The sequence below is a fragment of the Lytechinus variegatus genome, chromosome 5 (assembly GCF_018143015.1).
Source record: "Lytechinus variegatus isolate NC3 chromosome 5, Lvar_3.0, whole genome shotgun sequence".
NCBI classification, from domain to species: Eukaryota; Metazoa; Echinodermata; class Echinoidea; order Temnopleuroida; family Toxopneustidae; genus Lytechinus; species Lytechinus variegatus.
In genome coordinates this window covers 21,404,998-21,526,893 of record NC_054744.1, presented here as the reverse complement: position 1 = coordinate 21,526,893, position 121,896 = coordinate 21,404,998, and the positions used below count along the sequence as shown (strand labels likewise).

Sequence of the window (121,896 nt, the reverse complement as noted above, 5' to 3'; positions counted from 1 at the left end):
CTTGCCAACTTAAAGTTGTGGGCCCGGACCTCGACGAGTCATGTAGCAAACTGCACAAACCAGTTTTACGACCCAGAAATAAAGAACTAAGAAAGAAGGACAAGAAAGGGAATAGAAATTGACAGAATCTGAAATGAATTTTCTAATATTATACGTTAAACTGTCACACACAAAATAGGTCATTCACCCCCTCCAGCCACCCCTATATACACCACTCTGTCCCGAAAAAAAAGTTTGACTTATTGCCCCATTGGATGGATGAAATTAAGCCAATGAGCCAACATCGTTGATTAAAAAAAAAGAATAATATAGTAATCTGACATTCCTCTATTGATACACTCTAGATGGCGTTTTCTCGATTTGAATTCACGAGACATTGATCATAGAATTGTCATGAATATTTGTTTCATTGAAAAGAGTGAGCTATTTAGGCACCTGTTTGGCACCCCAAGTTTTGAGCCATTTATCGACCCAAACTCAATCAATAGGCTTCTCTAGGATCCATATTTTTGGTCATTTTTATTAATTATATGCATGTAGGGCCTATATATATATATATATATATATATATATATATATAGTCAAGTGTAAATATGCAAGATATGCACGAGATTCACACAGGCATTTTTTTTTAGTTTTCAAAGTTTGAACAGATTTGCAGAATTGATTATAAAATTATGAATATATTTAGGTGTTTGTTTTTATCCGATCATGTTTGCAAATGTCATTCAATCTCCAGTTTCTTTGTTTCATGAAGATTAATAACAAATGAAAAAAAAATATCCCGGGGGAGGGGCAGTGAAATATATAGCTGTCATGGTCAATGGCCAATCAGGGGTCAAACGTATTTCGGGTATGTTTTTTTTTTCCAAAGCTTTTTTTAAAAGACTACCCAAACTTGTTTATATAGGGTATTTTTTCCCCAAGCTTTTTCCCCCGGGGTCATATTCTGGTGATAACTTGTTTAGGGGCCAAACTGTGTGAATAAAGCCCGCGAAAAAAAAATGTTTAGGGGGTTATTTGCACAAAGAGAAAAAAAAACTCGTCAGGGGTGTTTGGAAATAATTTGGTTACGCATGTGTACCGGGATGTGTACGGCAATGCATTATTTTGACTGGCCCCCGGGAAAATGTAGGCCCTAGATTATAACCATTCGAAATAGGAATGGCAAGTACTATAACTTGGCTTGGGGTATACATTTCTATTTATTTTCCTTCTTTTTTGTTCAAAGTGATCCCGTCGAACTGTCAAACCTTTGGTTCTCTCTCAAAATCGTTATCATTTGTCTGATTTTTTTTTGCGAGACGACTCCGTGATGATTTCATATCGATGAGTGTACAGAAGGACTCTGACTACAAATAGCACTTACGGGGCGTATAATTTGCACATGACTACATTGGAAATGGGCGAACGAACGTAAACATTCAAGCGAGATCAAATCTGTGAGATTGAATTAGCTACTGTACGACTGTTTTTGACATTTTACGTTAATTTAAATGTGACATTTCTGAAAATAATACTGTAGATACACGATTTCTTAGGGATATTCACAAGAAATGCACGACAGGGAACGATATTATCACGGTGATTCCAGCGAACAGCAAAAGATGCTGACGGACGGGGCAAGCAACGAGAGCCTGTTGAGTGAAGATCTGGTCGACGATGAAGGGGAGGATGACGATGAGTTTGATGAAAATGAAGTGGAGACAGAGAGGGAAGATGAACTCGAAGAAACGATGAGTAAATGGACAAATTACATTCATGGCTGGCAGGATAGATGGGTTGTGTTGAAAAATGGAACATTATCATATTTCAAGTCGAGGCACGAGATGCAGTCCGGATGCAGAGGATCAATGAGTTTGGCAAGAGCAGTTATCGAGGCAAGTCAAAATGGAAACAGTGCAGAGTCAAGGCTCATTTGTTTGGGGGGGGGGCAGGGGGTTGGAGAAGTCAGAAGAGCTTCCAGGTTTAAGCTTTTATTTACAGAAGAATTTCATGGAATTGAGGAGTTTGAAGAACCTTTATTACGAAAAATTACATTTTTGAGGCCAATGTGTTTATGAAAAATAGACAAGAGTAATAGTTAGGCACCTACAACAAAAACAATGACAAAAAAATTCACTGCATCTTGAGTTAGAAACGGATATTTTTTAAAAGTTCTGTACGTATACTGCACTGCAGTGTGAGTCACATCAGTTTTGAGCGTTTTTTGAGGTAGTACGGTACATCGCAAATTATGTTTAAATTCTAAGATTTTCCCAAGGTATCTATGATTTCTTTATCTTCCGCTTGGCGACAGCACGCAAATTGCGCGATTTGCGTGCTGTCGCCAAGCGGAAGACAAATCAAGATGGCGACGTAAACACGGCTGTAAGCTCTTCCCATCCTTTCATTTTAAATTTCTCGTTTTTTTAATGAATTCTTCTTTAAAAATATGATCAATATCACAGAAATGTTGGAAATGAAGTTGGACCCCATGTACATGTTTTAGGGCTAGATCTTTTAGAGGGAAAGTAGAATTCTCGGGGGCGAAAGTTTCTGGTTTTGTACCCGTACGTGGGGAAATATACAGTAGGTAGGGATCCCAGGCGTCAGTGGGGAGTGACCATACGTATAGTATATGACTTTCACTCTCCAGACGCCTCCAGGCTATGTACACCCAAAAAGTGTTGGCCCATCAATATCAGTGGTTGTTTATTAAATATTTGTAATGTAAGTTCTTCTTCCAGTACAGCCTCCTACATGTTACATGTATCTTATTATTATCATACTCTTAAAGGGATGGTCCGGGCTGAAAATATTTATATCTTAATACATAGAGTAGAATTCACTGAGCAAAATGCTGAAAATTTCATCAAATTCAGATAACAAATAATACAGTTATTGAAGCTTAAAGTTTAGCAATATTTTTTTTAATAAAGTCGTCATGAATATTAATTTGATGGGCTGATGATGTCACATTCCCACTTTCCGTTTTCTAATGTTATTACATAAAATATTTCAAAAAATTATTTCATACTTGTGTGAATAATATATTGTCCTTATAATGATATAAGTTGCAGCAATAAATACATGTATGTAATGCTCTAAGTCAGTTGTCAATCCAATTTTTTCTAGTTCTTGGAGGGAAAATTTGAATAAACCTGATTTCATATAATAAAATACAAAAGAACAAGTACATCATCAGCCCACCTAATGAATATTCATGACAACTGTCTTCACAAAATATTGCTGAAGCTTTAAAATTCAATAACTTTGTTATTATCCCATTTTGATGAAATTTTCATAATTTAATTTTCTCAGCAATTTAATGCTCCAGTCTGCATTAATCTGCTAGGCAGAGTCTGAATGGCTTGTGAGGTGGGATCTGCTACTGGTTTGCGAAGCAAACCCAGCCTGAAAGGGTGAGCGAAGCGAGCATTCTTGAATAAGCTGTGGTACACCCTGCAGATGTGGGTCTACATTTGTAGACTAGTCTGCATGGTCTGATGCATAATTTATTTGTGCTATTATTTTGAAAAGATGTATTTCCTAATTCATCACAATGTTTGCAATTTTGTCATAATTTTCTTTTTGAAAGTTATGCTATTTTGTGACTAAGGCTACATCTCGTCTGCTCTTTTTACCGATAGTATCGATATCAAGGTATTCTACATGTAGTTAGGAAGCCTTCTGTGAAACAGGTTAAGTAAGATTGGAACCAACTCTGTGGTTGGTGGATAAAGATACAGTATGACTAACTTGTCCATGTGTTGAGAAACAGGCCCCCGGTTCTTAATTATGATACATGTATCTACATGTACATGTATTGTAGAGGGTCATCAAGTTGGGATAGCAAATCTATGAGGCAATGGTGTAAAAAGGGACACTTTAGCAGCAACAAATCTACACCTACATGTAATGCAGGGTGCTACATAACTTTTTAGTTTTAAGCTCTTGTCCAGTCGGGCAAGTAAATTCTTAAATAGTTGGAATATAATTGCTCAAAAATCTATTTTACTTGCCCGATAAAAATCAGTGAAAAAAAAACTTTTACCTCTTCCAGGGAAAGTTTTGCAGCCATATAATCCATTGACCTTTTTTCTCTCTTTTGACATGAACTGATCTCCTTTGTTATTGCATTTCTTTTTCCAATGTGAATTTATCTTGCTTGCCAATACCAAAATTAGGGTCCAAATATATCAACCCTAATTTTGGTCATTCTACTGTGAGAATTTTGCTTGCCCAATTTGGGCAAGTATATGTAGTTTCGGTTTTTACTTTAACACACTTTCCCGACTAACTTTTACCTGCTACGGGAAAATCGGGCAAGTGCTTATGTAGGACCCTGCCTAATGCATGTGAAATGATTAAATTTTGAAGTACAGTATGGCGTGCTACATGTAATCTGCTATACATGTAGGATCAGTATGATTAAAAAATTTAATAGGGTTGGTATACATGTCAGTATACTGTGTGTAAGAAAGAATCCCAACATTTTAAAAATATATTAAATTCTGTAAATTCTTTTTTCATACACTGTTACAAACATGTGCACATCTACATGTTTTCTACTGAGTACAGTGCATTTTAATTAAATTTATGATCATTAATTTATTATCCTCATTTAGAAAAAACTGTACTGAACATGTACATGTACATGTACCAGCAAACATCCAAGGTCATTTGTCTTCACATGAAAGTATTTTTCTCTTTAGGGTGACTAATGGTAGAGCTCCTTAAAACCTTCCACAATGGATTGTATCATTTGATTACCGTATTTAATTTTTTACATGTAGAAACATCTAATAATGAACTGTTGTCACTCAGGAAGTCCTATAAAAATAAATGTTTGAAATGAGAAGTTCATCATTCTTTTTAGAAGTACCAGTACTTGTAACAACAGCTCGATATAAGGAACCAAAGTATGAAGATGGGAGCAGCTTGGTTTCATTATGAACATACAATTGTTGAAAGAAGTTACTGTATTTCAATTTCACACATCTACATGTATCATGTTATTTTTAATAACATATTTTTACTTTTCCTTTTTAAGTTTAAATTGATAATTTGATAATTGATAGTTTTCATACATTGCCAATGACAATAAAATGATGCAGTTTAATGTTTGTTTCTAGTTGTCAACTACTTCACAGTCATAAGTCATTACATTGAATTTCATATTTTATGGACTAACAAAGCTTTACATGTATCCCCCAATATTTTCAACGTTATAAATCTGCACTTGAGAAAGTGTACATGTAGTTTTATTTTGTGTAGGCTGTGTTACTATTATTGTAATTGTCATTCCATTTTTAATTGGGTTCAATAAAGTGTTGATTATTACTACATGTAGGAATTGAATAGCACATTTGTTTATTAAGGTTTGTATGAATTTTAATACACTTCTCATTTCATATTGTAAAAAAATTTCCAGGGAATTAAAGGCAGCCGTTTTATTTCTTGGCTTTGATATTTTGTTGGCCATTGACCAAGAAAATATTCAGACCATCCACAAGGGGGGGGGGGGGGGCAGAAAATTATAAACAAAGAAAAAAAAAGTTTTGAAAGTGAATGTAGCCAATTGCCTCAGGTTGCAACATGCAAGTTGGGAATATTGAGTCTCCCAGGAATTATTTGTTATTAATGACCTTCTAACAGGACAAAATGAACAATGGTGGAACTAAAACTTCCCAACTTGACTTTCATAAAATTTTGAAGGAGAAAAATATAGCCTTTGTTTTTCTCCTATACAATGTAGTTGCAAGTTACGATCAGTCATGCATGAATAATTATGAATCATCAATATTTTTCAGACCATGCTTTGGTCATTATAGTACCACTGCATGTACTACTACTACTACTACATCTACTACATCTACTACTTCTACATCTACTACTACTACTACTACTACTACTACTACTACTACTACTACTACTACTACTACTACTACTACTACTACTACTACTACTACTACTACTACTACTACTACTACTACTACTACATGTACTACTACTACTACTACTATACTACTATACTTCTACCACTACTACATCTACTACTACTACTACTACTACTACATGTACTACTAGTAGTACTACATGTACTACTACAACAACAACAACAACAACAACAACTACTACTACTACTACTACTACTACTACTACTACTACTACTACTACTACTACTCCTACTACAACATGTACTACTAATACTACTACTACTACAGTGTACTACTACTACTACTACTACTACTACTACTACTACATGTACTACTACTACTACTACTACTACTACTACTACTACTACTACTACTACTACTACTACTACTACTACTACTACTACTACTACTACTACTACTACATGAACTACTACTACTAGTACTGCTACTACATGTACTACTACTACTACTACTACTACTACTACTGCTACTACTATTGCTACTACTCTTACTCTTACTACTACTACTACTACTACTACTACTACTACTACTACATGTACTACTACTTCTACTACTACTGCTACTACTACTACTACTACTACTACTACTACTACTACTACTACTACTACTATATTTGATTTGATGATAAAAAGTTAATGTAAGTTCTACATGTACGTAGCGCTCATGTCTGTCAGATATGACACTGCTGGTGCTCCGTGATGGCAACATATTCAGCCATTTTCTTTCCATCTTTCTTTCCAATCAGGTTCATGAGTTTGATCATCTGAGGTTTGATGTAAGCATCAACGACAGTGTGTGGTACCTGAGGGTGAAGTCAAGAGACTCCCGACAGAGATGGATCGAGTGCTTAGAATCCCAGAAGGCTATGGCTGAAGCAGAGAGCACTAGTCTCCAGAGACATGGCTCAATGGTCTCTTTACACTCAGGGGCTAGTCTTACATCGTCATCATCATTCAAGGTGAGTTGCGACTTTTACCCGAACCTTTAAGGTTGAGTCCACCCCAATGATACAAATCAAGCAAATGTTAGTCATTACACTGAAAATGTCATCAAAATTGGATGCTGAATGAGAAAGTTATGCTATTTTCAATTCTCATTTATTTTCACAATAGTGATACGCTCAATTGTCAATAAGGAGCTGATTATACATGTACTACAAATAGGCCTACTCATATCTTTTATGTGTTATGATTTGAAATATGAAATCAGATTTTCCATCTAGAATGTAAAACCTGGTGTGTTTCTTTGTGGAAGCAGTGAATACTTTTAGCTTCTTTATCACCAAAGCTATATACATGTAGTTTGTAGTACAAAGTTTGGTATTTTTCATAAAAGAAATGGTGCATGTGTGATATCATCACCCCCTTATTGCATGCAGTACAGGCCAAGATCTTAGATATCTTTTCATGAAATTTAGCAAAAATAACAAATTTTATGACCTTCATATTTTACATCTGATTTTGATGAAAATATCAGTGTTGTTATGGTTGTTTGAGTATTCATACCAACCTGTTGTTGGGATGGACTTGGCTTTTTAACTGCACTTTTTAACTTCAATGTAATAATGAACTTATTCAAGCCTACAGTACACTGGGGTCAAGTGCACCATCTACATGTATGTGCAATCGTACAACCTCTTTTAATATGTGTATTGTATTTTATAAACTGTCTTGCATAGGAGTATTGCATAGTAAACATTAGAATGTGAAGATTGATAATCAAAGGTTTAGATTTAAAATCAGAAGAAAAAGAAGAGTCTTTGGGAGGAATAAGAAAGTGAACTTTTAACATGAGAAATGAGGAAATATCTTGTAAGGTTCTTGTTTTATAATTTTAATTAATGCACTGTTGATTATTGTACCCTGTTTTGAAAGAAGCTTTTATTGCCTTCTATTGTAGAAGGGTAGAGGGTTAACAGAGAAGCTTGCTGAGATGGAGACATTCCGAGACATCCTTTGCCGTCAGATTGATACCATGCAAAGCTTTTTTGACACTTGTGCGGAAGCTGTCCCAAAAAAGTGGCTGGAGGAAGCATGTGAGTATATTTTCCTTTTTATGAAAAAAAAAAAAAAATCCATATCTTATTGTTCGAAATACACAAAATGAAATACTAAAAAAAATTGCTTTGCCCAATTGATCGTGGGCTAGGCAGCCGCTGTACAACGCCAGATCGACGAGGCTCTATCCCTTTAATTGTTTAACGCCAAACAGGGTAGCAGCAACTCGCATATTTCAACATCTTTTGGTCTGACGCGGCTGGGGCTTGAACTCCCTAACTCCCGGTTGTGAAACAGATGCTCTACCAACTGAGCCAATACACGTACACTGGTGTGGAGTGGTGTGTGGTTATTAGCAGTTATGTGCCACGTAATACTTTTAGGATGCGGTTGCCTGATTGGTGTTAAAATGAATCAAGTGATAAATTCTAAATTTACCTATTAAGCGTAGATGGTACATGTAGGTAGACTGATAATCTTTCAAATTAACAGCTTTGATCTATAGAGCAACAATAAACACAATGGCCCTTATTCTGAAGTCCGGTTTAACTTAAACTCGGGTCTAAAGTTGTGGTTTTAAGTATGGAAAGCCAATTGTTGCATTAAACCATTACAGTAGAGATATCATATTTCAGCTCATTTGGCTCTCAAATCAGTCATAATTTGCTAGGAAGTATAAAAAGATGATTGTCTTCACCATGGATGAATCAGGAAAGAGCACAGTAAACATACGAAACATATAACTTAATAAAAAAATTGACACATTTGGCTTCCCATAATTTTAGCACAGAGTTAGACCATGGTCTAAGTTAAACCTGACTTCAGAATACGGGCCAATGTCTTGAGTAGATATGAAAGTGTAATGCTTTGTGTGTACTCAAAGTGCATTGCACTTTTTACTATCTTTCATATTAGAGTTGCTCTACATGTATGTTTAGTATTGTTACCCAGGCTACACGTAGATGAGTAAAACAAGTGCAAATTACCCACCTACATGATTAAAGCAAACATGAGTGGTGAACACCGTCGACCCAAGGGGAATTGATTTCAGCTATACATGTAGGTGTCAGGGGAAGGGGGTTATCATTTGTTTCTTTGTTTTTTATATTTATGAAGATTGTTTTCTTATTTGAAGACATATATATGACAGATTTACATACATCACCTCTTGGGTTGTTCAGTGGATGAGGCAAAATAGTATCTCTTTGACTCTTCCCTTGCAATATAAATTTAGAATTACCGGTAAATCTTTCCAAAGTGAGCTACAATTTACCTCTCCTCAGCTTCACTTTGAAATGATAGCTTAAAAAAATGCCTTGGAAATATATAGATTTTTTCCCCGATAGTAATGATTACTTTTAGTCCACATGTAGATGGCATATCATGTACAATGTATGACATCACTATGATCTGAAATAGGTTTGCTCATTTGTACATGTATGGAAAGTCACAGTAACCAGAAGTTTTTATTTCATTTGTATTAATGTTCTATGTACACATGTATTCATATACTAATGATATATATTTCATGTGACCTTTTTTTTGAGGGGTGGGTTGGCCCTTAGGCTATATATCAATGCAAGCTGAGGCTTTCCTGTTTAACACCATGTCTGATTACATTTTACACATTTACTCTAATTACAACAAAGATTCTACATGATCAGTCCATCTATCATCCCACCTGCTTCTAGCACTCTGCCATTAATCTACGTGTAATTTGATCCCATAGAGAGACAATCGGTGAAGTCCTTTTTTTGTGGTCAACATGAGCTTGTTTTATAAATATGAGGTTAAAAAGGCACCCACATTCATCAGATGCCTTGCTGGTATTAAAGGGATGGTCTGGGCTGAAAGTATTTTAGTTAAATAAATGGAGTAGAATTCACTGAGCAAAATGCCGAAAATTTCATCAAAATCGGATAACAAATGACAAAGTTATTGAATTTTAAAGTTTAGCAATATTTTGTGAAAACAGTCGTCATGAATATTCATTAGGTGGGCTGATTATATCACATCTCCACTTGTTCTTTTGTATTTTATTATATGAAAATAGGTTTATTCAAATTTTTTCCTCCAAGAACTAGAAAAATTGGATTGACATCTGATTTAATGCATGTGATATTTGTTGCTGCAACTTATTTCATTATAAGGGAGACATATTATACACACAAGTATGAAATAATGAAAAAAATATGATTTTATAACATAAGAAAATGGAAAGTGGAGATGTGACATCATCAGCCCACCTAATGAATATTCATGACGACTGTTTTCACAAAATATTGCTAAACTTTAAACTTCAATAACTTTATCATTTGTTATCCGATTTTGATGAAATTTTCGGCATTTTGCTCAGTGAATTCTACCTTATGTATTAAGATATAAATATTTTCAGCCCGGACCACCCCTTTAATGCATGTTATGTGTACAGTACATGTAGATATGAGCACTAAGAAAAGAAGATTTTATATCCTCTCCAGGGCCGTCTGCACCAGCCCCAGTTTTCAAATTAGCGCGCTATTTCTGATCTGGCAAATTATTTCGATCTGAACAGTCTCAAGATTACAAATGTATTTGTAATGGAGACGCAATTATCATGCTACTGTAGTTTGCTGGATTAATCTCGAGATTGCAATCCCAAGTCAACTTGAGATTATTTTCAAAATAGCGCGCTACTTTACAAAATATCCCGCCAATTCGCAGGTGCAGATGCACTCTTAATTCACAGCGTCACACCATAATTCCTCGATGCCTCGCTCGACCACGAATCGCTCTTCTTGCGATGGTGGAGACAGGGTTTCTTGAATCTTGAGATTCAAGATTCAAGATATATTTATTAATGGCAAAGAAGGCTGATCGGGCTAAAATCTTGAGATTGAGTAAACTTGAGCTGATGCAGCACCGCCTTCTGAAATCAAGATGAATTTCACTTTTGGTTTGACCTCTAAGGCTCTACCTCTTACATGTAGGAATGTTCAATAATATGTGAAAAATCTACATGTATCATTCATAACGTTGAAAATTTCATCAAAATCAGATATAAAATGATGTATGGTTGAAGGAAAAAATAACTCAGTTCAGCAAGTCAGCCATATGTGGTATTTGAACTACAACATTCAGACATTGCCTACTAGTAACCCCTACCTGTGCATGTCCTTGACTTCATGTAGAAATTTTTCATTTTCTATTGATCACATGACATGAATTTTATGGAAACTTCTGATTTTATGCCAATATGATGTGTCAAAATGATAATGATGATGTACATGTTGTATTGAATGATATTTCAGAGTCTTTGTTTTCCAGACTGATTTTGTCTGACCTCACGACCCACTAAATAAAACCTGGTTGTCCATCAATGTGCCATGGCCCATCGTTGAGGAGCCCTTATAGTCTGGAGTATTAACTATCTTGTCTGATTATCTGAAGTTATCCTAACTTCTGATGAAATGAAATATTTGAAATGTAGATCAATAATGAACATTAATTTATTTTTTTTATTGAAAAAAAGGGGAGGGGGAGGAAGTTTTTTGTCTCACCTGCGAAGCAGAGTGAGACTATAGGCGCCGCTTTTCCGACGGCGGCGGTGACGGCGGCGGCGGCGTCAACATCAAATCTTAACCTGAGGTTAAGTTTTTGAAATGACGTCATAACTTAGAAAGTATATGGACCTAGTTAATAAAACTTGGCCATAAGTTTAATCAAGTATTACTGAACATCCTATTAGAGTTTCATGTCACATGACCAAGGTCAAAGGTCATTTAGGGTCAATGAACTTAGACCATGTTGGAGGAATCAACATCGAAATCTTAACCTGAGGTTAAGTTTTTGAAATGTCATCATAACTTAGAAAATATATGGACCTAGTTCATGAAATTTGGACATAAGGTTAATCAAGTATCACTGAACATCCTGCATGAGTTTCACATCACATGACCAAGGTCAAAGGTCATTTAGGGTCAATGAACTTTGGCCGAATTGGGGATATCTGTTGAATTCCCATCATAACTTTGAAAGTTTATGGATCTGATTCATGAAACTTGGACATAATAGTAATCAAGCATCACTAGCATCACTGAACATTTTGTGCAAGTTTCAGGTCTCATGATTAAGGTCAAAGGTCATTTAGGGTCAATGAACTTTGGCCGAATCGGGGGTATCTGTTGAATTACCATCATAACTTTGAAAGTTTATGGATCTGATTCATGAAACTTGTACATAAGAGTAATCAAGTATCACTGAACATCCTGTTTGAGTTTCAGGTCACATGATCAAGGTCAAAGGTCATGTAAGGTCAATGAACTTTGGCCATGTTGGGGTTTTTTGTTGAATAACCATGATATCTCTGTAAGTTTATTGGTCTAGTTCATAAAAAGTGGACATAAGAGTAACCATGTATCACTGAACATCTTGTGCGAGTTAGAGTAGTATTCAAAGTCAGCACTGCTGCTATATTGAACCGCGTGATGCAGGTGAGACGGCCAGAGGCATTCCACTTGTTTAATAAATATATCTGGTGTTACATTTACACATGTCTATGCATCAGTACTGCCATGCATGTTGGATATAAAATCTGAACTTCCACTTGAACTTGAATATACAGTGTATGTAGAAGAAAGGAAATTTGGCAACACATCTTTCTGGAGAGTAATGTATGCATGTGTACACATACATGTTATAACTTAGATAAGAGAAGTTGTTTTTAGGAAATCAGGAACTACTGTTAATTTTTGTTACATATCAATAAATATTATCCTTGAATCGATACTGTTTGCAAAGCTTCCTTGTTTTCATACATAAGTGAGTTGACTCAAAGTCTGTTATATTTTCATTCCTACTGATAGATTATGTTCTAAAGGCAAGGTATAGAAATAGATGAGCTCTATTTTCATTCAGTGATATTATTTTCATGGTATATATTGTGGCCCAAGTAGGACAGGGGAAGTGGCCAGTTAGTCCACAGCACAAGTTCTCCCACTAGTGTCTGACCACCAGAGAGATGTTCCATAAATAATACCCAAGATGCATCTATGATGATACATGTACATCTAGGAGAAATTCTCAAGAGTTTTTAGTGTCTAAATAGAGACAAGAGTTAACATACATGTTAAAATGAATTTAGCACCAAAAATTTGGCAAGCACTATTGTGCCCTTTCCAACATCTGATACCAGTGGTTAGTCCCATTGAGAATGCACTCTCCTCCAGCTTTTGAGATGTCTTTGTTTATTTGTTTGTATGGTTAATCATGATCAGATTAAAATTTTTAGTCTCTTTATTATTGTTGTGTTTGTTTTTCCTTTCTTTTCTTCTTTGTTTTGTGTCCCCCTTTGCCATTTTCGCAGATGGAGATTATTCTGGTGATGATGATGAGAATGACATTGTGACCCCCAGAGCGAATCACCACCATCATCATCATACACACACAGAGAATGGACCAACAAATCCAAAGGATAAAGGTATTGTAAAGTATACAGGTAGAGGCCATTCTCATTACGCTTTCTAAAACTAGTTTAATGGAAACTGATTCAGGAAACCAGTTTGGAAGATCGCTTTGCTAGCGTTCCCACTTGATCACACAAAAGTGGATTTCAAAATCACTTCACATAAGGCGATCTTATTGCTATGGAAACGCTCTCAGTGAGGTGACACGTTTCGCGAGAAATCGCAAACTGCAGCAGAGGCATTCTACACCTGTCGTGTGGAGTAGCGCGCTCAAAATGTGCGAAGATCGCTTCCCGAAGAACGGTTGTGACCTCACTTATGCTAAAACCAGTTTAACGAAGCAAAGCGATCTTGAAAACTACATAGTGAGGTGAGGTGGTTTTCTGAACTGGTTTGGAAGATCGCTTCCAAGATCGCTTTGACCATTCTCACTACATGTTAAACTAGTTTCAAGTAAACTAGTTTTAGGAAAGTAGTGAGAATGGTGCCGTAGAATACAGTGAAATCTATTTATGGTCTTTATGAACAGGGGTCTTCATGAACAAGTTCCAAAGGAAACAAACAAATAAATAAATAAATAATATACATGTAGGGTTTGTATAGTGCAAGTATCCACCTTGTTAGGTGCTCAAGGATCCCCTATATTACCCTGGCTAACCCAGTCTACCGATTCTGGTGCTCACAGCTTTCTGTGGAATTACTTCCTGTTGGTGCCCATTTACCTCACCTGGGTTGAGTAACGCACAATGTGGGTAAATTTCTTGCTGAAGCAAAACACGTTACATGTATGGCTGGGAATCAAAGCCCACATCCCTCAGACGAAAGACGAGTGTCTAAAACCACTAGAACACAATGCCCTCACAGGGTGCAGGGTTATAGACATGTCATCCTTCTATACAAGCGATTGCTAAAACAGTTTTTAGTATATTATTTAAGGTGAAAACTGCAAATTTCTGTAGTTCATCATCATGACAATTTCAACCACAAGCGAAACCAGGACCAGAAAATACATGCTTTAAAAGTGAGAAAAAAAGTGAAAATAATTGTATGAGGAAATATTGGCTTACACATCATATGTGATTATCTTTCAGGATGTTGTGGGTCGTGATGAGGTTGTTGATGCCAAGTTAGATCATGAAGTTATAAATGAAATGTTCCCTATCATGTGACTTTGGTTCCGTTCAAGCTGTAGTTCACCCCCCCCCCTTTGACTGGAAGCAATGCTGGTTTAAAGCATGTTCATATTAGATGTACATGGTTCACACATGCTCCAAGCTTTTCCATGTGCAGGAGAGACTTGCGGGTCAAAGTGATTCAGCTCGCTTTTCGCCTCCCAGGCACAGGTGACGCCAAACAAATAATAATAATATAATTTCTTAATCTTGATTAAGTACAAGAACGAGCAATCACTCTCCCATTTGCTTGCGTACAAAAAGCTACAAGTGTAATAATAGGCGTTGTACAATTCAACGTGATAAAACAATTACAAGTAGGGTAGAGCTTGCAAGAAATCCACACACACATGTTGATGAGAAGCTAAGGTTGTGATAGAAGATGTCTAAATTGTTTTAGATGTGGAAAGAAAATCACTGCATTATAGTTTTATTTTTGTCTCTTGCTCCAACCAGGCTACATACAACATTTAGCTTGAGAGTTGAGACATTGGTTGTTCTTAGTGCTGGTGTTGGTGTTACTGTTTACATGTAACACAATGTCATTACCTACCATAGCTCCAACACCTATATGTAATCTGATTTTACAAAAATTATCACCATTTATGTTGTTTTGTCATGAAAATTGACAAAAGATTGTTCATCAAACTTAAATAACCCATTGTACTGTATATGCACATCTATAAAAAAAAAATCAGGTCTAACCAATGTTCACTTGATGTGGAATTTGAAGTTGTCCTACATTGTACTGGTTATCATTATCTTGTACAGTTATTTGTGTATAAACTTCAAGATAAAGAAAAATGCCCTTTATCAAAATTAAGTTAATAGATGATAAGCAGTTAATAAAATATGCACATTGTATGAATGTACTTGTGTGAGATATTGGCAAAAGTATTTGTTGATGAGTTGTTTCCTTTAACGAGTCTAACCTAATTTGCCATCTGCTTCATGTACATGAATGAAACCAGAAAAGTCTTGCAATTATCCAACTTGGCAGGGGCATCAACAATCAGGTTAATAATCAACTAAACTTTTAAAGGGCAGTTAGATAGGAGGGATGTGACGTCAACATGATGAGCACCAAAACACACTGTAGAGTAGAGACTGTTTGAACATCTCCGTGGTTCAGGGGCACAGTAACAACACCCCAAGTTGACCCAGTTTTTTTCTTAAAATGTTTCACAATGATTAAAATATGACTGAAATCACAGTTTAATTTTGAGTAGCAGGAGGTACATGCAGTATATAACAAATCCTCACATTGGTGAGATCTTGCTCACAGGCCATGCACTACTGCATTGTCATCAAGGAGGTATACACATAACATGTACATAGGCTATCATTCGCACGTTGCCGTCTGTTTAAAACCAAAAGGAAAGTAGTGGCAGCAAACTAAAGATTTCTTGAGAAAGTTGTTTTTATCAAGGTCAATTCCCTCCATAATCATGATGTTGACAGTAATAATAGATTTTGATTTGGTTAATTTAGATTTAAATTTAACTCTGTGAAATCATGAAATCTAAGCTGAAAAATGATCCCTTCAACACATAGCACTGGTGGGACAGTGTAGTATTATTGCTAGGAAAAAGACCTGACATCTTGCTGGAATGCTTGTTTCGTCAAATTTTACCACAGTTGCACATTTTCTACCAGAAATTAAAAATTCATTTGGTTAAGATCTTTTTTAATACATTTAGTTCTTTTCATGAGATTCTGTTCGAACTGATTGTCAGATCGTTGTTGCCACAACTGGCATTACATGTATGTTTAAACCTGAATCTTATACCCCTTTCACAAACCCATCCTCCAATTATCCGCCTAAGAGTAATGCGGATAATTGCATTCACAAACTCCGAAAATAATACGCACTATTTTTTTACGAGCGCCCGACCTGAAAAAGGCGGATAATTGTCATGGCAACTGCACACGGCCCCTCCGATGGGATTGTGTTGGAAAAGGGTGACCTTTTGTGACATACCATGGCAATTATCCGCATTACTTTGGAAATACGTTCACAGAGCCAAAATCTGGTCCCGATGCTGGTATTATGTGGATAATTGCAGCAGGAAATAATGTGGATAACTCTGGTCTTGTTTCGATTTTAAAACCAAATTATGCGGATATTATCCACGTAATTGGGTTTGTGAAAGGGGTGTTAAGTAACACTTGACTCTTTGTGAAACACTCCTTGGCAAACTTAGATCTAAATCAGAATAATCTTAAGATTTTACAGTTTTATGAAGATGCAATTTGTAGCTTTTTTCTGATTCATCTTAACCCCTCAAATTTTTACTACATGTACATGTATTGTCAGTCACCTCAAAATAAAAAAACAGCATGATATTTTGTATGTGAATTATGAAGTTGTTTAAAAGGGTGTTCATGCCAAGCTAGTAAAAGCCTGAAGAATTAAATGCAAACACATCAACAAACCCTCTAAAAGCAATTTGTGTTTATGTGTGACACATCGTCAATATTGACTTTTAGATTCTTGAGTGAATGTTTTGACATCCTCAATAAAAGCTGAGCTAGATGACAACCTTTTTTTTTTACAGCTAGCATGGTCTGAATACAGTGTATGAAATACATTCATGAGGGCAATGGGCGACTTATTCTCATGACAGCCCAAACTGCCCTTTGAATTTCTATTATGGCCCCAAGATTTGCCCCCAAAAAATCTTTAAACCACAAAGTAAATGAGACTTTGCTTTTACAGCATTGCTTTTTTGAGCAAAAATAGTAGCCCTTGAACATAAAGAAATAGCCCCCCCCCCCATTCAACAATTGCGTTGATGTGGAAAAATAATAACCCCTAAAAATACAAATTATTTCCTACTGTGCGTTGCTCATTGAGTGAGTTGAAACATATTAGAGGTATCACTTATCTTTATCGTAGGAATATTAATTTTACCAGAATCCCCCCCCCCAAAAAAAAAAAAAATTCGAAAAAAATAATAATGCAACGGGATGTATGATCAAAAGAATTTGAAAGAATGTATTAAACTCAGCAGAGTTGAAGAAAGCCCAAAAGCATCAGAGAATGATTTTTATCTTGAAGAAGGTTGTTCCAACATTCCCAATACTTTTGGACAGCATTAATCACAACATAATCTCCCAAGAATTAAAAGGTCATGTTCTCTCCAACATCAAGTTGATTTATGAAAAGCAGAAAAGTCATACAACACAAGGGCTTATTAATCCAAGAGCCATGGCCTGTTGATTGGGCTCAGTACCCCTATTGCCCTTGAAACATTTTTGTGCCTCAAATTTTCTTATTTTTGCTCCATGGAACTATTATGACCTTTCCATTTATCAAACAAAATTAAATCTAAGTCTTGTTACACTGAAAATTTCATCAAAATTCCTTATGCTGAATGGCATTTCGTAGTTCATTATTTTTCACAGAACGATAAAAACATGTAGGAGATTTCATGTAAAAAACATTTAAATATCTATTCTGTTATTGAAGAAATGCATGAAGGCATACTGGTTTAATTGGACTGTCCGCATATTGAAAGAAGAAGGTGAACTTGCATGTCACTTCAAAAAGTTGCCAAAGATGAATCTGATAGGTCACAACTTCAATAAAAAATAATGAATTGAACTCATTTTGACAAAATTTGCTCAAATCTATCACCAACTTTAGGACACTTCAACTACATGACTTTTAAAAATGACTGAAATTATGGATTTGATTGACTCAAATTAGTCAGAGAAATATCTCTTGATATTGGAAAGTTTATGAACTGTTGCCTTATTCCAAGTATAAAGTATATTTTCAAAATGAGCTTTTCATTTGGAATACATCATCAGCTGAGTACTATAGTGTTGTGAACGACTTTGAATCTTTGACAGTTAAGCCCGTATTCTGAAATCAGGTTTAACCTAGACCATGGTCTAACTCTGTGCTAAAATTATGGGAAGCCAAAATTGTCAAAATTTGTATTAAGTTGTATGTTTCTTATGTTTACTGTGCTCTTTCTTGATCCATCGATGGTGAAGACAATCATCTATTTTATATACTTCCAACACAATTATGAATGATTTCAGAGCCAAATGAGCTGAAATAGTATATTACTGTTAGTGATTTATGTAACAATTGACTATCCATACTTAAACCGCAACTTTAAACCTAAGTTTAAGCTAAACCCGGCTTTGGAATACGTTCCTTAGTGCTAAATGATTTCTGTACATCTGCTTTTATCATCATCTGTACTGTAGTTTGTATACAATCATGCTTTTTTTTCAACCCCTGGAATCCTTGATTCTGTTTGACACCAAATTTTATTGTACATGACTCCATGTACATGTACTACAGTACCAGCAAAAATGACATTTTACCTTTCGGCTTTGCTGTGAAATCTATTTATGTAGGTCAAATAAATTACAATCACATATTGCGGTATCACAAAAATTGAAAACAATTTACACGTAGGGTTTACTTTGTCATTTGGATGTGTACATGTGCATTTATGTATATGTTTTTACAAGAGCCCTGAATAGATATGTAGCTCTTTGTTGTATCACAATTGAGCCAAATTATCCTTTAAATATTGTGATTACCTTTAAGCTATATATAGATTAATATTTTTTGAATACTCGGTAACTATTTTATAGATAATGATGGAACCCTACATTTATGTACCTTTATTATGAAAAACCAATAAAAATACAGTGATGTCAAAGGATTGTTGTGTTTTCAAATATTAGAGGCTGACTATTGTACATGGAAGTCCAGACATGAATCTTAGCGAGCAAGACACACACATGGGTAGTGCGGGATTAAGGCGGGGGCACAAGGGGTGCATGCACCCCCCTCTATATTGTGAGAATTGGCCATTGAACATGAATGTAGCTAAATCTATTAAAGAAATTGTTATCTGCCTGCACCCCCTGTATATTTATTTGCTATTTGCCCCAGCCCCCCCCCCCCTATTTCAAACTCCTGTATCCATTACTGTGTGGGGTAAATCCTTCCTTTAATTCTGTCCATTCTAGCTTGGTATAGCCATTGGCTTATCAAGGAAAAACAGCAGTAGGAGCCAATTCTAAAATCACACCCCTCCAACATCCCACATGCGTAATAAGAGCTAAAATTGTGCCCCTCCCAACATATGACACCTGTGGGTTTACACATGTAGCTTTGAAAGTGCCCGTGTACAACTAATATGTTGCAAATATTTTTTAAAATAGTTTTTCATCAGATTGAGCACTTTTTATTTTTTCTTCCTTTTTTCTACTTCTTTTGTCTACTTTGCCCCTTTATGTGCCCTGTGAGGGTGATGTCCCTAGATACTGTATGCCATTGGTTATGACTGCTTATTTCATTCATGGTGCCACAGTACGTCACCCCGCAATGCAACTCCTATTGCCTTCTTTAGTAGTGAGCAGGCACATACATGTACCATTTTTTTTTGCTTAGTGCATGATACAGAGTCTGAAGTTGAAGATTAATTTCACTCTTGCCTGAAAACCTCAGTAGCTACTGATACCTTCAAATATCCGTAAACATAAGCCACAACAAATTGGTGCATTTCATGTTTTCTTTCCTTTTATTGACCACAATCTTCAGTCACCGGGATTGTCATCATTTCCTTCCTTTATTCAGTGATAACACTCGTTAGAGAAAATTGAAATTGTTTATTTCACAACATACTTTCACCTTTGTTTGTGTACAAATTGGCTTTTTTTTCAGAAATCAGAGCTCCCAATATAATGTATTTAATTTCAACTTTCTCATTTATTCAAATTCTTGGCTTCAATATAAAATGAATTCAATTCCAAAGGGATTCGGTACAGAGTACTGCAAGTGGAGGAATAGAGAAGTAGGGAAGGAGGTGGAGCTGTGAATGCAAGATAATTTCATGCCTAATTCTTCACAAGACAAGAGCCAAGTTTGGGGTCTGGCAAGGTGTATAGGGGGGAGGATAAGAGTTGTAGGATGGAAGGAGTGGGAGGGGGAGGGAGGTAGGAAGAAGGTAGAAAGAAGGAAGTTAAGGTGAGAGAGAAAAGGTGAAGGAAGGAAGGATGGGACTCAAGAGGGAATGTGATGTGCTTTTCACAATGCATATATTTTCTTTAACCCTGCGAAATTGGTGGGGGGAGGGGTCTTAGCCCCATCAATATCCTGGGGTTTAGCTTTATAGCCCTCTTTGGTTTCACACTACGCCATTAACAGAAGTCGAAATTGCACGTTAATCAGGCTCTGTCTGGCAAAATCATAAATATTCATGGGCTGTGTGATAGTCTGGGGTTAAGGCGTTAAACCCCGGCTAAGCAAATAATATGAGGTTAAGAAAAACAGTGTGAAAACAACAAAAAGATAGTATGTGGTTAAGGATATTCAGGGGAATAAGGATAAAATGGAGTTAAGGAAATGCAGTGTGAAAAGCATATGAGAGAGAGGGGGGGGGGGGGGGGTGGGGAGAGGCAGGCGGAGAAACCCATAAGTTACATGTTTTTAAATGCAGAATTATGTGCTTGTTCCTATTCAGATTTTACAATGCATGTATGTAGAATAAACTTTGCTGCAAATAACGTTTAGAGTTCTAATAAAGGATATTCCCGACAACTGTAAACTTGCCAAAGCTTGCCTTACATGTAAAACATAATACAGTAGGTAATGTGAATAGCTTATTACTTGATCCCCAGGAAAGAAAATCACCAATCAATTTTAGAGGTTATGTAACACTACAGAGTTACAATCTATGACAGATAAAGCTTTATGACTCCATAATTACATCCTTTTAATGAACAGACTGACCCCAATGCATTGACCTCACTCTATAGAGGTCCCCCAACCCTTTAACCCCTTTCATACTGCGCTTTTCCCCTGTGAACTTTGCCAGCAAAGTAGAAAGTGCCCAGTATGAAAGGTACACAGGAAAATTTCCCTGGTTAAACCGGGTCTGCACTTTGCCCCGCCCGAGCAAATTGCCCATTGACTTTTGTTGGGGAAGAGATGTCAGTGTGATAGGGTACATATATTTCTTCACCGGGGAAAAATGAAGAGGCCAGTTTGAAAGGGATATACTTTCACTCTTTTATTGTACATGAATGGAATTAATTCCTTCAAAAAATTTCAAGACAAAACCTGAAAATCCTGTTTGCTTTTTGCTCATCCATGACTTTTGTACATTTCAATCATCAATATCTCATTGCATTTTCTTCTTTATTCTTTGGCAAGATATCAATCTTCTTTTGCTGTCAACCCAGCAGAAATTTCTTGAATGTGTTGGTGCCAGTTTGAATCAAAGTAGAGGTGTGTTTATGCTTCCATTGCGAGGACAGAATCAGCGATTTCAAACGTCGATTCAAAACGCCGATCGTAAACGTGGTTCTGGGAGTGCTGTTTATGCTTCACTTTTCAGAGCAAATCATGATCTCCAGCTGGCTTTGCATCGTAAAGCGAGGTCAAATTGGGGGCGCCTTTTTTCGAAAGTTTTTTTTTCCTGATTGTTGTTATTACGTAGAGATAACATGGAGCAATACGACTGTATTTGCCTGCGGATTTTCATCTCACCGGAAGCATGTACCAAATGACGTCATTTAAACACGTTTACGATCGTGGTTCTGTTTATGCTTCCCCAGAAAGCCTGATTCTGGTCAAACGACGTTTACAAACGCACCTTTTTGTGAGTTTACGTTCGGCGTTTTGAAACAGCGTTTAAATGAAAGTAAGCATGGACACAACCGTGTTTTGGACTAATCACGTTTGGAAACGCTGATTCTGGCCTGAAAAGTGGAAGCATAAACACGGCCTAAATTGGCCAAAGTTACATGTGGCCTTATATAGCATCATTGCCAACTTCTCTAGATTGAAATATGTTACAAGATTATTTGGTTTTGAGTCAAGTCAGTTTTGGGATGCAAGTCAAGTGAAGACACTGGAGTCCCATTACAAAATCTAACAGGATTGAGTCAATGATATGATCTACAGTAGTTGATATTCATGCCACGAGTCATTGACACATCCCTACTGAATAACCATATTTATCAGGTTTTCTGAAAGAATTTCCTGTTTTTAACAGTAGCTTTCACTTGAAACAATACATTGTATGTGCATTGAAAATAATTTTGTTTTCTGTATTTCCTCTTATCTACAGGAGACAAGGCTTCCTTTGTCCCGCAGTACATGGGTGTAGATTTTAGAGGAGAGGCAGTCACGTTCAAGGCGACGACGCAAGGTGTGTTGACGACACTCTCTCACTGTATTGACCTTATGAAGCAGAGGGAGGAGCAATGGCAGAAACGATTAGAAAAGGTTGGTGTCCCTCAGAGTGCACTCATAAAGAGAATGATGCCATACGTAAAGTATTGTGCACTAGTTTAAAGTCGAATGCAAGCACAAGCAGTCAAACAACCTTTTCGAATTTTAGAATCCTTTTGCACCTGAACATATGGAAGAAACTGTTTGAGAGTTTGTGATATGATTAACCAATGGAAAACTTTTTCTCCTATATACCACTCCATTTTTTTCCCCAGAATGCTTCAGTAGAGGATATAAGGTACTTTATTTTTTAATGCTTACCAGTCAGTAGTCCGGGGGGGGGGGGGGGTTGTGCAGTCAAATGTATTGCTGTACACATGCGTGACCAAATTATTTCCAAACACCCCCTAAATAAGTTTTTCTCTGTGTGCAAAATAACCCCCTAAACAAGTTTTAAAAACGCTTCATTTACACATTTTGGCCCCTAAAGTTTTGTCTTGGGCCGGAACACTTTTCAGAAACGAGGAGGGAAAAGCCCGGGGTAAAAGCTTTGGGAAAAACATACATGTACCATAGACACATTTTGCTAGTCTTGAAAAAAAAAAATACCCTAAGTACGTTTGACCCCGCGATTAACCATTGACCAGTCTTTCAAAACCACCTTTTCGGGGTGGGGGGGGGGAATCTGTGTTTTTGATACCCTTATAATGAGTTTACATGCGGCCTGCAGCTAAAACTGAAAAACGCCCCTTAAACATTTTTTTTTTTGGTCATGCATGTGTACAGCAATATACATGTATTTGACAGGCCCCCTGGGTCAATGTTCACACAATGGAGTAGCACATAATATTCAATACAAAGCACTTTGTTTTTATGCACCAGTATCCCTTTCCATAAAATGTATGAATTCAAAAATGTGATAATGTCCAAAGTTCATGAAATCAGGATGTGTCATTGGCTGGTAAAATATAGTTTTATAAGAACAGTGGCTCAATCGCAGTTGTCTAGGGAACCACAGAAAAAGATCGTGGGAAGTATTGTCATCCGACAAGTTGTCGGATGACCTTCCTTGGTTATGATTGACTGAAAAACACAGGTTTCTGACTGTTCAATGGTGACTGTCAAATAAAACAGACTCTGTCTGAGAAAATAGCCAACATCCCTTTCATAAGGTGCACTGCTATGCCACACTTGATCACAGAGGCATCTTAGCTCATCGCATCTTTCCCCTTGCCTTGCTGTTCTGACTGTTCAGTGGTGACTGTCAGATCAAACAGACTGTCTGAGAAAACAGCCAACATTCTTTTCAAAAGGTGCACCCCTATGCCACACTTGATCACAGAGGCATCTTTAATAGCTCATCGCATCTTTCCCCTTGCCTTGCTGTTCTGACTGTTCAATGGTGACTGTCAGATCAAACAGACTTTGTCTGAGAAAACAGCCAACATTCCTTTCAAAAGGTGCACCCCTATGCCACACTTGATCACAGAGGCATCTTTAATAGCTCATCGCATCTTTCCCCTTGCCTTGCTGTTCTCACTGATCAATGGTGACTGTCAGATCAAACAGACTTTGTCAGAGAAAACAGCCAACATTCCTTTCAAAAGGTGCACCCCTATGCCACACTTGATCACAGAGGCATCTAAGCTCGTCGCATCTTTCCCCTTGCCTTTCTGTTTCAGCATAGACAACTTGATTCTTGGGAGCGTTTCATCAACATTTTTGTCCAACAAGTTGTCAGATCTGACAACTTTCCTTGATTTTGATTGGCTGAGAAGCACTTTTATTTTAGTACCTGTTTGATAAAATTGGATTTTATGAGACATAAATCGTCTAAGTCCTTTCATGAAACGCTGCCCTGGACCTTGCAGAATCAGAGAAAACCAGCAAAACTCACTTTTTGTTTTTAATAAAGCTACCTTGATGATAAAGAGGCATTCACAGTGCATTCCTTGACTGAATATATAGCGCTTAATATTGCTGATAATTCATTCATCATCTTTAAACAAAAACACCATGATCCAATTGTGTTTTGGATCAAGCCTCCAACCTCCACAAAGTTCCTTGATAAATAAGAAGTCATGTATGATGTGATTCAGGTACAAAGGAATAGTTGCTCTGAATACGAACAAAGTAAGCATGCCATGAGGTTTTATTTTCCAAGCTGTGGAAGTACATACACCCATGTGTGCTTATCTGTTTGGCCATTATCAGCATTCTCTATTGTATCTAGTTTTCATTAATTCATACTGTGTCAATACTTGCTGCATTATAGACCTGGATCTGTGATGATGCGTAAATTGAATTTATATCAAAGGTATTGCTCACTGCAAATATTTGAGTTTTACTTAAAGTATTTACAATTACAATTCGAATTTTGAGAATCATTTTTAAAAATGCTTCAACTTTTTTTTTTAAATCTGAACGCAGGAGCAAGACAGGAGAAAGAGAGCTGTAGAGGCGTACAAACAGGTCCTTGCAGAACGCAAACACCAAGCCAGGATAGGGGGCCCTGATTACGAGGTGAGATCTGTGAGGTCGTATTATTGTTTGTTACCGCTTGGTCTCTACCAAATGGTATAATTCTCAGATGGTACGCCAGTCTTATTTTATTCATTGGCCCAAATTCACAAAGGTGTTTTTTAAGTCTGTGGTTTAAACTCATTACTTATTTCATGCAGATTTCATGCATTCATTGTTCTTCATATAAAAGCTTTTATATTAAGAGATAATCCATAATGAATGTACACTTGTCGCAGGAAAATTAACTAATGCTCGTTGCAATGGTATTAACATCATTGTTGATTAATTTTCATGACGCTAACTATAACATGAACTACGAATTAGGTCAGCTGTATTAAAAACATACATGTGTAGCATCAAAGGACTCGATCTCAATATGCATGATAAATTAAAGGGGAAGTTCACTCTGACAAAAAGTTGATTGTAAAAATAGCAGAAACGATAAGAAAAAATATTGGCGAAGGTTTGAGAAAAATCTATCAAAGAATAAAAAAGTTATTACAATTTTGATTTTTAGATTTGTGACGTCATTTGCGAGCAGCTTTCCAACATATTGAATGGTAAAAATCATTGAAATGTTGTTTTCTCAAAAAATTGCAAATGGACTGTACCTTCAGTATATCAATAGACAAATAATTTTACACCTGTTCCTAAAATGAAAACAAAAATAAGTCATCACAAACCATTAAAAATTAAAATATATGCATCTTATATTACATATGGGGCAGCTGCTCGTTTATGACGTCACAAATCCAAAACTTAAAATTCTAATAGCTTACTTGATATTTAATGGATTTTCCTCAAATCCTCACCAATAATTTTAATTATTTTTCTGCTATTATTTATCAACTTTATTAACTTTATTAATAAATGTATCTCTTATTTTCATAAAGCTGATGTAAAGATATCCAAGTTCCAGTAGTCCGCAAGTTAAACATTGGGTCCTTTTTATCTTACCAGTAATAATGACGGAATCTGCAAGAAACTTATTTGCAAGAGAAAAGAAAAAAAAAAAATATTTTAAATCTTAAGTACAAAGTTTGATTGATGAATCAATTTCAGCTACAAAAAGAAATCATTATTCTTATTTCAAGAAAAACCCAGCAATCATGATTTTTGAAATAATTGCATCACTTGGGACCTAAAATTGACTTACAATTGATCGCAAAGTTCTCGCGATGTGCCTTTAGAACTCTGAACACCATCTTTTTCTTTTCTTGTAACATATTGATATTAAAACAAGTTGACAATTACTTATGATTTATTTATTTATAGGGAAACTATAAATTACAAGCTCTGCTTTTAAATAGTTCGCCCTTCATATTCTCATCTTATTGATATATCTGACTCAAATCCAAACATTCAATTGTATAACATTTGTCTCATTTATTATGAATTGTGGTGATGTATTGTATTATTTTATCATCAATGATTTACTGTCTTTCCTTGTACAATGTATTTGATATTTTATGAGATATATGAAAAATAAACCAAACTGAAACTGAAATCTATCATTATTAACTCTCAGTAATTCCCAGTATATTCCCTGTGGTTCAGTAGCTAATCTTAACCCTTTCACCACCAAAATCTTTTCATTCTCATTTACTTGATACAGGAATTATCAAGTTCTGCTTCATCTGTCAGTCATACTGGCTGTTTTAATTACTCATGTATTCCAGTCATCACGCTTAATCCCTTTCAATGGAGTCATATTCTAAGCTACTTTGTTACATTGATTTGCTTTAAAGGGTTTTTTTTTACCTTCTCTTTTCCTCTGCATTTACAGGAAGGGCCCCACAGTATCATGAAAGAAGAGGAGTTCTTTGATGCCATCGAAGCTGCCTTAGACATCCATGATGAACAGGACTCTGAGAGAAACACAGTGAGTTGTGTGTTCAAGATAAGCTATTGCAATGAGATCCAATTTTGGAAGAAACTTTCTCAAGTAGATTGGCATTGCTGATTAAAATGCATCTGGTCTTAGAATTTAGAATTTGCCAAAATTATCAGTAAAAAATATTTCATTTTGGGGTCATTTGTGCTGCACACCAAAATGCATGTATGGGATTACAGATAGTTCAGTGCAACTATTTATTCCAGTTGTTTTTATGGTGATGTTTAAATAATTAGAGAGTTATCCTGGGGAGCGGATCTTTTTGCTGTAATGTTATTCCTGTTTGGTTGTTTGATGAGAATTTAAAAGCTCACAATTAGTTGTCTCCTCTCCCAGAATGTGAGTTTACTTTTAAATAGTTGCTGAAGAAGTGTATTAAAACATTGACACATCTTGATGATGAGGTCTGGAGGATACCTTCAATGCACATGAACCTGTAGGGTTTAGCACAACATGCTCTTGAGTAGAAATTGCACTATGTGCTATGTCAAATTGGTGTTAATACTATCAGTATCATCACCTGATTATCACCAAATTTGATATATCAAACGAAAAAAAAAACATGGATGGAATGTATCCTCTACTCATGCTCTTTGTGCAGGCATGAGCTAAGAGCATGAACCATGTGATATATGTAATCATGCTATGATTCGAATGTCTTCTGTGTTAGGCTTTGATTTTCTTAAGATATCACCCATAAGAAGCAACACATTCATTTGTTAGTCAGCCCCATATTCTCATACCAGATGAGTAAACTTCATAAATGAACATTCATTAATTGTATAACTTAGCTAATATTCCCATATTCATATTTAGCTGTGCAAAGCTAAGTGCTGTGGATTCCTGACCCCAAAATGCCTGCTGTAAAATCATAATGACTGATGGGTAATTTAGGCTGTTGGTTTCACGGTGGGGCTCCCAAATTAGGAATAGGATCTTGATGAGGGTTACGTGTGGGTTTAGATGTCACTTTGGATGTTGTGAGACGTAGGACAATTTGTAAAATGTAATATATTCAAGATTAAGCATGGGAGAAAGTCAACCAAAGTCATGATAAAAAGGGTCATTTTTTTTCTTTTTAAATTGAATTGAGAGGATCTGTTGCACTCTATAAGGGGATTCACTTGAACATTTGCAATAAAAGAATGAACTCTCAGAAAATGAATTTCCAAATCATATCTTATAAAAATAGCGGGGATAGGGTTGGGATTTGTATCGATAAAAAATCTGAAAAAAAAGGAAAGTCGAGTGCTTCTCATTTGATAATAATATATAACCCATTGATGATCCTTAATGAACTTTCTGCTTTTGATTCCTAGGTGAGAGATAATCCAGATACGTTGTATGCCAGGACGATATGTGCAGACAAGCCTCCAGCAGAACACAAACTATCACAGCAGGTAGGTACACTTGGCAGCAGAATGGCCATTCCCTTGGACCAAAGACCACCTCCAAGAAGCACCATCCTGTATGAAACCTACTCTGAAAGACTCCCTCAGACATTCCACATCACATAACTTCAACAAATCTGAGTGTGTAATCTGATTTTGCACAAAATCTGTGGGGTATGAGGTGGCAGAAAAAGAAATGTTGACAAAATGGGAGACATTTTTTGCTACCTGGCTACAAAAAGCTGTTCATCGTTCCTGTTCTGTTAAAAGTAGCACAAAATTTGATGTCATAATTTTCCTCTGCACAATTGTGAACAGTGATATCATTTAATATATACAATTTCTTCTTTAGACAATCAAGGAAATTAGGTAACTACTTCATGAGAAGTTTGACTTCTGTGTTGCTGTTGGCTTTTTTAGTCAACAACTAAGGTGATTGTTCAGGTATGAGGTTGCGGCACTAGCAGATTGACAGGTGAAGAGAATTGTACCTTGCTGATAAATTGTCTTGGTCCATGACGTGATTCGTAGAATTTCCAGACTACTTTTGATGTGTATTGACTCTGATCCAATGAGTGAATTTATTGTCGTTCCTCACACCAATCCTACTCTTTACTACAATGAGAGAGCATTGGCTCAGTCGGTAACGCGTCGAACCAAAGATCGTGGGTTCGAGTCCACCCCAGTCGGATGACTGAAGTCAGTGCGTTTGTGTAAACGTCTCTCCCATGTCTCATAGATGCAGGCTATTTCACAATGGAAAACACTCCGTCCCTCGATAGGACGTATAATGGAGGTCCCGTGTAGAGGAGAGTCACCACGTTTGCACGTTAAGAACCCACTGCACTATTCGTCAATCATCAATATTAGTGATTTCTAGGGCTGTCAATTTGCTGGTGCTGCAACCTAGTCTGTGGCTAATCACAGCAGTTTCTGTCTGAAGAAGCTTACAGCAACATAGTAGGCACAAGTCTCTAGAGGTTCTCATCTTTTCTTGTTTATTGTGCAAAGAATAAATTTAATTGTAATATTCACCCAGACATATGAACCTCTTCAATGAAATAATTGTTTATCTGAGATGGGTTTATAAAAGTGGGTTACCATATCTGACCCCCCCCCCAAAAAAAAAGAGATACAAGGGTTTGTTGTGGGCATTTTTTTATGTCTGAATAGAACTTATGAATTGACATTCAAAAGAAAATTCAGAGTTGGAATTCATTTCAATGTACAATAACCTTTCAGATTGAAAATGGATGAAAATGACTCAACAATTGACTCTTATATGTTTTATGCTACATTCTGCCCAGTGAATAAGGTGAATTTACAACAACCCTTAAACCAAGAGATGTAAACGATAGACTTCACATCAATATGCTTGCTAAAAACAACAAAAGTTAGTATAAGAAGGTCATATTTCATCTTAGCTAATGTCAATAAAAATGACAATGAGACAATGACAACGAAAATCAGACTTGGCATCAAAAAACATTTTCTTGTGCAGCGCCCCCTAGTAAACACATGTCTTATTCACTGATGGGGATACCCCGGGTTAACAAACCTCCGAAAATAAAAATAAACAAATGAATAAATAGATGAATAACATTTTGTAGTCCTGGATAAACTTGTGGATAGCTTACAGATACCTGTTTGAAAAGCCCAGGTTTGATATAACAATTCATATGTGCTTGGTCTGAAAAGAAGTTGGTGTGATTCCCAGATATCTAAACCAAGTTTGTCTGAATTGACATTTGGTCCAATTACTGAAACTAATGGTAATTTTCTCTATTGAGCTAATGGCCAATTTGTAACTTGGTAATCATTATGTCATCTGTTGTTTATTTGCTGTACTTCAATTCATATGGACTATTTGGTGTTAAACCAAGTAGGTGTCAGACAAAATGATCATTAGGCAAGAGTGGCAAAAAGATCACAAAGTGTTAATAGAAAATGGACTGTTTATGAAAGAAATTGAATAAGACCAAAACCAGACTTAATCACAAGGCTTTAGACAAAATCGGAAAGGTCTATAGATGTGATTCTACTCAAATTGAAATAGATTCAGAGACAAATATTCTTTTATTGCTTAACCCTAAAAAGACTGGGCAATTTCAACACCTAAGAAGACTGGTGGGGGATGGCTGAATCAGACACCTCCTGTATATAAACTCAGATTTAATGATAATAATAGTAATAGCTGGATTTATAAAGTGCTTTTTGCCAGAGGATACAATGCGCTGCTATTATTACCCTGGCTTGAGCTCGAGCTACCATCACCGGTGATCGGTGCATGCAAGGAATTACTCCTGCCGGGTACCCATTCACCTCACCTGGGTCGAGTGAAGCACAGTGTGGATAAATTTCTAGCTGAAGGAAAACACGCCATGGCTACGATTTGAACCCACGACCCTCTGTTTCAAAGGCAAGAGTCAGAACCACTAGACCACGTCACACCCACGACGCTGTACAAGTACACTCGCAGTGTTGTTACTCATCCCATTTCCCAACCTTGTGGGGCAGATTCTACAATTATCTGCCATTTGTTTTGACCTCTGGACACATACCAATAGTGCACAATTTTTTGAAGAGGAAGAAAAATGTATTTTTTGACTTATATTTAAGTAAATTATGCCATTTCAACTGTTGATTTGATTTTTCAGTGCAATGAGAAGGTGGAAGAGAATATCAAGTACGCGTTTTCAAACATTGAGAGTACATGGGATCTGATACACCAAGAAGGCGAGATGAAGGTAAGTGGTTTGATCATTCATTTTATTCCCTTTTGGGGGAAATATTTTGATTTGATGAGCATTTAGAAAGGGTTTAGGATCTGGAAGTGGTTTGGGTGAGAGGAAGAGGGAGAATTCATTCAAGGATGTGGTGAAGGATGTGCACTTTTTTCTAAAGGACAATGATGCAGGGGCAGGGAGAAATAAAGAAGGATGCAGGGAGTGTAAGGGAATGGGAGGAAGGAGGGATGAAGGAGAGAGAGATGGGGGAGGGAGGAAGTGGATAGAAGGGAATGGGGGGGAGTATTTCTAATTCAGTAACATAAATGAATAATGATGATGAATGTAGATGATGATTGATTGGTCGGGATTTTTTACCTGATTGCTCAGAAAGCATGAATGTATGTAAGCAACCAGAGGACCAACGGCTTAAGGTCCTCTTCGAAGGACCTGGTAATGAGGATTAATGCCGTACCAAAGGGCACTAGCGCACCAAGTGGGAATTGAACCAGGGTCACCTGAATACGAATCCCCCACTCTACCGACTGAGCTATCGCACCTCATGATGATTATGATGATGGTGATGATGGTGATGATGATGATGATGATGATGATGATGATATGATGATGTGATGATGATGATGATGATAATTATATGTGGTTCTGCTCTGCTAGATATGATACTTCATGCATTCTACAACCAGTACTAACATCCATACTAACACAGTACTCTAGCACTTCAAGAAACCATTATTTATTGGGTATTCATTTTCCCAACATTCATTTCTCATTTTACATTTTTGATGTGCATATCAATCCTGGTAAGATTCTATCATTACCTTCTCATATACATTGTGGAGGAGCCGTGGTGTAGTGGTTCTGACTCTCGCCTTGTAAACAGAGGGTCATGTGTTTGAATCCACGGTCTGGCGTCCTTTGGCAAGGCGTGCATCCTCCTTTTGCCGCTCTCGTCCCAGGTGAATGTAAAAGTCATTGTAGCTTGTCCAGTACTGTGTGTAGCTTACTTGTGACTGACTGGAATACTCCCAAGGGAGTGGAGGATGTGCATACATTGTGTGTGGTAATGACTGATTGAATCCGATGACAGGGGTAATAATATATCTGTAAAGCCCTTAGACACATGTCGTTTCAATGTATTAAGCGCTATATGAAAGCGGATTATATTATTACATTATTTGTAAAAAGCAAATCTATATCATTGAGGCTCTGCCTTTAGTTTTGTAACCCCCCCAAAAAAAAAATGATTAAATAAGTAAATAAGTAAAAAAACAATGATATTGGTCACTCTCCCAGTCCAAGACTACATTATATCATAATATGGAAAGTGAGTAATAATAAACAATAATAGATGGATTAAATACAGCTTTTTGCCAGAGGATGCAAACAACTTTTATTACCCCGCTTTTGCTGGAGCTGCTGTATCATCAGCAACAGTCATTACATTCAAAGGATTAATCCTACCGGGTACCCATTCACCCCTCCTGGGTTGAGTGCAGCACAATGTTTCTCAATTTCTTGCTGAAGGAAATAATTGCATGGCTTGAATTGGAACCTATGACTTTCTATTTACAAGTACAGGGAGTAATCCTCTGAGCTACAATGCGATCTTACAGGTATATGGAAATTATTTTTGCCAAGAATGCTAAGGCTTAATCAGTGAGACGCAGTTTAGAGATCTCTCAATTGAACCACACATGGTATCAATTTCTACACCAGGGTTAGGAGCATCAAATGAGATTAAATGCCTTGTTTGGACATTGACTGTGAGGATATTACTGAATGTCATTACATAAACCATCCCCACAACAAAGATGAAACCTGATGATATCTCAGATTATTTCTTACATTATACCAGGTGGGTGTTTCATAAAGCTGTTCGTAAAGTTACGCACAACTTTACGCACGACTGGAACATGTTCTTCGGTCCTAAATCAATTACATAGGGATATCACACAGCACAAGAAAGGATCACCAGTCGTGCGTAAAGTCATTCGTATCTTACGAACAGCTTTATGAAACACCCACCAGTTGTGGTATTAAATGGTGGTAAAATGAGTTCGAACAGTATCCAATAAAATGATCACCAAAGTGTTTGTATGTATAAATAAAAAAATATGTGCCAAATTGCTCTGGAAGAAGAAAAGTAATTTGCTGAAAAATGAGCAAAAGAAGTCTGGAATTCCATAAAATGTTAGGTATTTTTCAAACAATATTAATATATTGTCAGTCCCACATATGTCTTTTTGTGTTAGTGATCATCAGAATTATCATTTTTTTTAGCAAGGATTTCATTATTTCAGAACGATATTAGTTTAATTCAGTGTACCAGAACTAGAGGGAGGATAAATTTGGGGGCACTTAACCTTGATATTAAAAAAATTCTTATGAAATGATTGTTTTCTGCAACTGCTTTCTTTTACCTTTAAAAGGTTCAATTCCCCCAAGTTTGAAAGAGTACAATCAACCTTCCTCAAGAGAAAAAGGATATTCTAAACTAAGGTTAGAGGATAAGATTAGAGACATACGGAAATCCTTTTAAAAGACACTACTTTTGATATACATGTATCTGTTATCTTAATTTAGTGTTGGAATGGCTCATTCCGTATGCATGCATGTGTCAGTTATCTGATGACTTGAATGCTCTAGCGCCATCTTGTGCTCAAAGGGAGCCAGCTTTTGAGCAAGCAACTACATGTAGCACAACTTTACAATACTTGATATATTTGTTGGAATTACTATGGATCTTACTGGTAGGATCTATGCAATTACGCAATTACACAAAGCATATCATTAGAAGTATGAACTTTGGCATATTAACATATTTAAAAACTTATGATTTTGATCAATTGACACTATTACCTTTTGGAGGATTTTGGGAACATTTTCTTTAGTACAATCAAACTTTTGTAAAAAGATAAACTTTCACACATGTCACCATGATATGCCGATTGTTATGTCATGCATGACTTTTATAAAGCTTTGTGAAAGATAAACAAAGAAGTGTCACTTTGACTTTGTACTGGTATGGTACTGTTATGAACACCCTAGATCGATGTGAACCCTACAGGATGGCCTTGCAGAGAGAGTGTGAACAAAGAACAGGATAAGATAAAAGGTTTTCCAGCTGCGCTTTCAAGCAAAAGCTCCTAAACCTTGGATGATATAAAAAAAGAGCTTTTATATAAAATGTTGAATCAGAATCACATGCCAAGAAATACAGATATATAGACATAATAAATTAATCACTTTGTATGAGGGATCATAGCACGAGAAATAAATGGAGGATTGTCCTCTTGACTCCTCTAATAAACCTCTTGTGACATGCTGCTTTAAAGTTTCCTCAACCAGCCCTCATTCCATTTTGCATTGTGCAAGACTACCATAACTATCCATGATGAATTGAGTGATCGAAACAGTTAATACATGAATAGTGCAATGTCCTAAACACAAATTATAATTAGTATGTTCTTAAAGCAGATACGAAACAATAGTGCCATCTCAAGTCTTCACTACTCATACATGGCCACTTTCCTGACCCTTAAAGCTAGTGTAGTCTCGTGATGTAGACCCACTTAAATGATAACATGCTAATTAATTACTCAATACATTTATATACCACAATAATTATGTTAACAAGTAGCAAAACGATTAATTTTCCTCTCAAAACATTTTAGTTTCTCTATACAAACACAATTATAGGTCAAGTTATTCTCTTTAGTATTAGTAGATATCTGAAAACATATTTTAAGACTATGTATTTATATAACACACAGTCAATGAGAGACCATACACAGTTCACTCTCCCTTTAAAAGTTCAGATTCTTACCCGGTAAATAGTCAGAAGACAAATATATAGAAAGAGCAGAATACATGTAAATCTACTTCTTTTACAATAAATATCCCTTCCCCTTGAATGATATTGATTTATGTTGAAGACAAATGATTAGCAAGACAGATGATAATAGTGCTTTCATAAAAAGTGTCTAAACATCAAACAATGATTTGTCTGATTGTAAACTTGTAATTAAGAGTTTGATTCAATGCTTCAAGTATTAAACATCTTCACTGAATTTCAATAATATCAATAATAAGTTGTTTTAGTTTGGTAGGCCAATTTCAAACCAAAAGTTCATCTTGAAAAGCCTTGTAAAGTCAAATTGTCATGGCAAAAGAAAGTGAAACAAAATATACATATTAGTACCAAAAATGTTACATTTTGATTTTGTGCAGTTCAGGGTATTCGTGTAAAAACCTACTCCTACAAATACATCCAAAATATTAAGTTTCCTCTAGAGGAAACTGAAATACAATGTACAAGGTTAGAAAATACTTATGAATTTGAGTACCAAAGTTAACTATTACGGTTTTATATCATCAAAGTGAAATATTGATTGCAATATTGATTTTTCTGATTTGGATTTTAATTGAATATTGGCACTAGCTCCATGATTTTAATACAAATTTTGGTAATCACTACCTTGTAAATATTGCATTGTAATAAGTATGCGGAAATGAACTACTACTGAATCCAAATTTAATTGCTTGTCAAACACTAGACCACACAGTAAAGTTGGTTTAACAATAATATAGTAATTTTTTGTTTATTGGTCTACCGCTTGATGAGTCGTTGAGGTTTGATTCTTAACATGTCAACATGCAGTGTCATTACCACACACCAAGTTTGGTTTGTGTTCTGTTAAGAGTCATAAGAGTCTAAAAGTGTTTTTGTAGCCTACTGTAGGTAAAGGACAATTCATACTTTATCTATAAGGACTTAAATAGTCTTACAATGAATTTGCTTTTTACTGTAACAGAAAGAACCTCTCCTCTGTTTATGAGGCAATAGTCTATTTTTATACATGACATTACTAAATTGAGACTGACCTGCAATAAAAGAGAGCAGAAAAGTCAGGTAAGCAGTAGAAAAGGACCAAAGAATAAAAAAAAAGGAATTACCTTTTACAAAGTTGTATTTAATTCAGGAACATCTATTTTGCACAATTTTGTCATTACTCTAATGGTTATGCAGGTTCGATTCACAAAATTATTCAAAATAAATTTACAATTGAGACTTTGGATTGTACGCCTTACATGTATATCATATGAGTTGTGCTGCTCAGGGAATAAGATGAACCCACAAAACCTATTTAAGTTGTGAGAATTTAAGCTAGTCTATTTAAGTGTGTAATATGTTGGGCCTATTCATATCGTGTGGGGTTTGTGAAAGAGGCATTTGGCAACTATAAATGGTCATTTTCAAACAAAAGTGGACATGGGGGTGAAAATTAAAACTTGCTAGAAATCATTAGGCTTCAATATTTTTTGAAACTAGACATCTTAAAGTATATTTTTCCATTACATTTACATAAAATTATTAATTATGTCTTGAGATACAGTGAATTTTATGCAAGGGAAATTAAATGTTACAAAATGTTGATTTTTGCATTAAAATTCACATATTGCCTATCACAATATAAAATTTGTATTAGAAGCACATTTGTTGGCAAGATACAAGCTGTGTATTGTATCTAACTCCTAAAAAGCAAAAAAAAAATCTGTGAAGTGTTTTTCTGAAAAAAATTGGGTTTCGAAGTTTTCAAAACTGGTTGTCGTGTCACTCACGTTTTAAATGCAAAAAGTTTTCTAGAGCTGTGTATTCTGAAAATTAATTTATCCCAGTACTGGAGCAAATACAGTTTATCTGTACCTTATTGTATATAAAGTAACTTGGTCCAATGTGTTAAGGTAAAGCTAAAATTAACTGTCAAAGTTGTGTCGTGTCACTCACAATGTCGTGTCACTCACAAAATGTCGTGTCACTCACGGTATTACATTGTGTATAAAAAAGGACATCCAGTAATTTTTGAAGCGTTTTACCAGGGATACAGTCAAAATGTTGTTCCTGACATCATTTAGGCCTATTTTAGGCTAATAATTTCCTCCATCTTCCTAATTTTACTCCTTTTTATGGAAATATTGAATTTGACATTGAGTTCATCTATTTTCTCTCCTCTCCATGACTGCCTTGGTTTAAAAAATCCTGACAATTTTCCATTGCTGTGAAGACTCGGATCCTAATTCATATTTTGGTGAATGTACTGTGATTAAGAATATAACAACATAATCAACACAAAATTATGAATATATCAAGAGAAAAAACACTATACTTAAGCAATGGACATATTTACAATGCATAAAGGGTTGGTGATGGTGATGGTTCAAGTCATACAGGTATGACTTGAACATTCTCTGTCTCCATTTACAGAAATGAGCAGAAAGTTCACCTTTCTTTTTAGCAATGTTATTTCTTTGTTATACTCATTAAGAAAGCTAGAAAAGTCAGGAATCTTATTTTGAAATTTGCAGAAATTTTAGTGGTATAGTAATGTATGAGATAGAGATCACCATGAACACCAAACATTTTTTCAAATTCGGAAAAGAAAATATTTTTCTTTCCCTTCTTATTGATTAAATCAACCTTTTCATTTGCCATAAAGCTTGTATTCCAGGACATGAAATAAACAAATTTGCAAGAAAACAAACATTTCAGGTGAGAATGTACTGAGATTTGATAGAACATTATGGATATTGCTTGAAGCAGCTACATGCCAAGTTCAAAATCATTTGTTCGGCCACCATTCATACCGCTAGTGATTAACTACATGTAGGGTCTGAACAGCAAACTACCATAAGTGGGCCGATGTGTGTTCAGAGCAGATTTGCATTTACACATATTCATTACAACAAAATGATGCATGTTCATGTAGGTCCCAACAAGTCCCAACCGAGACCGCATTTTGATTTGAGCAACTTTGGATGGGTTGCCATGTACCAGTAGATCAATTTTTTTTTTTTGGGGGGGGGTTACCCTGATAAGAACAGAGCTGGACCTCGAGGGGAAAAAGCTATTGAGGTGTAAAGGGAGCCTGGTTGGGATGTTGAATTGGATTTTAGTGTGACATCCAAGGCTTAGAAAAGGAAAGGCTAATGACTTGTAGTTGTTATAAATGTAATAGTAGCAGACTGCAAGAATCAGGTACTGACTGCGTCTTTCACCTTGTGGCTTTCCCTGGATTCCCGTGGTATGGTATATGATCAAATAATTAGCAATGAAAAGGCACTTACAAATTCCAGCAAAAAGCATAGCTCTGAATTTTGGTACAGTGCCTACATGTACTGCCTTGGGAGGGTCCACATACAAGCATTGTTCACGAGAAAACCTACGCTTGTTGAGTTGAATTTCCAATTTTCTCAAGGCGATTTGCTGATAGTCCATCTGAAGTGTGCAGCAACGTGATTGTGGTTTGGTACTAAAAAAGACATTTAAACTGCCATGTCCTATTTGGACAATGCCTATAAAAATATTAAAGGAGGATAATATCCTAATCCAATATTTCAAGAAAAGGGAGTCATACATGACATAATTGGCTTCCAGACCATGCCAGATGATGTGAGTGACTATTGAGAATACCTTTCTTACAAGGAAAATTATTCCATCCGTTGTGGATGCTGAATTGTATAAACCTGTAAACTTTCATATACAGATAGGGAGAAAGAGTTAAAGTTTTGAATGATATCAGGCCACAAAAAGAATGTTTGAGTTGATGTCAATGCCAAGACCTCATAACACCTCCTTCAAGTGCCCCCTCCTCCTCTAAAGAGGAGAGTGGTAGAAGCCCTAGTGTGACAATGTGGTATGGTATAGGGAATGTGAGTTGATGGGCAAATATGACCATAAACCAAGAATCAAACATCAGGATGACATTTTATGAACTTAAAAGAAAGCAGTTATTATGTAATTAAGCTTGTTTTTTGGTTAATGGTATTTTACTCTTCTACATCATGCAAAAAATACTTTCAATGTTGAGATAAATGTTGTATTTTTGCACTTGTCGTGTCACTCACGTTTTGGATGTCGTGTCACTCACAGTATATAGGAGGGTACCATTTTCCATAGAGAAGGTTTGATTGATTTTGGCTATATGTGTTAGATAGGTACACTATTTATGTCCATTTACTGGTACTCACAGTACTCCATGACAACTACTTGGGCACGAATCCAACCATATGTGTTAGTGGTCAGAAACCCATGTCCAAAATTTGTCGTGTCACTCACGCACCGTTTTTTAATCATATCTACTAAACAAAATTGTTGAATTCAAATCAAACTGGTAGTGGCCCATGCCAGTCCTACATTGTATATAATATAGTAGTCATGATTGATTCATAACCTTTAAGTTTGAAGATATGAGCCCTTAAACCTCTCCGATTGTCGTGTCACTCACGTTTGAAAATGACCAAATATATTAGGCAGTTGACAACTACACATTATACAATTTGTTTTGATCAGTCAAAATATGGGCTGTATGGTGCCAAGGTTATTGTGTGCTTAAACGGGGAGATTGTGTATTATTTAGTATTGGATCATGGCACAGACACATGCATGAGTGACCATAGCTTTATATTTTGATCCTTGAGATATTGGTGTAAACACTAAATTTATTATGACACAAATCTCTGGACTTTTGATTGAGGCATATTCCTAAGGCACAGACCAGTGTAGATGCTTCAACCAGTGTGTGGGTCCGAAGACAAGTCTAGCCAAAACTAATGATTTGCTCTCGCAAGTCATGGCACGTGATACACAATGGGCGATTTCAAGTACAGTGTTAAAATCTGGTGTTGGTGTTGTGACATTATCGCTCTTCTAAGTACAGTTACAGAAATAAAAGAATTTCATATTCCAAGGCTCCACACTAACTTTTTTTCTTGGTGGCCTGATTGGTCCACCAATATCATCAATTTCATATTCTTGGTGGCCCGAAATGCAAATTTAATGGCCCTAAAACAATAGAAAACAACAGAATTTATCAAAACTTTGGGAGCCCAAATGGGCAAACAAGTGTTGGCTTTTACAGAATTTTTGTGGCCCGACTGATTTTTGGTTGCCCTGGGCCACCGGGCCACTGCTAATGTAGAGCCCTGCATATTCACAATTTAAGACAATAATCATATGAGAAACATGATGAATTGATCAAAACAATGATAAAAATTGTTTTGTTTATCACAGTAATGACAGAATGCCACTTTAATTCTGTTCCGCAATGCATTGCAATACAAGAATTCTAAATGCCAACCCATGCAGCCCCAGCAAGGCTTGAAAACACATTGGTGTGTTCTACTGTTTACAAACCAAGGGCTTGTGCCTCAAGTTATTCAAGGCCTATATTTCGATGCTACAATCCTCCTTTTGTGAGGTAATGCATACAACAAATGACCACTGTCCTTGACAACTCAACAATGAAAGAGAACAATATATATTTTTTTAGGGTTTTAGGGATTTATATTGTTCTCTGACAAGCTCGGTAAGCATCATGATAGTGATCACACCCTTATACAGAAATATGAACAGATTTGAAATCGTACAATGTGAAAGATGCATGTAAATTGAACGAAAGAAAATGATAAAATGATAACAACAGTACAGTGGATTACAGCCCTTTGCACTAAAAAGGGTACCCTCAAATGAAATAGAAAATCAGCCTGATTCGAATCTGTTACCCCCCCCCCCCCCCGAAAGGATGCATTTTTAAATATTTCAGTGGCTAGTTGTAATTTGGTGTGTTTGTTGAGTTCATAGTACTTTTTGTTCACATCAGAGGCATCAGAGCTCAAATGCATTAGGGATGTAGAGCTCTCATTGAAGTAAAAATACATTCATTATTTTGGTTTAATACCTCTGAAACTCATATTTTAGGTCATGTTCTCATCTAATTCCCTGAACTACATGTAGTTTCATCTAAACTTCAAAACCAGTTGAGAAGACTGCTTTGTTAGTGTTCTTATCACAATCTCTTATAAACTGGTTTAAAAAAGCATTTTTTTTTAAATGGGAACACTTTATAGTGGGGTCAAATGTTTGTGCAAAATCTGAAATTGGCAGTGCATTTCTGGGTGAAGTCTGCTTCCCGAAGAAGAGTTCTGTTGTCATGCGCTACACTGCAAGGTGGATCTCCTGGCCCTGGGAAGCGGGGGTGCTGCATATATTATTCTCCACAGACATCACCCCATTGAATCCTGGTAGGTGTGACAAATGGAGATATGTAACCAAAATTACCTACATTTTCATAGGTCCCCCCTTTTTTTGCTTGTCAAAATTCTCTGGACCAAAATGACCTTCATTTTGTAGTGAAATTCTTATTTTTTTACTTGTCAAATTTCTCTATTTTGTAGTGAATCCTTTTTTTTTGCTTGTCAAATTTCTCTAGACCAAAATGTCCTTCATTTTGTAGTGAAATCCTTTTCCCCCTGGATTTTTATTAGGACCAAAATGACCATTTTGTATTGAATTCTCTTTTTTCTTTTGGCTTTTCAAATTTACATCAGCACCCCATGTAAACAAAAATCTGTTCCCAGTGCCCTGTCTCCTAACTGATTTTTAAGATTACTCAAGATCACTTCTGAGACCACTTTCACCATTAAACAGGTCCTCACTAAACTGGTTTTAGAAAGTAGATGAGAATGTGTTCTTAAAACAGTCCTCCAATCATTCTAAACAAAACAAAATCATGGCTGTATTTAAAGAATCATATCCTGTATTATAGGTAGGAAGCTCTCAGTTTCAATAATGTTTGGAGTGTCAAGTTATAGTGAGAGATAAAGAATAACAGCAAATCAAGTATTTCTTTTGATTTATATCGACCATTGTCACGCAAAGATGAATCTTGATAATTAGCTACAACAAGATATGAATACTACGTGAATGGTGTTAATCAACATACTGTATGTAAGGTACCACTAGTCTGCGCAAGGCCCCTTGTCTGCGCATACGCATATCTGCGTGATTCTACCAAAAGAAGATATGTGATGACTGACAGACTGTACATGCGCAACACAGACAAATATTCATTAAAAAATCCAACTAAAAATGGTGGGAAAATAATGAATTTTGGGCATTTCGTGCGACTGCCTCAAAAAGCAGCCTTTCTCATCAAAATCTCAGAATCATGTGTAAAAGTTAATAGGTGTGCAGGCCTGGTGGGTATTACATTTCATAAAGCTGTTCGTAAGATAAGAACGACTGGTGATCCTTTCTTTTGATAAATGGTATACCACCATAGGCGATGGTTTAGCACGTTTGGAAAGGATCACCAGTCGTTCTTAAACTCGCTCTTAACTTACAAACAGCTTTATGAAACACCTGCCAGGGGCAGCACTTTTTTGCTCAATCTGAAAATGACTGGCCGAGGTTTTTCCAAGATAATCATGTATCTCTCTCCAATTTTTGTGAAATATTTTGGCACATGTACTCATCAGAATATAAGGAACATTATCAACTGTTTTTTGTGGAATAAAAAGAAATTCAGGTTTAATCTTAAAGCTAAATGATAGTAATTGCAGTAAAACATTAATTTCGTGAGAAAGTCTGTAAAACCAAGGTTAAGTATGACTATATCATCGTGGATCTAGATCTGGTACAGTTACATAAACTGAACTTTGTGAAATCATGAAATCTAAGCTGAAATACGATCACACTGAAGATCTGCAACACAGATAGTCACACGTGGGATAGTGTATTATTATTGCTGGAATAAAGACCCGATGGAAGTGACCGAATCCGCGCTTATTTTGCTTATTTCTCAGCAATTACACAATTTCTTCCAGAATCCTTTGGCACATATTTTTCATTCATACAAACAGACACTTGGGTGGTCATTATATTGGATTCTGTAAAAAGTCATTTTGAGATCGTTACCAGAACTGGAATTTACCTTTAAAGTTAAATTTAAGGTGTGCAGACATGCCCCCCCCTAATAATACTTGCACATTTCAATTTGTAGGCAGTGTATGGGGGGGTCACAACAATGTTCATTAGCTATCAAAGTACAAAGTGAGAATTTCAGAAACAAATAACTTGTGTATTTAGGAATAGAATTATGTTAATATTTTGATGACTTTCAAGGTTTTCATGTGAGTGACCTTACAATCAGGGTTTGTATTTATAATTCATTTGCTGAAATCATGCATGTCCCTCCAGCTACATTCATATTTATGTAACTCATTTATTACCAGCCTTATAGACTTTATGCCTCTGCTTTCCTCATATATTCTATAGCTTGTTTTTTTATGATGTTGTTTAAAAAAAAATGAGGAAATGATCGTGCATGTGAGCGGATGCTTGGCGTGGTTTTGAGGATTTCTGATGCATTGAAATATGCTGTCATTCCTAGAAGTAAACAAGGTAGAAAGGAAACCATTTAACCATTTAAATTGCCCTTGATCATCAAAAGGATAGTAGGTCCAAATCAATGGTACTTTTTTTTGTACCTGACACCCACATGTTTCAAAGCTTCATACTGTTGAATTAATTTTCTGTGTATTTATTCAAAAGCTAAAATTAAGTTAGAAATTATCCCAATCAGAAGTTAAATCAGTGATCAATGTTTCAAAGATCCTTTTAAAAATGTCTGTGGAAATTGATTCAAGCTGTAGAAACTATCACAGATTATGGTAGGTTCAGAAATGGACCTACATGTACTGTCCTAATCCATGGTTTAGGAGATGGGAATTTCTCAAATCCATTATAGATTTACACTTGCCCTTGTGAATCTATCTGTGTTGATGAGAATTTACTGTTAGCTAGTTTTTATTTTTCATTACGATTATTCATACCAGGGCCCCGTCTTACAAAGAGTTGCGATAAAACTCAACTGTATGCAAATCCATCCATACCATAATTTTTTCTCAAGAGAATCACACTGATTCTTCAAAAGAACGATGAATGTATGAATATACATCATATCTAGAAAATATTTTGAACAAATTTGCATTTTAGATGTTGTTGCCGGCCATCCATAGTTGTGGTTGATTGGATCAGTCGCAACTCTTTGTAAGCCGGGGCCCAGAACTCTACAAGATGTAGATCTCTAATGATATATACCGTGTTTACACAGTGACACGGCTCGGGGGTTCGACACGCGAGCCGTGCTCAACACGGCAATTTTATGCTGTGTAAACGCGATCAGTGTGATCCGCGAGCCGTGTCGAACACGGCTTTTTTGATCCGCCAAAATCGTAGGTTTCAACCCGCGAGCCGAGTCAGACTCGGCAATTTTTTCGTGTGTAAACAGAAAGCCGTGTCGAACTCTCTTGACCAGGTCACTGCGCGCGCTTTCACTTTTGGCATTGTTGTTGTTCGCACGGACAAGATTCGATTCCGGCGGTGAATTTCCCGCGTTTAATTTGCGACGTCATAATTCTTCTTCCGTTCGAGATCCGCGAGCCGTGTTGAACTCGCCTTTTTATATGTACGTATAAACGCGATCTCTGATCCCTTCTTAGCAGTGTTCAACCCGGCTTGCGGATTCAACACCCGAGCCGAGTCAATGTGTAAACACGGTAAATATGACAAAGAAAGTTTTTTTTTCATTGCCCAAGTGTGCAACTATCAGATTCAATCAATATACAAAACATAATAGCCCAACTCATTTTGCACCGCTCTCACAGAAGAATGTCACCTCAAGAATGTTTATCATGGGGGGGTACATATTATTTCATTAATCTAAATTGATTTAGAAATTAAGAAAATCCTGTCGGCATATCCAATCATGTGGTTATAAACTATTTGAGACAAAATTAAAACAAAATATGTGAAGCTGCCAATAATGATAATCACTTTCACATATTCCAGTGATTGTCTTATGGACTCATATCAATTGCAGGTTTATCAAACACATTATTAATCTCCATGTCTCTTATGAAACTGCTTCTTCATTTTTCACCGCATTCTAATTTTTGTTCATTTTTTGACTAATGACTGTTACATGATTGTGTAATCTCAATCTCAGCCTGACAGGTCAATAGTAATTTCCCGATAGATATGTGGAATACTCAACCACATTGAAGAAGGGTCATTCATACAATGCAATGAAATCTTTATTGTACTACTTGTCATAGACCTTCATTAAGTACTTAAGTAATAAACATATTGACAATCATTTTGTTTGGTAAATTGCTTTATGAGTTGCATAATGCTTGGGAAGAAATTCATAGGTGTTCGACAACAAAATCATGATATTATGCTGCCAATTTCTGTATGTTCCTGACGGTAGCAGCCAAAACTCTAAAATTAGATTGTTGATGAAATATATGGAGGCCCTATATCTAACTATCTGCATGTAGAGATATCATTTTTATTGTAACAATGTGAAAATAATATCGAGTAGAAGGGATCAACTTACAACAATACTGTGTCCCATTGTAAAAAGTGAAATAGCTCCCTCTGGTGTTTGATCTCATTCTGGCTCATGCATTGTTCAGATGATCCCTTGATGACAGTGACAATACAGTGGTTACCCAATTCCTAAAACTTTTAGAGGAGAGAGAGAAAAAAAGAGTTACAATGTGAGAAGCCCCCTCTTGTTTACCAATCCTCTTACAGTTTATAAGCTTTAGATTATCCCATATAGAGAGAATAAAAGGACAAAAGTATTTTCTGACAGGAAGATATCTGATCTCTCTTCATGGTTCCTATGGCTCTGTACCTTCCTGCGTTTAACACTAGCCATTCATTCCAACCCTCACAGGGGGGGGGGGGGGGTGTTTCATATAGCTGTTCGTAAGTTAAGAGTGACTTTAAGTACAAGTGGTGATTCTTTCTTGTGGTAATTGGTATACATCAAAATGTTCATTGGTGACTATCTAGCACTTAAGAAGGATCACCAGTCATTCTTAAAGTCGCTCTTGACTTACAAACAGCTTCATGAAACACCCACCTTCATTTTCTGTAGTTTTCACCCCCCCCCCCTTTCTGCCTATCTTATTTCCACCTTCATCCACTTTTTTTCATCCATTTTCTCCTCTCTCCTACCCCTCTCTTTTATCTCTCTCCTCCCTATCTTTCTCCCACCCCACCCCACTTCAGTGTCTCATCCTCCCCCTTCTTCTCTGTACCCCCCTCTCTCCTTTCCCAGCACCTCGTTCTCCCTCCCCTTCAATCCCCCCTCCAATTATCCCTGTTAGGTCATTCTTTACAATCATGACATGGGTAAGTTCTGAATTTTATGAACCTGAACAAACCACAATAGAACGGATGGAGCTATCTGCTTTAATGTTTTTTGTGTACCACTACCAGAGAAACAGGACATAGGGCAAATCACAATACATCACAATTTTTATTGAATAGTCAAGGACGTTCTCTACACCTTTTATTTTGCTGTTTAGCTGAATTAAGTATAGTTTGAGTGCAGTATAGATTTGCTCTGTCTCATCTCTCTGTTTGGAAATACCATTTTATTTTAATTGTTTGACACAGACTAAACAGGGCCCCAATCTAGGAGTCCCACCATACTATTCCTACACTATTCATACAGCCACATTATAGCAACCGTGTACATACATGTACTCTAAATACAAAAGAGAACATAATAAATGGTTCCTACACAGAGTACACATAATTCAACAAGCAAAATGATGAAAATTTCATCAATATTTTTTCAAATCAGTAATGTATGTACATGTATGTAAGTAATATGCAAAATCTGGGCTGATTATGTCATGTTGGTCGGGCGTTTGGTCCATTGCAAATCTTACACATAGAATTAATTCCTCAGTTTTCTACCAATTTTCATTAAACTTGGAACACATGATGGTGTTGGAGTGAAGATGTGCAAGACACATTTTCTGCATGTGTTGGAATTTGTGTTGCCATGGTAATGGTATATTTTGGCAAAAATAAGGTAAAAATCTGGCAGTTCAAACTACTCCTTGGGGTTTGAACTACTTGATTAGTTTTCAACCAATTTTCATGAAATTTAGCTCACACATTGGTCTTGAAGTAAAGATGTGCAGGACATATTTTTGCATGTGTCTGAAATTGTGTTGCCATGGTAACATTTGGAATGTCACTTTGAATATTGAACATACATCTGTCAATAGTTAGGCAAAAATCTTGCAGTTCAAACTACTTCATTGATCAGTTTAAAGAGAAATTCCAGTAGTTGCAGTTAACACTGATTTCATGAGAAAGTCTGTAAAACAAGGCTTAATTGCAAGTTTATCATCGAGGATCTAGATCTGGTACAGTTACATTAACTGGACTTTGTGAAATCTTGAAATCTACGCTGAAAAATGTTCACACCGAAAATCCCCAACACAGATAAGCGCACGTGGGACAATGTATAATTATTGCTCAGGGCGTCGGGCCCGACGCCCTACCCGAATCCTGTGCTTATTTGCTGATTTCTCAGCAATTACACAATTTCTTCCAGAATCCTTTGGCACATGCGTTTTATTTATACAAACAGACACTTTAGTGGTCATTTCATTGGATTCTGTACGAACTCATTTTGATATCGTTACCAAAACTAGCATTTACCTTTAAACCAATTTTCAAGTCACACATACTGTAGGTCTCGGGGTAAAGATGGGCAAGACATTTTTTTTCCATGTGTTGGAAACTGTTGCCTTGGTAGAGTGGGGGTATTAATCACCTTCAGTGATAGTTTTAAGTTTTTAATTCTGATTTTAATCTGGTCTAATTGCAGCATTTTCAACCTGTAGTACCTCTTTTTAATTTACATAGAAACATAGGAGGCTGTGAATATTATTTCAAATTGCAATGATATTGTATTTCTGTACACCTCTTGACCATTTGGAATGTCACTTTGAATATTGCACTATAACATTTGTTTCTTCTAGTAGAAAATATTCAGCTATCTCTTTGGCTTCATCAAACAAAATGATTAAGATTTGTTCTTTGATACAAAATATTTTACTTTTATGCATCATCTGTAATACTTACTATTGATATAAAGACTAAGCAATGCATACTAGAAGTTGCCGAAAAAAAAAATATATGGCAAAGTGGAGAGGTGCCTCCTTTACCTGTGTCATTATCCACTTTCAGAATTACTTCTTGTTTTACCATAAAAAGGCCTGTGCTTGAAGATAGAAATTTATAGATCACATGCTCATTATTCCTTTTGTATTTTGCAATATGAATTGTGCGATTTTTCAAGATTGGATTATAAGGAAACCCTTCATTGAATTAAACAATGACAATTTCATCCGTTCAGAGAACAATGAAATGTATCAAATCGGATGTGGAACAAATGAAGTATTTCATTCTTACGATGGATACAAAAGAAAGAGTAAGTGAAGACATTGGTTTTCTCATTAACATACAACCCAGAATGACTGTTTGTGGAATTAAGAAAAACTTTAAAATTTCATAATTCTCTTGTTTCGCATCCGATTTTGATGAAATTTTCAGTGTCAAGCTTGTTTGGTTTTAGGTGTTTTATTCAAATAATCTGTGTGTTTGGGTGGACTTGGCCTTTAATAAAGAACTGAGGCAGGAAATAGATGCTTGGTAATCAGGGGTCCTCGTCAGTGGTGCAAGTTTCACTCTCTTTTTAGGTGTTAGTTAAGTTTAGGCAAATAAACAGGAATTTGGGTTTTCCTTCCTGAGTGCGCCAATCGCGTCCGGGAACCAAGCGTTTTATCATTCGGCCCGCCCTTACCTTTACATGGTGTCTCTCTACAACCAAAGCTGAATGTGTCTGGAAAACAAGGAAGTACCAGGTCTTTTCAAATGTCTCATTTCATTAGTTATTGCAGTTTTAAGTATTATGTATCATTTACATATGATGAAAATGCGATATGAAGCACTTAATTTCTGACTTTTTAAAATCATTTTACATTAGATTGTATTAAATGTAAAACTGGTCCAACATTATATCCCATAATAAAAGTTAATGGATATGTAACTTAATGCATTAAACAGTAATGTGAATAATGTTTGCATCCAATTATGCCACCAGTATGCAGGATTATACATGCATGTTCAATTTTTCCGCTTCTATAATTACTTTATCTGGCATAAAATATATCCTAAGACCCTTGATGAAAAAGTAAATTTTGTTACTCAGCTATGATGTTATAATATTTATTTGTATTATTGTTTTTCATTTTGATTACTTTCATTATTTACTTATTCAATTTTTTTTTCATTTATTTATGATTCTTTATATTCTGATATATTTTCTTTATTCATTTAGTTCTGGGATTATTAATTTTGTTCAATTATTCGTATTATATATATATATATTTTTTTTTTTTTTTTTGGGGGGGGGGAGATGTGGGTCCAAAATGATTGTGATGACATAACACCCAAAGTTACCCTACAAACTCTTGACATAATGAAATGGTTAGAGTGCTTAAGTTTGTGCATTTTGGAACTTCGTCATTAATATAGTTAGGGACTTTTTGCAAATGAATGTTATAATGCATTTGATTAAAGTAGTTTATCCTACCATATATGAACGCGATTCTAATGTTTCTGAGCTATACATATGTCTATTGCACATAACTTGTTATGATACATCATATTGGTTTTGGGGGAAGAAGAAAAGTGGGGGGGGGGGGGGCTTCTTAACAATATCATTGTACACAGTGGTGTCCCTGGAAATCCCTGACAGGACATCAGAGGTTACCTCTATTTTATAAAGAAGCATTTTCCTGTCAAAATTTCCAAACAACTTTAAAGCAGATACAAACCAATAACGCCATCTTGAGTCCTCAACTACTCATACCTGGCCCGTTTCCTGACCCATAATGCTAGTGTAGTCCAGGAATGTAGACCCACTTGAATGATAACATGCTAAGTAACTACTCAATATTTTATACCACAATAATTATGTTACCAAGTAGCGAAACAATTATTTTACCTCAAAACATTTTAGTTTCTCTAGACAAATACAATTATAGGTCAGTTTAGTCTCTGTAGTATTAGTAGACATCTTAAAGCATATATTTTACGACTATAACACACAGCCAATGAGAGACCACACACAGTTCACTCCCCCTTTAAAGGTATTATTTAACTTTGTGAGCAGCCGATTTAAAAAATTATCAAACCAAGATGAAACATGTGTACAAGTGCATGTATTAGAACTAATAAACCCTGAAAACAACCATTATTGAGAATGAAAAGCTAAAACTACAAGACAAACCCTGATTTTGTAAATAGGTGTCTTATAGACGCCTAAATAGTACACATAAGTGTATGGAATGAAATTAATATTGTGTTTCCGGTCACTTTATATTTCAATTTTTGAAGCACTAAATAATTATTTTCGAACGCAATTTTTTCTGGGCTTCATTTTTGTAACATATCACAGACACAGGTGACAAGTGTGACCTTCTAGCTCAGATTTTTTAAAAGTCAAACCAATGTTAACCAATCACTTTAAAGGGTTATCAAAACTATTATTAAAGGCACTTTGCCTCCCCCCTCAGTCCCTTTCATGATGTACACAGAAAAGTACATGTACCTGAAAAGGTGCTATATTCATGCATGCATGAACCATTTATTGTTAGCTCATTTTGAAAAGGGTGGATTTAATTTAGTTTAGTCCCCCACCTGGGAAACATCCTCTCTGTGTGGAACTGAACAAGGGGGAATTGATTTGATTTAATATATTGGAATGCTTTAATATCAGACACAATGCACTTAGTCTTTAGCAATGAATATCATTGTTAATGTTATGACACATGGATGGTGATGAATCAGTTCGTACAGGATTACTCTTTTTACTAGGCAACAGATACATTGGAAGAAATGTTTGATAGTGGTTAGAGTAACATAGATAACTTTTTTTTTTGTATTGCCTCATGAACAAAAATATCATTGGGAATAAAAGTTTAGAAAAAGATGTTATTTTAGTCATTTGGTTACTTGTCCAACATCACAAGAACATTACCATATGCAGCTAATTTATGCGTTCCCATAGGCTTAGTAATCATTTCAATTTATAACAAGCATTTTAGGATTCCCATAAAGCACAGTAGAATGTACTTTATATGATAGCTTCTGTGCTTTATGAATTTATATTATTATTGTTATTAAAGGTCAAGTCCACCTCAGAAAAATGTTGATTTGAATCAATAGAGAAAAATCAGACAAGCACAATGCTGAAGATTTCATCAAAATGTCATAACTTTCTTATTTTACATCCGTTTTGATGAAATTTTCAGTGTTATGCCTGTTGAATTTTTCTCTTTTTATTCTAATCAAGTTTTTGTTGGGGTGGACTTGTCCTTTAATCTTGACTTTTTAAAGGGGAAGTTCATTGGTTTTGATAAAAGCAGAATAATTTGAAAAAAAAGTAATGGCGAAGGTTTGATGAAAATCTATCAAAGAATACGAGAGGAATTGATTTTTTCTTAAATTTTTGATGTCATATGCAAGCCTCATATCATGAAATATAAATTCCATCAATTCTATTTCTAAAACAAAACATAATGAATGAAAATACTTTTGTTATGTTTTGCGTAACGCAAAGACAAAAGCTACAGCCTCCCAGATTATAGGCTCAGGGAGGGGGGATATATCATAAATATTTAAGTATATGACTAAAATTCACCATTAAATTTCTCAGAAGCTGTACAAATACGACCCCACCCTGAAGAGCCCTGTTACAAAATATATCTGCTTTGGTGCAATAGGGAGCGTGCAGGCAGTAATCGTGCCTACCTCGATAGCGGGCAATGACCATGTACGTAGCACCACAGGGAACACACGCAGTTCCTCAGACAGTATTTTTACTCTGCCCAATAGACTTTCGCTGCAGTCACATTTCCCCGCTACGGCAGCCTTACGGTGAGTCAAAAATAGCTGTTTTATTAATTATTATTCAAACCACCTATATGAAGCTTTTGCAAAAAATGTTAAAATGGCCACTTTCGACTCTCCGTACGGCCGCCACAGGGAAAATGTGACTGTGCCATAAGTTCCCAGTACCTTATATTTTACACCTACTTAGTTCCTTTTTTTACACGTAGACCCGTATTTCAAGAATTTTTGAGGTACACAAATTATGATATGAGCTGCCCCCCCCCCTTCCCCAGGCCTCAAATCCATCAGTAATCACATTTTAAATAGCATAAAAAGCATGACATTACTTACAACTGTCTGAACATGACACAGGATGGAAAAATCTGGGGCCCGCGATACAAAGTTTAGCAATGATCGTAGAACATTTTTCTACGATTGATTGCATTGACTACAATGTACAATCGATCGTGAATATCCAGCGTACGATCAATTGCTAATCTTTGTGTTACAGGACCCTGATCTACATATTTCTTACTGATGGGAATGAAGTAGGGTACTCACTTGGAGGGGCCTAAAACCACTATCAGGGAAAACCCAAATTTTTTTTTGAGTTTAAACAACTATTGTTCAATGAATATTATTCCACATTGCTGCCATTGTCACATACAGGATCCTTGCTTCATTACCACATTCAGCTCTCAGGATAAGTTGTGGCCTATATTATATCACATCATTCAAAAAAGAGTTCCCCACCCTTCATGAATATTCATTACCTTAGCACTGAAGTTATCAATATTCATCACTCCTCCCCAGTAACAGTTTGGAGGTGTGGCCTGCTTTGCCAGTGAAGCTCCACCTCTCCATAATCTGGAGCCTGAAAAGCTTCCAAGATTTTCCACTTAATTTATTGTTCTCTCTCCCTTTCTCTCTCGCTCTCTCTCTCTTGCCTTTCTATTACTCCATTGGTGCTGAAACTTATGAGGATTGTGGAATTTTGACAAATAATCTTTGAGCCCATTTTCTTTGTGGTTTTTAACCTTAGTGTTCATTTGATCCCCTGACCTTTATATCAATCTAACAAAAAAGTGTAATACGAACTTTTTACATATATTCTTGCTCATGGGGGCTCCATTCATAATGGTACATATTGATATTCTAGCCTATTTCTTTTTATAGTTGTTGTTTGGAAGGTTTGAGTGTTGGACTCCCAATACACTAGTTTATATGTAAACACCATTTTGATTGCATGCTCTGTTTAACAACATTGCTGAGCACATACATTAACAGGGCACCTCGATAACACCTTCCTTCCTTTCAAAAATGAAAGCAAAGTTACCCTTAAAAGTGACATCAACCCATTTTATACACCAACCCGATACCATCTAAGTCAACTGCATTTGAATTTCAGCATCTAGTATCAGAAACAGAATATTTTTTTACTTCCTTTTTTTTTACCCACAGTAAAATTTGTGGTTATGTATTTTTTAAAAGGACTTGTTTTTATCTTTTATTTCAGTACTAACTTTCAGTTTCAATCTGATATTTGTAACAAAAACGATTTTTTGTCTTGCTTGCATAGCAGAGCAGGACCATAGACAAGGCTTTTCTGACTACGATGGCGGCTGCGACGGCAGCGTCGTCAACATTGGAATCTTAACCAATGTTAAGTTTTTGAAATGCCAACGTCTGCACCAACCCAAGTTTTCAAATTAGCGCGCTATTTCTGATCCGGCAAATTATCCCGATCTGAACAATTTGAGATTTTTGTAATAGAGACGCAATTATCGTGCTAGTTCATAGGATTAATCTCGAGATTGCAATCCCAAGTTAACTTGGGATTATTTGCAAAATAGCGCGCTATTTTACGAATTATTCTTGAGATGGTGGAGACAGGGTTTCTTGAATCTCGAGATTAGTCACGAAAGAGGGCCGATCGGGCTAAAATCTTGAGATTGAGCAAACTCGGGCTGGTTCAGCAACGCCTAACATAACTTTCGAAATTATATGAACATAGTTCATGAAACTTTGACATGAAAATAAAGGGTAATCAATCAAATAATAAATCCAGATTGGATGTTAAAAATAAAAAAGATTCAAAATCTTATTTACAATTGGAATTTTTGTTCTTGCCCTGCATTCGGCTTACAGTTAATTTCCATCGTACATTTGATTTCTTTGACGGCAGATATCCATGGCTAGAATACTTAAAGGACAAGTCCACCCCAACAAAAACTTGATTTGAATAAAAAGAGAAAAATCCAAGTAATATCCAACAAGCATAACGCTGAAAATTTCATCAAAATCGGATGTAAAATAAGAAAGTTATATTTTAAAGTTTCACTTAATTTCACAAAACAGTTATATGTACATCTCGGTCGGTATGCAAATGAGGGAACTGATGACATCACTCACTCACTATTTGTGTTATATTTTATGATATGAAATATGAAATATTTTGATTTTCTTGTCATTGTCATGTGAAATGAAGTTTCATTCCTCCCTGAACATGTGGAATTCCATTATTTTAACATCTTATGGTTCAGGCAAGGAGGTCCTAATTGTCAAATTCGTAAAAAATGAAATATTGTATAATTCAAACAAAAAACAAAAGAAATAGTGAGTGAGTGACATCATCAACTCTCTCATTTGGATGTAACTGGCTCGTTCATATAACTGTTTTGTTAAAAATAAGCGAAACTTTGAAATGTCATAACTTTCTTATTTTACATCCGTTTTTGATGAAATTTTCAGCATTGTGCTTCATCTTGTCTGATTTTTCTATTTTGGTTCAAATCAACATTTTTCTGAGGTGGACTTTACCTTTAAAGCATACCAGTTGGCCCTTGGTTTAAAATCAAGTCCTTCCAAATTCTACCAAGCAGCCGTGCATGCAGAGACATGTTACAACAAATTAATTGTTATAAAATATTAAAGTGTCATGTGTAAATATGTTTAAGTTACGACCGATTTAAGAACAAACATAATTGTTTACTCATCTCTGACATGTTATACTGTTTATCAATGCTTATTTATGATATAAATTTTAGTAATCAAACTGCAATTGCCCATAAAACTCTTCAAAATGATCATTCATATGGGATTATGAACTTGCATTCCTTTGACTGGCACGTTAAAAATATAGAGGCGTTGTGGCTCAGTGGATAGGTCTTCTGACTTTGAACCACAAGGTGTGGGGTTCAAAACAAATACCCAAAACTATAAATTTTTTGTTATATGAAAGCCAGGATTGGTTTTGCGTGGAAAAAAAAATTATTCAAGTTGTCAGACACCTCATTATTACCAAATTAGCTCATTTGGAGTAGTCATACTAGTACAAGTACATGCTCAAAAATAAACTGATTAACCATCACTTAATAATGAGAGGGTGTAATGAGCTGAACTGTGGTCATATTTGAATAGGCAATTTTACTTGAACACTCATTACCGATAAGAAAAAATTGGCTGATATCATTTGCACCCACTTGATTAATCTGATTTTTAACTACATACAGTTAGGTTGTTGTTTCAGAGTACATGTATAGAGATTACTACTTCTTTATTTTCTGAATAGCTATTGATCTATTGACTTATTAATAATGATTTAAGAGTGGTGAGCTTTCAGCAAAGTCATATCTTTCCCTTTAAAGTGAAAAAGAAATTACAGGTTGTATTAAATAAATGAGGAGAAGCACACACTCAAATGTAAACATTGACTTGAAACAGCCTTGCGAGTTACCTAAAGATCACACATGTTGTTATTTTTATAAAAACTAACTAACTTTCATAACAGAAATAAAGGCAAGTTTTCCTTGACCCAACAGTACAGTGTTGGATCAGTTATGGGAATTTATCATTTCCACAGTCTGTGAATACAGAAGAGAACAGATAATAGAACACCTAATAATAAACAGGGTCACATCTTTCAGAGCATGGTTCCATAACTCTATTCTTCATCATCATTGTCATATTCTTTTGTGACACATTTTTTTCTTCCATTTTTTTTTTTCGTCTGAGGTGATTTGTGTTTCAATTGTTGTGCTGCCTCTGATTTGAGGATCAAAGCCCACTGTGTATGTGTATGTGTGAAAATCAGTGCATACCTTTGCCATGCCTCTGTGATAAAACACTAGGGTTATATTCCAGTGGAGTGACCTTCTGTCTCTAGAAATGTCCGATTACAACTTAGCACTTTAATGCATTAGAATAAACCTGAATTGTATTACATTCGACCAATAATTCTTTTAATCTAGTCTACTTCATGTGATAATCTGTAGACTGAAGTCATTTTGAAGGTATGATAGTCTCTCACCCACCTTTCACTATATTGAGTCAAGCAGGCAGGAGATTTAATATCTTTATTCTATTTAATATCAACACATATAGAATACAATGATAATAAAGTTCAAGTAAAGATACATTTAACAGTTATACAAACATGAAAGTTCAATGAATATTTACATACAAAGGAAAAGTGTACATAATGAAATGGAATTTGGGTCACTGCAGAGTTATTAAAAAATCTATCAATCGTTGAGGCTGCGTCTAAAATTAGAATTACAGTATTAAATCATAATTTAGTTCAGTTTGATTAAAACACAAATTTTGACCATTTAGACCATGTTGGGGGAACCAATATCAAAATCTTAACCAAAGGTTAAGTTTTTGAAATGTCATCATAACTTAGAAAGTATATGGGGCTTACGTAATGAAATTGAAATGTTGATTAATGAATAATGTTCCGACTCATCCAGTCTACATGCTTACTTCCATTTGGCTTGATAATGTTTAACTTGCTCCATTGTATTTGCAAACATATTGTAATTGTTTAGAAGTGCTCACAGCCTTTTAGCACTTCTCATTTTCAAAGTTCTCCAATTAACATATATATATTTTCCCAAATATAGTGTACTTTTTAGGAGTTTCTAAAATCCTTATTTGGAAGAAAATAATTGTTAGAAATATCTGATTAATCAAGAATAGAATTATTAAGTAAGCCAGTGATAAAGTAGTGAAGGATAAATGATCAAGTTGGAATTCTGAAAATTAATTTGATTGAGATTTCAAGAATCCGCGTTTATTTTGCTTATTTCTCAGCAATTACACAATTTCTTCCAGAATCCTTTGGCACATATTATTCATACACACAGACACTTGGGTGGTCATTATATTAGATTCTATAAAAAGTTATTTTGAGATCGTTACCAAAACTGGAATTTATCTTTAAGTTGTACAAAAACTTACCAGATGAAGATGGATAACCAAGATTTGAACTCGGGCATCATGGAGATGCCAAAATAAGGTGAAATCTTTTTATATTTCTAGAACTTTAGGTAGAAGATTTTTTGCTTATGGAAATATGCCCTTTTAATAATCAAAGGGATTTTGTTACTGCGCTTGGTACCACATTTAATAATGACAAAACTGCACAGTATTGCAAATTGTTAGCTATTTGGTGCTTTGCTCAAGGGTTTTCCAAAAATAATAGCAAATCATGAAGTAATCATTAAACAGGGCTCCTTAATCGACTCGGGCGAGTGGATAGTAAAATTGTTAAAGGTCAAGTCCACCCCAGGAAAATGCTAAAATGAATAAATAGAGAAAAATCAAACTAGCATAGTGCTGAAAATCTCATCAAAATTGGATGTAAAATAAGAAAGTTATGACATTTTAAAGTTTTGCTTATTTTTCACAAAACAACGATATGCACAACTAGGTGTGTCAGTCGATGATGTCCATCACTCACTATTTCTTTTGTTTTTTATTGTTTGAATTGTACAATATTTCATTTTTTTTTTAGATTTGACAATAAGGACCAACTTGACTGAACCATATAGTATTAAACAATGCTAAATCCACATGTTCAGGGACGAATTAATAGTTGTATCACTTGATAATGAGGAGAAAATTAGAATATTTGATATTTCATATAATTAAATACAAAAGAAATAGTGAGTGGATGACATTATAATCTCCTCATTTGCATACCAGCCAGGATGTGCATATATATATAACTGTTTTGTGAAATTATGCGAAACTTTAAAATGTCATAAATTTCTTATTTTACATCCGATTTTCAGGAAATTTTGTGTTATGCTTGTCGGATTTTCTCTTTTTATTCAAATCAACTTTTTGTTGGGGTGGACTTGTCCTTTAATGACTGAAAGACATTTGAAGAAAAGAAAAATGATATCAAATATCCTTCAACAATAATATCAAATTTCCCTCAATTTGTAGTATCTGTATATGTTTAACTGCTTGGATGTGGACTTGATTTGCATAATCACAAAGTGAAAGTGATACATCTCAGGTCAAGAGGGTTTATTCTCTCTTTTTAATTGATTTATTTTCTCTCTACATAAGGAAGTTAAAGTATTAATTAACCAAGATGATAAATGGAATATCACATTTAATTTGTTTCACTTTTATACTAGCTTTGCAACAATTTATTATTTTTTTATTCGTATACAATTTAAGTTTAGAATTTAATGCTCCCTCTTAGCAATACAAATTTTATCATGAATCTCTTAAAGCCTGGAATTGGTATATCTCTTCATTCAGTATTAATGCATTCTGGGTCTATCATTGGATGATGAGCATCCAAATGACTTGAACATTCTCCAGAAGGCGTTCTTCATAAATATGAAAATGACTCTTGAGACTTGAAAAATGACATTTTCCCTTGACTGTTGGCTAACTAATGCAAGAATCAATGAATCATGTCTATTTTTATAAATCAGAAGTCAGTCGATGAGTGTAGAATCACTGCTACCAAGTTATTTGCTCATCCAATGTGTTTCTTGACATGTTTTTTTTATTTTAATCATTATTTAGGGGGGACTTGCTTTTTGTGTTGTTGAGAAAACTGTTCTCAAAATATCCCTCTTTTGCTTACTTTTGACCATAATTATAAAATATAACCTTTTTTTTCTTTCTATCTCTCTGTTTCTCTTCTCTCTGTCTCCCTTTCTTTCACCCTTTTCTGTTTCTCTCTCTCTATTTACAGGTATATAAGAGTGAGCAAGAGATAGATGGAGTGGTATGCGACCCTCTGAAAGCTACCCATACTATTAGGAATGTCACTAGCAATGAGATGTGTTTTACCTTCTGGGATGTCAATGTTAGGATGGAATGGGATAGTAAGTATTTTGACATTTACCATTTTCACATTAATGATTGTAAAAATGCTAATAAAAAGTTACCTGTAAGTGGAGTGAAGGAGAAGGATAATTTTGAGGGGGGGGGGGGGAGATGCAGAGAGGTGGAGGACGGAGAAGAAAGAGGAAGACGAGTAGAGGAGAGGGGAATGATGGGGAGGAGGAGAAAAAGCGGCAGAAGAAAGAAGTGTTAAGAATTGGTAGCAAAGAGGAAGAATGCTTAGGATAAGGTGGGGTGGTATTTGGCTTCTAATTATAGTTTGAGTAGTAATGTTCTATTTCAAAATGATTATTTCTTTGGATTTGCTGACATATATTCCTGTACCAGGGCATCAGCTTTAAGATGGTATATACATTTTTAAAAATCCTTTCAGCTACGTTAGATATATCCAATACACTGGAAGTGCTTTCCCCAGACACAGTCATCTCACACCAGCTCATGAAAAGGGTGTGGCCAGCGACCCAACGAGACACATGCTTCGTCTCCCATCTCCGTAAACTAGACCTAAGCATTCAAAACACACAAGATGTTGGCTCCTGGCTCGTCATCAACTTCTCCACAGAACATCCCAAAGCGGTGAGTCCTCCATAGGAAATGTAGTCTTTCATGAACTTGGATGGTTTAAGATATTTCAATGCTTGAGTTACGGATTTACAAAGTAAACTTTAGGCAATCAATAATTTTGGTTTCCCCAAATGAATAAGAGTAGGATGGGAAAGCAGAATATGTCTATCCAGGGAAATCACACTATTAGACATTTTTGGGCTGTATTCTGAACTCTATAATGTAAATTGCTTGTCTTAAGTCATGGTTTAACAATGCTGGATAGCCAGCCATGACACAAATCTAACAGTTCAGGTTCAACTGATCAGACCATTCTACTATCAATTCATTCATAACTGTCAGTTATTAAGAACTAAACTAGTTTCCTTATCATTAAAGCTTTGGGAAAATATACAGTAAACATAAGAAACACATAATGTAACAAAGTGTTGACATTTTTGGCTTCCCATGATTTAAGTATAGTTAGACCATGGCCTAAATTAAACAGGACCTCAAAATTCAGGCCCATGACATCCATGTAGTAATTCAACGTTTGAAGGTATACATTTCACTTCCAGAGAATGTATTACATTTTCTGATTTATGAGCTTTCAGATTCTATTCATGTTATTCAGGAGAAAAAAAAATCATTTTACAAATGGTCCATTGCAAGTGATAACACTTTAGAAGTGTGAATGTTCTTGTACTGCTAATATGGTGAGGAGTATCTGAATTTTTTTTGGCTCAATACTAAGTGTAGTCCCCTATACTTCTTTCCATGTTCAGTGCAATGCCTTTTTGATGAGAGAGATGCCTTGATTCAGTGATCTCGAAGTGAGGCATATTTATGTTCAACTTGTATTTATTTCCTGATGGCATTGAAATAGATATTTCTTCAAAAAATAGAAATCCCATGATCAGAGTATGATTGTTATACACAGAAAGGACTTGGTCTATTTACATCTCTTAGGTGTTTATTATTATGGCAAACACATGTACATGGTATATCTAAATATATCAGTACTTTGTTAGTGTCCTCGCTCCAATGGAATTCTTAGAATATTTCAGAGTTTTTTTAAATCAACATACTTTTTATGGAAAAGAAAAAATGAATATATTGGAGTTTCTATCCTTGATTATTTCAATTTTGGGTAATAAACCTAAAAAACAATGTTTTCTGTGTCCACCTCTCTGTAACCTCCATGCAAAATTACTATTGAAAAGCATTTATAGGAAAGCTTGGCATTGAAACACATTTCTTTATTTACCTCGCTTAATATCCTTTGATTCCACTTAACTCTGAGTACTCAATCAATATTTGTTTTTCAATATTTTTTTAGTAAACCAGGGGGCTTTGAAGTATTTTGCAAACAGTTTTGTATGCATTCCGTAACTCTTGTGTGTTTTCTGAGAGGGTGAAAGAATGCCGGTCAGACATGCATGAAAACTTAAACATATCATAGGAGTAAAACAAGGTCTGGGCTCTGTTACACAAAGGTTTACAATCAATCACAACACGGCAGTAGCCAATCAACATTAGTGTTCCATGTGAATTTTGTACAAGAGATTGACCAGGAGCTAATATGTAATGCCGTACTGAATTAACCATTGATTGCAGGTGTTTGTGTTAAAGGGCCCTGGCTGCAGTGGTCATGATAGTAAGATTCTGTAAAGGTATTGAGGCCTGTGACCGAGAAGGGAGTCCAATTTATTTGCTGCCTCTTCAGCACACAATTTTTGGCCTTATGAGATGGGCAATTTAGGTACAATATGTTCATTTTAATACTTATGCTATACCTGTGTGGCCATGTCAAGGTTTTGTTAAGGTTCAATGCCCATACTATATCAAGTGCAACTAATTGTTTGCATTATGATAGGTTATCTTTTAGAGTTTAGTGATTTGCATGATTAATGATTTTTCCAAAATCAGTCTGTAATATGTAGACTAATGTGACAATTTCATTTCTGTTTTGTGTTTTTCAGACAAGCAAATGCATAAGAGCTAAGGTCAACGTGAGCATGCTCTGTCAGACGTTCCTTGATCCACCTGATATACCTAAAGAGAAAGCAACACGAGAAAACCTCGTCTGTAAGATCTACTATGTTGCTCATGGTAAGTAATCATAAAACGTTACTTCACAATCACATTCAGTGCATCCTCCTTGAATTCAACCCTCCTCCTATCCTCCATCACCTGCTCTAACTAAAGCAAACAGGGAAGAAGCAAGAGATAGAGGAGAGTAGATTTATTTATTAGAACATATGTATTCAGGTACAAAAGATCAGTATAAAACTGTTTTTCATCAATGACGTGATGAAAACATAAAGAACAACATAAATCATCTTATCATACATGAAAATAAAGTCAAAATCTAAGTCAAAGATAACAATGCTTGGTAACATAAATAAACAAAAATTTTTACTTAAATGATGATATGAATCAAACTGAAATATTTAAGTTATCAAAATGGAACAGTTACTAATTATAAAATTACTAATTGTATAATTTATTCACTGATAAAAACACTGAAATGATAGCAATGAAATAATTATGGCATTATAGAAAATCGAGTAAAACAACAACAATCATATAATAAAATATCAAAGGGTTAAGATCATTACAAGTTATAGCAACCTGACATCAATGACAGTGAGTTTGACCTGTTAAGATAATTTTTAGGGTGTATGCAATGTATACTTGAACTGGAAGGCAGCTCGTTGCCTAATCACTATATAATATTTCCCAAAGTAGTCTCATGTTGCCGGAGTCTTGACAAGGGCAATATGGGCCTACCCTGGCTGTGCCATTGTGACATATTTTGTGTTGAGTCACTAGACAGAGAAAATATGTGCATTTAAAACTTGTCTCCAAAATGCCTGAATATTCAGGTACTATTATTGATATCTTAATTGTGTTCAATGAAACGTTTATGTCTGTGGTTCTGCCGAAGCACATTCCAAAACGCATCTCTTTCAGCATTTTATTTCTACGCTTTCAAAGACTTTATTAAACGCAACCATGGGTTGAACTGCATGTCTTTGAAAACGATGATTTTAGGGTGAAAATCACAGCCAAGAAGGGTTAGATTGAAGGAAAAGGGTACGTGGAATAGGCCAAAACGGAGGGATGGTGTATGGGAAATTTCAGTAATTGTGAGATTAATCTAGACTTTTTGCTGTAAAATAAAGAGGCTTTTACTTCAGAAAAGTTTGATTGAAATACTTGATTTTCACTCATCATTCATTCAATACAATATTTCAGTGATATGTTGTTCCTAGGTAAATTAAACATCAAATGCAGCTTGGACTAGTGTGATATTGTGTTTATTTTTATAAAAGTCAAATGTCTTTTAGCAACTTCATTATGTACATGTCCGTCTGTCTGTCCGTCTGCGTATGCATAATATTGTTGTGTGGGTGTCAATATTGCTTAGACAAAGAACTAACATTGGAATTAACTACAAGTATTGATTTGTCGTTAATCATTCTCTACGAGGCATATTGAAGACAATTTAAGTCTTAAGTTTATCATTATTAATAAAGAAAAAACTATTTCTTTTAAAGAATAGATAACTTAAGTGCCTTGTATAACTTGAAGGTAGTCCTCATGATTGTTTTAAAAGTAAACTTCCTTAAGTTTCAGTTTCAATATCATTGGATGAAAATCAGAACTACTCTTGACTCTTGAAACTTAAAGACACACTGACCTTGTCTGAGACATTGCTGTGATTACTTTCTTTTTGTTTTATAGCTAGAATACTGTAGGTGTAGTTGTAGTAGAAGTAGTAAATAATAGAAATGACAATATTTGTAAGAGGAGTACAGTGTAGTGGTGCTAATTGTAGCTGCAGCAATATTCATAATAGTTGTAGTTTTAGTGTTAGCAGGCTTAGCAGCAGCAGTAGAAGTAGTAGTATTTAGTAGTAGTAGTAGTAGTAGTAGTAGTAGTAGTAGTAGTAGTAGTAGTAGTAGTAGTAGTAGTAGTAGTAGTAGTAGGAGTAGTAGGAGTATTAGTAGTAGTAGTAGTATTAGTAGTAGTAGTAGTAGTAGTAGTAGTAGTGGTACAAGAGCTTTAGTAGTCTAGATCGTTCAGTTATTTGTCAAAATATTTACAATTTCATAATAAATGTACCACTATACCGTTAAGAATTCTCCCATTGACATGGTCTCTGCTGGTTGCATGCCACTCTGCTTGGCTAACCATGTAGTCTACCTGCTGGATGCTGTCAGGCATGGTGTATGACAAACCTTGATAATGTGTTCCTATCTAGTTTATATAACTTATAAACTAGATAAAGTTCAGGTACTATCAATTATACACTGGAAAGAGAGTATACGTACCTCTCCTTTTGCAAGAAGAATTTATGTCTAATTTCAGTAAAGTTAATTCATTCCTTTAAGGTACTTAAACATGATACATCTCCCTCCCTTGGTTATTTTTTTTCCTCTTCCCAGCCAATCCAGGTGGATGGGTACCTGGATCTGTACTAAGGACAGTCTACAAGAGAGAGTATCCCAAGTTCCTAAGAAAGTTTTCCGCCTACGTCCAGGAGAAGTGCAAAGACAAGCCCATCAGTTGGTAACATTTTTCATAAAGAGAGAGATAAAGAAAGGGAAAAAATGATCAGGGGGAGTGTTTCATAAAAACATCTTGTTGGTGATTTTCACTGACGAATCTGCTCTGAACCAATCAGATGTAAGGATTTCAGTAGCTTATAACAATAGTCAAATAAAGTCACTAATGTCTGTTGCCTTAAAGACGTTTCCACTTCTTCCTGCATTTCCCAGAAGATGGAGATGGCATTGTCAGCCAATCAAGTCACTGTAAAAGGAGAAGTAAGGCCTACTGATGATCCCTTTGTAACCTATTAAAATCCAACTCTTGCAAACCTTTGTGAACGTAAAGTCTATGTTCCCTGCCATTGCATGTGATGTGACCTTATGGGTCACAAAGCGATGTTGAAAACAAATGATGTGGAAATGTAGTTCCACGGAATATGAATGACCTTTCATGCATATGGCTCCCGAATTGCAAGTTTTGAGACTGAAGAGTTTTCATGAATTACAAGTTTCCTGCACCTAGGCTGATGTACAAAGCTCAAAATATTCAAGTCGTTTTTATTTTCAACAAGATAGCCGTACCATGCCCCAGAATTTCATGGTTTTTCCCCCAAGAATAATGATTTGTTCTTCTGAAACTATTGTTATGAGAGCTAAAAAAAAATGATATTTTCATAGTCTCAAGAGATTGTATATCAATGGCCTTTTTTATTCTTTTTTTTAATGTATGTTTAAGTGTATATGTGTGTGGGTGTAGTCCTTGGAAATACAAATTTCATGGATGTCGGTCTAATTTGGGATCTGATACTGGTATTCACTTCTCTCAACTGGCGCCCATATTATTTTTAAAGCAGGTATTGTAACTATAGGACATAGTTTTCATTCTGTCTTGTTCTTGAAATAAACACCATGTCCTTATTACGCCCACAAACCCAATATGTAGTCATAAAATCAATGTGATGTCATGATTTGTTCCCACAACTTTCAATCACTTCTTTAATAGGCTTGAAGCGTTTGATATGCAATTATTGGGAAATAATTGGTGCGAATGGTCTGACCATGTATGAATACTGTTATAAAATGTTGCTGTGTTTTGTTTTTCGTGTCATATGTGAACCAGGCTTTGGTGTCCATGCGTGTACAGGTCTACGGAAGTAAGCCCTGTTACCATTCAGATAAATTCAGTGCGTTTATGTAACTCCCAACCATTTCTATTCTGGATGGATGACTACTACTTTATATCATTCAAATATATGATTAGAACCTTCAATTTTTCTCTTAATGAAAAAAAAATTTTAATGGTAGCTCAAGAATATATTTCTCATTTTCTTTAAAACTTTTGACAGGATGAGCACAGGTATTGTCTATTGAAATCTGTTGGCTATGTCATAAAAACTGATCATGAGTATGCAATATGCTTTCAGAATGACTAGAATACGAATAGTGCTTTTAAAAATATCAAGGGATTCATAAATATTTTTGCAAAATATTTTCTTTTTAATTGAAGATTGTACATTAAAAATGTGTTCTGAAAGTATGAATGGCTGTCAAGCATGTGGATATTGTTACTTTATCTGGTGTTGTCTGAAGTGATGTGGAAGTTCATTTGGCTTTAATACTGTATTCAACCCATTCTCCATAGGACACTTTTCTAGACAATCGTGATGAAATAGCCCAGTGATGGTCTCGCTCAACATAATACCTAGGGTTTGATTATTTAATGTTCAACAGGTTAAATAGATGAAAGAGCGCTTTATATTATCTCGATTAAGATGAGACATCATAAAACAATTTCCACCGATTTCACATTAAGGTGTATAGAAATCGGGTCATCAGCCAAAATACCAATTGTCTACATTTAAAGAGGGACAGTCCCTAATTTTGGTGGAAAAGAAATAGGGAAGAAAGACAGAAAGTCACCAGTTTTGTACTTTTCTTTGTCGATGACCTTGTTTTTTTTTGTAAGTCTGTCTGCAATTTTAGGTAAAGAGAAGAAAGGAATGTCTCTTGAAAATATGCAAATTTGATTTTCGGAATTGGTAAGTTTAGGGTCCATGGTGCAATCAGTGTTTGATGTGAATCATGTGAGACACCACCCAACTGTTGCCTTTTTTAGTGAATTTGGAGCTTTAATATACAACCTCGTTGGGTCATGTCTTTTATAAATATCATTTCTAGTCCAGCAAACAAATCCTTGTCCTCTCAAGCACAGATAAATGCTATCTGTGTTTGCTGTTGAAGAGAAATTCCAGTAGTTGCAGTGAACACTGATTTCATGAGAAAGTCTGTAAAACAAGGCTTAATTGTCAGTATATCATCGAGGATCTAGATCTGGTACAGTTACATGAACTGAACTTTGTGAAATCTTGAAATCTACGCTGAAAAATGTTCACACTGAAGATCACCAACACAGATAGGCACACGTGGGACGGTGTATTAATATTGCTGGAATAAAGACCCGATGGAAGTGACCGAATCCGCGCTTATTTTGCTTATTTCTCAGCAATTACACAATTTCTTCCAGAATCCTTTGGTACATATTTTTTTATTCATACAAACAGACACTTCAGTGGTCATTGTATTAGATTCTGTCAAAAGTCATTTTGAGATCGTTACCAAAACTGGAATTTATCTTTAAATGATGACAGCCTTTTTTATGATTCCATTAACGAAGCATTGCACTTGCTTTATAAGAATATGGAATGTAGTGCAAACATTGAAATGGCCATCATGATTGTGTTTCTGTGTTTAAAAAAATGAGCAAATTCAGTTATCATTCTGGCTCAAGGCACAAAGTCCAATATCATTATTCAACATATCGAACAGGAATTTGAAGAGGTCATTCTCATTAGATTATCCATATTACCAATGCACATCACTTGTCCCCTGGTGATCCCTACACATACCCCTCCTACCCTACCATAAATGTATTGATTCTTTTTTTATGAGGGACAGTACCTATATTGGGAGATAGAAAGCAGCAAAGTTATATTTTGTCCTTATTTATTTCCAAAATTCTATATACCTGTATAGGAATTCGTGGAATGTACCTATTGTGAACTATTCTCTGCTTTGGGCGCCTCAAGTTTGTAGGTCTTTATGGTTGATAGATCTCCTGAAGACTGAAAATGCGTCATTTGGGTTCCAATATTGACCATTCATGCAAAACTAGAAAAGAAATTACTTGTACCAAAGTTATATTTGATGTTTTGGTATATTTCTAACAGAGGAATGGAATGATAGTCTGATTTAATGGTGATCTTGGTTGCAATGCTCGAGATTTGAACTTTATGATAAATGTATTGTCACATTCTCGTGAAAAAAAGTTGATTATAATCATTTTTTAAAAAATCACATTGTAAATTGAAATCGAGAGTGCTGCCGACTAATTGTACAAGATTGTTGGATGCAGGTGTTAATTTGGTCTTTATTTCTAAGTGGTCATTCTGACTTGGTTTATACATGTATATCCCCCCCAAAAAAAAAAATAGATTATAAAAAATAATTAGAATAAATTTCTTTTTTTTAAATCAATGAATAAATGAATAAATAAATAAATAAATGAATGAATAAATATTCATGCAAAAAAATGACAAGTTGTGCTTTAGATAGACAGGCAGAATGTTTGACTCTATTAATAAGTTGCTGGTGATTGCCCCTGGTGATCACAAAATGTTCATCAATAATGGACAGTGTTCATTATGTAAAGATAGAGGTGTTAGCAGGGGGTTGCCTCCTATACATTTTATCAAGAAGAAAAAAAAAGAGGGGATGGGGAAAATAAAAGAATGAGGTGGGTGGTGCTCTACAATACCTTGTAATTTAATTGAAAACTTTGTGATGTTTAACTTGTCTGCCTCCCCCCCCCCAGAATTGGAGGCTTTAGCGCACACTTTGAACAGTCTTAATGGTGTTACTTGCTATCTTTAGTGGATTCTGAGATTTATTTGATCGCTTGCAACTCTTTGTATTAAAGATGAGGCCATAAAAAGGAAGGGTTTTCCCCCGATGTCTTGGGTGTCATAATTTACTATTCTTTCAAGTATTTTATTTAGAATTCCCCTTTGGTATCAATTATATGCGAAAGATTTACATTGGCTGTGATTTTCCATGAATTCTTGGAATTCCTGCGTCTTTCATTTTTGTCATGTCTTATTTTCTCAGTCACTCATTGTGTACACAATGAACTATTGCGCAAACATTCGGCCTCTGATTCAAAATGTATTTCATTTCATCACGTTTATATGAAGTGGTAAATAATCATCCTCTCTGACTCCTTAGGTCAATATTTGAAGGCAAAGGGACAAGGAAGTTTGGAAGAAAATTGATGTGAAACAATAGAATGGGGGTGAAATTCATGAAAATCACATCAAGTTTAATCATCAAACATTACCTAGCATGCCTCATTAGCAAATAGAATATGCATCATTTGTTATCACAGTTATAAGGAAGGGGGTTTCCCATTGCCAAATCCATGAGTATTTTCAATCTTGGATAATTTTTGTGGGGGGCATCATGGTCTAGTGGTTATGACTCATGTCTCTCAATCTGAGGCACGTGGGTTCGATCCCCAGCCATGACATGTTTTCCTTCTGCAAAAGTTTAACCTGGATTGTGCTGCACTCAACCCAGGTTAGGTGTAAATGGGTACTCCGTAGGAAGAATCTCCCCACATGCTTGAGCGCCTTTATGAATAGTGAAGCTAAAGCCTGGGTAAAGAAAAAGCAGTGCTTTGTATCAGTCAAAAAGCACTCTACAATTCCAGCTATACAGCGCATATCAACAAAAAGTTTATACTTTGAAAAAGCTCTGGGAATTAAAAAATATACAACATGTGGGTAATTTTTTCACATACAATCTTGGGTTAGGGTCTCATCTATCCAATGAAAATAAGTTTTGACAGAATGTCACACTTGAGTGAGCACTGTCAATTTTTGTAAAGCTCGCAGAAATCTGTTTGCGCAGAAATGCTTGTTTTCACGCTGTGTCAAGGGGAAAGGGCGAAATCAAACGTACCATGTGAAACATTTCTCATACATTTCCCTTGCATCCTTAGTGAACTGAAATAAGAAGGATACATTCAAGCATTTTGTAACAATTTTGCCACCCAAATTGAAATTTCAACACTTAGTAAGCACAACCTTTACCCTTTTGGGCCAGCTGGATCTGGGGACATAACTGAATCTGAACAAAAGTTTATATCAGACATCTCCAGCATTTTTTCACTAAGTTTTTATCATTTAAAGTGGGTTTTCATTTCATTTTTCATTTAATATTTGTTTCTCCACACTTTTTCCAAGCTTGACATGGATAAAAAAAAATGAAAATCGAAGCGTTTTGGGCAAGTAAACAAGTTCGAAAAAGGTAAAAGATATCTTAAAATCAATTTTACTAGCTAAATCCCACGTGTTCTTCATGATTAAGGTCTACTTTTATTCGCATAACTATTTCAAAGTTCTGCGCAAATCATTTTTCACTAACTTTTCAAAAGTAAGTGGTGCTCACTCAAGCGGAAATATTTTTCAACAGTTATATCCTTATTTGCTTAAATGAATCTGTACCAATGTTAAAATGTGTAAAAATCCTCAGGATATTACAAATGTGTAATTTTACAGGATTTTTACAAAGTGTAAACTTTTTTTTGTTATGCACTGTATTGTAGTTTGCCATATTCCCCAAATAAACCCACAAAATTCTTTGTCAACTCAAGATGATCTCAACATGACAACATAAAAATTGACTTTTCTTTGCATTTTCATGCCTAATTTCCCCCAATGATTTTAAGATTTGGATTAAATAGATGTCTGTGAGAGAATAACGAGATAATTTGGGCTGATACAAATGGGACTATACATGTCGAGACTAGATTGAAACTGTTTGCTTTGAGGGGTGCGGGTATTTGCCCAAATCTTTGGCAAGTCCGGGTTCTAGGTCCTTTTCTTTGCCATTGATTGCAGACAGTCACTGTTCAGACACTGACAAAGATCTCAAACAAATAACTCCCAAATTGGATGATTTATCTTGTTTAGAGTTCATCATTGTTATTATCAGAGGGGTAACTCCCGCAGTGAACAGCATTATAAACATAAAATTGTAATCAGTTGACATAGTGGACTCAGAACAAAGATTTATGTCATTTGGCAAGGTTTTTACATTTATCTGATTTTCATCATTCTTCATTGCAAAGCATCTTTAGTTTGGTTGAAGGAGAACCAAGTCTCATTGCAAAGAAAGAGAAAACGATTTTTTAAAAATGATTGTATAATAATAATAATAATAGAGAGAAAAACCTGAACAATTGATATCTGGGTGTACAATCTGATCTATACATTTTAGATGGGAAATGTTTGAGAAGAACTAGATTAATTCTATGAGGAAGTAAAAATTTATTATATTCTCATGAAAAGGCTATTATATTCAAATATTCATGGTGGTTAAAAACCAAGTTCCTCCCGTTGCTTTTTTTGTGAAAAAATCCCACAAAACGATACAATTCAGTTTTCATTTATTGTTCTTTTTACTTTTTTCGAGAATAAAAGTTTTGTAAACCAAATATGATCTGGTAATTTGTTTTGGCAGAAGGGTAATAGTGTTTTAGCTTTTTTTAATAGAAAGAAATGTCAGGATACATGTGTATGGTGTGTTGGGGTGGATAGATTAATAAGAGGCAAGGGTTTTTCAGGGAAATGAAAATGAGTTCAACAATAATTGGTTTGCACATCGTACTACTTGTCCATTATGATGTGCTTGAATTAACTAAAATTAAAATTGTCATAATTTTTTATTTTACAACCAATTTCAATGAAATTTTCTGTGTTTATTTACCAACTCCTATGATATCAATCTGCTACAATGGCAATATGACTCTAAATTGAATGAAAATGTCTAGTTTGTGAATATCTGATTTAAGATATGTAAAGAATAGCTTAACCTGGAGTATAAAACAAGCTATGTTTGTACCAGGTAATCTTTCAGTTTCTTGTACTTCTACAGCAGGTATTACTATGGAATTAATGAATGAACTATGCACTGTAAACCTCATACTTATTTAAATCCTCCATGTCATTTCAAACTTTAGAAACACTCTCAAAGCAGACCATTATTCATCTGGTTTTGACTTGGCCCAAGTCAGTCGCTTTTGATAATGACTTGCTGTATATTAATCAATGTTATATAGAATAGACTACTGTACTGTAAGATAGTCCTGGTGCATATTTGATTTGATTTGCATATATTCTCATATTTCACAAAATAAACAATAAAATATCAATACAGTACAAGGTAATACATTTGATTATAATAATACAGTGTGGCAAAGAAATTTAATAAAGCAAATAATGACAGTAGATCATAACAATGGCAATAAATGGGAATGAAATATGAAGGATCCTGGCAAGTCGGGGTAATAGTATGCAGGGCTTAGAGTCATACGTCATTTGTATTAAGTGCTATATAAATGTTGCATATTATTATTATTAATGAAAAGCTGAGCTTGTAAAGTCTTCAGGTTCCACATTCATGAAAATTAAAGAATATCATGATTCTCATTGGGCAAAAAAAATATTTGGAGATATTTCCTGGCAACATATTTGTAGTATGATTGTTGTAAAGAGTAAAGCTGCTATATTTGTTATCATACATTTAGTGGGTATATTCAATAGGGCTACATTATCAAAGTGTTGCATTGTGGGTTTATTATAATCAGGGATTATTTGGGTTATTCAATAGGGCTTTTGGATAATGACTTTAAAACCCTATGCTTTATCACATATCCTACTGGTTTATGTAAACTTATTTGTAAAATCTGGTTTAGGTAAGGAAGTTAGTCTGAAGTTTTAGTTTCCTTTTGATAAGCGCTATCTCTGACCTTGGATTGAATGATCTGAATCATTCAAATCTGACCTAGGACTTATTAAACACCCATAACTTGCGTATTTCATAACCAACTTTAATGACACTTGTTTTGAAATATTCTTCTTGTTTTACTTTTTCCAATAAGACTGCTTCTCTTCTTGGGTATTGGTTTCCTTTAAAGGGAAAGTCTGTTCACCTATACACTGCTAACCTGCATGAGAAGGCTGTATTGTGTGTTTTCATCGAAATATTTGGGCCAGTTGAATGAATCCACAGAAACAATAGTGGCATCTTAACCAGTATTATTTTGGTTACTCATTATTGATTATGTGGTCATGATGATTTCATTTATATCCTTCTTTTCGTAACAAAAAGGTCTTATTTATTCACCTTGGCAAATGTATACACTAACACCCGCAGTTGTTTTTTGTCAACAATAAAATATGCATTGTGATAATTCTACCATATTTGTGGCTTTGAATCAAAATAAAAAGTAATTATAATAAAAACGACCATCCACAGGGTGTTAAATCAATATTTAATGGAAGGAAGTTTATTTCCATTTTAATGTTTGAGTTTTTTCTGAATTTTCTAAATGTACCCCATGAATTTGTTAAACACATTTTTTACAATTAAAGTGATTTTCACTTCACATTTCAATCTATTCATGTATGAAATAATGGTATTTATCATTGCTCCTATTACCATACAATCACATGCAGTAGTCGTATGGAAGGTTAGAATCCTGATATCAAGAAAATTTAGGCTGATAGAGAAATACCTACTCACATTGAGTTTTGGGGCACAAAAGAGAAATCTTGTGAATAGAAAAGTTAGCAAAAGTCAAAGATGTAGAGGAAGTATGTAAACAATGATTTATGTTCTTTTGACATGGCTAATTAAGCATAAAGCATAGGAGTTTTGTAGGATGGAATTTTACAACACTTGAAGCATGATCAATTGGGGTAGTCTTACAGGTAGCTTTTGGATTTGGTCCAGAAAGAAATATTGCTGTACGCTTCTGTCATTGAACGTTTAATTTCTGAACATTACCGCTTTATGCTAAGACTATAGACAGTGTCATATATTTATCCTCCCCTTCCTTTAGAAGACAGAAAACAATTTTGCTATAGTTATTTAGTTAGCTTTTTTCTGTACCTGGCATTGCAAGGGAAATGCGATTGTTGTCTGTACTAATCATTTGTATCGCTTTGCTGAATGAAATTAAAAAGAAATAATAAAATAGTAGAAGTTAATTTGTTTCACCTTTTAAAAGAATACTGTAGTGAATACTTCCATAGAATAAAGAAAACTTTCACTCTTCCACATTAGTGCATCTAGGATTTATAAGCAATGGAATCATCTTCCAATATGTAATAATTATGATAATAGGCATTTTGTATAGCGCCATCTATCTTAAAACAATCCATTTCAAGGCGCATTGTTATTTAGCTCAAGCTCCCTTACAGCTCTATGCTGAGTACCCATTCACTTCACCTGGGTCGAGTGCAGCACAGTGGGGATAAATTTCTTGCTGAAGGAAAACCAATCAAATGCTAAAATCACTGGCACTATACCAGTCTTTGTTTTTTTTGTGCTCCCTCCGAGAAGAAGATTTGCAAACATTGAATTCTTCGACTTTTTTTGACTGGAACATTTTTGACAAAAATATGTTAGATATCATGTTTATGCTATTTTAATGTAAGTTAAACATGAGGGCAGAAAGTGAAAAATAAATAATATTGACTTGATGAGTGGGTAGTTGCTATAAGGAAAAGCCCTTGGAGGATGTTTGATCATACTTTTGTGACCTCAAAATTGACAAAGTTGAGGGTCAGGGAGATCTTTCTTTGGAAGTTTTATCTGTGGGGGTGTTATTGCTTGGGAGTTTGAGGAAGTTTCACACATTGAAATCACTATGAATGTTTAATGTTCATGCCCGGAGGCAGGATGTGCAGAGTTGAAGAGCAAACATAGCATGAACATTAAAATATGTTGTGTCATACAAGGAAATGTATTTTGAATCTGGTTCGTGTATCAAAGCATGGTTTAACTGGGTTTCCCCTCCTAACTTTGGATGATCAAACTTAGCATAAATGTAAATTTATCAGGTTCCATTTTTTATTCCCAAGTGTCAGTTAATTATCAAAACCTATTCGAGATTGACAATTTCAATGGATTTCTTCTCCATTATTATCTGGAAAAATAAGCACAAATCTTAAAATAATCTTGTTTATTTATGTTTTACTCTTCACCCAAGAATTTATCAAAGATAATTTCAGAGCTTATTTTTTTGACAGAGTTAAAATATGGGAACCTATTTTCCTTCATTGAAAAATTCAATGATTCGTTTTTACTTTATTTTCAAATGCTAATTTGTGCTATCAGTGTTGGTATGAAATTTAATTAAATTCAACATTAATCAACATAATCATAGATCATCGCAGTCTTATGAATAGACCAGCAATTTAGAATTCTGTGTAAAAGGAGTGTTACATGAATTTAGCATATCATTCAGGTAAATTATACATAAAAATTAATTGTTTTTGAAGCATTGAAGGGAAGTTGCAAGCCTGTTTGATACCAATCTGAAAGAAAAGATATGTTCTATATAATTAAGCCAGAAAATTTCCTGCAAGGTATATTCTGTTTTGGTCGCTTTTTTGTTGTTTATCACCCTTTTTTGCCCCACGTCCTGAAAACAGGGCTCGAACGATTAGGTTTCATCACTGGACGACTCCAGAAAGTGAGCCACTTTTGTATTTTGTCAACAAACACAGTGAATGAAATAAAAGATGAGCAAATCTTTGCGGAACCACTGACCTGTGGTTACTTCAGGAAACCAGGAGGTAGGAAATAAATGGAATCATTACAGGGTGTGTTCTGTAGATTGACATGGATAGGATCACATGTAGTTAAACAGGAACTTAACGATCTGCGTAACAAATTAATTTACAAAAGTTAAATTGTCTTTGTAAAGGGTATACATCATTAAGTATAATATGAGTTTGTACCCTTGGCAGCCCCCAAACAGGATAGTATCTAATTATATTGAGCCCAGAGCCCAATACAACATTATACAGGATTATTTTTGTTATTTTGTATTTTGCTTAATAGGGAAACAGAATACCAAATTTTTAAGTCATGACTTATTAAATATGATGAAACAAGGGACTTTGGTGAAAGGTAGTTCAGCTTAAGCTTGAGAGAAGAAAACTGCTGTGTATAGGAAAAACTGCATTTCTTAAAACCTTACCTTTTGACATGTGAAATCTTATTCATGATTTTTTTTAACTGTTTAAAATATGACACATTCAAGGTAGCAATCCTGAAAAATTATTCAGTGAAATCCACAATTGACAATAATGAGGTGTCTGAGCCATGCATTTGTTACCTGTAATTAAAGGTACCTTCATTTCGGATCATCTTGAAATTTAGGTAGTTATTTCTGTCCCTACATTTTACACACAGTTTGACTATCTTGTGTCCGTTCTACTCTATGTTCTGAAAGACTGAAACCCTGATCTATCCCAATCATAATGAAATTTTTTTTTCATCGATCATCACCCAAAATTCTTGGAAAACACATTGATTTTCATCATTCTGATCACATCTGGGGATAGATTTTGATAAACATCATTAGCACATTTAACAAGAAGATCTTACATGCACACAGAAATACTTTGTTTGAAAATCTTAGAATGGCATTTCGTTGAAATAGTTATACAATTAATTATTGTTATGAAGTGAGACATTCCTTTCTTAGCATCTCATAAGTCATGTTTTTTTTTACTATTCAGCTTTTCTTTGAATTGGGAGCAAACAGGAAACGTTCTGGAGCTGTTTTATTTGTTTACTCTGTTTATCATAATATCATAGAGAAATGTACGAACTCAATTTGAATTGCGTGATTACCCAAGAAAAAAAACTATTATCCATTGCTGAATGGGTTTTATGGTAAATGAGTTTTATTCTTGAGTTATTTTTATTTTTGTTGTTTTACAATTCTTTTGAAGACCCAGACCAGAGCTAAGAGTGAAATTGACAAATGGGAACTAAATAAGGTAAATAGTACAACAATATAGTGTGCATATTCACTTTTTGACAGCCAGTAGGCCTTTATTGAGCTTCTTAACAGCCTGATGATTTCAGTTGTCTATTTCACTTTTTGGTCCGGTCTTTAAGAATATTCATGTTTCACTATTCTTTTAAGAGTGTACATAATTTTTTTCATAATTATGCCTGTTTCCCCTTCCCCAACCATGAATTGTCATTTTTATATTCCATGTTGAGAAACAGCTGCAGATAATGTGCCTAATGTTATGAATATGGCCAATTTCATTGTACATACAAATCACTCGTTTATCTGTATTTTTCTTTTGCTCATTTGTAAGAGAGCATGAATGTATTGCACACCGACGTATATCTTATGTAGTCCAGTCCTTGTCACAGAACATCGTCTGATTTTATCCGTCTTTATTTTTATTTTTTGGTGTATGATTTTTTTTTCATTGATTAAATACTGTAATGATTTTTTTTATTTTCATTTGGTTTGGTTATTGTAAGGATGAGGATAATGATAGTAGTAGTAGCAGCAGTAGTAGCAGTGGTGGTGGTAGTAGTAGTTAGTCCGAGTGATAGTGCCCACATTTATCTAGTGCTGCTATCAACCAGGTACACTGTAAAAAATGAAGTGCTAATTTAGCACTTACGGTGCTTGTATAGTGACTGCACTACGAGTGCTGATTTCTATAGTTTAAATTTGTACTAGAAAATCGACACTCGTAGTGCCATCATTATACGAGCACCGTAAGAGCTAAATTAACACTTCAGTTTTTACAGTGTACACTGTAAAAAAATTACGTGCTGATTTATCACTAACAGTGCTTGTATAGTGACTCACTACGAGTGCTGATTTTTTAGTTCAAATTTAAAGTAGAAAATCAGCGCTCATAGTGCAGTCATTATACAAGCACTTTAAGTGCTAAATTAGCACTTTGTGTTTTTACAGTGTATACTGATGCTGATGGTATACTACATAAACAGGAATCATTAGATATTTGTAAAATCAGTCATGGCATTAAACATTTCTTTCAAATCACATTAGAATTTGGCAACAAATAAGGTTGCACTGAAAGAGTGGCTAACTGACATTTTGTTTCTCAGTAAAGGAAGAGGGAAGTAGTAAAGTAATTTGAAACTGATACTTTGTAATACCATAGACCCTATAATTGAAAGTAATTTAGTTTTAATTTCGCTGTTTGTTAATCTTGAAAGCCACTTTGAAATATAAAGCATATTTTTACAAAAAGAGCGTCCTCAATTGCCCATCAAGATAAATAGGCCTGCCGGATAATACTTATCAAAAGTGTGTTTTATCTTTTATACCTGCACTACCAGTCACAATTCTTTGACTCACTATTAGCTGTTAAAACCAGAGAACCATATAGATTCCTTGGACTGAATCTATTGTTCTCTAGTTTTAACAGGTAATAGTGAGTCACAAAATTGTGACTGCTTGTCTTTGCCATACTGCATTTTGAGTTATATACACAGGGACATTAAAAATGACAGGTACTCCCCAGGGAGTGGAGATCGGTATGCTGACTAGAAATCCAGTGATAAGTAGGAGGATTACAATAACATTGTAAAAACGCATCTAATGAATAATTATGTGTAATAACTTTGATTTATTAATCAAGTTTCCTTTCATGCACTGTTGATACACTGGGTGACTTGGTGTTAGGTCAGTTTTAGTGTGCACAATCTCCAGATTTTAGCCCAATCAGCCCTCTTCACGATTAATCTCGAGATTCAAGAAACCCCGTCTCCACCATCGCAAGAAGAGTGATTCCTGCTCGAGCGAGGCATCGATGCATTATGGTCTGACGCCGTGAATAAATAACTCTGAGTGCTTCTGCACCTGCGAATTAGAGGGATAATTTGTAAAATAGCGTGCTATTTTGCAAAAAATCCCAAGTTGACTTGGGATTGCAATATCGAGATTAATCCTGCGAACTAGCGCAATAATTGCATATGCATTACAAATAATCTTGAGATTGTTCAGATCAGGATAATTTGCCGGATCAGAAATAGCACGCTAATTTGAAAACTTGGGCTGGTGCTTACGGCCCTAGAGCGACTTCTATTACTGTGATTGATTTCATGTTGGTAAAAAAACCCTGCCTTTTTTAGAGTTAGGTTGGGCAACCCAATACACATCCTTAACACCAAACAAGCACCAACTTTAATCCCCAGTGATATCTGAAGAAACCTGGCCAACAGAGTCCTTATACATTCAACTCCATGAATTTTAGAGTGATTATTGTAAGATTCATCAAGCTTCCCCAAGTTGAAAGGATTTGGTATTGGTATACTATCAAAGGTAAAAATGTAAAAGTTTATTCACCTGTGCTTGTTTTTAAAGCATTAAATTTCAGGAAGGAAAGTCAATCCATATGAAGAAAGTGTTTGAAATCTATTCCATTCAAGTTTGATTCCTAAAGCATGCGAACTAGTCAGCTCCTAACATGCCAGAGACAATGTCTTTCCGAAAAAAATTAAATGTTACTAAAATCACTTTTTGATTAGCATTGGTGAACGGTATATAACACATTACCAAAAATAATCAATGGTTTGATAAAGTCCCATCTCAAATAATTTTTTTCCTTCATCTTTTTTTATTTCATGGCAAGACGAGATTTAATAAGTTATTTCTTATATTTGGACCTGGTAGGTTTTAATAAAGCTGTTCATAAGTTAGGAGCAACTTTTTGTACGACTGGTGATCATTTCTGGGAGCTACTGTAACTCAACACTTATGAAAATTTCATACACAAAATATACTTCAAGATCACTAGCCGTTCTTAAAGCTTTATAAAACATTCACCTGGAGTTCCAACTCTCTCTGTGTCATTACAAGCCTCTTCACCATTTCAAAGTGAAGTCTGTCTCTTCGGATACAGTAGGTTATATTAGGCTTGGCATTGGTTCAAAGTAAAATTTTGATTCATGTACCTAGCTCCAACACTTCTTTTGAGGCTGCTAAAATGGTTCATTTAAGCTAAACACTATTTGAGATTTATCCCAGGACCAGGTCCATTTTGTGTTTGGTGCCATGTTGATGTAAAAGTTTTTAAAGCTTTAAGAGATTATTGATATATTGATTGATGTAGTAGTATCCAGAAATGTGGATTAGCTCGGCAGTGTCGAGAAAAAGTTCTTAAATATTAATTTGTTGGCTACATTTCATTGAGATACTCGAGCTTGTAATTAGTTTCGAAATCCATTTTAAAACTAGCATTTGTAAATGAAAGTTTGTAAATGAACTAATTAAATGTAGTGTATTAATTGGACTTAGACATTGGCTGGCTGAGGTTGACAATGATAATAATAATATAGCGCTTAATACAAATGATATTATGATGGGTTTTTTTAAGGCCAGTGACTGAAAAATGAATGCTAGGAAGTTTGTTAATTCTCAATGAGGCTGGACAGGGCCATCCTATGTTGTATAACACTATTCATTTACCTATATTTTGACTAGCTATGCCATTAATATTTTGTTCCACAAGACCATACTAGTTTTATGTATATTTATAGGAAATATATGTTCATTTGCCCAAATTTGTATTGAAGGGATATTTATGTTTAATGCATTGGTTTATTATTCTTCCTTTTTTTTACATTGGAGTATTTGCTTTAGAGATAAATCTCAAGAGCATATATACTTGGTGCTAAAGCTGATTTGGAATTGCTTATAATATTGATGAAATATGTTCATTGAATGCATGTAATGATAACATTACATGAGATGACATGAAATATCCCATATATAAATTTTCCATCAATGATATTTTTTCTGGAGTGGTTAAAAGAAATTGTGGAACTTTTTGTGATTTGTTTTGATAAGAATGAAATAATGTATGTATCGGTGATGCAATATTTATTATTTTACTTGTTTATATTAACTTGAATAATTGACCACTGTATGTAGTGTGACAGAAGACAATTCAACTCGCTTTGATAAAAAGCTTGCCTGAGGTTTCATCTCATAGCGGAAATGCATATTTGAATGAAAACCAAGCTCCTCATCTAAGAAAGAGAAATTATTTTTAATACCGTGATAAGGGACACCTGAAGGTCAAGTTTACCCCCCCCCCCCCCTCCGTCTAATGAAATAATCAAGATTAGCCAAAACATAAGTACACAGGGATAATTGGCGCTTCACCCCAGCCCCAATAAGAAAGTTGCTATAATTGTGTTTCAAATCGAGTATTGGTTTCGATTGAATAGAAAAAACAAAACTCCCTTGGTCGAGATGTTGTTGAATGGCTTTATCATTTAAGTGGGTCTGTCTTAGTGTGTGTACAGAAATAGACATCTCCTTTCATGTTTCTGTTTGTTACTCCCCCCTCCCCCTACCCCCTGGACTGAATCTAGTATTGTTCTTCTTGATTGTACAGTGTACATGAATATGCTCATGGTAAGGTATGAAAGTTGATATGTATATATTAAACCTGATGATGTGTACTGTCATGATCTGAGTGTCTTTATAAACCCTCGGTGATGTTTTACATGTTTTTAGAATGGGTATATATATACTTTTCATTAAACATTAATGCTTGGATAAAAAGAATAATTGATTTTGTTGAAGTTTTTTTGTGTGTGTTTATGTATTTATGAAACAACCATCCAGAGAAAAGGAAACCCATATTGTGTCTTAGAAATGTAAAAATAATTTCTGAGAATTTAGCAATGAGCTAATCAATCAACCTAATGTATAGCAATATTCACTTGATAATAAAGTAATGGACCATACAACCAACTGACCAATAAGTCTATCCATATATCAACTCAATGATGTAATGGTTTATTTCCAATTCGTCTAATGCCAATTTGTCCAGTTGCCAACTCGTATACTTTCATTTGGTCTACCATCAGTTTGTCCACTCACCACATGGTCTATTTTCATTTAGTCTAATGACATTCCAGCTAATAACCAGTCAGTCAAATAGCCATTTAGTCCATATACCATTTGATCTAATTAAACTAAAGTGTTAATTGTGCAAAATAAATGAAAAGAAAATGGGTATTTGATCAACTGGTTATTAGACAAAATGGTAATAGACAACTGGTGATTACACAAAGTGATGGTTGGACCAAATGATTATTGGACTTATTGGTTGTTAGACGAAAGGTTGATGGACGGAATGGCATAAGACTAAATGAAGATAGACCAAGTGGTGAGTGGACGAACTGGCAATTTACTGATGTAACCATGTAGTTAATAATAAGTCACCCAACTAAGCAACAAAGCAATCAATCATTCCTCTAAATGTTCAATCCTCTGACCAAACTATCTGTCGATAGATCAATCAATCAATCATCCAAGCAATCAATCGATATATCAATCTTTTATTCCAGATATCAGTCGATTCGTCATCTATCAAAACATCTGTCGATAGATTAATCAATCAATCGATATATCCATCTTTCATCAAAGATATCAGTCGATCAATCATCTATCGAAAGATCAATCATTCATCCAAGCTATCAGTCAATAGATCAATCATCCAAGCTATCAGTCAATAGATCATTCATCCAAGTTATCAGTCAAATCAATCATTCATCTACACTATCAGTCATTAGATCAATTATCCATCCAAGCTATCAGTCAATATATTAATCATCCATCTAAGCTATCAGATGAACTATCAATCCAAGCTATCAGTCAATAGATCAACCATCCAGTCTATCAGTTATTAGATCAATCATCCATCCAAGCTATCGGTCAATATATTAATCATCCATCCAAGCTATCAGATGAACTATCAATCCAAGCTATCAGTCAATAGATCAATCACTCATCCAAACTATCAGTCAATAGATCAATTACCCATCCAAGCTTTCAGTCAATAGATCAATTACCCATCCAAGCTATCAGTCAATAGATCAATCACCCTTCCAAGTTGTCAGTCAATAGATCATCATCCAAGCTATCAGTTGGTAGATAAATTATCAATCCAAGCCATCAGTCTGTAGATCAATCACCCATCCAAACTATCAATGGATCAACCATTCATCCAAACTATCAGTCAATAGATGGACCATCCAGTCTATCAATCAATAGATCAATTATCCATCGAAACTATCAGTCGATAGATTAATCATCCATTCAAGCTATCAGTTGGTAGATGAATTATCAGATAATTCAGTCTATCAGTCAATAGATCAATCATCCATCCAAGCTATCAGTCAAAAGATCATCATCGATCCATGCTATCAGCCAATAGACCAATCATCCATACGCAGTCAAGCTATCAGTGAATATAATAATCATCCAATCTATCAGTCAATAGATCAATCATTAATTAAAGCTATCAATCATCCATCATAGCTGTAATCAATCATCTATTTAAAGTCAATCTCCTAAACACAAAAACATCATGTTTCATACCTTTATGCATGAACCAGTGGTCCAGGAAATTTTACTTATTTGTTGTTCAAATGGAAATGACCATCGCATCCAAAGTGTACTGGTCAGTGTAGATGAATATCTTAAAATTTTGGGGAGTTACTGGTCAACTTTTTCAAAGTATATAGATGAAATCCGAATACAGTCTACCCACGCACTCCATCGAAGAAAGAAGAAAATTAAGTTATTTATTACACTTTATTTATTAATGAAACGCTTTCCTGGTACGAAAATATGCATAAGTTTTTAAATGTTTCTTATGACCATCTTACTGTAAAATTTCAAACCATTTTGTTATATTTTACTACTAAATATGTCAGCCATAATTTATTTGCTAAAGATTGTTTCATTATTATTATAATCGCACTATTGACAAATCCATTGGGGAACTTTGCTTTCAGCTCAGCAATTTATTCGTTTAATAAAATATATAAATTATCTCGCTCAAAAGTACAAGTACAATAGCAATATACCATTGGAACAAAATATATATTCTCTGAGATGATGACTATATACAAGTCGCCTTTGAGTACAACTGGGTAACATCAATAGGATATATTATCCACAATGTATTTACCAAAGTCCACATACAACAAAAATATTAAAGAAATAAATGGAAGAAAATAGGAAGAAAGACAAAACGGTATAAACCCAGGATCAATTTCATACAAAATACATTATTGCTTATCCACCTGTAATATTGCCTATCCACATGTTTGTTGACCACAAGTACAGGTGCCGATATTTCAAACAACGCACATTTAAACAAGTACAATTATTAGGAATTTCATCAAATATACTATGCCTATATTGATTTTTAAGAAAAAAAAAAAAAAAGTATTTTTGACTAATCAATCACAATAAGCTCTCCTATTTATTATGTCGTTGTTTGATGCTGTAGCATTCTTGTAATAGTACTGGTTTATAAAGTGGTGTGGCATATTTTAACAGTTATCTGAATGTCGAATGATTTCATTCGGTCTTCATTCAAAGTTGATAAAACTATATTACTACTCCCTCAGAGTCGAAGCCATAAAGAGAGGTTTTAAATATGTACAAAATGATACACAAAACTCACAATTACACAAGTCACATTTCGTTAGACATCTAGTTTTTCGGTATGACGTCATGAATGAAAACGAGAGAGAGAGAGGGGGAGATTGAAAAAAGGCGAACCCATCGGGTGACACGACGTTTGCTCCGACGATAATTGCTCCATGCATTATTTCATCTAAGAAATTCAGGTTAAAGATAGGGTATGGTGTTCAATCTAGGGTTGAAATTGATCAATCCATTAATGTGTGGAATTTTCCGAGGAGCAATTGTCGCCGGGCAAATGTCATGGAACCGAATATCGAGCAGGTGTGTGTGGTTGCTAATTTACGATATGACTGCAGTGTTTTGGTATGTGGGCTCTGACAAATCGACTTCGTCTAGTTCAGCTCCCAGCGTGGCAGCAGCGCCACTGCTTGGCCGATCTTGGCTCGTCTCACCCATCTCAATGCCGTCGTTTACATGTCCGTTGTCGGACTTTTTGGAGTATCTTCCAACACCTTCAGAGGGATGTCTTGGATGTTTGCGCTTGGTTGTTCGCTTGTTCTTTGATTTGTAGGTGTAGATGATCTATGAAACAAAGTAAAATATGAATCCATTACTTTCTCTAATTCAGCTTCTCAAGCTTTGATTCCCTGCATAGGTTAGGTCGGAATTAGATTATAAAGAAAAAGTTTCGTTAGCATCGGCCTATGTTTTCTGTTTCTAACTTCAGATTTTATTCAGATATAAATCGACTTTGTATTCATTTCTCATGTTGGGAATTTGTTTTTATTTTTAAATTAACATTTACTTTACAGATTCGTTCACTAAGGATGTCGTGAATATGTTTCTTATGCACACTTAAAACATGAAAAACTTTTCTTTTAATAGTAGAATTTTTTCTAATTATCGTTGACATATTCTTATGGTTCAAATTGATATCACTAGGCAAAATAAACTTCTTCTTTTTTTGGTAAAGTAACATATAGAATGAGCATGCACTAGAGGAAAAGGACGGTAGAAACTTGGTGCAGATGTAAATGCAAATAATGAAATGCATGTATATTCAACAGAAGGAAGCAGAATCTATTTTTTAAAAGATAAATTAAGCATTTAAACAGTTCACAGTAATATTTAGGTCTATGATTGAGACAGAAATAAAATAGCCCAATAGAAAAAGTGCAATTATTTCTTAATATCCCTTTTTTCATGTATTTCATAATTTCTATAAGGCAGGCCTCTAGCCGTATATTTGAACAATTATTATTGCAATAATGTACTTGCACAATTGTCTTCTTTTAATGTTTTTTATTTGTTGATTCATAGGGTAAAAAAGATGCTCCATAACTTACATATGTTGGGAAGACCACTTTCATTTTCTATTTTTATGAAATGTCCAACCTCTCCTTTTTTCTAATATTTCAACCCGTTTAGGATAATTGCTTGAAGATTCCAGAAATGTGTTAACATTCTAACTTCCCCGTTAAGCCGTTGACATTCCAATTACAAAAAAAAATTACAATACGAATTTGATTAAGAATATGAAAGAATGTCGACAAAGCTTGATTTATTGTTTCATATTGCCAGAGGTTCAAGATAGGGCCTTCAAAATATAAGTTGAAAAACTTATAAAAAGGAGACATGGAATTTCATTTGCACGTTACATTTTTTAAAAATCTTCTTTGTAAAGAAATGACTTATGGCGGCATGACGAGTGAGTTGTATAGAGCATAAATGAAAAGGAACATGAAGATCAATTGCCACTGTAATGGAAAATATTATTTTGTAGAACGAAATGCATGCAATCGGGTTTGTTTTACAGTCAACGTATACCAAACTGTCTCATTTGTAAAAAAAAAAAAAAACTTTTTTCCTCAATATATGTGTGTTGTAAACAAGTTGTATGATATTGGAAGCCATAAGGTCAACCACTTAAAAAGCAATTTTGGTAAAGTATACCCTGATGGTAAAACAACCCATTGTGAGCCGTAACTTTTGTTCTCGAACAACTAAAGACAAGTTCAGGAAATGGATAAGAAAGATACTGTGTAAGTCAAAATTAATCGATTCAAAACATAAAACAGCGTATCACAATAATCGCTTCTTTTACAGCCACAGGAGGTGTCTCAGATTATTTCTGCCAATACTACGATATTTGTTTGCTTTATAGCTGTAGGGATTCCGGAAAGTTAGATACAGGATTGATAAAAGGGATTTTATAGAATAACAGCCTGCAAGTAGTTGCTAAATGCGATAGCAAATTATTCGACATTGCATAAACAAAAATAACATCTAAATGAAACAATGTATAACAATCCTAAGAATGGCATACACTCAGAGAAACAGCAACCTCTAAGTTGGTTCGAATACGAACCTACAATGTACCAACTGTTTGTTAAAATAAATTTGCGTGTAAAATGAATTGATGTTTTTTGTTTACCAACGTAGGCAGATTATCATTTTATCCAACTTTTTGGACGACAAAAAATTCTGAAAGTATATATTAAACATAACTTTTTTTTCTAAAAAAATGAAAATAGGGAAAAAAAGAAATGCAATGTTTTAATGAAGAAAAATAACAAATCATTTTTTCATTCTTCTATACCGCCCCAAATCGGGGCCTAGTTTGTGGAATATATCAAAGTGAAAAAATGGCACCATGATAAAATTGCAAACAGAAAGGTAAACTATGTGCAGGAGCACTAATTTGTCAAATATACTAGAGAAAACCATACAACGTCGATTTAGGAAAACAGGGAAGGGAAACAGATATAAAAGGAGGAAATATTAATTTACAGTTCTATCCAGGGCCTAATTTGTGAAAAATTTCAGAAACCATGGAGAAAAATGTAGCAAAGAATGTAACTACTGCGAGCTTGTAATGTTCCGCCTTTTTTAAAAGAAAAACAATAAAATGAAACGTGCATACCTCGTACTTCATTGATGAATGATTCACAAAGAAAAGGAAAACAAAAATTAAACGTGAGTGGTGCAAAATAATATGAATAATATGAGTTAAGACAAAATCATGAATTTTAGTTGAATTGAGAGTGGCATCACGCGTCTAGTTTTGGGGGTGAAAATTGTGTGTGTATTATAATTATCATGCATGTGGGACGTACACGGATGTATCGTCACACAATGACATCAACCATGTTCATGTTTGCTATGTAACTGTCGTGACTTGCATCATTCGAAGTTGATATGAATGAGGAGGGTTGTTCTTGTAATTGGACAAATGTTACTTGTGAAGAAATGGAAGAAATTGTATTGATAGTCATGTGTGTTATCATGACGAATGATTGCCCTGAAACTGAGCAGAATTTATTTGCCTTAATTACGCGTGAAAATGATGTGTGGATGTGTGTGCGGATGTGTAGGCCTATATGTAACGATATGATCTGGCGTCACATTAATTCAAAACATGCATGTGTGTAAAGTTTGGCATTCCGCTGACATGCAGATCAGGCATGCTGAAATGAAAACGATGCTGAAATGAAAACAAAGCGTGAATCGATGCAATGTAAAATCGAGAGAACACCACATACTCCGCTGCTTCGTCACCCTCCTCGATGCCGTCCGGTCCGCCACCTCGCTGTGTGGGACGTGGTCGACGCCTTGACTTAGCAAAGCGTGATTGGAAACGAGAGCGATACTCAAACCTCCCCTTGGGCTCGGGTGGAGGGGACTGGCATACCTGATTTCAACATCAAGTAAATTGAGAAGAAAAGGGTGCAAGGAATGAAGGAGAGAAAAGGGAGAACAGATATACCGAGGAGCGTTACATAAAGATGTTACTATACTAATACATTTCTAAAGGTAAAATAAGAAGACAGAAATAGATGACACGACAAAGAGTGCATTTACCTGTTACACAGGAATAAAATAAGTATAGAGAATGAAAAATGATACTACATAGGTGTTGTTATACTCCTTAATTAGCACATGTCCTATCACGTTTACTTGTGTCATGGAATACAACAAAACAGATAGACTGTGCTATTTCAGTGCTCACAATGTATTGTTATTATTAGTCATGGATGTTTTACCCGTTATCATCACTTATTATTACCTTTTAATGAGGTATGTGATTTACACGGTGCAATAAAACCGTCATTGAGATTTTATTATTAGAACTCAACAGAAACTACATTCGCAATAATTTGGAAGTGATTTGACTGGTTTCATTTTAAATTGGATCAGTCGAGGAAGTATCAATAATTGCTGTTAATAAAATTGAGCGCGATATAACATGGTCTCTCACAATATGCTGGTTCATACTATCACGTCATTTCTTTGTGCGAAAGAGATTCCTTTAAATGTTTTCAAATTAGGTCAAGTTGCATAATTTCTTCAAGATTCTATATTTCTTTTAGTAAAATAATTATAATTATTATATCTGTATGAAAACGAGTACATATTAGGTCTATGCTTTGGTTTATCAAAAGATCTCAAAGGTTGCTCTGTAATATGATCAGTAAATACGTCTGCAAATTGGTAAACACGAAGAAGGACCCAAGATATTGACAGCGTTTTCCACCTTTTACAGTCGCCGTCACTCTGCTCTCTTAAAGGGGTAATCCACCCCATTTTCTCTTCTATTTTTAGAGTGTGTTAGTTTTCAGACCGGAAACATGGAAAGGAAAAGAAGACATAAATGCATCTTCCTAGACAATTCCAATATTGCTCAAAAGTTATGAACTAGAATTAGAATTGGATATTATAGACAGTTAGCTAATACGACAAACTACGACCGACCCCCCCCCTCCCCACCTGCCCTCATGATAACGAGCATTAAGCTGAGAACCCCCCCCCCTCCCCGCATACACCACAAGGATAGTAAGACCATACTCACTTCTTGGCCGTTACTATCTCCGTTCGACTTGCCGCCTTCGAAGTTGGATCCATCCATGCCACCGGCTTGCTCAATCAAGTAAGTATCTTCGAAGTCCTGGAGGGGATCGACGTTGAAGAAGGTTGCGATCTCGAGTGGATACAGGTAATCCATGACGAGGACGATGAACCCGCATATGACCGATATCAAGCCTTGATAATGATAATACAAAAATGAGATCAGAATACAGGTGACTGGATGGTATCATTATACCCATTGTTTGGTGGAGACACGAGCCATCCCCGAAAACAAAAAATGAAAGAATGTAATTGGCCAGGTGGACATTCATTTATTCCGCGGTTCTGTTGATATTATATTTCTTCTCGATGAAGCAAATGTACTAAAACCAATATAATACCAAACTGATTGCATAATATTTTTAAACGGGGCGTGGGGGTACATGGGGACTAGAAAGTTTCAAGCTGTGAACATTAATTGCTTGGAAAAGAGTAATTAATATTGGTGGAGCAAGGTTTTAATTTGGTGGGGAGGATATTGTTGGGAAATGCCCATAGTGGGAGAAAGGCGTGTTGAGGGATGGCTCAGTGTGACAAGGGGGCAAGGGACACTAGATCCCTTAAGAACGAAAGTAGTACAGGGGTAACAAACGTGAGCGATTGCAAAGTAGTCAAGGGAGTGTGTGGTGGAAGAAAGGCGTGGTGGAAGACAGAAAGGCGTGATGGGGGAGCTCGGTGGTGCAAGAGATGTAGACCTACAAGCAACAATAATACAAAGCCAGAAATAGGTAACAGATATGTGGTGTAGGGGTAACAAATTAAAGATGGACGTTCCCAAATGGTGAGGAAATAGCCCGGGAAATGGTGTGATGGGGCAAGATGTTAAAGATTTGGCACTCACCAGCAACCATACAAAGCCAGAAACTGGGTCCCTTGTAGAAGGTAAGAATGTGGTCCGCCCCAAACGGTATCTTTAATTCCGATCCGTATCGAATGCTTGCATAAAGAACATTAGCGGTCAAGAGACTACCACCGGTCATGATGAGGAAGTAGGCACCGTTTCGGATGACCATGAAGAACAAGATATTAGCCAGGATCCACAGTGGGAAGGCTAGCCTGTATAAAACAAAAGGGGAAGTAAAGAAGGTAATTGGGTTATCCTTTTGGCATTACAATCAATAGTAAAATGAAAAAATACGTCTGTAGCTCGTCACGCGAGATTTTGATAGTAAAGCTTCTTTTATTAAGTGGACATACGTGAGTCTTTGATATTTGTAACTCTGATCCGCAAAGGCTTATGCATGCATAGAGTATCTAGCATCTGCTCTTATGGCCCATCCTGGCCGAACCGCGCGTTTCCGTTTTACACCCTGGCGAAGGCATTTTCCGGAAAAGTAGCCAAAAAGCGACTAGTGAAGAGTCTACACACGTCGCTGGTTGCATGCAGCGTGCGACACAGGCGAGTCCACCACACCGCATGCAATTTGCACAGTTACTGATCAGAGCACAGAGTTCCTCGGCACTTCATGTACAGAGAGAGCGGCAGTCAGGAGTGAAATCCGAACATAGTTTGCATTCGCGTTGTTTATGATATTTTTTTTTCTAAAAATAAATTATTAACTAAATGAATAGAATGACAGACAAAATCAAAATAAACAGATACTTATAATGGAAAGACAAATCGAAGTTTGATGGATTGATACACTTATAGCTGCCGAAAGATAGACTGATAAATAGATAGAGATAAGATAGACAGACAGATAGATAGATAGAAATAGAGAGGGAGAGAGAGAGAGAGGTGGATAGATAGATAGAAAGAGAGAGAAAGAGGGAGAGATGGATGGATAGACAGATAAACAGAGAGAGGGGGAGAGACAGAGAGGTCGATATATAGAGGGAGGGGAGAGAGAGAAAGAGAGAGAGAAGGATAGATAGAGAGAGAGAGATGTTGTAGATAGCAAAGATCAGAAAGAGAGAAAAAAGACAGACAGATGCTAGAGAAGGAGAGAGATAGAGAATTTGAGAGACAGATAGATAGATGTTAGATAGAATGAGAGAGACAGAGAAGATAGACAAATTAACAGATAGATAGATACATAGATAGATAGAGAGAAATAGAGAAAGACAGACAGATGGATAGATAGAGATAGATAGATGAGAGATAGATAGATGTTAGATAGATAAAGAGAGAGAGAGACAAAGAATATTAACAAATTAACAGATAGATAGATACTCTAGTTAAAAAATAGATAAATAGAGAGAAATAGAGAAAGACAGACAGATGGATAGATAGATGGATAGAGAGATAGATAGAGAATTTGAGAGATAGATAGATGTCAGATAGATCAAATGAGAGAGAAGAGCGACAAATTAACAGATAGATACTGTAGTTACATAGGTAGTTAGAGACAGAGAGAAATAGAGAAAGACAGACAGATGGATGGATAGATAGAGAGAGATAGAGAATTTGAGATAGATAGATGTTAAATAAAGAATGAGAGAGACAGAGAAGATTATTAGATAGATAGATACTGCAGTTACATAGATAGATAGAGATAGAATTTGAGAGATAGATAGAGAGAAAGACAGACATCAGCAAATCGGCAAGGCAAAATAATGATCAAGGCAAACATTCGTATTGAACCTGGAAAGTATAAGCTCAGCTGCATGCAAGTACGGTATGTTCTGCGGATAACTTCGGTGCGGACTTTGGATCGCGCGCCCAGCTGATAATGTAAACAAACGTAGACGTAGACTCTTCACTAGTCGCTTTTTGGCTACTTTTCCGGAAAATGCCTTCGCCAGGGTGTAAAACGGAAACGCGGTACTTAGCATCCTGGCCCTCTCTTGAATAGAACGTTCGTGAAAGGCATGTGGGCCATGGCCATTAAGTTGACCTATTCCCTATACCCTGGCTACCTGGTTGGGTGAGCAAAGGTCTAAAACGTGGAACGTTGTGGCCCAGTGGATTAGTCTCCGGACTTTGAAACAGAGGGTCGTGGGTTCGAATCCCATCCATGGCGGAATTTCCTTCAGCTAGAAATTGATCCACAATGTGCTGCACTCAACCCAGGTGATGTAAATGGGTACCTGGCAGGAATTTATTCCTTGAAACGCAGCGCGCGTAACAGCTGCACTGCTAAAGCCAGGGTAATTATGCTGCATATACTATAGAGCGCTTAGAGATTTCTGACAAAGTATTAAGCGCTATATAAGCAAGTATAATTATTATTTAAAAAAGAATATTTTGTGTACTATTTTTTATTCTTGCATTGTACATGCTGTCTTTTTTTTCCTGAAAATGTAGAATAAAGTAGTAGTAGTAATAATAATAATAATAATAAGCATAATTCATGATTAAATTTCCATGCCAGCCATTCAGATGTCACGATTTCAGTAGCTGTTAACAGAGCTTAACAGACCATGATGTATGATAATAACAAAAGCATAATTCATATGATTAAATTTCTATGCCAGCCAATCAGATGTCACGATTTCAGTAGCTGTTAACAGAGCTTACCAGACCATGATGTATGCGTAGAATCCAGCCAATCGGTATGACCTTCCCCATCGGATATCTTCACCATCCAAAGTGAAATATTCAGCAACCCATAGCACAGGGTAGGGCTTACCAGACCACTGGGCCTCACGGAATTCACGGTTGATACGTCCAGCTAAACAGAAAAAAAAATGTATACGTCAAGCTCCCTTAATAAAGCTCTTTGAACATTTAAAAAAAATATGTGTTATATCCAGTCATTAATATAATCTTAAAATGGTAGACTCGCTGAAATGAATTTTGCAACTTTTGATCATTCTCCTGAAGACAAGAACACACTTGTCGAAATGTCGAGTTTGGGTGGCCCTTTACAGGACCAAAATATAGAATACAATGTGTACCGGGAAACCAGCTCTTCTTCTTCGTCATGACAAACTTCAGAAGTTATATTACAAGTTATTGGTGTTCTCATAATATATTTGCTCTAATACTATCACCCGTAAGCCTGCTAAATATTTACCTAAAACCACCAGTACTATTCTTATGATTATAGATCTAATCCACATGATGTCCAAATTATATATACATCTAACCTTTTCAACATTTTCGGCACCCAACTATCAAAATTAATCTTGGAATGATAAAACTTAACTGTTAGCCTACAATGTCTATTTTCATATCATTTTGCTACACATATGGTAGTCTTATATCAGATATGTGGTTTTCGTTTCGTGCATCAATCAATCTTTGAGACACTTCTAAGGGCGATCCCCAAAATCAGTGGCGGCGCCGTAGGGGAGGGAGAAGTGGCGGGAATACTGATGACTTATTTTACACAATAGGGGTATATTAAGTAGTTCTTTGAGATACATCCATCTCTGTCAGTACTCTCCCTTCACTTTTTTTTTCAAAAATCCCCTATACGAACCTTAAGGGTGGTGCCTCCCCCTGCCCCCACCCTACTCTGCCCCCGCCCAACTCTGCCCCCACCCTACTCTGCCCCACCCTACTCTGCCCCCGCCCAACTCTGCCCCCGCCCTACTCTGCCCCACCCTACTCTGCCCCACCCTACTCTGCACCCACCTTACTCTGCCCCCACCCTACTCTGCCCCCACCCTACTCTGCCCCACCCTACTCTGCACCCACACTACTCTGCCCCTACCCTACTCTGCCCCCGCCCAACTCTGCCCCCACCCTACTCTGCAACCACCCTACTCTGCCCCTACCCAACTCTGCCCCCACCCTACTCTGCCCCTACCCTACTCTGCCCCTACCCTACTCTGCCCCCACCCTACTCTGCCCCCACCCTACTCTGCAACCACCCTACTCTGCCCCTACCCAACTCTGCCCCCACCCTACTCTGCCCCTACCCTACTCTGCCCCTACCCTACTCTGCCCCCACCCAACTCTGCCCCCACCCTACTCTGCCCCTACCCTACTCTGCCCTACCCTACTCTGCACCCACCCTACTCTGCCCCCACCCTACTCTGCCCCTACCCAACTCTGCCCCCACCCTACTCTGCCCCCACCCTACTCTGCCCCCACCCTACTCTGCAACCACCCTACTCTGCCCCTACCCAACTCTGCCCCCACCCTACTCTGCAACCACCCTACTCTGCCCCTACCCAACTCTGCCCCCACCCTACTCTGCCCTACCCTACTCTGCACCCACCCTACTCTGCTCCCACCTACTCTGCCCCCACCCTACTCTGCACCCACCCAACTCTGCCCCCACCCTACTCTGCAACCACCCTACTCTGCCCCCACCCTACTCTGCAACCACCCTACTCTGCCCCCACCCTACTCTGCCCTACCCTACTCTGCCTCCCACCATACTCTGCCCCCACCCTACTCTGCACCCACTCTACTCTGCCCCCACCCTACTCTGCTCCCGCCCCTGCATGAAATGCGGGTGATCCACTTACAGAATCGCCCGAATCCGCCACGTCCCTGGCTGCCATAGAAATGGAATCGTTCATTGTAGTTGATAATCTCTTCCGGATGTTCTGGAACACCTTCAGGAGCTACAGACACAAAAAAATACTTATCAAGTCATCCATCATAACGGGTTAGAAAAATGAAAGTATTGAAAACGAATGAATGCAATTAACTTGTTGGTCAAACAGCAAAGTGTGTATAAATGAATGTACACTGAATGTAGTCATGTTATATCTGCAAATGTGTAAATTGCCATCTTGTCACACATTACACCGAAGTATTCAAAATGATTGAATGCAATCATGGCATGAAATTAAAATGGTGTATTAAGAATTATCAAATACAATCATCTCACCTTTGAGTGTGATGTTGACGCTGTTGAGTCCTATCTTCACTTCGATGTCAGCGTGTTCTATCTCGTAGGGAGAGAACGCCTTGTAGTATGTACTGATGTCATGAAGGGTGGCCTTCTCCCATTCTTGTCCCCAAAGAGACACTGCATGGAGTTAATAGAATAGAATAATAATTATTATTCCTGTTTACCTGGGGTTGCCACTGAGCCCTTATGATCTTTTCTTCAAGCGGACCCTGTGTAGCATGTATGTACCCTACTCCATTCTGATTATGGCTATATGGTTATATACTTCATACTTCTACCTATCTACCTATCTACCTATCTTATCTATCTATCTATCTTATCTATCTATCTATCTATCTTATCTATCTATCTATCTATCTTATCTATCTATCTATCTATCTTATCTATCTATCTATCTATCTTATCTATCTATCTATCTATCTTATCTATCTATCTATCTATCTTATCTATCTATCTATCTATCTTATCTATCTATCTATCTATCTTATCTATCTATCTATCTATCTTATCTATCTATCTATCTATCTTATCTATCTATCTATCTATCTTATCTATCTATCTATCTATCTTATCTATCTATCTATCTATCTTATCTATCTATCTATCTATCTTATCTATCTATCTATCTATCTTATCTATCTATCTATCTATCTTATCTATCTATCTATCTATCTTATCTATCTATCTATCTATCTTATCTATCTATCTATCTATCTTATCTATCTATCTATCTATCTTATCTATCTATCTATCTATCTTATCTATCTATCTATCTATCTTATCTATCTATCTATCTATCTTATCTATCTATCTATCTATCTTATCTATCTATCTTATCTATCTTATCTATCTATCTTATCTATCTTATCTATCTATCTTATCTATCTATCTATCTATCTTATCTATCTATCTATCTATCTTATCTATCTATCTATCTATCTTATCTATCTATCTATCTATCTTATCTATCTATCTATCTATCTTATCTATCTATCTATCTATCTTATCTATCTATCTATCTATCTTATCTATCTATCTATCTATCTTATCTATCTATCTATCTATCTTATCTATCTATCTATCTATCTTATCTATCTATCTATCTATCTTATCTATCTATCTATCTATCTTATCTATCTATCTATCTTATCTATCTATCTATCTTATCTATCTATCTATCTTATCTATCTATCTATCTTATCTATCTATCTATCTTATCTATCTATCTATCTTATCTATCTATCTATCTTATCTATCTATCTATCTTATCTATCTATCTATCTTATCTATCTTATCTATCTATCTTATCTATCTATCTATCTTATCTATCTATCTATCTTATCTATCTATCTATCTTATCTATCTATCTATCTATCTATCTATCTATCTATCTATGTTATCTACCTATCTATCTATCTATCTTATCTATCTATCTATCTATCTATCTATCTTATCTATCTATCTATCTTATCTATCTATCTATCTATCTATCTATCTATCTTATCTATCTATCTTATCTATCTATCTATCTTATCTATCTATCTATCTTATCTATCTATCTTATCTATCTATCTATCCTATCTATCTATCTATCTACCTATCTATCTTATCTATCTATCTATCAACTTACCTACCTACCTACCTACCTATCTATCTATCTTATCTATCTATCTATCTTATCTATCTATCTATCTTATCTATCTATCTATCCTATCTTTCTATCTATCTATCTATCTTATCTATCTATCTATTAATCTATCTATCTATCTATCTTATCTATCTATCAACCTACCTACCTACCTATCTATCTATCTATCTATCTATCTATCAACCTACCTACCTACCTACCTACCTACCTATTTATCTATCTATCTATCTATCTTATATATCTTATCTATCTATCTATCTATTTATCTATCTATCTATTTATCTATCTATCTATCTATATATCTATCTGTCTTATCTGTCTTATCTATCAATCAATCTATCTTATCTATCTTATATATCTAATTTATCTATCTATCTACATGTATCTATTAGTCAATCAATTAATCCATCCATCCATCCATCCATCTATCTATCTTATCTATCTATCTGTCTATATATATATCTATATATCATTCTGTTCATTTCTTTTTCTCTCTCTTCCTTACTTTCTCTCTCTCTTCCTTTCTTTCTGTCATAACGAAGCTTTAACCAGAAGACATGCATGTAAACTTTTTTCAGATAAATCATCAACAATATACTTACACATGATACCGGCACCGATGAAAAGGCTGACTGTGATCCGAATAAAACTGTAACATCTCTGAAATCAAAAGAAAATTTAAATAAACATAAAGAAAAGTTGCAATTCATTCACAAAACATAAAACCATGCTGAAAGCATTTTTAGAGAGAGATTGTTGAATTATTCTCTGTATTGTTTTTCATTTTGCAAGCCAACCATTTGCCGATATAACCGAAAGTTGAAAATTGAAATCGTTTAAGTCGGGGCCATAGGAACGATTTTTTTTTTACTGGGGGCGCTGGTGTAAAATTTCAAAAGCAAAGCAAAAAAAAAATCACTACAAAATGGAGATACCAAAATTCTCCCGAGAAATCTGAAAAGGTCATTTTAGTTACATTTTTCAATTTTTACACATCTTCCAAAATATCTGGGTATGCTGTCTATGGAAGCACCCCCGCTTACCAGGGCCATGGGACATGTATATAGTAACTGAAGCATTGTGTATCAACACTTTTACCATGGGGATACTATTCAGATCTTGATGCTCTAAGTTTCCATTTCAGCTTTTACTCTTTTTTCGTACATCGCATCGATCTGGATTATCACGAATTTGAAGTTTGCTTCATTCTATTAAATTTTTTTCCCTTTTACATGAAAAAAAGGACCGCTTTCATGCAAAAATATCCCATCAACAAATAATAAAAAATCAAATAATGCAAAAATGGTTTACGAAATTTAGATTACAAATAGTAAATTGTTGGCAAAAATTATCTTTTCTTCTGAAAATATTGTGCTGGCGTCGGATATTTTCAATTATGTGATGCATGTACATGTAAGTTCAAGCCTATACCACACACAAACACAGGGAATCTTTCGTGTAATATTTCCAATTACTCACAATGCTAATACCCGACCAGACGAGTTTTTATTTGATTTTCTGTGATTGCAGAGTGTATTTGATTTGCTCTCATTGAGCTACATGTAGAACGATTTCGAATGCAGTATATTACGATCGTATAAAATAAAATTGCGCATTATAATTGCGCTCTAAATTATTTCATTTCCTTTCTTATCCATGTCGTATATACCCTTATTTAGTTATTGCGTGTTCAAGACTTGTTTGTCCCTAATGGCACATGAAAATAATACATTTCAAAAATTTAATTACATAAATTACTTACGAGGATACTTGAATAAAAACTAAAACAAAAAAACAAGATTTAGATATGGTGTGATTCAGTTTCACTATAAACATCGCGGTTGAATGGACACGGAAATTGTCTTAAATGTATCATAACTTGATACGCCACGGTTATTTACAACTGATATCAATTTTCAGTATTACATTTATTTAGTTTTTGTCTTTATTTTATTCTAATAAACAATTTGTTGTTACGGACTTGACTTCTAAGCGGAGTCGGTTTACCCCCCCCCCTTCACTGCTTAACATGTGTATAATATTTGGATATGTGCAAAACTGAATGAAACTCTTTCTCACAGAAGATCGAAATAACGCAAATTAAGATACAATTAGAGTAAGACGCCACCGGCATCCTCATGTGAATACAGTCCAGTGTATGAATATATCTGTTTTGTGAAAATGGTTTGCTTCCGATTTTAGTGAAATTTGAAGTTATATGCATTTTTAATTTTTGCATTTGTTTTTTTATCAAACGTGTTGTTGGACTCAGAACCTTACTCTTAAAAATTGTCACTAAAGAGTCAGGAATTTGTCGCAATAAATGGCAAATCCAGGCCTACTTATCTTTGTTTTCATCTGACAAAACTCCAGAATACAATGCAATAAGCCAATAGCAAAACATCATTATTCAATTTACATGTATGAGGTGAGCACCTGTGATTAGCACCTTTGTCTCATTTACGAAACATTTGGGATAATTTCCCATATTAGTAACAAAACAAACAATGTGTAGTAAACAAACTGAGATGAAATAACAATCAATTCCTTAACCATGTTAACCTTAAAGTAATTTCCCTTTTCTTTCCATGACTAGGATAATTTTGAATATACTCTTCACCGACCTTGTTATAACCGTTTATAGCTAGGTCAAGTGTTACCAAAGGGACACCGGCCCTTATGGGAGGGGTTCTACGGGATGACCTTAACAGTTACAATCCATTCCCTGTACAAAATCCTTTTTGCATTCAAATGCAAAGCGATCAGTTAGAGCTGTGTCAACTGTCAAGTCAAAAAGTCCATCCCATCAACAACTTGATTAAACTACGAAAAATAAAACAAGCTTAACACTGAAATTTTGACCAGAATTTGACGTTATTACATCTTTTAAGTTTCGCTTAATCGACTTCATGAACGGTTCATCATGACAACTTATTTGCATACAACCAAAGTGAGAAGATTCCCTCGACTTTTAAATGCTTTAACTTCCTTATGTGACGACCGATTTCAAAATGTCCATTGCCGCGATATTAAGGGTTATCCAAATACATTTTAATATGGGTTGCCATCACGCCAGAGTCAAAGCCTGAATTTGGGCGGGTGTCCATACAGTTTACTCGAAGTAAAGAACCAGTTGAAAATATTATGTGTTCCTATAAATGTAAAGGTTTATTTTCTGGAATAACATGCATTTACATATTTCTCTTAGCAATCATCACATTTGTTCGTCTGTAATCTCGAAAGATTCATTCTTATTAGGAATAAGGGAACGCGCATGTTCATTGTGTAAAATAATATATAAGTTTTATGACTCAATTTTTACCTGAAATCGCGTAAAATTTACGCTGCAATACATGTTTATTGTACCCAACAACCAAGCATCCATATATACTTTCTAAGTTGTGAGCAATCTCTACAATGATTGCTGATAATGAGAGAGGATGAGGAGAAGAGGATGTTGATGATAATGAGGATGATGGTGGTGGTGGTGATGGTGATGATGATGATACTGATGATGATGATGGTAATGATGATGATGGTTGTGGTGGTGGTGATGATGATGATGATGATGACGACGATGATGACGGTGATGATGGTGATGATAGTGGTGGTGGTATGGTGGTGGTGATGATGATGACGACGATGATGATGGTGGTGGTGGTAGTATGGTGGTGGTGGTGATGATGATGATGGTAATTTTAATGGTGATGGTAGTGGTGGCGGTGATGATGATGATGATGATAATGATAAAGGTGATGGTGATGTTATAGTGGTGGGGATGATGATGATGAAGATGATGAATATGATAATTATGATGGTATGGGTGATGATGGTGATGGTAATGATGATGATAATGATGATGATGGTGACGATGGTAGTGGTGATGGTAATGGTGATGATGATGGTGATTATGGTCAACAACGAACCATCTACATGTAAATTAGCAGAATCCGCAGTACTATACATTTACATGATACATCTTTATCTCATGAAAATAAGCAATGACCCATCATCAGTTTTTTTTATCACAATTACTTTATATTCATAACTTCATTATAAATGTATTATAATAAGAAACTTTAATTCATAACTTTATTATTTGGCTCCGGGTAGGCTACTTCTACCATGGAAGCCATGGAAACTGTTCCGATAATTAATATATCTTTCGTTCCCATTATATATAATTTTGATGGGAGGGGGTCCCAAGCAGTTTCTGTTAAACTGCCCCCAAGTAAAAAAAAATCTTTCTTATTTCTTTTGTTACTCGAGCCCCCCCCCTGTGGATTCTCCCTCTTGTTTTCTTTATTATATCATTTCTTCGTCTCCTTCTCACCTTTCCTTTATCTTCCTTTTTCTTCTATATATGTATTCTCAACTTCCCATATTCTTCTTACAATAATTTTCATCGTGCACTTAAAAATTTATATAGCAGACTTTCTCAAATTATCCTTATTACAGTGCATTTCTTTATTATTTCAAGTTGCAGATTAACTTTCCACTACTACTGTAATCACGGAAATATTCCCATTCTCCATTCTCTGTCATTCTTTCTAATTTTGGATAATTTTCTTCTGGTGCTATACATGAAATACAATAGAGAATTTCTTATTTTCATCATTGCTATTTTTATTCTTATGGTTTAAAGTATTATTGCTTTGCTGTTTGTCAAGATTACTATTCTCTTGGTTTTTTTTCATGAAGGTTTTATTTTTACAATGCTCAAGTTTTATCCCAATCATTTGTTATGTCGAATTTTCTTTTGTTTTGCTATTTATCAATGATCCACGATTGTTTGTTTTATATTGTAATGGATGCAATGTTATCTGCTTTACTGTTGAGAATACTGTGACTAAATTAACAAAAGGATAAATTATCTCGTTCTCACTCTCATCTGCCCCCCCCCCCTCATTCTATCTCTCTCTCTCTATGTCTTTCTCTCGGCTTTCCTCACATAGCACCATCACATGCAGCAGTCTCATAAATTGCTATTTTTGCGTTTCTACATGGTTATCGTCACTATTGGGGTTATACACTGTTGACGTGGTGTATAGTAGAACAGTAATCAGACAGTGTAAAGAAAAGAAAGTCCCATATTCATTTTTGACGTATATACATCTTTCTCGAGCTGAACGTCAACATTTGTCATTTTATAAACATGCAAAATTTGACAGACTTCTTGAACGACAATTACTTTTGCTTCTTAATTGAGTAAACAAACTCATGGTATTCAAGGTTGAAACGATTACACACAATCAAACATTATCATCAATTCAGTATTTAGGCCTATATCCCGGGATATATATATTTTAGTGCATAAGCTAGTCATTACAATTATTTGCACGATTTGAAATCAATAGGGGAAGGCGGGGTAAGTTGAGCATAGGGGCAAGTTGAGCCACCAGCCCCAGGCCAATAATGAATGAGTCAGACATTGTGGTGGTGTCATGTATTGATGACCCATAGCATAACCCCTCACCCCACCACATTGTTTCCAACTTTGAAACAAAAAGTAGTTTTTTGGAGGGAAAAATATGAATTTCAGCCAAAAAAGTAAAAAAGAGTGTGAAATAGATAAGTGCTTTATAAACACACACGTCTTTAAATATAATAAAGACATGATAACAACATTATTAGTCCAGGTATGGATCTTCATTCTTGTCATAGTCTTTTATATGATGGATCCATAATAAATGTGTGGATACAAAATTATCGCACTAAGTTCGGACTGGGGTAAGTTGAGCCAAACAGCATGGGGCAAGTTGAGCCATGGTAATTCCTATGGTAATGTATCTTAAAAAACAAACAAACCATAAAAATCGATTGAAAAGCAGGCTGAAAGGAGCAAATTTACATGACTGCTCTTTTCCTTTTACAGGATGTTAGTATTTATAGAGAATTAGCAAGTGAAAAGACTTTAAACAAAAAATTGACATGCTGGTTCTCCCCCATACATTTTGTACATATTTTTTGTGGCTCAACTTACCCCAGAAGGTGGCTCAAACTTACCCCATATATGGGGCAAGTTGAGCCATTTGACATCGTTTTTTTCAAAGGTCACGATGACTTTCAGTGTGGGGATAGAAAGTTATATATAGGTGGAAAATATTTCAGAAGAATTAAATTTCAAGGCAAGGTACTTATTTCGACAAGATTATTAATCATATCAATTCTAACATGCAAAAAGCAAAAACTGTCACAACTTACCCCGCCTTCCCCTACACATTTTTATCATATTATTTTTCTTTTTTTTAAGTACATTTATATATTTTCAAATTTCTTACCTGCATTCCCCGTATACCGGGCAAGATGATGATGAAGGAGAAGAACGTGATCAAGAAAGCAAAGACGAAACCGATTTCGAGTACGTCGGCGGTGACCGGAGTTTTATTAGGAGGGTAATATGTGGGTAACCCCTGCACCCTAAATGCGGTGTATGTGTTACCCATCTTGGTTGATTTCTCCTTCCCCTTCCTTCGTTTATGATACGTTCAATCGTCACTTAACGAAGATTCGAAGAGAAAAAAATATGTGAAAGAGAGAAGAAAATATGACTCTACGACAGGGCCCAAATAGGAACCAGGTTAGTGCCTGCAATGGCGTAGAAAAAGTTTTCTCTCATTGGCAATGCACTGGTAGATAGCTATTCAGTAATCAATGCTTGTCAGCGAGGGTGACCGAAAAAAGAAGACCTGACTGGGAGGAACAGCAATAACTATTTACCATATCATTTGCATATTATTAACATGTCCTTGTTGAATGCGTAAACACTTTACCTGTGCGTTTGTAGAGTGAGTAATTGTGCGAGCGTGGTATGCGGAATCGCAGCCTATTGTTCGGGCCTATTGTATATGAATTCGGTAGACTTTCTGTAAACCGAGCAAGCGTGCGATGAATTGTGAATAGCAAAAGAAAATGAAGAAGAAAAGGGGAAGAACGTCATCAGAGCGTGACGCCCAAACAGGATTGATATTGTTTGGTACCACTGTGTAACAAGTTGTTTTGTGTGTCCATCGCAGAATCACCCACCGTTCGCTTTCGCACGCATGAATTATGCAAATGAGGGCAGTTTGCGGAAGCTAGACCGAGCCCACTTGGCAAAGACGAGTCGGAACTACTTTCAGGGTGACTATTGCAAAATCATTCGAACTGAGTCCCTTGGATTGGAAGTAAACAATATTTAGCACCATCACATCCGCATAGAATGATACCTCATGCTGATTTTACCCTTTGATTTCCTTGAATCCCCAGATAACGTGTGACCCGGTAAAACAAACAAATTAACTTCTTGATTTTGCATGGTCATTAATTAATGTAATCACATCAGATAGCACAAATAGAAACATAATGGACATGTAAAAAAAGTTAATTAGACTGAATCTTATTTCGTCTTTATCTACATAGGCCTACTAATATTACAGATACTTTTCCATTCAAGTTAATCATTTGATTATTGTTATTCATCAAAACATATTACAAAATCTCAGTTACCATGGTTACTTGAAATGCCTTATAAAAATATACATAAGTGACTACTATTACGAGGCATGGTCAGCAGTCGCATACAAGTGAATAGCTCTGATTCATGAACATTACACCCCATCTCACATTTATTGAAATTGATACATCAGGGGCGGATCCAGGATTTTGAAATAGGGGGGGGGGGCGCCAGCGGCGAGGGAGCGAAGCGACCAAGCGGGGGGAGGGTGTGGGAGGGGGATCCCCCTCCCATGGCAAGGACTTTTTCAAAAAATCATGTCAAAAAGTCGTATTTTGAGAGCACCTTTAGAAGAAAAATGCACACTTAAATCACTGTAACTTCATGAATAAAAGACACATACTGACTCATTTAGGAGCTGGTTTCCAGTCACACACCGTATAAGCGGTCATTCAAAACATACATTTGGCAAAGGCTCTTCACTTGCTTGCATCGTGTGATTGAAACGTCAAATTTAAATGATACGAAACTGAGACTTGTAATCGATAAGTTCTGAATAATCCATTCTGATTATTGTCATTTGTGTATTTACATTGTGTGTTTCAAACGAGAATTGTTTAGTCGTATGGCAACATGCATAAAATTTGGTTCCTTTTTCCCCAAAATGCACAGTAAATTGTTACAAACTACAGAAAAAAACGACATCATCTTCTGGTAATCAACCTTTTCCCTCGTATTATTTTCAAATCATCTTCAATAATCCAGTCATTCTGCACAACCTCAAAGTAATATAATGCTTCTTAAGGGGATTCTCATCATTTTTATTGTTTACGTTCAAAGTCTCTCATCGCGTTGCCATCTTAACTTATGACCAGCCAGGATGAAATTGTATTTATATTTATTTTAACATAAGATAATCAATTTTTACGAAGCACTTGTTAAAACTACACCACAAATAATTAAATAAGGTCAATGATAAAATGCTAGAAAATACATGTAAGGAGCTTTGATATCCAGTCCATAATTGTATAAGTTATAACTATCAGTGGCAGAAAATGTAAAATAAACCGAGGCTCGTCTTCGGTATACAGAGTTCAGAAGGCATTTTGTAAGCTTTTCATTTATGAAATTACAACTTGTTTAGACCATGAATTCATATAGGCTTCCAATTTGATGTTTTTTCTACATGTTGAATCAATGTATACTAGCTTTCCAACCAACAAAGTAAATGTTGTAAACTGTATTGATTGCCTTCTGTTGGGCAAAGCTATTCCTGCCAAGTTTGAGCTCAATCATGACTTTTATTTTTTTAAGATGAAAATATGGAAAGTTTATTTATGCAAGACAAACGAAGAACAGACGAAATAGTGGAATTTAATTACTCACACTATAATATATAAGGGATATACTTTTAAAGCTCTGCACTATGTAGATCCCGTTTGCTGCCTGTGCAAGTCTCGTGGTTCTGTGGGTATAGCCACAAAATATTATATACGTTTTTCGTATGTGAAATACTTCAGTAAATAATTTAATAACGAATATCACACCCAAATGTATTTCTATGACATGCATGATTAATTCAAGGAAGTTTTGCCGTACAATGCATTATCACGTAAGCGCGATTGGAGGAATGTTATGAGAATGTCCCGCTTTAGATTTAATACCGTATCCTCCCATTTTGTCATAATTATATTGTGTTAAGATACTGCATACTTAACTAGTTCATCATCATTACAATGTTGTGATTGCTTTCAGCTAGGTTTGTGTCTGTTCAGTGGTGTTGATCTTTTTTTTTTGCGTAATCGCTGGTACAAATTTAGTTTCTGAAAAAGAGATAATGATTTTTTTTCATATGGAGTTTTTTCATACCATCTTAGAGAAAATTGTGACTTTTTTTTTAGTTGGGGCGCCCTGGATAAATCTACCAGAAAGTGTAAAAGTTAGTTTACATTAAATACAAATATGTCTGACCTATACATTTCAGTGAAAACGTACATGACCAAGGCAGAATGATAATGCTGCGCACGTGGCGCCCGATATAGGGCTTCATCTTTGAGTGAAGAATAATCTCGGGGATAGACATTATCATTCGCATCGTTGACACTTTCTCTCGCGATCTGTTACTTACAATTTACATGTATTTGCCATAAAGACGGACAAACGCATGTTACAAAAAACACAAAATTTCGGGAAAAAATGATATCCAATCCAACATCTTCACACTGGTCACTGCACTGCAACTCCCGATTACAAGTGGTGCAACTTTCCAACCAATCGACTTGCGCGCCCTGGAATTCCGGAATTTACATATTGCAATACAGTATGACAGAGGTGCATTTGTGCGAACACAAAGGCCATGACCGTAAGTAAAATATAGTTTTGACTAGATCTAGCCCTTGAAATTGACTACATTGTACCAATCCAGTAAATATAACCATCAAAAAAAAAAAAAATCCGGCGAAAATAGGGGGGGGGGGGGCGCGCGCCCGGGGCGCCCCCCTCTGGATCCGCCACTGTACATTATGGTCAACCTCCCTTCGATCGATATATGCCTAAGAAACATAAATGCTGAAGTTATACAGCTACAATAAAGGACAAGTCCACCCAAACAAAAAGATGAGTTAAATAAAAAGAGGAAAATCCAAGAAGCACAACACTGAAAATTTCATCAAAATCGGATGAAAAAAATTATGACATTTTCAAGTTTCGCTTAATTTCACAAATAGTTATATGCACATCCTGCTCGGTACGCAAATGAGAAAACTAATGACATCATTTACTCACTATTCCTTTTGTATTTTATGAAATATAAAATATTTGAATTTTTCCTCATTGTCCTGTGAAACAAAGTTTTATTTCGCCCTGAACATGTGGAATTACCATAGTATGGTTAATAATTTACGGTTCAATCAAGTTGGTCCTTATTGTCAAATCTGTAAAAAAGAAATATCGTATAATTCAAACAATAAAAACAAAAGAAATGGTGAGTGAGGGTCATCATCGATTCTCTCATTTGCATGTTACTAAATTGTGCATACATCTTTTTTTGTGAAAAATAAGCGAAACTTTGAAATGTCATAACTTTCTTATGTTATATCCGATATTGATAAATTTTTAGTATTATGCTTGTCTGATTTTTCTCTATTGATTCAAGTCAACATTTCTCTAATATGGAAATCATGCATGAACTCATTAAAAGTGAATGATAAATAACAAAGAGGATAAGATTGATGTAGTACTCTTCTTTACTGGCGAAAAGATGGAGGGGGGAGGGGCTTGGGGCCCCAAAAGGTACACAGCCATGGAAAAGAGAAGGGTAAATATTCTAAATGTCGTTTTCTAAAATATTTTCAAAAATCTGTCACCAAATTAGTTTTCATATTAAAATACATACAAAATGTTGGATTGCGAGTTTTTATCAATCAAATGTCTGGCTCATCATGCCATTGCTGTATTATATTCTCCATTGTACCTACGTGATTTTTATTTTTTATCAAAGAACTATTCAATCGACCATTTCTCACATTCATGAAGTCTGATATAAAGTTTCAAGTTTATAATGCGAAACACAATTTTCATTCAATAACTACAAAGGAATGATATCAAAGTGATTTATGTACTTCAATGAATCAAAAAGGAGACCCATATCGCTCTCGTTTTTATATCTTATCAACCATTATTACTGCAACTATCTTTACATTATGGAAACCATTACTTTCATATGTTAGCTGTAATTATATCCTGTGTATTGTGTCTATATATACTTCGACTTTCTAATAAACAATGTATGCTTCTCTGAAGTGTTTGTAAATTGATTCTTTCAAGTCGATCTTTGTACAGTGCGTCCCAGAAAAAACGAAACCAAGATTTAGCGATCATTTATCATTACTTAATCATAAATGAAATAGACAAATGACCTACCAATTTAAAGCTTAGAATCTCCTCTTTCATCTGATATTACTTAGATTATTTCTCATTCACGCATGAGTGAGCAAATGCAATTTGAAGAAAGGATATGAAAAACTCATTTGGCGGGGGGTATCTGGGTTTCAAAAAGAAAACCACATTTTTGAAAAGTTCAATATCTCCTCTTTAATTTGATACCTAAATTACAGAAAATGGTCACGAAATAACAAAGTTCTGGTCATTTGAAATAAGGCTTGAATTTCAATAATTTCATAAAATGAAGAGGTTCTCCAGGATGGCTTTCAAGCTCTCTCGACACTCTGTTTTGTTGACGATCCGCCATGCATTAAATCTTTTGTTCAATATGCGAAAGCTTCTGTGGGAAACCGGTGAAAACACGTTTATCTCATGAAATTATGGAAATACAAGCCTTATTTCAAATGAACAGAACTTTTTTATTTCTTGACCATTTTTTGTAATTTTGGTACCAAATTAAAGAGCAGATATTGAACTTTTTAGAAATGTGGTTTTCTTTTTGAAACCCAGATAGCCCCCGCCAAATGAGTTTTTGGTATCCTTTCTTCAAATGGTTTTTGCTCACTCATGCGTGAATAAGAAACGGTTTTCAAGGGGGGGGGGCTTAGCCAAAAGTGGGGACTGACCATGCAAAAAATCACAATCAGCCCCCCCCGCTTCCGCGGCTCCTGACTTTTACCTGAGTATAGAATACTGTTGAGTTTAAAATGGTTATATTAGGAAAGGGTGAATTACACGTATGACAAAAAAAAATATATATACAAAGAAAAACAATCGAAAATGAATAGAATGTATTATCAATGCAAACATTGTTTTTTTTTAAATTTTACCCTCTTCCTTCGTCACCGACTACCCCACCCTTCACCCCAATCATGTTGTTCAATTAGCTGTACAATGTATCATAATTTACTTTCCCTTGTAAGAACGGGGTGACAAACTACCCATAGAAGCCTACGCTAATTTTCGGAAAATCAAATTCAGCTCCAAAATAGGTTCATTTAAGAAAATCGGAAAAGAAAACCAAACAGGGTGCTCCAAAAGAAATTCATGGCGTTGAAAATATTTTGCTTCATACAAAAAGGGGATATACAAGACTAAATGGTTGAAATAGTTGGGCAAAAAGGCCCAATTTTTAACCATCACTGCACTGAAAGCCAAAATGGAGTCAAGTGACTCTCGAAAGGGAGTCCGGCGTCCATTACTCTCGTGGGGAGTCAAATCTACTCTCATGAGGAGTCATGCTGACTCCGTATATAGAGTCAGATCATGGTTACTACCCCCCTCACACACACACACAAAGCAAGAGTGCACGCGTTTGCACTTTGTTACCCGGGGGCCAGAGGTCTATGCTGTATACATGCATGACAAAAAAACGTGTTTTAAGGGGTGTTCTTTCAGTTTCAGACAAGGACCAAACGTAGTTCTTGGTCGCAAGGGTATCAAACACACCGATTTTCAAAAAAAATAGGTGATCACTAAAGGACTTGAACATGGGAAACATACTGTCCTCACAACTATTAGTTAAAATCTGTCCAAATACTCGGGTAATAAATTTGCTCAATTGAATAATAATTGCCCTGAATATATTATATGTATGTATGTATGTACTATGTATGTATGTATATTAACCGACATATATTACCGTCAGTATGTTGCACAACAATTTGGAAATTCTGGTTCCCGAGCCTTTTGGCACGTAACCACTTTACCAACAATATAATAACTTCCGTGCTTTTGTTTTCGATGTTTACATTTTTTTCAAACTTGTGATGATTATTAAGCACCATTCTGTAGCTGCAATAAGCTTCTTCATTTTTTGATCACATGATATATCTCTATTCAGAATAGCTATGGAGATTAATGATTTTTTTTTCTTTCTGACTGCCATTTAGATAACATAAGAGTACTGGAGAAGCAATCAAATTATTTTTTGTTTTGGTATAGAGAAGGGGAAGTACCAAAATGCTCTTAGAAATTTGTGTTTTTAATTCTTGTATTCATCTCAATACAAATTTGTGTGCATAATTAAACAAGAGAAATGAAACAAGATAACCGTTCACACCAAACGATACTGCATGCAGACATTGGACATGCTGGAGGAACCAACACTAATTTTTTTAGTAAAAAAAAAATCCTAATGTGGAATAAAAATATTTGGAGAAATTCTTGATAAATATTACTGGAAAGCTTTTTAAGTAGCAATACAGCTTACAATCATATTGGTTTCTAAGTATTCAGTTATATTCCTGTTCTCGTGGTTCAACATGATCTCTTTTTTAGAGAGAAGAAAGATTACATTATGTACAGTTCGACAGTCTTATCTCTTGTTCAAATAGTAGTTTGATTGATACACTATTTGCAAAACAGAATGCAGCTTTCACTCTATATCGTTCCTCAGCGTATCCATGGTATCGAGACACTCAGACAGTGCTAATTATGCGCCATAGAAAGCACTGCATTATGATTATTATTGTTACATCGTTTTCCTGAATGTATAAACAGTATTTCAATGAAGCACCACGTGTTCTTTGACATCCTTCAGAAGAAGAAATGTTAACCTAGCATCAATCAAGTCTCTCTTTAGAGAGAGAAAAATATTATGAACATTTCAAAATTCTTCAATAACCGTACTTGTTCAAACAGTAGTTTAATGTCAAAACAGTCTGCAGATATCAGTGATTTTGTCATTGTCTATTATGTTCCCCAGACATGTCAGTCGAATCAGTGCATAGACGCTCCGGGCGGTGATATATAGGCAATAAAAAGCACTGTAGTGCGATTACTATTGTTTCCTGAATATAGAAACAGTATTTTCACGAGGCATGACTGTTTCTTTTACATTCTTCATAAGACTAGAAGAAATATTAAGCTAACATTATGCAGGGTAGACATGCACCCAATCATATCTCAACACACACATCTGGGTCCCGTTTCATAAACACTTCTAGTGATAACAAGTTTACTATCAGCCAATCAAACGGAAGTATTTCCGTAGCTTTAAACTGTTATTGCAAATTTTTCATACAACACTTTTTATGAAACGGGTCCCTGGACCATTTTACACCAACTTAATCATTCGCCTCATAAATAGATATATAGTTCGCAGCGTAAACTGTATTGTTAAATCTTTTACGCATAAAATCAGAGGAAAACATAAATACTGCAATACTTAATGAGAACGATAGAATATATCTTAATCATATCGAAGTTAACATTGCACAAATATATACCAAGCATGAAGAAATAGGAAATCAATAATTCTTTGGGGGTAAAATGGATGCCAAAAATAACGGCGTTTGCAAAAATACTTTTTTAAAGAGTGAAAGAAATGCATCATTTGTCTTCCAATATTATTGTCTGGAAGTACGGATTAAAAAAAAAAACAAGTGCACACCTAGTTACCAATCATGCATAAAGCATTTCCATTTATTTGAAAGCAAGATAAAAGAGCTTTGTGGATTAAATGCTTTGCTCACGAGCATAGGTGCCGCGGCCGGGGATCGAACCCCGGACTTTCCATGTATAGCCAGGCGCCTTAGACCACTCGGCCACACCTCTATATTCTACGGATCATCTGAAAACAATTTGAAGAGCGCCACCACACCAATATCGCATATCTCGACAATCTTATGGTCGAATAAAAGACAGAGAGCGGCAACTTTGGCATGCGCGTCCAGTCACAACATTGCCACCGACTCCGAACCGAACGATGATGTGTCACTGAAAATAAACCTCATCAGTCGATTCGGAGGGTTTATTTTCATTTGGTTTACAGCCAGTTGGTCAAATTGCCAACTTGTCTACTATCATTTGGTCTACAAAAAGTTCGTCCAGTTTCCACATGGTCTAATTTCCATTTCGTCTACTCACCATTTTGTCTAATATCCAGTTGGTCCATTAGCCATTTAGTCCATATACCATTTGGTCTGATTAGACAATTGTTAATTGGGCAAATCGAATGAAAATAAAACAGATATTAGACCAACTGGTATTGAGACGAAATGGTCATAGACCAACTGGTGATTAGACGAAGTGATGATTGGACCAAATGGTTGTTAGAGTAAATGTTGATGGACGGAATAACATTAGACTAAATGAAGGTAGACCATGTGGTGAGTGGACGAGTTGGTAGGAGACAGATTGGTACACTGCAAAAACGCCGGTGATGATATAACACCAGCCCGAAATCTATGTCAAAACATGCAGAGAAGTATCGAAATAACACCAGTTTGGAATCAAACCAATGCTCTTTTGATACTTAATGGTGTTACATAATCACCTATCTGGTGTTAGACCAAAACGAAACTGGTGTTCTTTAACACTTCTCTGGTGTGGACATATATAGATTCCGGGCTGGTGTTAAACATGTAAAATCAACACCAGAGTTTTTGCAGTGTAATTTACCATCGGTCTGTGGTTGATTCCATTGGTGTGATTGTTCAAAGCAGTGTGACACGACATTTGCTCCGACGACAATTACTCGGGGCTTAAAATCGTCTAAGATGTAGGGTTATGGTTAGGGTTGCAATATTTTTTTTTTATATTAGGTTTAGGGTTATAGGTTAACGGTAGGGTATAGTGTGAAACCCATGGGTTGAAGTTGGTCACTGGATACGTGTGTGGATATGTACAGCGGAGCAATTGTCGCCGGAGAAAGTGTCATGAGACCAATTGACGCATTTGAACCATCCCTGCTATACTTGTAGTCATCTCTCTCGGAGAAGCAGGTCTATAGGCTAACTCACTGGCGGATCCAGGGAAGGGGAAGCACAGCCGACCCATGCCCACCCCCCCCCCTTGAGAGGCACAATTAAAATTTGTAATGCAAAAATGCTGTTAAAAAACAGAAGTGTGCCTCCCCCTTTGAAAGAGGAGGCCCGTTTATTTTTTTTTTCTTGTCAAAGACTTCTCGGAAAATGTCTCCCCCCCTTAGAAAAAATCCTAATTCCACCCCTGGGCTAACTCAAGGCAAATAGCTTTACACAAAATAATAACAAGAAAACATATCCCAGAGCGTGAATCTGTACTTCCCTCGTGCAGGTTTAACTCTCATTGTCGTCAAGCTTCGAAATGAAATGTCATTTTTCAAACCTTTGAAATGACTCAAGACCATATACTCCGGCTAAATATGGATTCTGGAAAGCTCAGTTCATCTACACACGCTTACTCTACCATGTCGGGCGGGCACTTTGGGGGAACAAGTGCTCCTTATTCAGGTGGCTGAGAAAACGGACAGGGAAGGAGAGAAAGAGGGAAAAGAAAGAGAAACATAGTGGGAGAAGAAATATGAGATTTTGTTTTTATCATTTTATTGAAAATCGAAAGTGATATTATTGGCGCAATTGATATTATCCAACAGATCATTTCATACTCCAGTAAGAAGAAAATATTTTTAATTAATCATGTATAGTTAAACATTGCATTTCATATACAGAATTTATATTAGATGATATAAGAGGGTGGTGCTCTTCATTATGACGTCACAAATTAAAAACCTTAACAAAAAAATCACAATTCTCTAATCATTTTTATCAAACTTAACCAATACGTTTCTCAATTTTTCTGTTTTTTATTATTAAGTAACAACTGGTCGTGTGGTCCAGTGGTTAGAGCATTGGACTCATGATTGCAAGGTTGTGAGTTCGAATCCCCACTCTGCCATTGTCTCCACTCTGATAAAAAGGCCCGAGAGTAATATCTGTCGTCTGTACGGACAGCCATTATGACTGACTCTAGACGTAAAATGTTTCCTAGGTAATTGGTTATATACCAGCTTGGTATTTACCAGCAATATGCTGTACTGCCGAGTTCCTACGGGAGTTACCATAAACAGAAACAGAAAACATATCATCCAGATGCTTCGTGCAAACAAGGCATCAAGAAAGGCAGCAAGTCCCAAAATTACGATTCCTAGAAACAAATCTGCAATTTACATGGACGTCAATGCAAATTTTATCTTACCTTTCGGGAAATATGAAAATACCAATTGCTCAAATTCATCTATTTTGTTATGTCATGATATATTTTGCCCCAGTTTTGGGCAGAAAAGTTACTGAAGTGTAATGTTCCATACAGGGAATCACAGAACTGACAACAAAATGAATAAACTGTGAAGGTTATGATGCAAAACAACGCAGCGTAAATTCTGTTGTGCAGAAAACCTCTTTATTGGATGGAAGGAGAGTATAAAATATTTAAAAAGTTAGAATTTGAAATATGAATCGTAAACGCCATTATGACACCTATAAAAGACTAGAATAATAGTAAATGCAGACAGATTATTTTTTAATATGAGAAATTTTACGCAAGTGTTTCCACTAATCTAGTCCAGTTCTGTTATTGCCATTATCATGTTCAATGCATTAAATACACTATATTTCTATAACAGGCGCCACAGTTTTTTTTATCAGGCCATTGCATAACATTGAAAATGTTTTACAATTTCACTAGAAATATTTTTTTTTCATAATTTTGTTTTTATAACAATTGAAGTTACATCATCCACTTACGAAATTCTTTATGGCTATCAAATAAGGCTTTTGTTTATATTCATTTTTTTCTAATCAAACCAGTTCTACAGAAGCTGCCTACGAACGACCTTTTAGGCACTGTCATCACTAGTGTCAAAAATAACATTCCAGTTCTGAGGCAAAAATAATATTTGGACTTCTCAGTCTCACCAGGTCACAATGGTCCTCAAAGAGAAGAGCTGTGGAGGGTCGCCAGGACCTGGACCAGCATTGTTTAATGACTTTGGTCTTAGAAAGGGATGGGAAAGGAGGAGAGTGAAGGTCATGGAGTACGTGTGGAGTCAAAAAATGGCCACGAGTACAATGGGAAGATATTGTTATGAGAATAGCTCTTTGTGTAATAGTCCTTCTCAAAGGACAGGTTCATTAGCAGCAGGTGTATTCTGGGGGTAGAATAGGGTTTAGCAGTCACCCTCCTCAAACTTGATTTCGGTGGTGATTTTTTACCTGATCGCTAAGAAAGCATGAATGCTTGTATGCAAGCAACCAGAGGACCGACGGCTTAAGGTCCTCTCCGAAGGACCTGGTACTGAGGATTAATGCCTATTTCTGGATTAATATAGGAAACTTATCCATAAGAAATTTATTTCATTATATTATGTAAAATGTAAACTTTTCAGTAGTGGTAGGTAAATTTTGTAAAGGCGGAACTGATCTAGCACACGATGACTTCATTGCTCGACCACCGAAATGCAGAATGTTCAAAATACAAAGTCCCTTTGAATATATCTTAATCCACAATAAAGTATTATTAATATATATAAAAACAAAGTCCTTTTGAGTAGTTTTATACAATGACAACTTAAACCAACCCACTTCATCCAAGGATTATTTCTCTTGGATAGGGTAGGTGATTCGTAAGTTTAACTAACAGTCCTTATGAAACAGGCCTGAGTCCCATTGCTTCTCTTTCCTGACTACGCCTCCGGACGATAGGAAGGTGTAAATGGGTATACACACACACTATGCTCACCAATTGACAATGGCGTCTCAAGACTTATTATCTTGATGGAGCGGGGTCGGGGCGGGGGCGGGGGCAGAAACTAACACTTTATTGTTATTCGAATGATGCAACTTTTATTTAGCAACATAAATCATATCAAAAGAATAAAGCACCATCTAAATCAAGATTAAAACGAATATAAGTCAGCACCTCCTCCCCGCTGCTTCGACTGTGCCAAAACGAGCCCCATTCAGACCCCTACAAACATCGCCCCATCTCTGGCATTGAGTTGAGGCAAGTTGAGAATGCTCAAAAATTATTTTTTTTCGGTGGAATAGGAACTAAATCTTGGAGGGCAGACCGAGAGCTATACCCTGCATCCACGAAATAAGCCAAGAACATTGAACAGAGTTGAGGTAAGTTGAAAGCTTTATTACCACATTTCGTATTATGACTTTAAAAAGTCTAATGGATAGTTTGTTTCATCTCGGCTTTTCCAACATAGCAACATCACAGGTTACAGTTCAATTTAAAACGCAAATTGAAATACGTTATGCATGTGTGATTTAACACATAGGCGTTAACTAACGTAGTCATGATAGTAGATACGCCAAAATAATACTTCGTAAGCAGAAAGTTAGATATAGATTTACCTGATCTAGCAGCAATGATTACATTCAGATTACACATGCTGTAATTGTTACCTGCATAATTGTGAAATGCATGTATTTATCAATAATTTGTTAAGTGGGTAATTTGACATCATCAATCAGGACCGCCTTATATATGTCCCCGAAACCGAATCTCTGTAACGTCGAAGATCTTTTACTAACAAGCCGAATATATCATGACAACTACCGAATAAAAGTTTGAAAGAAGAGAGACCCAAACCTCGATCCGAAATCGGAGAATAATACCATGGCTTATTCATAACAATTTTAAAAGTTTATTATCTTCTTGATCAGAGAAAGAGACATATTAGCAGTGTGAATTTTAAAGCCTATAAGTAAAACAAGCAAGGCACATAATCTTATCCATTTTCGCTATCTCGAATACATAATTTTTAATGATTTAATGATTTTTTTTTCTCCAATAGTCATGGTCTCTCGAAAGGAATAGAAATATCAACAATGTATGTTGTTGTCAGAAAAGTACTTATTACACCCTTTCACATATCAAATTTTGATACAAAGACACGAGATATAATATAAGACAAAAATACACACTACATTCGCTTGCAAGTATATAAGCAACTTATCGCATTGCAACGGGGAGGGGGATTCTAGAACATAGTGAATGCACTGAAAATACCCTCAAATCACGATGAACAACTGAAAGGTCTTTGTCAAAAATTTGTGAATTCTCTATGTTCCAGACAGCGTCTGCGTATAGTAGTTGCGAAAAGTGTTGTGGAAGAGATCATCTATAATCTATCTTGCCCATATTGCCTCTCCCCCCCCCCCCAAAAAAAGAAGGGGGAGTGGAGGTGGAGGGGTACTCTCTCTTTCTCACCAGAACATCAACGTCTGTGGTTTCCATAATAAACATGATGGCAGGACAAGACGAATGGAAGTATGGCTTGTCTTAGATCAGTAGACACTTATTTCATAGATTTTCCCTATTTCTGCAAATGAATTTACCTGTAGTGGTAATATGTCTTAAGTAAATCAATACAAACCACACCGCCGTTTTTCTTCCAAATAGAAATGCAGAAGTAATTTTGATGAAAGCTGTGATAATCCTCTATGTAAATACCTAATGAGAAAGCAAGTCTGTAAGATATGTATGATTTCTAATTCATTATATGCTGTAAAGACTTATCAACGGTTGGTTAATCCCAATACTTTTGTTATGTGCATTTTAAGTAGGTCAAATGGTATCTTGCCATTGATTCCAACTTGAACATGAAAGGTTCTAGACAATTTTTTATATCGTGGGCGGAGAAATATTCTTGTATCATTCTTCTTCTGTAATATCTCTTTTATATCAAACTATTCAACAATCCTATTTTATTCCCTTTCCAATATTCTCATTGTATCAAAGGTTCGGTATTGAAACTATCTCATTCTGCTGTTCAGTTATTTGTCAATCTTTTTGTGTACTTGTGTACACTCTAAAACACTGGGTAAAATTTAACCCAATATTGGGTAGAAAGGGAGTATGCATGTTTGCTGAGTATTGTTTTGTTTTTACCCCATAATGCATTGGCTTTTTCAACGAAACATTGAGTAAAATTTACAAAACATTGTTTATCTTTTTACCCAACCAACATGCATGTTCCCAAGAAAATGGATGGTTTTGAAAGACTGGTATTTGGGGAATGTTTTTTTCCAAAGCTTTTTTTTTCTTAAGACTAGCAAAATGTGTTTCCGGTATGTTTTTTGTTACATAAATCACTAACAGTAAAGATATAATATTTCAGCTCATTTGGCTCTCTAATCATTCATAATTGTCGAGGAAGTGTAAATAAAGGATGCTCTTCACCATCGATGAATCAGGAAAGAGCACAGTTAACATAAGAAACATACAACTTAATAAAAAAATTAGGCACTTTTAGCTTCCCATATTTTAGCCAGAGTTAAACCTGACTTCAGAATACGGGCCTATATGACTATTGCATTTTCCATGGGCTCTCTACGGCATCATATCCTCTACAGGTTTTTTTTTAAGCGGGAAGTTCGCAAAGCGTACTGGTGTCGTATGATCTTCGCAGGGGGCAATGTAAGGATAATGTGTTGATCGTAAAGTGATCGTATAATTTTAGCTAGACTTGTATAAGCTGTAAAAAAAAATGGAGTCCTTGAGGGCCAATGGAGGATCCCCGTACGGCCTGTGCACAAAACCCATGTACTATCGTATGGTTTACACATACGATTACACATTTGTTTTGTTTGACAAAAAATACTATTTTGTATTTGTTTATCTGTTTATGTATATACTTTCTTGTTTTGAACAAAATGTTGGCAATTGCCGGTGACGTTCTGTAATAAATTCAATTCAATTCAATTCACATAGAGAGTCTCATGATACCGCACGATGATTGCGATCTCCGCAAAGCCTGTGCACTGTCCGTGATATAAATCGTAGGATGCACGTAACAAACGCCAGAGACCATTCAGTGGTGTTGCAAGAAAATATTTGCAATACAAATTTCAGTTGCAAATTTATGAGATATAGTTCAATTTTAACGAAAGAACATCAAGGCTTGGTCCCACTGCACTTACGGATGCAAAGAGAATGTAAAACGGAAAAAAATCTTGCCATCCGTTGGAAACGTACTGTTTCCGTTGTCTAACTCTTTGCATACGTGTTTCATACGCTCCATATCCATCGAGCGTACGTCTACTGTGATTTCATTGTTCGCCCATTTTGTCCATTGTCTGGTGCGGATGAAAACGGATGGAGCCACCTCGAAATTTTGCTTGTCCGCTGTATACGTTTTGTGTCCGTCGGCCAGTGGGACCAGGCCTTTATATTTTGTTCATACAAGAAGCAGACCAACGGTTGATGGCAAACTTGCAATTAATTTCAAGACTTTTATTGACTTAGGGACCAAAATTTGACTTGCGATCGATTAAAAGTTTCTTGCAACACTCCATTAGATAGACTGCAGAGGTCGACGACGCCCCCTAAATCGTATTATAAATTGTGAGATTATCGTACGGCTTCGATATGCAAATATGGCCTCATTACAAACTTGTCCTCTCCATTTTTCAAAACATGTTTTGGTTTGTTGTTTCAAACTTATTTGATAACGACTCCCGCACGAACACACACACATACACACAATCACACCGAAGTCTAACCTAAACTGCGGTTTCTCGGTATCTGTATGAGTACTTTTTTCTTTATGAGTGATCGCCGTCCGATTGCTGATTGTAATTTCTTCCAAAGTGTGTTGTTCACTCGAATATGATGTGTCATGTTTACAGATCATGATCATCATGACTTATTGACTTTTCTATTTAAAAAGCAGAAAGGCATTTTATTCATATTTTACAGGGACAATAACATGAACTCATGGCGCGCAGCATGCAGGCTCACCATGCTCACCGGGAATAGCCGACAGTCTGGTTAAAAGTCGGCAAACAAGACTATAATTTCATAATCACGGAAGTAGTATATCAACATCCTAATAACGGAGACTATGAGGGTATAAACACTTTTCTTTCTTTCTCCGTCTTCTGACTCTCTCTTAAAATTAAGTAATTTATTATTCATTTATTTTATTTTATTTATTTATTTTTTTTTTTTTTGGGGGGGGGGGTAATCAGTACCCAATAATGCAATCGAAAAATTCGATCGAACACAGAAACCTTATTATTTTAACTTTTCATTTATTGTTTCTGCAACTTTTCGTATACTAATGAATGAAAAAAATACATATTACGTAGCAAAATACTTTACAATAAAAATAAATGAACGAGGTCTTATTTGTTATAACATAACGATTTCAAGAGGTTGCAGGGGTTGCCACTACCATAATATTATCATAATATATCAATTATATGAAAAACAACTGTTTTAATCACAATGGTAAAAAATGTTTACAATCTCTAATATAAAGTTTCTTTTTTTAAAGTGATGACATGTCCTTCTCTAGGAGTGCAACACATTCCCTTATGGTCACTCTCATTCACTTGCGCTTGATTTATTAACGATGCTACTTCTCCCTTTGCTCTCTCTCTGCCAAACATACATAATATTAAAAGAAATAATTCAATTTGTTTTAAGTAATTGGGAAAATGCTAGGAATAATGGGATCAGGGGCCCGTTTCATTAAGAGTTGCAGTTGTTGTAACTTTGCCATTATGGCAACTACCATGGTAACCTTGCCATGGTACTTGTCATAATGACAACGTTACAACAGTTGTGACTTTTTATGAAACGGGCCCCAGAATCAGAATAACATCAGTGTTTTCTGCAAGCTTTCTGTGTACAGTAAAGTCCAAAAATTGACTTCAAGTCGTATAGCCGATCACGACGTCATTAAGATCGAAATACACTTTTTTAAACGTTTTTATTAAGTATAACAATCTCATACACATATCACAAACAAGTTTAATAACAATATAAAATAACAGTGTACAGTATGGATAAGTTACATTTTGATTAAAAAAATACAAACAAACCAACAAAAGCAAAAGAAAAGAAACATAGAAAAGCAATACAGGTCTGTTCGTCTACATTACCCAAAATCTAATAGATTCCATTTTTTAACAAATCTATACATAGAAGTGTCCCTATAAGCAATACATTTTTCTGTTTGGTACACTTGTTTTAATTTACTGATAAACAAGTCAAAACAAGGAAGGATATTAATATATCTACACAGATATAAAGTTTTCTTTGCTACAATAAGACATGTAAGACATTGATTCAATAACACATCTTGCTTGTTTTTAATTCCGAATAAAATCTCTTCATCCTTTACTTGGATAGTTTCCTTTTTAAATTTAGTATGCCACCATCTTAGAAATTCATTCCAAAAATCTCGAGCATGCGAACATTCTACCAGTAGGTGTTCAATTGTTTCCTGTTCTTGTTTACAAAAAGAACACATCTCATTGTCTACAACTTTCATTTTCTTTAACTTTGCATTTACTAGTAGGCATCTTGTATTTATTTTATATTGAAATATTCTTGTTCTTGTATCTGGAATAACTTTAAAAGGCAGTTCATAAATAAAACTAAAATCTTCTTTACTTATATCATACCTTGATCTCCAATATATTTCAGAAGTAGGGGTTTGGTATTTATTTTCTTTTAATATCATATTTATGATCTTGGTTGACAATTTTGATATAAACATTTTTTTTATTACCAAAAACTGTAGAAATATCTAATTTTTTTAAACAAATGTCGCCTCTCCAAACAACGAGCTTTAACTATCTGTGGAATAGCAGAAACAATCGAAATACACGATATGATTTAAAATTTAGAACTTTGATCGTCATGATTTTACTCGTTGGATTGTTCGGATAGTAAAGTGTCCGCAGAGCTTTTAAGAAGCTTAAGTTCATAATATGAACAAAATAATGTGAAAATTAGTGTATAAAAATAATGAACAGAGCGCGGGGGCGGGGTGATCAGCCTTGTACATTTATCGTGTTTATGTCGATTATTTTTATAAAGTAAAGTGAATAATTTGGAAGCCATTTTGGGAGTCATTTAGCCCCCCCCCCCCCAGACATTCAGTTGACATGATAGAGGCATGTCAGCTATGAAATATCACTCTTCGAGTAAAATTTGATCTTTTTATATCAGAATGAATGATCTAATCTTTAGAAAACTGTGCATGGACGATTTTCCTTTGTAACCAACACATCTCTGCATTCATACGTGTCTTGACAGCGTGGTCCCTTGCTATTCATCGGTGTCCTGCCGGGAAGACTGTTGATATCGCTGATTAATCACTTCTTCTCCGACTTCACACCCACAACGCACGCCTGTATCGGAGATCACGGTGACGACGATGATGATGGGGACGATGATGTCGTTGACGAAGAAATATCGGTCTGTATACCTCGTGGTTGGTCTCCTGATTGCGGCTGCCATTCCAGGTAAGAAAAAAAATAAATGTTTGCATGAGCCTCATTTTCAAGTCCGATTAAAAAGAAATTAATACCTTTCAAAGTTGATTTCATTAGTCATTATTAAAGGATTGCCGGGTAAGCAATAACACAATTTTGGAAAAATCTTCTCGTATATTTTTTTGGTCAAATGCTTCTCCTAAAACTTAACAGTTCTCATTTCACCAATCGCGTTCTTAGGTCAAAGAACCTTGAACTAGATACCTGAAAATTTCACTGAAATCTTTGCTGTTGCAGTTGTGATCCTATTATTTTTTGGAAAATCAAATTCAGCTAAAAAATATAGGTGCATTTAAGAAAATCAGAAAAGAAAACCAAACCGGGTGCACAAAAAGAAATTCGTGGCGTTGAAAATACTTTGCTTCATACGAAAAGGGGACATACAAGACGTACACTCTTAAAGAGCTGGGCAAGAAATGCCCAATTTTTAACCAACGCTGGGCAACCTACTGTCCACACAACTCATTGTGAAAATCTGCCCAAATTGGGTAATAAAAACTAATAATTGAGTAATTGGATAATAATTGCCCAGAATATATTTTTTTACCAACATACATTACCCAACACAGTGGACAG

At 35.5% G+C, this 121,896-nt stretch overlaps 3 protein-coding genes across 7 annotated transcripts in view; 2 read left to right on the top strand and 1 right to left on the bottom strand.

Moving 5' to 3' along the window:
• The first annotated feature begins 1,384 nt into the window (after positions 1-1,384).
• LOC121415715 (ceramide transfer protein-like) lies at positions 1,385-66,075 on the top strand. The gene is made up of 13 exons (XM_041609036.1): positions 1,385-1,880; positions 6,688-6,900; positions 7,842-7,977; positions 13,284-13,397; positions 22,664-22,821; positions 25,198-25,290; positions 27,077-27,172; positions 28,504-28,584; positions 31,233-31,322; positions 58,943-59,075; positions 59,468-59,670; positions 61,620-61,749; positions 64,092-66,075. The coding sequence occupies exons 1-13, from the start codon at positions 1,557-1,559 to the stop codon at positions 64,217-64,219; spliced, it is 1,899 nt and encodes a 632-aa protein (XP_041464970.1). The 5' UTR covers positions 1,385-1,556; the 3' UTR covers positions 64,220-66,075.
• Positions 66,076-83,478: 17,403 nt separating this feature from the next.
• LOC121415714 (dual oxidase maturation factor 1-like) lies at positions 83,479-102,560 on the bottom strand. 5 transcript variants are annotated; one of them, XM_041609031.1, is made up of 9 exons: positions 102,159-102,559; positions 96,480-96,537; positions 94,206-94,346; positions 93,838-93,936; positions 91,934-92,087; positions 89,315-89,529; positions 88,418-88,608; positions 86,492-86,497; positions 83,479-84,150 (listed from the first exon to the last, which is right to left on the bottom strand). In XM_041609031.1, exons 1-9 carry the CDS (start codon positions 102,321-102,323, stop codon positions 83,908-83,910), a joined length of 1,272 nt encoding a protein of 423 aa, XP_041464965.1. In that variant the 5' UTR covers positions 102,324-102,559; the 3' UTR covers positions 83,479-83,907. The 5 variants fall into 5 exon arrangements, with proteins under 5 accessions (XP_041464965.1, XP_041464966.1, XP_041464964.1 ...); XM_041609030.1 differs by lacking the exon at positions 86,492-86,497 and adding an exon at positions 87,111-87,259 and having other exon boundaries at positions 83,765-84,150; positions 102,159-102,560; XM_041609032.1 differs by lacking the exon at positions 86,492-86,497 and having other exon boundaries at positions 102,159-102,555.
• Positions 102,561-114,940: 12,380 nt separating this feature from the next.
• LOC121415713 (dual oxidase 2-like) overlaps positions 114,941-121,896 on the top strand; it is a 51,832-nt gene continuing 44,876 nt past the window's right edge. Inside the window, exons 1-2 of the mRNA XM_041609029.1 lie at positions 114,941-115,143; positions 121,082-121,290. Coding sequence (XP_041464963.1) covers positions 121,203-121,290 — 88 coding nt within the window. The 5' untranslated portion in view covers positions 114,941-115,143; positions 121,082-121,202. The remainder of the gene's footprint in view (positions 115,144-121,081; positions 121,291-121,896) is intronic.

Coding starts and splice junctions, on each gene's coding strand:
- LOC121415715 (XM_041609036.1), top strand. CDS start 1,557: ATGCACGACAGGGAACGATATTATCACGGTGATTCCAGCGAACAGCAA. Junction 28,585..31,232: donor AACACAAACTATCACAGCAG/GTAGGTACACTT, acceptor TTGATTTTTCAG/TGCAATGAGAAGGTGGAAGA. Junction 61,750..64,091: donor GATCTACTATGTTGCTCATG/GTAAGTAATCAT, acceptor TCCTCTTCCCAG/CCAATCCAGGTGGATGGGTA.
- LOC121415714 (XM_041609030.1), bottom strand. CDS start 102,323: ATGGGTAACACATACACCGCATTTAGGGTGCAGGGGTTACCCACATAT. Junction 92,088..93,837: donor TGGCGGATTCGGGCGATTCT/GTAAGTGGATCA, acceptor TTTTCTGTTTAG/CTGGACGTATCAACCGTGAA. Junction 88,609..89,314: donor CTGGCTTTGTATGGTTGCTG/GTGAGTGCCAAA, acceptor ATCATTATCAAG/GCTTGATATCGGTCATATGC.